The sequence below is a fragment of the Lepeophtheirus salmonis genome, chromosome 1, assembly GCF_016086655.4.
Source record: "Lepeophtheirus salmonis chromosome 1, UVic_Lsal_1.4, whole genome shotgun sequence".
NCBI lineage: Eukaryota > Metazoa > Arthropoda > Copepoda > Siphonostomatoida > Caligidae > Lepeophtheirus > Lepeophtheirus salmonis.
Window position 1 is genome coordinate 37043612 of NC_052131.2, and position 144179 is coordinate 37187790.

At 32.4% G+C, this 144179-nt stretch overlaps 4 protein-coding genes and 3 long non-coding RNA genes across 9 annotated transcripts; 3 read left to right on the top strand and 4 right to left on the bottom strand.

The window, feature by feature from the left end:
• Positions 1 to 11359: 11359 nt before the first annotated feature.
• LOC121126751 (protocadherin beta-12) lies at positions 11360 to 35576 on the top strand. Of its 2 annotated transcripts, XM_040722083.2 has the most exons (4): positions 11361 to 12723; positions 31259 to 32021; positions 34657 to 35233; positions 35298 to 35576. In XM_040722083.2, exons 1-4 carry the CDS (start codon positions 11928 to 11930, stop codon positions 35319 to 35321), a joined length of 2160 nt encoding a protein of 719 aa, XP_040578017.1. In that variant the 5' UTR covers positions 11361 to 11927; the 3' UTR covers positions 35322 to 35576. The 2 variants fall into 2 exon arrangements, with proteins under 2 accessions (XP_040578010.1, XP_040578017.1); XM_040722076.2 differs by having other exon boundaries at positions 11360 to 12723; positions 34657 to 35576.
• A 7885-nt stretch (positions 35577 to 43461) lies between these two features.
• LOC121126763 (uncharacterized) lies at positions 43462 to 49665 on the bottom strand. The gene is made up of 5 exons (XM_040722096.2): positions 49296 to 49665; positions 47981 to 48172; positions 47658 to 47916; positions 45371 to 45539; positions 43462 to 45014 (listed from the first exon to the last, which is right to left on the bottom strand). The coding sequence occupies exons 1-5, from the start codon at positions 49576 to 49578 to the stop codon at positions 43929 to 43931; spliced, it is 1989 nt and encodes a 662-aa protein (XP_040578030.1). The 5' UTR covers positions 49579 to 49665; the 3' UTR covers positions 43462 to 43928.
• An 11839-nt stretch (positions 49666 to 61504) lies between these two features.
• Positions 61505 to 62187, top strand: LOC121126768 (uncharacterized). The gene is made up of 2 exons (XR_011782584.1): positions 61505 to 61893; positions 61962 to 62187. It is a non-coding gene; the product is annotated as an uncharacterized lncRNA (long non-coding RNA).
• A 543-nt stretch (positions 62188 to 62730) lies between these two features.
• LOC139906746 (uncharacterized) lies at positions 62731 to 63564 on the top strand. The gene is made up of 2 exons (XR_011782603.1): positions 62731 to 63037; positions 63122 to 63564. It is a non-coding gene; the product is annotated as an uncharacterized lncRNA (long non-coding RNA).
• A 9283-nt stretch (positions 63565 to 72847) lies between these two features.
• LOC121126777 (uncharacterized) lies at positions 72848 to 73368 on the bottom strand. Its single transcript, XR_011782527.1, has 2 exons — positions 73142 to 73368; positions 72848 to 73073 (listed from the first exon to the last, which is right to left on the bottom strand). It is a non-coding gene; the product is annotated as an uncharacterized lncRNA (long non-coding RNA).
• A 6972-nt stretch (positions 73369 to 80340) lies between these two features.
• LOC121126784 (polyamine-transporting ATPase 13A3) lies at positions 80341 to 94189 on the bottom strand. 2 transcript variants are annotated; one of them, XM_040722126.2, is made up of 18 exons: positions 94042 to 94189; positions 92815 to 93094; positions 91216 to 91383; positions 90747 to 91157; positions 90609 to 90675; positions 90397 to 90551; positions 90194 to 90329; positions 89976 to 90133; positions 89166 to 89354; positions 88603 to 88812; positions 87859 to 88539; positions 87540 to 87721; positions 87228 to 87477; positions 86802 to 87177; positions 86571 to 86743; positions 86348 to 86507; positions 81249 to 81338; positions 80341 to 81178 (listed from the first exon to the last, which is right to left on the bottom strand). In XM_040722126.2, the coding sequence occupies exons 2-18, from the start codon at positions 92857 to 92859 to the stop codon at positions 80829 to 80831; spliced, it is 3801 nt and encodes a 1266-aa protein (XP_040578060.1). In that variant the 5' UTR covers positions 92860 to 93094; positions 94042 to 94189; the 3' UTR covers positions 80341 to 80828. The 2 variants fall into 2 exon arrangements, with proteins under 2 accessions (XP_040578060.1, XP_040578063.1); XM_040722129.2 differs by lacking the exon at positions 94042 to 94189 and adding an exon at positions 93723 to 93985.
• Positions 94190 to 107599: 13410 nt separating this feature from the next.
• On the bottom strand, positions 107600 to 108584 carry Prosalpha2 (proteasome alpha2 subunit). The gene is made up of 3 exons (XM_040722139.2): positions 108285 to 108584; positions 107892 to 108228; positions 107600 to 107841 (listed from the first exon to the last, which is right to left on the bottom strand). Exons 1-3 carry the CDS (start codon positions 108481 to 108483, stop codon positions 107664 to 107666), a joined length of 714 nt encoding a protein of 237 aa, XP_040578073.1. The 5' UTR covers positions 108484 to 108584; the 3' UTR covers positions 107600 to 107663.
• Between the last annotated feature and the right edge of the window lie 35595 nt (positions 108585 to 144179).

Below are 144179 nucleotides of genomic sequence, written 5' to 3' on the forward strand. Positions count from 1 at the left end.
AAAGTACCCTATATATTTTGTAGTCAGCTCTCAATCCCCTCGTCTTATTTAATACATCATGTTTATTTCATAATTTATTATCTTATTGGAGTACTTAAGTAATAAGTATCAGTTGGTATCATTGACTTATTTGGTAAACTACCAGATAATTTCGTTTTTTTTTTTGGCATGATACAATAAAGTTAATGACGTGTTTTATTCTATTACGTAACCTTTCATACAAAAATAAACCTAAAAAGGCCCAAAATCATTTGGTAATTAGCCAATTATTCATTAAGCCATAGAACACAAAAATGATCATTAATTTTTTTAATTGCAGTAGGATTTTCTTTAACCCCTTCTTTTCTAAATCAATTTTTGAGAGTATAATTTTGATTTAGAGCCATATTTTGAAATGAAATAACTATATACATCAAAATTAAAGGTATGGGACATTGATAAAAAACCTTCCAGCCTTCGAAAGATACAGTTCTTAGAGAATGGGCATAACTATACAAAAACAAGTAATTAAAGGGATTTATTGGGAAGCTAATATTTTTTTCAATTGAATTTTATTATAGCTAAAACTAAACAATACTCATCCTACTACAGTTAAAAAGATTTAACGTTAATAAAAGTTCGATTTTGATTGATTTTTTAAGTTAAACCTATAATTGTCTTATATCATTGAATTGAATAATTATTCAATGTAAGACTACGTGAAAATGTTTCGAGATTAAATATACTTAAATCAATTGTTTGACTATTTGTAAGAAGTAATGAATATTTTAGAGGTAGGAAAAGTTCAGAGATTAAATATAATTAAGCCAATTAGATCACTTACATATAAATAAATACTAATCAAATAGATTGAATATAAAAAATATTAAAATTTTTAATCTTTCTGTCCCTAAAATATTAATTAATTATTAGGTACAATTAATCAAATAATCGACTTCATTATATTGAATTTTGAAAATTTTTCATGGAACCTAATAATGTATATTTATTAAATATTATATATGAAAATTTTATTTTTGGGCATAGATGGCGTAGATGCCAAATTATCCTCCAGAAGCACGGATATAAAGGTTTTTCTATAATACACATTTCCTTAGTCTTTGAAAATTATTTTCCTTTATTACTAATTTAATTTCCCGTCATCCACGCAACTTTTTGATACTCTGTGATACAAACAGTTTGTTATACATACAAAATATAAAATAAAAGTTTCAATTTTTTTTGTTTTCCAAAAGTTTATTTGAAGCTCTAAGATCAAATAAAAATTGTTAATTTTAGAAAAATTAAGGCAAGGTTCAATTTTTTTATAGTCCAATTCAATATTGTTTTTAAATGACATAATAGTATATCATTTTTGGCTTTATCTTTGTTTGAGAAATATACCTTCTAATACAGAAGATAAGATATTTAGGTATTGAAATATACAATTAAATATTTTATTTATTTTCTTTGTTAAATTAAATTGACCCTTTACTCTAATATATGATTATATGATGGTACATTGTGATATTGATAGTTTAACTATGCGAATATGATTTTTTTTTTTGCAATAATAGGCTAAGAATATTATTATACAAAGATTTATTAGTAAAATTCCTACACTACTTATAAAATAGCCTATATGTCCCACCAAAAGATTATATATTTGTTATGTTGTTCACATGTATACCGGTTGGAATCTTGAAACTTACATACTTATATTATATTGATTTGAGAGGTTTTGTGTGAGTAAATTAGAAGTGTCTGTAATTGTGTAGGTAGCCATGTATCTCAAGCACCTTCTGCTTTTTGAATTTTTTAAATGAGACGATTGTTGGCAGTGATATTCAAGGTTTAGGGCATCAACTCTTTTTCGTGCGAGTCACAATCCAATAAAGGAGGCCAGGCTGACAGGAATGCCTCGTCAGATCCTCTACAATGTTAAGAAAAGGCTAGAACACAACGAGCCCACAGAAAGGAAAGAGGGCTTCGGAGAAAAGTTTATTATTATTTTACATTTTTACTACTTGAAAGGGAACGCATCAAAAGTGACCAACCAAAATTTGCCATGTACGAGTATTCGTGGTTCTTATGGTTCGTGTTGCACAACAGTGGTCCGAGTGATTTTCTCCCCAGCTTAGTTATGTCCTCTACTCTGAATAATTCTACCGTTTGAAGCTAGTGATTGAACAAAAACGGTCAGCGCCTTGGTGAATAGGAGACAACAAGAAATCATAACTACGTGACTACCACATATCCTTCCCATGAACAATGCACTTCTGGGTACAAATTTGGCCTAAATAGAGGAATGTGAAAATTGATTGTACGAGTTTTTTGCCAATAGGGAGAAGGGCTTCTACGAGAAGGACATTATGAAGTTGGATTCTTTTTTGCAACAAGTTATCGAAGAGAACGGGCATACTTATATTAAATCAGATAATTGTAACACTTCTTATAAATCATTGAAATAGATCGAAAAAGATGAAATTCCTTTTTCTACTACCTAATATATACGAATAAATATATATATCTATGCTGTGTACAAGTTGCGATTTTGTAGAAGTTGTAACTTGTATTAGCAAATTGTACAAGTTGCTACCAAAAAATGAGATGAATCATTTTAAATGAAGGATTTGCAGTGCTTGGAATGAGGACAAAACACAAAAATTGAATCATGGATGATGGATATATTAATAATGTAGTTTTTGACTCATTTAATACAAATGACTAAAATGTATGTATTTTGTGGCGCGTTATAAATTTCAAATGCCCACAGTTATTTTACTCACTCATGAAATGATGGTATCAATTTATAGTTAGTAATTAGGATGGCCAATGTTCTAATCAAATAATTTATTTTAAGACCAGGAAATTGCAACATGTACAGACATTGCAAATTGTACACAATATATAAATATTTCTTCCTACATGGCGTTTTTATGTATTTCACTACTTAACAAAGTGTCAACTGCTTTTAGCCGTGAAACATGGAAATGACTTTTTCAACCCAAAATTTCTGGTTTTGTGTTATAAAAATTTGTAAACCTTTGTCTCAATATTGAAATGTACATACTATAGAACGGAATACAATGTTTTTATGAATATATTTAAAAAAAATCCCAAATCAATTAATAAAATCTACTTACATTCTATTCGTGCTTAATTGAATTAGAATTGTAATGTAAGTTGATTGTTTTAGCTTCTCAGATAAAGGCCTATTATGTAGGTTTTTTATGTTATTGAATTTATATATATAATAATTGCAATGAGTTTATGAAAATATAAATTACTTGAATGCATAAATAAGTATTGGAGTTTGAAAAATATACCCACATAATATTTAGTTTCCAGATCTCTCCCAACAATGTACAGCCTGGTCCAGATAAATTGGTAAAATCTTTAAAGGCTTATAAAGAAAGAACTAGATGGGGTAGGACCTTATATTTATATCATTTAAAAGCTACATTTAAATACTATAATTATATCTACCTCTCTTGATAACCTCAACCACACGGTCCTGGAAGCTTGGGAAGGCCCGAGAGACCTTATGCGAATCTAGATTTGCCCTTATACGATAATGGACTTTTTCAGGGCCCCAAGGACGAATGATACTTAGAACATACCTCATACACGACCCTTCTCCAGAGATAGAAATCTCAGGGGCTCAGGTCCGAGCTATTTGCAGGCCAAAGACCAAAATATCAAGAATCCTCCTATTTACTTCATCCAACTGATGATTTTGTTGACTCTGATAACCCTCGTGGCCTTGTTGTCCTCAGTGAGGAGATGTTTAACAGCCTTGACCCAAGAGAGATATCCCATGTTCACACTGATGGCTCTTTCTATTGTCGTCTTGCTCATGCTCCTGGTCTTTGCTAGCTTGGCAATGGGGATGGTCGGATTAACATGGATGGCGCTCTGCAACGAAGCCGATGGATGGTTTTTGTCAGCTATCACATTGTGATGTTTCCTTTGTGTCTTCCACTCAGCGTTAAATTCATCACAAATCCGGTAAACTGTACTTTTCGAGTACAAGAGACGCCTTGTAATTATATGCGGAGTGAATCCCACACGACATAATTCGTATTTAACGTATATTCCTCTGGTCTATTCTATTTCTAACTGTGGATTTTTTTTTTCAATTTCTTTCGTTTACTAAGAACACACGTTGCAATTCGGAACTAAAGGAATTTTTATTACAAAACCTATAGAAGACGAGAAATTGCTCCCAATTTATCTGGACCACCCTGTACATTTGTTCATTAGAATGTTTGTTAATGTCAGCAAACTATCGATTCAAATGTGCAATATAGAGAATATTTGTAAACATAGTCGACATAAAAACACATTAGAGACTCCACACAACATATCAAAGTACTATTCAAATATCGTGTTACAACTTCTATAAAAGAAATCACTTTTCATGGTAAATTAATAGATCGATCCTTACTAAAAATGAGCTATTTCAATCCCTCGAATGAATTTTTCCGAATACAACCATTTCTTTTGATTGAAAATACCTAATGCAATATTAATAATAACTCATTTTACAATGAATAAAAAACTCAATATTTCTTTGATCTAGGGGAAACCGATGACACTTTGTAGAAGATGTATCCTTTGCTTAATTTGATCAAAGTTTGTTTGACTTAGACTCTGCAAGATTTAGCACAACCTAAGTATGTTTCTTTTTCAACACATTTAAACCTTATATAAATTAATTAAAAGGCTTCATGACGCAAAAACGACATCTTAAACAAAAAACAAACAAGTTTTGTTTTTATGACGTCCCTCTAAGTATAAAAATGTCGTGCAACAGCTAAAATGTAATGCATGTGGGACCTCCTCCGCCCTCCAGAGACCTTTGGCATCTCAATCGGGACTGTCAACACCATAAAGAAAGTCTTTACAACCTAATACATCCAAGAAGAACAAAAACTTCTGCAGCTACAAGATGGCTGACTTTGGACCTGTCTCCGTGTGACCCTCCTCCAGCGCTGCCCTCCACCCCATGGATTTAATTGTTTTGGCAGTCTTGAAGAAAAATTCCTAACACACCTTTAATACCTTTGGATTTTTTTCCCAGGTGTCATAATAGTGGAGTATGCCATAGACACGGCCTTTAACGTTAAGAGCTGTCAATCTGTTCACCGGTGTGTCAAGGCTGCTATTGCTTGTGGAAGAGGACATTTTGAATAAAAATATAGCTTAATATTGTATTTAAACATATCACAAATTGGTTTATATTTTTTTTCCTTTGGTTTTGCAAGATTTGGATCCTCACTTTCTAGTCTTTCTACAAACTGTATTTGAATTTGATCCTTTAAACATTGCAACTGACTCATTTGAACTGAGCATTACACTACCTAAAATCTATCCTAAATAAATGGGGTTTGAGCTTTAATAGAATTATATCAACTGATAGTAGGATAATTATTTTATAGCTCAAATGAAATAAGTTACGGTAAAAAACCCGATGAAAAACTGACGACACTACCGGGTGTTCCATCAAATTCCGAGCACTTACTAATTCAATAATTAATGAAGGTTTAGTAATTGGAATTAATTTATATTTCGATATATTAAAGCATAAACCATTAGTTATTAAACAAACCTGAGCTCTTTAGCTAACGTAAATGTCCAGAAAATGACATTAGAATCTGATCGACGAATTTACATTCGTGCACTCCAAGCAGTTGGGCGTCTCCAAGACTACCGTTTACGCCGTTAGCGAGTCCCAAACGTTGGAGATGAAGAATGTATTTATCAAAATGGTCAAACTGGATCCGGAGGAGTTAAAGAAAACCACCCAAGACAACCCCTCAAGCCCATGAGTGCAAGAGATCTAGGGGTTTCACACCAGAATGTCCAGAAAGATATAAAAAAAGTGAGTGGATAGACCCTTGTGATGGTAAAGGGGTTACTTTTGACACCAGCAATTAGATAAAGCCATTTCCTCCGTTGTAAGACTGTTTTGAATGATCTCTTTATTGACAATTCTCCCCCAGACAACATTGGGACGCTGCCCTGTCAGTGGTCTACATCTGCAGAGGGTGCCAGGCCTGGAACATCCGCCTGGAAGCTATTATTGCCCCCAAGAGCGGCTAGATGAATTATAAAGAGAGCTCAGATACACATCTATTTATAGTGTTAATTTTGTTGAAGTTCTATTGTTAATTAATAAATTATATCTTGTAGAAGTATTCAAATTTTAATGAATCACTCTGTATTGGAAAAATATCATCCTCATTAAAATTAGTTTTGCTCCTCAAAATAATTTTGTATCCAATATATCGAAGAAAAAATATTGATTTTTTGTTACACTATTTTACTTATTAAATATATAATTGTAATGTAAATTTTGTTGCTCTAAAAAAAGGGGTTTTACGACGGGGCGTGTTGTAGCTATTCCCGATTTACTCTACCTTGAATTTCGTTGAAATGAAATGTCAAGTATATGGATATACTTTATCCATTAGTAACGTCATATTCTGAAACGAATTGACGTCTTATGATGTGGTGAAAATAGTTTATTGAAGAAAAAAACAAAAAACATATTATATATTGAAGATGAAAACACAAAGAATTTTTGGATTTCTAAAATTAAACAACATACTCATAAAAACATTCTCAAATTTCACAAAATAACTAGGTACATTACATATTTGCAATTATTTACTTCTTTTATATGTATTATGAATGTTTCAACTATATTGAATAAGAATAAACGAGATCCCAGGTAAATAAACCATTTTTAAACTTCTTTTGTACTTAAATACATAGTAATATATGTAATATGTAACAAACGGGTCTATTAAAAAAAATACCGATATGTAATAGATTTCTATATTTGTCTTATCTTTCTTTGTGTATTAAGGTACGTATTTCTATTTATGGGAAACACATTGTATCCAGATTTAAACAGAATATGCAGGGTTGATTTTATCTAGTGGTACACATTTTATCATTTTCAATTTTTCAAGAGTAAAATTTAAATGAAAGGTTCTGTGTATTACATATGTTTAAAAAAAATACAACTTGGTACAACTTTTATTCAATATGTGAGCCCTCAGTTTTAATAATGACCTCAAAAGGAGGCCTAAATCCCTTGCAGTCCTTGATTAGTTAGTCAAACTTGAGCTTAGTCGACTCCTTCTATATGTAAGCCTCTAAAGACTGGACACTTCTTTGAGAAATAACACACTCTCTCTTCTTCGGATGCACTTAGATAGAGTAGTCTAAAGGAATCACGTCTGGAGGGGAGGGTGGCCACCACATGTAGATGTCCCAAAAGTTAGAGAAGTTGTCTCTCAGGAAGGCTTATTTCTTAGCGTCGCGATGACATGGAGTTCCGTCTGGAAGGAAAACAAAGTTGTTCCGTACTTTTCTTGGGACTAACGGAGTACTTTCTTATCCAAAAGTTCGATATAATTATCTGCAGTTAGCCGTCTCTTCTTTCAGGCCACAACTCCAAGACCATAGTGGTGGTGAATAAGTCCCTGTCAAGATAAATAGTGGTACAGCTACACCCGACCTCCTTTGATATGACCATGGGGGACTTGCAGCGTGAGAGACACTTCTAAATCCCACTCCCTTGTCTGCTCCATTTTATTCATTCTCGTTTTTTGTTTTTAATTGAGTCGAAACTATACCTAAGGAATCTTGAGTCACGGAATATATCTTTCACAGTTTGAAGATAATCGTCGAATAAATTTCCGATCTATTAAAATTTAAATCAACCCCCTATGTATATTTTATACATTTATCTTTGTAGATAGCAGCATATTTATGAATGAGCCATAGAAACTCTTCCTTGTCTCAGTCATGATTCCAAGGAGTGCCATAATAAAACATGTTGAAGGCATTGGATGTCAATTCTTTCTCAATCATTACTTAAAGAAGTTGAAAGTATTATTAAAATCTCTTTATTCGGAATGAGATTCGACTTTCTTGATTACCTCAGCCACATGGCCCAGAAGATTTGGAAGGTCCGGGTGACCTTCTTCATACTTACCAATGCACGGGTAATTGACTTCTTCAGAGCCTCCACAGACGAATGATATTTGGCACAGGCTTCGTGCCGGGTAGGAAAAAAAAATTAAAAGTGTCAAGTCATGGAGGTTGCATAGTTAGTAATAGAGTAATATTCAAGACTTCTAGAGGACGGCATAGTTTAAAAAGGGATACAAAGTTCTTGTTAAGTTATACAATAAGTTAGGATCACACTAAGTGGATGAATCGCCTCGCCAACGACTTTTCTGTGGCTCCTCGGACCATCAAAAGGGCTTTAAAGCACAACTTGGTATTAGTTCCTTTCAAAAGGACCCCACGCCACATTCTCATATAGGGTATGACACCCAGGAGGTTCAAGAGGTGCAAGATAATCCTCACAAGGATAAAGGCAAATGAGTCAATTGTGAAAATTTTCACAGTTGATCAATTTCACAACCACCTTCTTGTGGAAACAAAAGAAGAGTTTACCAATCAATTATCCAGCCCATACAAATAGTCCTCGATGTTGTGGCCTCTCATTGAAAGAAGATGCCCCGTTCTTTTTCAAGGGTGGGCAGAAAATCGGACAGGAGGCTTACTATAAGGTGCTTAGGTACACCATCTTTGTCCATGGCTGAAGACAAACTATCCGGAGGGTAACTGCATGTGGACATAGGACGGGTTCCTTTCTCACACGTCCAACAAGTGTCAAAAGTTCTGTGGAGATTACATGGCTCGATTCTGGTCCAAAGATATATGACCCCCTCCTCACCAGATTGGACTTTTCTATATGGAGAGGGAAACCCACAGGACCTGCCAACCATATGTGGACTCACTGAAGTCCTCCGTAGAGGCTGCATGGGACAAATTGTCAGAGGAGTTTGTCGTCGCCTCCTGCATGGCCTTCAGGCGACGTGTAAAGGTATTGATGGATAATGAAGATGATCATATTGAGTGAAATTTTGCCTATTATTGATGTATTTCTGAATCCATCCCTCGAGTCGACGTTTTGTTGCCTTAACCTGTATATCTCTACTTTATACAATACTAATCACGTGGTCTTTGTTTCGCCACTTGGTGTATGGCCTTTCTACTGACCATTGCTGAAGATGATAAAATGATATACCCACTCGTAAATTATAATCCATGAGCAACAGTAAAAGTAAGTACTATTTACATTTCCTTCTATAGATCCCTTGAATAATATTTATAATGCCTACGTCGATTTCACCAATCATAACGGGTTCCAGCTTATTTATATATAATTTTTTGCTTGATAAATCCTCTTTGAATTTTGGTGTGATGAAGTATGTAAAAAGTATTCAACGAGAACAAAATTTCAATCATTTCCTTGTAATATTTTTTTAGTAGTGTTAGATTCGGCTTATAACTGTCAAGCTCGAGTTTTTGAGCATTGACTTAAGTTAAGTTTGCGTAAAGGGACCAAGCAAATAAATTGATAAAATTGCACACAAAAAGTTCAACAATTATTAAGTGAGTTTATTATTTCGAAAATTCCTTTCAGTCTAGGGATTTAATCGATTGTATTTTGATCCATTCTTATAAAATGCCACAATGATGAAGCGTAACTTATTAAGTTTTGATGACCTTTATAACTTTAATTACATAAAACTAAAGTATATAACTATTTGAAAATTAGATATGCTTTTAATTTGACAATTGCTAAGACCTGTGGTCATTCTTAATTAAATATTTACAGGGTATTCATTTGAAATCTGAATAGTTACTAATTCAAATTAATTCATATTTCGTTGTATTAAAGCATAAACATTTAACTATAAACCAAGCCAAACCTGAGCTCTCGACATTGCATACAAGTCCAGAAAGTGATGAACGTGATCGATGAATTTTCATTCGAGCACTCCAAGCAATTTGGCATCTCCAGGATCACCATCTACGCCGTCAGATTCTGAAACGTTGGAGAGGAAGAAGGACTCTATAGAAAAGGCTAAACTGAACCCGGAGGAGTTAAAGAAAACAGCCCAGGCCAATCCCAGTCAAGTACAAGTTGACCAATGCAAGATACCTCGGGATTTAACACCAGACTATCTAAAGAACTACAAAAAGATGGGTGGAAAGAGTTTTGTGAGGTTGGAGAGGCCAATATTGAGAGCAGCAATGAAATAAACCCATCGCCTCTGCTGCAAGATTTTTTAATGAGTCCTTTTGAGCTCTTTTTAAACACTTTTTGCCCCTTTTGGGTACATGTCAAGAAAAAGCTTGGAATTTGTCCTCCAAACACAGAAGCCCTCAAAGCCACTGTCACCCAATACTGGGACGTCATGACAGAGGTATACATTGATATCTTGGCTTAAATAGGCCAAAAGGGTTAAAAATAATTTCAAAAACTGAATCGAAAGATTCTTAAAATGGAAAAGATGTTTTTCTCCCTACTGGTATCAAAATTGGCCTCCCCAACCTCAGTAGGCTCTTTCAACCCACTTTTTTGATATCGCTCTGGACAGCCTGGTGCGAAATCCTGAGATCTTTTGCTTGGACTCTCATGGACTTGAGAGGATTAGCCTGGGCTGTTTTCTTTCACTCCTCCGGCTCCCGTTTGGCTATTTTGATAGAGCCCTTCTTCCTTTCCAACGTTCTGACTTTCTGACGGCGTAGACAGTGCTCATGGAGACGTCCAAATGCTTGGAGAGTGCGAATAAAAATTGGTAAATATAAACGTTCTTGTGTCATTTTCTGGACATGTACGTAAGCTAGAGAGCTCAGGTTTGTTTTGTTTGATAATTAATTGGATATGCTTTAATATATCGAAATATGAATTAATTTCAATCACTCAACCTTCATTAATTATTATTGAATTAGTAAGTGTTCAGATTTCAATGCACTCCTCAGTGTAATTTTCTCCTTATTGACTTTTTGATTTACAATTTTAATTAAAGAAATCAAATGGTTATAAAGGGGTTCAGGCGACTTGTATTGATAGGGCAAGTGTCATTGATCCCTTTTGTATATGACTCATTTAGAGCTCCCCCCACTGTAAAACCCCTACATCAAATTCTGATTGAAAGGGAAAGGAGGAATATGAGATACAATAAATGAAATCCATGGCTATGAGACAACAATTGGTTGGTTTCCCTCTCTGTGACCAAAAAGGAAGGAATATAATATTATGTTGTCAATATTATAATTGTAAAAAAAACATTTACAAACTTCTTCCTGGGACAGCTGACCTACATATACATATCCTGGATGATGATGAATAATGGATGAAGCGGGATACAACGAATAGGTAGAAGTGATTCGAAAGCTCCTAATAAATAATTCATTTCAAAATACACATAGATATAATTTACGCTCAACGGAAATTCAATTTTTAGTTTGTGCAGGCGCGTAGTGTACAAAGATCCTTCCGTTTCTCTTCCCCTTCTACATACTTTACTTACCTACGCTGTTTCTCCCTTACCACCTCTTCGTCAAAAATAGAAATAATAATATTAATGTCAGTTTTTCATGGAAGACTGTGACAGAAAGAAAAACGAAGCGAGAAACAAACAAAAAAAAAGTGTCTGATAGAAAATAAATATTTTTATTTATATATAATATATTTGTATGTGACGGTACTTAAGAAATAAATCAATATTTTCTCTGTAAATTTTGAGGAGGGGGATCAGAAGAAGAAGAAGGGAAGGTAATTAAGTCAAATACCTATCTATGTACGACTTCTCTGCAGTACTGAACAAGTGTGTTTTGTGTCAACAACAAATGAAAAACCAGCATGATTATGCTTCATTCTTCATTACAATCATGACCCGTTCGGGGCATTCCTCTGAGAACGAAGAGGAGAAGAAGAAGATGCCGACTATTTGAACCGGAAGAATCACCTCCCTTCTTTACTTTATACTACTACCAGCTGTATCCTCTTCAACAAGATAAGGAGTAGTAGTCTAATAGGAAACACCACATATAATGCTCTGACTATGTGCCATTATTTTGACAAACTTATTTACCTCTTACTATCCCTACTCTCTGCTTCTGGGCAAGTACTTCGTACTAATTTGGACGATAGATGCTTCCTCGACGGAGGAGGCTCTACCGAGAGCTTCTTCGTCAAAGAGTCCCTTCCGCTAGGGAGTCTTGTTGGAACACTTCGTGTCTATGGAGATCCCTCTCGTAATATAGAGCTTCGTCTTCAAAACGACCCCGAGAATGCCGTGGAAATCGAGAGACGGACTAAGAATCTCATTCTTAAAAAGAGCCTTGACAAAGAAGGGATTGACGGACCTAGCTCCCTGAGTTTCAATGTCTTTTGCTCGCGTATAGGAAGTGATGATCCTGGGTTCACCATCCCTGTGCAAATACGTGTTACAGACGTCAATGATAATGCACCAGAGTTTATTGGGAAACTCCCATATACACTAAACATATCCGAGTTGACCATTGTAGGCTCGAGAGTCTTTCAGGGTATGAGAGCCACAGACAAGGATCAACCGGGTCCCTTCTCTACTGTGGAGTACTCCATACAGCCCGGTCGCTTTTCAGATTATCTCACATTTGAAAATCCTTTGGAAGGATCCCTTGTTCTCACCAAACATTTGGATTATGAAAGTCTTAGGACTTTTAAAGTGGGGATCGTTGCTCGGGATCAAGGGACACCACATAGGGAAACAGTTTCAGAGTTACTCGTTACAGTCTTGGACGCAGATGATCAAAACCCATCCTTTTATTATGATCGCTATGAAGTCCTTCTTCCCGAACAAATTGAAAGCATTAAAGGTAGGAATATTTTTGGGGTGTTATTCAATTGATATTAAAAAATATAATGATTTGTAATGTGATTCCATAAACATGTATAATTGAGGTCAAAAACTTTTTTTGAAATAACTGCATAATATATATAATCCCTTCTCAAGTCATTTGTGAACATACCATAAAAAGTTTTGTTGGTAAAGTGTTGAATAACTATTTTGTTCCTCTGTAAAGGCAAGTCTGAGAAGTGTTTTATGACAGTTAGAGAGGACAGGAATTAATATATATGTCTATTTTCACTCTATATAGATAATATATACATAATTACTAAACATAACTAATTGAACCTTACATATAATGAACCTTAAAAGTGAAAATCCAATGTTACTATTTATTAAATTTGTACTATTTATTGGTTGAAAAGTCACTCACATAAAACTATGTAAAAGAAGGAAAACAAAGCATGGACGAATGAACTTGCGTAATATTTTTTGTGTATATGTGTGTGTGTGTTTTTTTCTAGGCTAAAGGTCCTCTTCATGTCATTTTTCATTATTATGATATATATGGATTTCATTTATTATATTAGTCAACATTTTATTTAAAAAATAAATAAATATATATATAACTAGCTGAGATTCATTTTAAATTGTTTATGCCCATTTGGAGGGCATAAATGAGTCCTATTGAAACATTGGCATCACCATTTTTTAAATCTTCTAACCTTTTTTTCATACAAAAAAAAAATAAAAAATGGATGACTTTTTCAATATTGGATATTTTGACCTCCCTGTGTTTACAAAAATGTTTTTTTTCACTTGTTCATTCTTAATTTCATAAAATTTTTGGTTCATCTGTAAAAAAGAAAAAACAAAGTGAAAAAAAAAACAAATTTACATTGCTAGTTTACTGGCTTATTGACAAAAAACAAAACATCAAACTAGCTATGAAGTATTTTGACCTTCATGAACGGTATTCAGATTCGATTAATTTTTATTTACTTTTTCATTCTTAATTTGATAAATTTTTGAGTTCATTAGTAACAAAAAAAGAAGGTTAAAAACAAATTTATATTGCTATTTTAAGGGTTTATTCCAAAACAAAAACCCCGTAAATTTTCTTTGATCAAGCTAGCAAAAACACGGTCAAATATTGACTAATCAGTTCCCTGTTTGTTTGTATTTAACAAAGAATCAAAAGGTGGTTTTTATTCATATATCTGGTGCAATGATTGCTAACCGGAGTTCCGATGTACACATCTTCTAAATTACCACAAAGTTATCAAGGGTATGAGGAAGTTTCTTTAATAAAAAAGCTCATAAAAGTTTTAAAATAAAAAGTTAAGTTTTGCCAAATATTTGGCAAAATTAAATAATCCTTAAAAAGAAGGACTCGATTGGAATGAAAAGGTTGAGAACCACTGATAAATTCATTTCTTTTTTTATTTATTTGACTGAGAGATTCAAATGATTTGATCAAGATGGAATATTTCAACTACCGACTTCCTTCTGATAATAATTATTATAATTCATAAAACGTTCTTTTTCAACAAATATTCCACAAAATATCAACGTTTCTTTACATCGTGAATGATTTGTCAATTCCAAATGCTTTGAACTATGCATGTATAATTACATTGGGATATTTTGTTCCTTATAGTCTTATAAAATGATCATAGTATTTTATAATTTAACTAAGGCTTAAATGCCATGCTCTGGGACTCACATAATGTAATGACAACTCATCAAAACGTTATTATAGTCCCCTTTTTAACAGGGTTGGAAGGAAGCAGGTGGAGCTATTATTTCATCTACCTATCCACCTATACCTATGTGAAAAATATGTTTGATGCAGAAATGGAATTTATATAGAAGTCTTATAGAGCTTTAATAAGAGTAAATAACTCATGGAAGTGTTTTGTGGGTTTGATGATTAATTTGCGGTTGACTCCTTTGAAACAACCTCAAATATACGCATTATCTAATTATAAGGGTTAAAGATTGGTTGAAAAATGCTACACCGGTCTGAGACCATTTTAACTAATTCGCTCCTATGTCGTAATAAAATAAAGTTCAGTTTACAACAGGGTCTTGATTCGGTTCCACGCAAAAAGAAAGTTGTTTTTGTAAAGGAAAAAGAAAATATTATCTTCCATTTTGGTTCAAGGTTTCAAACCACAGTTAGAATCAAAATATTGGTCCATATTATTCAAAGCAAGAAAATATAACTTATGATTGAAGCACACACACACAAAAAAAAAATGATCTCGATACTGAAACTAATTATGTGTTGCTCTTTGAAGTGAACGACAGGAGCCGGCTCCCGAACCATCAGAAGCTGGCTCAGAGTCTCTGCAGGAAGGGTGGGTATAGAGGGGCTATAGCCGCCTCCCCTAAATGAAAAAATTCTTGCTTCTTATTAATCACTTTTTTTCGTTTTGAAGACAAAATTTGAAGCAAAGCAGGAGGAAAATTCATTCAGGCAAGTTATGTAGCAAAGGAATTTTTAAAAAATATTATCCTATGGCTGGGGTCTCTACAAAATTATATTTTTTTTATGGGAGAAAGGCTTGAATTTGGAGTTTTTAAAAATAATTTCCGAAAATGAAAATTTTTGAAAAAAAATTCAAAAATTAAATTTCAAATATTAAGTTTTTGAAAAAAACATTACAAAAATCTACAGCTGTTCATAAAAATTAATTTTTGCGGAAAAAAATTTCAAAAATCATACTGCAAAAATTTCGAAAATCCATAGCTATTTAGAAAAAAATTTCAAAAATTCAGAGCTGACCACAAAAAATTTTAAAAATCCGCAGGTATTCACAAAAATTTTAATTTTTTATAATTTTTTTCTTAAGAATTTAATTTTTTTGGAATTTTTATATTTGAGGGGGGGGGATACAGCCCCGCTAGACCATCCCTTTTACCAGCTCTTTTTAGTGAGCTAAGCTGAAAAAGCCGGAATTCCTATCACTAACTGATAGCTATTAAAATGAAATTAGTATTATCTAATGTTAAAATGTGGGTGGAAATAAAAAGTTATACATTTTATCGATCCAAAGTTGGATAATTAATCTTTATTAGCTATTAATAATTTTTCCATTAAATAGGTATTAACTAAAAAAGAAAAGTTATCATGATTTTGTCAGGCAAGTTAAACTATACTTTCAAGATAGTTCATTTTAATATAAATTGCACATCTAATATCTGTATGATAATATGGTATTTAATTAATTCAAAATAGATATGATTTTTATGAAACCAACATATATTATGTGACTATTTTTGATTGGGAATACAGACTTCAGAAATCGTACATAGATTACTCTCATAATTTTCAAATCGAATTGCTCACGTTTCAAAACTGCTGAAAAAAACCACATTGCGATTCCTTTTGTATCATAAACATTTCAAAACTTTTGAAGGTTTTCTGTTCTTTTAACTGTTAACGTAATACTTAAGTCTGAAATCCCTGGAGGGTAACTTTTTGTATCAGTGTATCTAACAAATTATTTCTACTAAATTCATATAATAAAGATAATAATAAGTTTGTGATACATGAATCTGCAGCTCATCGTTACCAGTAGGTATTGTCTCTTTGGTGTCAATACTGATAATATTTATTACGTTAAGCTTGATTATATAAAATTTTAGACAATAGACGTAGTTCTACTCTGCCCATTGCTCCGCCAAGAATCTACTTATAAACATAAGTGTCTCCTCAATAGTAAAAAAATTGCCTAGAGTTTCATTTTCTAAAAAAATTAAACGAGGATTCGAAATTTAAAAAAAGATGAAGATAATAATTCGAAATACAAAAAAAAAAAAGAAAAGAATAAAAAAGGGCCCACTCATCTACCTTAGTCCTAGGCCCAGGATTGTTATATGGATTTGGAGAGGGATTTTTGACAAAACTTAAACAATTTTGACAGTATGACCTTTTTTTTATTTATAGAATATCACTGAAATACCTTCTTTTTTTAATTTTTTTTAGAAAAGACATGGAAATTTTGACAACATAATTTCATTTTTTGACAAACCCCTTTCTTTTGAATAGTTTTGACAACAAGAGTGAGGGGTGGGGTGTAATACGCCCCACCCTGGTAGTCACGGGTCTATGTAACTAGACCTTACTTAGGGTAAAATCGACACTGAGTTCTTTAACGACTCCCAAATTATCAGTTCATATATTATAAAATTACTCAGTCAAATTAAGCAGAATAATGATTACATATATATTTATGTCAAACACAGTATTAATTAGAGTTTGTATGGAAAAGGTCTTCATAATTAATGGTTCAAGTGTTTTGTGGGGTTGAGGACTAATTAGTAATTTGCAGTTGTCTCTCTCGGAACTACTGAATTCATCATATTTACCTACATACATAAGTAGAAACTACTCCAAATACAGTTTCAGTTCATATTTAGCTCGTTCCTACGTTTAATTGACTCACTATACGGATGTACCGAGTGTTCCATTAAAATCTGAACACTTTGAATTTTAAAATTCAACAAGATATAATTTATTAATGAACAATAGAATTTCAACAAAATTAATTCTATAAATAGATGTGTGTCTCAGCTCTCTTAATCATTAATTTGGCCACCCTTAGCGGCTGTGGAAGACCCGTCCCCCGCTGCAGATGTAGTCATCTGTCATCCCTTTTCAGCGATGGCTGACAGTGGCTTTGAGGGTCTCGGTGTTTGGATGACAGACACTGCAGGCCTTTTCCTTGACATACACCCAAAATGTGTAGTCCAGGGAGGTGGCATGGGGGTTGCAGGGGGCGTGCAAAACTGTCAAAAAAGAGTTCAAAAGTACTCAAAAGATCTTTCAAAAGAGTCTTACAACGGAGGAGATGGGGTTCTTTCATTGGTGGGATCAAAAATGTCCTTTCCACCCTCACAAGGCTCTTTCCCCCCACTTTTTTTTATAGCTCTTGAGACAGTCTGGTGTGATACCGGAAGATATCTTGCATTGGCCATCAAGGACTTGAGGAGATTGGTTTGGGCTCTTTTACTTAACTCCTCCAGGGCCAGTTTGGCTTTTTGTACAGAGCCCTTATTCATATCCACCGTTTAAGACTTGCTGATGTTGTAGACGGTGGTCCTGGAGAAACTACGCGTCAAGGAGTGTGCGAATGGAAATTCGCCAATCTCGTTCAATGTCATTTTCTCGACTTGTACGTAAGCTGGAGAGCTCAGGATTGTTTTGCTTTGTAACTATGCTTCAATATAGTGAAATATGAATTAATTTCAATCACTCAACCTTCATTAATTACTAAAATAGTAAGTGTTCAGATTTCAATGGACCACCCTGTATACAAAACGTTGAATGATATGTAAAATTACAAAAGTATTTACTCCTTTTGTACCCCTTTCTTTGTTCGCTCATTATCATTATAATTGAATTAGTCAAGACTCAGTTACTTTGATTCTACTTCTTATTTATTACAATATGTGTTATTTAAGTAGACACAAGACGATACATACATACATATTTCATGAACAAACGCCTGAGTTGCTCTAAATATGTATATCCATGTAATTTTTATTATCATACGTATTCCTTTGCGATTAGTTCTATTGATTTTTTATTCACTGCATTTTCATAATTATTTCTAAAACATAGCAATACACTAGGGTTAGACTTCCGTCTCAAGATCATAGACCGGTCTAAGACACTCATAATTTTTGTTGTACGGAACTATTATTGTCTCAATGCCAATAACTGGTTCTGGTTTCAAATTGATATTGGTATTTCAATACTTTTGGACTAAAAGTGTAGAAAATGAGCAGTTATCAATGCGTTCGAAATATTTTGCTAGCTAAGAATTTATTTTACATAATTCTCAATTTAAAACCAATTGGTCACAAATCTTCAATAGTGACCAATTGTCGAAAACAATTCTAATTTAGACAGTCATGCTTTGGGACCTGTCGACAGTCCAATGTTTCTCATCCGAATAAAAAATAATTCTGGTACCATGGGACTTCACATCGTTCGACTATTTTTCTTTCGTGGGAAGGTTGGGTGGCCTTCATATTGTTTGTAAGGATATGTCTCTTGTAGAGGCGGTATGACTTCATCCTAAGGTCAGTGTTTATGGCCTTGGAGACTGTTGAACGCCTTATTTGGAGCTTTTTGGCAAGAATGTTAATTGTAGTCCCAGGAGATGCCTTCCCGGACCATTTCAGGCCTACGATGAATCGGGGAGTGCGTTTTTTATCCCTCCAGGACTTGTGGGATTTCCCCTTATATTCCCCCTCCTCCTTCATACGGTTGTAAACGTCGTAGACTGTACTTTTTGGATACCCAATCATCTTTTTGATGTACACGGAGCTGTGTTCCACGCAAGCCAATTCGATGATAGTGTTCCTCCGGATTTTCTCCATCGTAATGACTTCTTTTGAATGAAATGTTGCGCATCAAATTTAAAACTAACGCTCAACATCTCATTTTAAACTTAAAAAGACTGAGTTGAATGCTTTTCGTATTGTTTAGGATACAATTAAAAATGGGTCGGATTTACAAAAACGACCCTGTTATTCAGATAATTATGACAAAGCAATAACCCCTAGTTACATAGGTAAATACCAGAGTAGGAGGAAAAATAGATAGAGTTTTAACGCTAATATGTATGTTTTACGTACAAAATTAGGGTTTTGCGTGTGTTTTTTATTTATAAAAATAGTATTCTCTTCGTTAAAACATTTTTTTTCTTTTAAAGTATGTTTGAATATGAATAACAATACGTATGTATTAACATACCATGCATAAATATGCTAATAAAAGTCTAAATTTATTGACAATTAACTGCAAAATATCCCTTATGCAGAGACAGAGAGAGAGTGATTGAATGTGTGTGTAGTGTCTTTGCTATTTTGAAGAAATGAATAGTCCTACATACAAGCAGTAATTTGCCTTAATTTTTTTTTTGTTAAAATATAATATTTACAAAGCCTTTAATTCGTCACTTCACCTGCTTTTAGCGTTTATTATTACTTTTGTAAAGAAGCAGATTCAATTCAATCCCCGTACATGTAATTATAGAGTATTTAACTATTAACTTTATTGTACAAATACACTGTAATTGATCATCTAGGACTAATATAAATAACTTTCTCCTACTATTGATACAGGAATAAGGATAGGGGAGACCGGGCAATTTCTTAAGCTCAAGAAACTAAAAGTCCAGCAACACAATTTAAAAAGGGCATGCCATTTGTTTACTTACTTATATTAAGACATCATAAAGTAGCACCGTATTTTCATTAAGTAATACAACTCTCTGAATAATCATTATCACATAGAGGAGACACCAGAGCCCATAAGCAATTAATACTTATCGGGTTGTCCATTGAAATCTGAACACTTGCTAGGTTGAGTGATTGAAATTTATTCATATTTCGATATATTAAAGCATACACAGTTATTTACTAAACAAAAAAAATTTGAGCTCTCTAGTTTATGTACAAGTTGATAAAATTACAACTGATGGACTAATTTCTATTCGCGCACTTCTTGATGCTTGGTGTCTCCAGGACCACCGTCTAGGACGGTAGCAAGGCCGAAACGTCGGAGAGGAAGAGTGTCTCCGTCAAAAAGGCCAAACTGGACCCGGAGAAGTTAAATAAAATAGCCCAGGCCAATCCCCTGAAGTCCACAAGGGTCCATGCAATATATCTTTGGGTTTCACACCAGACTGTACAGAAATCCATCAAAAAGTGGGCTGAAAGACCAGTTTTGACACCAGTTATGAAATAAACCCATATCCTCCGTTGCAAGACTCATTTTAATGAGTCATTTGAACTATTTTGCCCCCTCCACTCAAGATGCCAGCCTTCTCGACTACGCCTTTTGGATGCATGTCGAGGGGAAGGCCTGAATTATGCTTCATCCAAACCCTGATGCCCTAAAGCCACTATCAGCAATCTTTGGGACGCCATGACAGATGCCTACACCCACAGCGTGTGCCATGCCTACTGCCGCAGCCTGGAAGCCATCATTATCCCTAGGAGCGGCTACAATAAATAATAGAGAGAGCTCAGACAAACATCTATTTATGGTATTAATTTTGTATAAATTCTATTGTAAGTAGTCAATTATACTTTGTTGAATTTTAAAATTCAAAGTGTTCATATTTAATGGGCCCCTCGGTATTAACCCAGGAAGGTGACACGACCTTACGGATAGTATATAATTTTTAATTTGATCAACCCCTATTACAATTGTGTAATGAGATGCAGATGATTGTGACAGAGAATCAATATTTTTAAAGAAAATATGTTAAATAAAAACAGATTTAGTGGATTTAAATGAATTTTTTCAAAGGTAAATATTTTTTTTATAATGCAGTCAGTTTTTTGATGTACATTATATTATCTGAATTATTGTTTTGTCATCAATTGAAATGAATCACTGATATACTATATTTTATGGCTATATTTTTTGACATATTTAGGCTACACAGCAAGTATTCTTGTTGGCCAGGGCAGAGACTTGAATAGATTTATTAGAGGGTTAAATTGTGGTGTGTCTGAGTTAAAGCAGCTCTGCGTAATTTATACACAAACAAAAAGTGTTCAAAATATCCCCTCTATAATCTAAGGCAATAATTACGATATACTTTTTCAAATATACATGAAAATGATGAATTAAAGATATGTGATGAATGATAATGTTCTCATGGCAGAGCGTGTCAGTAAGTAAATTCCAGTCTTTCAATGCTATCTTGATAACTTTATTCTACATAGATTTCTGTGGATAAAAACATTATTTATTTGATGCTTTGGAATCCTTGAATATAGAGCCTGGATGATCATTAATGTTTATAATCTTGGTTGGTTTGTTTTTGGACGATATTTATACTTTTCAAATTTTAGTATTTGTTATTGAAATAACTTCTTTGTAAATGATCAAACTACCTATATACATGTGATATGCGCCATAATATTTGATATATACAGGGTGAGGACTCAAAAAGTAGAATCCTCTTCGAGACTGTCTAGTCTCAGTTCTAAAAGTATGGCAATTTTGTACCAGGTACCATTCGAAAGAACTGACCAAAAGCTATAATTTGATGGTTTTTGTTTTTGGGCCATCAAAAATGTCCGAACAACAACTAAAACGGCAGTTTCTGTGCGATTTCCTCGGAGCATAAGTCAATCTCCGAAAAGAAAATCTTCACAGTGGACGCTGTTCTGAACAGGAGAAATGACCGCTTCTAGGCTGAATCAAGAGCTCAGGTCGAGGAAACCTTCAGGACCAAACATCCAGCTCAGGTCATTGTCCTCGGCGTCGTGGTTTCTGACGTCAACTACAAGGTCCTTAGGTACCATGTCTTGCCATGGTTGAAGAGCACGTTCCCCAGGGACAACAATGTGTTTACCCGAGGCGACGCTCCAGCACAAACGTCCAAGAAGGTGCAGCATTTTTGCGAGGAGTACATGGCTGCCTTCTAGCCGACAGACTTCTGGCCTTCGTTCTTACCCGACGCGAATCCCCTGGACTTTGCTGTTTAGTGTGTCTTGAAGAGGAAGAAGAACAAGACTTCTCACCCAAATGTCGATGCCCTAAAGGTCGTGATCACGCAGGAGTAGAACAACTTGTCCTCGGACTTTATCAAGGCTGATGTGCTTCTGTTTCCCCCCATATTGAAGCCATCCTTCAGAATGGAGGAGGACATATTGAATAAAAAGTGTAGGAAATTGTTAAATGACCAACTTTTGTTTCTCAGAACCTTTAGTTTTGATTGGAGAGGGATAGATTTTGAAAAGGAGTGATATTTTAGTAAGAGGAACTCGGAAATATTTGTAATAGTCTGTCTATGTATATGAAACTCCCTAATGTACATATATAACCAATAAAGATTTGCACATATCTTTATGTATGCAATGCAAAAAAAAATTATTGTTGATAAATAATTTTTATATTTGTCTTGTGTTCTACAATTATTTAAAATTATATAGTAACATTATTTTGCAAAAAATAATGGCATTTTTTCTGTGTTTGTTTAATTATAGACATAAATGTGGTGGATATTTTATTTGTATTTATTTCAATATTGGAAAACGGTTCCATGCACTCAGACAAACAACTTAATTGAAACCATCACACATATATGTACATTAGACTATTTCTATAGTTTATGGTTGAACCAAAATCATTAAAGGACACCATTTTGCGGTTCATTATACTTAAAATATAAATTTTTATTTATGACTTTTCATATTAGTTGCAAAGCAGAACAATTAAACTCCACACTAATTCGTGCAAGAAGGAGGATCGAAAAGACATCCAAAGGTATTCCAAATTCATTTACCAATCAATGACAACTTGAGGGAAGTGATCCAAATATGAATTGTACTTTTTTTTGTTGTATAAAACTCACGTGATAAAAATGTTGTTTTTTTCAATCTCCATGCCTAATTTTTAGCCACATTTTGTTGTAGAGTATTGTAACGTCCGATTTCTGAGATTTTACTGTATATTCATGTAGCGTTAACCAAATATTTGAGACTTGTATTGGGGTTCGGTTTGAAAATTCTAGATGGGTCCGAAATCGTTATAATTTGTGTCTGATCGAACTAATTTAATTCAACTACAGTCTGGAACATTTAAATTGTCAAATTTTGCTGTTTAAATTTTTTTTTCTATTTTGAATTTTAATATTCTTTTAAAAAATACAGAATTGATCTTATCTAGTGTTAGTCTTAATTTAAATTTTAATAAATTGGAAATTCAAACTTGATGAAAGATAGGTTTTGTAACTCAAAATTCCTCATGTAAAGTTTCGGCTCAATTAAAGTCAAAACATCCGAGAACGAGTAAAATGGAGGAATAAAGTAGTTAAAATATGAAGTTTCTCTCACTTTGCATGTCCCCAATTGCATATCCAAGGAGCTCACGTGCAGGTGTACCACTATTTATCCTGACAGGAACTTATTCATCCCCACTATGGTATTGGGTGTTGTGGCCATCCAACTTTTGGATAAGAAAGTGTTACCTTGGGCCAGAGAAAGTTTTGGGTACAACTCAGGACAGAGCTCCATATATTCGCTCCGCTAAAACCCCGGCCTTTATGAGAGATAACTTTCAAGACTTTTGGGACCTCAACATATGGCTGCCCTCATCTCCAGATGTGATTCCCTTGGATTACTTTATTTTGTAGTGTCTGGTAGAGAGTGTGTGCTACTTCTCACAGGAGTGTCCAGTCTTTAGACCAGGGGGTAGGTAACCTTTGAGACATGGAGCACCAACATCAACATTTCCAATCAATGAGTGTGCCATTATCAACAATAATGGTAAAATACATGCACAAACTACCGGAAAATATCCTAATTTGATTGTGCCACTGAATATGCCTCTGCGTGCCAGTAGTGGCACGTGTGCCATAGCTTTCTTACCCCTGCTTTAGAGGCTTCCATCAATAAGGAGTGGACCAAGATCGAGTCTGACTACATAGTCCAAGGCTGCAAGGGACTTAGGCCTCGTATTGAGACAATTATTAGAGCTGAGGGCTCATATATAGAATAAAAGTTATGCCGAGTCCTATTTTCAGATAATTTTGTCAAATAAATGTCCTCACAAAACCTCTCGTTTAAATATTACTCTTGAGCAATTGAAAATAATAAAATGTGTACCACTAGATAAGATCAACACTGTAGGTAATGAAAGAGTTAAATTACTAATTGCTCCATATGATACTTCCTACTCAATAAGGTATCGGAATGTAATATATATATTTTTTTATTTCCCTCCAGAAAACCCTGGATCTTTTACTATTTAAAACATTTTGGAGAATCTCTTTGTGCAAGTACATACATATCACTGAATCAAAAGTGATGAAAGTAAAAGTTTCTATTGAAAAAGTTATAAAATGAGCCAGAAAACGGTGTTCTAATTCAATTATGTATTTTTGTTAAACAGTTCAAGGTACATCATATCTCTACTAATTAGTGTTTACTTTTTTCCGTTTTTGAGTGGGCCCATAAATAGTTCTATATCATGGGTACATATAAAACATTTTAAAATCCATTAAGTCTGATATTTCATTTGATCTTTTAGTGAAAGGAGAAATTGTTCGTCTCATTTTCCTTACCTCCATTTAAATATGTAATTTTATCAAAACTTGACAGTCTCATTTTTTTTAATAAGAAGTTTTCAATGTTTTCGAAATTTGTTTTTTTTTTACCTTATTGTTGATTTCTTTTTTTTTTTACATAATTATGTTTGCTCTATTTTCTTCACGTTATTTAAATTAAAGTGCATGCCACCTCTAATTACACGTGTTATATACAATTTTATGGAAATTCCTTTATGTAAGGTAATACCAAAAATATAAAGCCATATCCGGATAAAGGAAACTTATATTTTTCAGATGAAAAGTTGACCTAATCCAGATTTTTCTTATATACAAACTAAATAAGCAACCACTATTTTTGAATAGTAATGAAAATAAATCATTCCGAAATTCATAATTTGGAGCAATCCGTGTTTGACTAGAACCTGTTTTTGGCAGATAATCGAGGATTTATAGCTTATCTTTGAGCAAAAGTGTTTCTTTAGGGCGCACTCATGATTAGAGATAGGAGCCAATTGCGGTATCCGTAATCTATATTATCCAAAGGATCAAAGATCTAAAACCCGCACCGGCTTCAGGTACCCGAACATTTAGAGCTCATAAAAAAGATCTGAGGAAACTTGCGGACCTTAAAAAGCTTATACAAGTATTACTTAATCCTAGTTATATATTAAAAAAATTATATCAAACATTCACTCTATTTATTTTTATTAGTGATGAAAGTGACATCTACTTAAACAGTTGTATCGCGTCGTTAGTTCAAAGGGTGTTATATCACACATCGTTTTCTTTTCTTCTATCACACGACTTTCTCTCCCGGAAAGAAAACAGATAGAGAGGTTAAATATTAGTTGGTAGTTAGCCAATAGTTTTCTCAACTATGGAGTTATTGTTCAATGATTGTATATAATTGTTCAGAATATAAAAGGAGCTAATTTTAATTCAACCAATCAACCTTTAGAACACTAATTAAGAGAAAAAAAGCAAAAACATTGACTATAAACCACAAAACACATTGCATATTTTTGTTTTAGCTTTTTACTTTGCTAACGCAAAAATTTCCTATGGTTTTTCTTGTCAGCTGTCGATTCCCTCGTCTCACCTGATATGTCATGGCTATTTCATAATTTATTCTTTTTGAATTATAAACGAAGTAATATTATGCTTATGTTCCGCTTTAAGAAGGACAGGAATACCATTTTTTTGTTGATCCCCCGTAGTCGTATATATAAGTATACTGGCCATTTCATGATTTATATGAAGAAATTTTGGCTATCACATACAAATATAAACCTAGAGCTAGGCTTATAGTACACTATTACTAGGCAATATTATAATGCAGCATCGAGTACTTAAATGATTAATAGACGGCCTCGATGAAGATTCCAATTTTAATATTATGAATATATTACGTATATCTGTGTAATTCATTTTAAAAATAGTGGGGAAATAATATGAAAATTATAGTCTGGGGAGACTTAAGGGATAAATAGCAGTTGGTAGGGTTGACTTATTTGGCTAATTAACGAATGATTTCGGGACTATTTTAAGTTTCTTTTCGGAGGAAAGGTTGCGTGATTCAATAAAGGTAACGACGTGTAAAATGTACATTATATTTGGTTGTTGGCTGTTGACGATTCTTCTTCTTTTCTTCTAATTAAGTGTATTTAAAATTGATTGGTTTGATACGAATTAGTTCTTATCAAGCTATGAACAGTTATTATCTAGTGTACAAGAATAATTCCATAGTTGGTTGAATTGGCGAACTAACAACTAATTTGGAGCCTTTTCCTGTTTGGTTTGGTGATTCTAATCTGTGTCATCTTACGGCCATGAATATTTTGTTGGCTTATTCATGCTCTTTTTGGGTATGAGGGTTTCTTTATTGTTTGTTTTACTATACACAAGGTTTCTGCGCCATTTTGTGGTTATGAACGTTTTGCTAGTTGGTTCATGTCCTATTAAAGGTATGAATCTTTTTTAATTGGTTGTTTTTTTAATGACTTTATTCATTTACAAAAAAAATATATGAATAAATAAACATTCCAGTTTAAAATTAATTTTATAAACCAAAGTCAAACATCTTGAAAAATATTGTTCTATATGAAGTTATTCAGCAGTTCATTTTTAACAAAACATTCCCTTTAAAAAAAAACAGACAGTAAATAAATAAACAAAACAAAGCCAATAAATAACTAAGAATATTATCAAAAAGTTGTTTCATAATATTATCATTCAATTTGTCAATGAAATACCATTAACTATTCTGTAGATCCCGAATAACTTTTAAATTTCTTATACATAATTGTGTATTCTAAGTTTTGATCTAACAGTGAGTGGTAGGATTGGTCGTTTGCTGACAAGACTCATTATATCAACGTCATCTTGCGGCTATGAATATTTTCTTAGTTTTTCATTCCTTAAAACACAAAATTAATAATGTATATCAGAAATAAATAAACTAGTACATAGATTGGATTGGTATGGTATGGTATGATAAGGGCAGGAAAATAGATGATGCAACTGATAAAAACGTCATTAAAATGCCTTAAAATGAAGTAATTAAAGTTTATTTATGTATTAGTTAATTTTTTTCTACTTCGGTTCGTATCTTAATAACATCTTTTTAGTTCATAATTATTATTTTCTTGTCGTTCTAATAGTGAAACATGTCGTTTCTCACCTATTATATGCCTTAGCCTCGTCTTCTAATATTGTTTTACCTCTAATAAGGGTCACCTACATACGTCATTTCCTCGTTTGCAAAAAAGTTTAAATATGCGTGAAGAACAGTATACAAAATGTAAATAAATCTTGTAAGATTCTAATTACTAAAAACTTTTCCTTGTTTCTATGTGGAAAATGCATTTTTTTCCTCATATAACTAACAAGAAGTGGAAGCTCCATAATTTAGAGAAAATGCAATTATTGTTTACTGCTTGCATTGCTAAACTCTTTGATAATTAATGATGCACTATATGAAAAGACAGGGAAAATGTATTTAACCTTGAAGGTTGAAATAATAAATAGTTGCTTGGGACGTTCATTTGTCGTAGTCAAGTAGATATTATGTGAGTACAATATAAATTCTTCTGTGTTTGGGTAAGTAATCCCACAGACTTTATTGCTAAAGACAATAAAAAAAACTGACTTTGCTAAAATTTGAGGCCTCTCAAACTATTTTTTGGGTAATAATAGCCAATTAAATGTTAAAAAAAGAATTTTTATGCCAAAATGGGCCATTTTTAGGCCTCTTGTACCCACGTTGTTCTTTTTATAACTTTTTAGTATTCATTTTTTTCGTTAAAAATAGTGTTTTATATAACATAATATTGTTCAGTTTGTCAGTTAAAAATACTACTTACCTACCTCTTAATAATTAATAACGTGCGTTTTCTTATTTTATCAAAGAAAGTGTTCTTTCTTTTGAACAACTATATAACTTCTAACGTGGGGGAAAAATTTTCTATTTTATGTTTGGTAATAACATAAGAGCTATAAAGTCCCGGACTTAATATAGAAAACACGGGTTTTCCCCGTTCTAATTTGGCTTTATTAAATAAAATAATTTTTACTCGCTTTATAAACTGGATTCCCCATAACACTTTTCAAGCAATTCCTTAGCTTGAACATAATTTTATCCCGTAAAAACGCAGTTTAAAATTAATATACCAAATTGTTTTAGAAATATCTAAAGTACGATCACACTTGGCACAATAACTACCAAACTAAAGAACAGATTCTTATGAAATTTTGACGACCGTCTTTTGTAAGGTTCATACTAACTAAAAATGAGACAATTTGAAAAAAATAGCGCCATCTATAGGTGAAACATGGTGTTTTTCCACCCATGTATTATAGAGATGCTTCAAATAATTGATCAAAGCATACATCAGTTTGATTTTATATGATCACAAGGTATAATATATCTTTAACTGATTAATAAATCCTAAAAATGTAAAAACCATAATTTATGATTCATTGTCTTATTTTAAGGACGGTACATGAGGCCTAAAAATGGAGGCACAAAGGAGGAACATCATCTTTGATACACAAGGAAAACCATTGCACACATTTTAGACTCCTTGAATTATTAAAAACAATGTTCATAATACTACAAAATGTATCATTTTTTATTCATACCCTCATATTTGTTCATGAACTCTAAAATTGATATTTTTTTCGACACAAAGGAGGAACGCCATCTTTGATAAAAAAGGGATGTCATTGAGCATATTTAAGACTTGTTAGACCAAGGATGTCCAACCTTTTAATATAATGGGCCACATTGCCACTTGAAATATTTTAATGGGCCGGAAAACTATAAAAATAAATTTCATGAAAAATTGCTTCATTAAACAAAACTTTTTAATACATTGATTTTTTCAAATTTAGGCCAAATCTTATTTTCGCATGGCCAAACTACTTCAAAAAAAGGCAAATCTGGCAACCTTGTTGAAGGTTGTTCGCAGGTTTATATTATTTTCGGTAGAGAGCTCGTTTATTTGAATTTTTTTCCTCTCTGTTGTTTCATTAATTGTTTTTCCATACGGATCATTTTTCAAAAATTTCTTTATTTGGGGAGGGATACATCCCCTCCAACCCCCTGCGGAAGCCCCTACTCTTAGAATCTCAGAAAATACTAGATGACGACAAATATTTTTTAAATATTTGTACGTATTTTGTGCGTTCTACACATTATGATGATATTGTGACTAGTTTGTTAAAAATACTTTTAGAAGTTAGAATGAGTAGTGGACATTAAACATGAGACCGGGCACGGGTGGAAAATCCCTGCCTTAAACTATTGAAAACAAAATAAATAATACAAAGAGTACAAATTTTGAATCATACGTGGGCACAAGAGACCTACAAATTGGCAATTTCGACGCCAAAAATGTAACTTTTTCCAAATTAAAATGTTTTGTATCACGCCAACAATGGATTGAGAGTTCTCAAACTTTGGCAACGCCATTTTTTTATTGTGATTAATCCAAAACGGGGCAGTATAATTAATGTAAATGGGTAGTTTATTATGAGCAAATAATTTGCAATGATTGCACACATAAGTGTTGTATATATACGATGTAAAATTGTTCCTTCTACGTACATACATATGTTATATGAACTTGAAGGTTCTTCCTATTTTATTTTTGGGGTGAGAGGACTTTAATGAGTGAAGCATGCACAGGTAAGTATATATATAGAAATGTCATTAAAACTATGTATCCAAGTGCCATTTTTTCTTTTTCTCCCTTCACGATTTACATTTTCTTTAAACGAAGGCTCGACAATAGTCTTCATGAAATACATTAAATTATTGCTTTATTTATTGTTCGTACATCTCGTACACGTGCCAAAATAGTTGACTAACCAAAGGGATTTGATTGATGTGTTGCAAATGTTGACGACATTAAACGAACAAAAAAATACACAAATATTCCTAAATGCAAAATGTATGTAAAGATGCACAAACTGGCGCTATCTCCACGCAAAAAAAAAAGTCCAGCAAAAGTACAAAAAAATGTATAAAAATTCGGTCTAAATCAGTCCGAAAGAAAAGTTTGGTCTGGTTCCGTCCCAAAAAAATTACAGATTTTACAGATAAATTGTTTATAACATGATATCATATGTTTTTTCAAGTACAATGACTTTATACGAAGTTTAGACAGGGATAGCTCGAATTAATTTTGATCCCGCCGTATCTTATATGATTACAGTATTTGTTCTAGAACTTATCGTGTACTTATCGTGACCGTTGACCTAGAAAAAAAAATTGGTTACTAATAATATATGAGACTGATAAAAATCGGTCTACAAAGTGAGACCGAAAGACCGCGATCTGGACCGAAAAACCTAAATTAATTAATTTTAATTTCTCAATGTTCTGGGCAACGTCAGGCAAACCTTCTCTAACTTGTATTTGAAATGTCAGATTATTTTTGGACTTTTTTAAATTACCATAGATGTCAAAACACTATTTTTTTTGGGACAAAATCCCTGACATCGTCAGGTGACACCCCAGTGTGCCCCAGCACCGACTTTCAGGAACCCTGATCAAAATAATTTTTTTAGTTTCATTTCCTTATTCTCACTTTTTGCTCGATAGGGGAACTTTAGAAAATAACTTTATTAATATTTGTTATAGCTTAGAAAATGAATATCATCATGGGAATTTTTTCGCACTTCCTGTTTTCAAAACTTGAAAACAAACCACCCTAATATACATATATGACACCTATTGGCTATTGATAATAGTTAAAATACTCTGTGTAATTAAATGATTATTTGTCTTTTTTTTTTGTACTTTGTTCGTGTTTACTTTATCTCACAAAAAGGTGTATGAGATTAAATAAAGGGTGAAAAAGACATTTTATTTATGACTTGACCTAAATATCTAGTGTACATAAATAATTATATAATATGTTTATATCAATAACATTCATACATAATTTATGTCATTTTTAATTGTTACAGGCCAAAAACTAATGGTACAGCCCCAGGACATTAAGGCCTACGACAAGGATCGTGGCCTCAACTCCCCTGTCTTTTATTCCTTCAATTCAGATCCTAACAACGACAACTATAAATACTTTGAATTGAATCGAAACACGGGGCAAATCTATGTCAAAACCACAATACCTGAGAACGAAATCCTCTCGCCAGTTACATTAGTCATTAAATCAACACAGTTTGATAATCCGGATCGCTACGCTCTGACCACTCTCACAGTCTCACGTGGAGGTATCTATGACCGAGACCTGAAATTCCTACAAAAGACTTATTACCGAAGGATCCTCGAGAATGTTCCTTTAAATAGTGTGATTGTGACTCTGCTCACAAATAAACCCTCGGATCGGAGAGTGAATTTCTATGTTAGTAGAAATGAGGAGATGAACTTTTCAGTGAATCAAAAGGGAGAAGTCATTCTCCGTAAATCCATGGACTATGAAAACAAAGAAAGCCACATCTTTGAAGTCATTGCAACGGACGGGAGGCGGAATGATTCCGCCCTTGTCAATATTAGTCTTTTAAACATCAATGACTGGGATCCAAGGTTTCGATATCCACAGTATGAGTTCTTTGTTCCAGCTGGAAATGATTTTAATGGTTATAATGTTGGAGTATTGGACGTACATGACGGTGATAAGGGGGACTATGTGAGTTTAGAAGTCAAAGGACCCTATGCACGGGCCTTTGATATCAGCAATAGTGGAGAGCTGAGTCTTAGAGACATCAGGTATAAAAACAAAAAATACTTTATTCTTTAACAAATTATGATTATTTTTATTTTCCATTCTTATCAAATAAAGATTTTTCTCTTATTATAAAGGTCTCTGCTTAGTCATTCGACAGTCTTCATGCTTTGTTGACTTAACTAACAAAGAGACGTGTTTTTTTTTGTTGTGGAACGCATGCATAACATACCACCTATGCTACTATACATAGATTATGCCTTAAATATGTATAATAATTGTGCCATAACTTTTTGGCAAAGTACAAAAAAAAATAGTATTTTAATATGTTGTCCTTCATTTTAATGAAGTGTTGGGTAGCTAAATCAGTTGTTTGAGGTAGTAAATTGTTTCTTATAATGAAGTATAACATGTATTACAAAAAATTACGTATTTTTCATCGTTGTTAATGAGAGGCATTCCAGCAACATAGTACAAAAAAAACAAAGCAAATATTTTTGCCATAAATATAATTTTATTTCTTATCTTAACGACACGTTATATTGTTGATAATGATAATATTTAATAACATAAAGTTGTCCTATGCTGAAATGGATTTCCGGTTATTAAGTAAAGAATTTCTACTAAACTCCCGAGTGTTCTATCTTTGTTTAACCTGTAGGGAGAAGTAAGCGAGTAAACATTACATTCTGTTTTTTTTTTTTTTTTGCTCTCTGCTTCTCTTTCCTTCTGCAAGTAATTTATTGAGAAAAAAAAGATGAAGAATAACCTAAAATTAAGATTTGAAACAGTCTTTCTCAAAGCCTTTTAGAGTGTATACCACTTGATAAAAAAATTAGCATGCCAAACTGAATAGGATTGAATATGGCCTTACAGTAGCAGAGGGTTTAACAATATATTACGTTGCTTCTTTTACCGTGTTATCTTACCGAAGGTAGTTGGTCTCAAAACACTGACAGTCAAAATGTCGACCGACAGAACGTTGACCGTAGAACATAAAATAAGGGCTCCTCCAAATGGTGTTGCAATATATCCTATTCAGACATTTCCCACCTGAAACATACCGCCCCCCACCACTCCTATATAAACTACTAGTAAGGGCCCCTCCAAACCCCCTTATATAACCATAATGTTGGGGCTGGTTTCAGGTACCGCCGTGTCCCAAAATATTATGGAACTATTTATGCAACTACTAAGAGCGTCTAAAAATCCCTAATTTACACCCAAAATGGACGAAAACACCTTCACTACTTACATTTATCCCCCACCCCTTCCATTCCCATCCCGAAGGCCCCCCTAAATTTGAGGCTTTTTCGAGTTTCATCTCGTACTCGAAAGTAGCCCCAACTTCCTTGATATAAATGGAGGTATTGGGAGTTGCCTTTGAAGGTAACTTATCTTATGGTGGTGCATGCCATCCCTTTTTGGGACTCGGCAATACATGAAAACATCCCAACGTTCGGGGTGTAAATGGAGGAGGAAAAGTCTGTGCAAAGTAAACGTTCTAACACCTCAAAAAAGAATATCATAAAATATATGGAACCATCTATTTTTTGGCCCTTCTAACATCCTAATATTTACCTCAGAATACGGGGTTTGTGCAATGATAGCCTCACTAGACAGGCTAAAAACTAGCGTTGCAACCTCAAAAAGTGTAGGGTACCCCTCAAAAACATTCAAACAAACCTCAGGCCACAGGTTGTCGTGAACTACAGTGTGTTTACCAGACAGATTAAAAATATCGCCATAAAGCAAAAGATGATCCTTCAAATATATCAAAACAGACCCCTGCTACGCATTGTCCAGTTATACAGTTAAGTTTTGTCGACGCACAATACTAAATGGGTACTGAAACCAGTTCTTGCAGCAACATTGCATCATTCAAACATATGATGTATCGCTCAAATTTATGAGCCAGAACATAAATGAAAATTGTCATCAAATATTTCTGAATTAACCTTCTTTCCCCCAACAAAAATCCAGTGGGATCAACTATGTTAGCGAAACTGGTCCGAAAATTTAGATATTGAGAGAAACACTATTGTGAACAGTTCCCAACAATGATTAAATAATGATTTCTCTACCAATGGTTTTTCCACCTTCCACATCTTTCTTTTTTGATGAAAGGCTGTGAGATACAATAAAGTTAATGTCTCCTTATTTGTTGACAAAATTTATCTGAGAAAATGCTGAAGAATATACTAAATTAACTATTAATTTATATACATATTTTGTTGTATATAACTATGGCAGATGCTTTGAACTTCCGGTCTAAAATTGCTTACATGATGTCTCTTTCAAAGACCCAATTGAAGGGGGAGTCCCTCTTTCATGATAAGAAGGATGACAGCCATCATTTTTTGACTGATATGCGAAGGAGGGGATTAAACTTCACCACAGAGGTTCATTAGTTTGTTTATGTATCCTTTAACCATTAAAATAACGCACACACATTTGTATGAATAATAATGAAACCTCAAAGGAAAGACTCCGTTTCGGTCCATGCATTATTGAAATATTATGAAAGGTATTTATGTGTATTCAGTGAAGCAAGTTAATGCTAAAAAAATGCATATATTTGCTGAGTCAAATAATGTCCTTCATATCCATGATTTCTCCATAAAAAAGTTTTTAATCAAATCCGGAACTATTATTGATTATTTTTATTTTATTTTTCAGTCGAATCAATAGCTCTGAGACTCACATTGTAGTTGTAGCAGAGGACTCTGGGATCCCACCCCGCCGTGCCTCTGTACCCGTCGTAGTTAAATTTGCTTCATCACACCAAGGAATTGAAAGAGGCCTAACTGCCAGTATTTACTCCTTCCTGGACGAGAATATCCTATTATTTCTCGTATTTGGTTTGATACTATCTGTCTGCTTCCTTATCATATGCTGTTTAATTTATTACATTTGTCGATCCAAGGACCGACGACGGAAGCAACGAGATGCCAATTGCATTCTTTACAACTCTTCATCTACTGTACTGAATGATAGTCTTCCTGCTAGAGAGAATCAAGTTCGTTCATACCCCAAAAGAAACGAAGAAGGTAGTCCTAACCCGCTCTATGAAGAGGACACTTCAGGGCTCTCTGGAAGGTCTAGCTCTGAGACCCTCATGAGTGATCCCGAAAGACCTGCATTGAATCCAATGAATCCTCGTAGTTCAAGTAAACGCTATTCCAGTCGGAAAACATCTCGAGTCTCTCCTGCTCCATCTGGATCAAAGAAATCGGGAGACTCCACACTACATCAAGTACTTAAAGAAAACATAGGAAATCATAATCCCTCGCTCATTGTTTCTTCTAATGAACATTTAGATTCCAATGAGGATGGTCATTTAACGAGAATACAATGGCCAAGGAACTCTATTCCTAGAAGAGTCAAGAAACTCTCTTGGGAAGATGAACTTGAGGAAGAGGAAAACAAAGATAGAGACATTACAACCTATACGGAGAGTCCCAATATTTCCCCAATGAAAGTTCCCTCATCCAAGAGTAGTCCTTCAGTTCCAAAGCAAATTGGACCAACTATTTATTTTTAATTTTATATGTGTTATTATTATAAATTTTTATAAAGAAATATTTTATTAAGTTCAATCCATTCGCAAATTACTTTAACAATACATACATTGGTATATTCTATTTCAATATTTTTAAAAAGGTTGGTAGGTTGAGTGAGCAATTTAGGTTATATCATTCCGTGTTTTTAAAATTCATAGTAAAATGATGAAGTTAGTTTTCCCTTTAAAGTTATGTCTTGTTTGTACGTAAAGATAAGAAACTTGTAACGCCAGTCTGGTTGACGTTAGTCGACAACTTGTTTGATGACGTCACATCGGAGCCAAGTTCAGTGTTAACTTATATTATTCGAAGAATTATGTCTTCTTCTAGAGATACTGGGTGCATTTGTGCCGTGGCAACCTCTACAAGTCCATCAGATGTCCACTATTTTTGTATATTTATTTGGAAATTTATGTTTTGAACTATTTTTTTACATCAAAAACAACCTTTAATTACATTTTTTCAAATAATTTTTAGTACCCTAATCATTTCTACTAATAGAATTGTCTGGTGATAAAATAAGATACTATATTAGATCAAATATTTTAAGTTTTTATCGAATTTCCCAATAAATTGGCTCCTTTGTGACGTCACCAGTACAAATGTAATCAAAAGCATTTCTTATTGACAAACCTTATAAATAGTCACCTTGGTTAATACTAAAGAGCCTATAAGGGAAAGAGGGGTCATGTATATCAATTAAAAATGTATTTTCTTATCTCTAATTCTGATTAGTCTAAAATTATATATCTTGTGCGCAGTTCAATGTTATACCCCGTCTTCTGACTAAGATTCATCTAATATTATTAAATAGAAGTCCACGTTTCGGACAGGATTATGTATTTTTCTTTGGAATAAACCAGAAACATAAACTATTAATTAAAACCGTAGTTCAGGGTATCTTAATCATAATTATAAAAGTTATTTTAAAACAAAAATACATAATCCGAATCATCTACGAAGGGTATTTATATTATATATTTTTTGATCGAGGTTACGTGAATCCAGGACTTAATTCATAGGTTTGTTTATTTTTTATTTCAACCATCTTGTTTCCTCTTTCCTTTTTAGTCTCTTTAGTTAATACTAAGGACTTTAGGGAAAGAGCGATTAAGGGAAAAATAAACAATTCAATCAAAAGACAAGGAAGACTACCGACCTATAATATCGTGTTATTGTTGTGAAGTAGTCGCCTTTATTCTTCTCTTTCCACTAGGGTCGATACGGCCTGTTCAAACTGGCTGTGTGGCTGGAGGAATATGTCGCAGTTTCTAATTTTAAGCTGATCAGAATTGAGAACTACTAAGTTCTACCTTCCTTGCATTGAGTGTCCACTCTTTCCCTAAAATCCTTTAGTTCATACTATAGTTTATAGGTGAAAAAAAATATAAACATGATATCAAGATAACAGAGAAAATATATAAAAAACTAACTAGAAGAACAACGCAACGCGTTACCTGAATGAAAGGAGCAAGCCACAGTTTGATACACATAAATGTAAATATTTATTCATATTTATTAATACTTCATAATATGAAATAGAGTTTGTATGTGTCTGAAATTTTCCATGGGCACCTCTTTTGAACCTGGTAAGGCTACTTTTTTTTGTTGGGGGGGGAGGGGTATATTGGTGACTTATTCTTCACCCAAAACGCAAAAAACTGTGATTTGGAGGTCAAAGACACTAGATAGGGACGTTTTCTAAATATATTCAAAATCAAAAAAGTTTTGAGCAAAAAAAAAAATCGATGAAAATTGTAGTTTCAAAAAGTGCCAAAAAAATGTATTTCCAATGAAATATTGGATTTGTAGAGAAAATAAAATTTGTAGAAATTTGTCTAGTAATTCGTTTGCATATAAATTTGACAAATAAAAATAGATTATTAACAGAAATATCTCTCATTTTCTGAATAATTTCTAATTTTTTTTTCTCTTTTTTTAATCATAAGTGAATTTTCAATTATTATGAAGAAATTCTATAAAACAATTCATTTTGGAGGTACAATTATAGAATTTTTTTCTATGCGTAAAAAGTATTTTCAATTTTCGGAACATTTTATTACATAATTTTTGCAATAACTGCAAAAATAAACTAGTTATAAGGGATTATATTTTGAACGACATCACTTTTTTGTTTTTGCATACAAACAATAAATTTCCAAATAATCTTGACTTTTGGATTTTTTTCCCCAAAAATTGCAAAACAAAGATATATAATAATATATATATAATCCTGGAGATACCTCTGATTATTATCTATCCATTCCTAATTAAGTGTTCGTCAAACCAGAAGGTGTGAGAGTAATTGCCCTCTTTAAATTGCATCATGTCAACTCTCATTATGGGCGAACTCACAATTATAATTAATAATTGGCACAAAGAACATGATAATTGAGCTTTTTTGGATTAGTTAATTTATGCTTTATGGGAACACCTTATTTTATAAATGATTATATTATATATGTATAAAGAGTTCACATATATATAGTGGGATGAAACAAGTTGGATTCAAAAATAGATGACAATTCTTTTTCCTTAATTATATTGGTTTGATTATAAAACCGTGCCATCTTCTATTGTTTTGCAGTTACCTACATAAGAGGGATGATTAGGGCATGAACAAACTATAAATATAAATATTATCTGCAAGGTAGTCAGCCGGTCGGTAGCTTGTCGCTTAAAAAATGGCACCTGCTCAGAAAATTTTTGACACCGTATTCTATGTAAGAAACTTACGTACATTTTATTTTTATTAAATAACTTTATTGTTCCGGGAGTTGTACTATTTTGCCGCAAGACGGCGCCACTATATACCGCTTTGTTTACAAATAAATATGAGTAAACAACGCTCATGCCCCATTATTGACACTTTAGTAACTGATTTATACGTAGGCAATGTATCTGATACTATTCAGTGGATCTTAGCCGTGCGGGGAGGATAATTTATATCCTGTTTGAAAAATTTTGTTATAAATAATTTAATGTAGTGATTCTCAAACTGTGCTACACACAGGCATTGCTCGAGGGATATACTCCCATTACAAAATTGACTGGGAGATCTTGATATTTTATTAGTTGGTACACTGTGTAAAAGTTTGAGAACTATTGATTTGATATATATGTATATATATAATAATAAGAAATATCAATACAAAAGGTCATGAGGAAGTAAAAAAAATCTATTTTTGTGTTGACTTTAGTCGAACCGCACTAAGTCGACTCAATAAATTAAATTAAGCCTACTGCCCGTTTATTAATTTTTTTTACAATTAAATACTTTCAGTGTGAAGGTAGTTTGTTTATTATTTATCTACTTTTCTTGATATTTTTTTAATTAAAATTAAAATATGTGTGAGATTGTTCAATTAACTACAAAACTGTGGTATAGTATGTCTCTTCAGAGATGAACAAACCTCATTAGAAGTTGTGATTAATTATAAATTACTGAGGGATAGAAGAGCCACAACACGCACAACATCAATGGATGAGGCGTAGTGATAAAATACACCAAGTTGACTTAAATATTTTCAATTTTGAAAATCGAAAAACCATGGTTGTCCATGAATAGAAAAATCATCAACTCAAATAGAGCCGAACTGAGTCAATAATTTTTCGAGTCGACAAAGCAGAAAAAAAAGAAAAAAAGAGGGTGGGGTAGGTATTTGAGGAACAGCTCTATCGTGATTCTGAAATTGAACAACGGAGATGAAAAGGTTAAGAGTCCATGAGCAATATGCATTAAAATAATATATCATTTTATTTTGATATTAAGACAACATTTCGCATGATCTTTTATAGAATTCTTAAAATCCAATTTAACTGATCATTTTTTACGATGCATATTACATACTTTAAAAATGATGAGTTTCCTTGTTCAAATTTTATCAACTGAATAAACATACAATCCTTTTAAATTGTCATCAACTACATTTTAAGTACATTCATAATGTAGGTACTCTTATTTTGCTCAATCATTAATCAAATTGCCATACAACAAGTCTACGCCTAGATTCACTCTTGTTCATTTTTAAGCCATCTTTTTGATTGTTCAATGTCATCCATTATCTTTGAAGAATAGGGAATTATATTATGCTCTGAATTAAACGAATGAGATAATACTCATTTAATGATGTTTAGTGATTTATGTCTGCCAAAATGTCATGCTCTGTTAGGAAATGATTAAATGTGTACGAATAATTATTACAATTTGTCGATTAAATTGCTTCTTGGTGAGTTGCTACCCAGACTAGCATATGATATATTGTATAGTTGATCATTTTTATGTGAATCATTAAATCGAAAAATGTACTATTTTCAGGACATCAAGGAACATGATCAAACTAACAAAAAATTTATAGTCTCCAGATGGCGCTAAGATTTAGAGTTAAATAAACGACTAACCTACCAAATAAATAATGTTCTATTAATAGAGAATGAACAAACCTTGGATAATGTTGATCCATATCAAAGAGATTAACAAAAAAATAATGGTTAAGATAACATGAACCTAGTAAAATGGTGTTAAGTTTCGGTTTGGAAAATCTTGGACAGGTTTGAGACTTTTATACATTTTCTTAGACTGAACTAATGAGATCTCTTAAAGAAATTTGGTCAACCGTTATCATAAAAAAATTAGACCTTGATCGGCTCCCTAAAAAATCGGCCTAAATCTTTTTTATTGAATGGTGTTGCTCAGTCCAAAGAGGGAGCGGGAAATCACTATGGCTTGAGACTGCAGTATGGACAAAAATTTCAATCTAAATTCGTCTAGAGCACTCACTTAAAATAAAATAATTACATATGGACCGAGTGCTAAACCCCTGTAGTACACTACACTCAGACCCTACGTTGCCCTATATGAAATATTATTTATAATTCTTCAAATTAAGTTATTTAATTGCTAGTAATGGGAATACATGGATATGTAGGGTTGGGAAAAACGTAGAGAAAAATATCAGTTTTGAGAATAGAAAGGAAAAACGGTTGATCATATTGTTTTGTTTCTCTCTTTTTTTTTCATTCTTTAATAGATCGTCTTGGTGTTAATATCTCACTCTGAGTGATGAATTCCAATCTACTTTTGGTGTAATTTAAATATGTAAATATTCTTAAATCCTACATAGTACTAAAATAATTTATGTGTGTGTGTGATGTACGTCCTGCTTAGAAAAACAATTCTAAAAACTTCAAAACGCTACAAGTACAGTCTTTGGACATTAAAGTAAAATTTGTTTATAATTCGGAGTTACGTACGTAATACAATGGCTTCATTCTGATCTGACGAAATTCATGGGCTCTGGAGGGCAAGTTTGTTTTTTCGCAAATAAGTTGATTTTTTTTTCATGAAACAAGATTGATTCCCCGTGTCTAAAAGTTTGTTTCAAGGTATGTATGGGTTGTCTATTCGAAAATGCAGCATAAAATTAAAGTTCCAAAAAATGAACTATTGTACAAACGGAAAAAGGGGAAATGTATATTAGTTACGAATTAAAAAAGGGAATTAGGTAAATGGAGGAAGAAGAAGACTAGCAAGTTTGTCTTGTTCGTTATGTTTGAAGAAGGAACATGGCAAGTTAGCAATGTTAATGACCATAAATAAGTCACAAGGTCAAATATTTGAAAAATTGCTTTATATTGACCAAAATCAGTATTTTCAGAGGGTCAATAATTATATGTTGCATTTTCGAGAGTGTCAAAAGGAAGTGCAGGTTTGATTATATTTACATCAAATGGACAGACAACAACAAAAAAATGTTGTTTGCAAGGAGGTTTTACAATGGAAATTTACCTATAGTATAACTATAGGCTAAATCTTTTTGGTTTATAGTTTTAAAACCTACTAAATATAAATAATTTTTTTGATCCATTCCAAATACATAAAGTACCTAAATTTATTTTTCTAGGAATGACTGATGCGCGAACCTACGCACATTGAGTTCAAGAGAATAATTTCTCCCGAGTGCGCTATTTATCGCGCTACGTCAATCTTTTTAATTTTACAATTATCTTTCTTTAACTTACTATGTTCCCACTAGTATAATAATGCAATATATTCCCTTCACTAAGGCTACTACAAATGTGGAAGAGTATCCTTTCAATAATAGTAACACATTATCTGTTTTCAAAATCATACAACAAGCAGTTGATTTTAACATGGGTCTTAGTTCAGGTGTACCATATATCTAGCTCCAGCTTTTCCTAGTGCTCTCCAAAACGCTGACCCTTAACGGGGAGTAGCCTTTAATGATCTATTTCTCTAAAATTAGTTTCCCCACACGGTGTTACCTTTATTAAAAAGGTCACAGAATAAAAAGTATCCACCCCACCCCCAAAAAAAAGGAATTATCCTTTTATGTTGAGAGTTGTTCAAATATATTTATGTGTAAAACAAACAAACCTAATTCGAGTTTAACCAATCAACGCTGTATAATAATAATAAAAAAGAAGGCCTATTTAAAAATATGCTTAGCCAAGGATTTTGGTTGGATTTTTTTTTTGAGTGATCCTATTTTTTATGGGTGTCTGCTAGCAAATAGTCGACATTATCATCGATTTTTGTCCAATTTCGATGGCAATTTCATAACTTGTAAAAGGAAGATCGAGGGAATCGAAGGAAGATACTTACAACTTAATCATTCATTTCAAGTGATGTTTGAATTCGGATTCTAAATTCTACGAAGGACGACGGGTAGATAATTTATCCGAGGGAAAACTACCAGATCTCATAAGGGAGTAGAGTGGATCCCTTCCTTGGGAATGAAATACCAGGATCGAAAGAATAAAGAAAGCCATTCAGGATGAGAGATAATTTTAATATTTCAAAATGGGATCACTTAAAAAATGCAAAATGGAACAAGAATCCTTGGAGATGCATATTTCTTAAAATTATACATTAAATATTTTTCTATAATTTCATTTATGACATTTTTCATCACTTTATATTATGAATAAGTTATACGATTCTAAATAAGAGTGTCGTTTTTTACTATTTTTCAGCCGAAAAATGGAAAGAAATTAAGTTCAGAACAACATTTTTAAATCAGTTTTATTCAACGTTCTATAATTGGGAGAGAGTCTTAATGATGAAAAATGTCTCTGAGCGATAATTGTCCCGAATTACTATAATCCCAAATATTTATGACACCTGATGACCCAGAAAAAACTAAGATCAGTTTTGAATTCTGCGCTCTAAAAGAATCTCCTTTTTGGCTTGAATTCATTAGTCCAAAGTGAGTGTAATTAATTGTTGAGAAATATGACTTTTTTTACAGTTTTATAAGAGATAAAAGTAGTATAAAAATCGACAGCTTGCATCAAAATACAACTGTAGTCAATTTTTTGGTGAATGGGTTAACATAATACGAAATATTAATTTAATTTGAAAATGTTGAATGACTCGAAGATCACCTTTTTAAAACATTCATGTGTCTTCCTGGATCTAAAGTTTTTTCAATGATAGTATACACAAAAAATAAATGAGATTAGGTAATTACAACTCATTTCTAAGGAGAAAAAAAAACCTCCATCTGTTTTCGTTCGGGACAATAAACTTTTCTAAGGGACTAAATCAAATCAATCCATCACAAAAAGTAGGAAGCTCCATCCCACACAATCCACATCATGGCCCCCACAAAGGAAATGTTTATCATGTCTTTTTGCAAGGAGCCAAGCCCCTTGCAAAAAATAAAAGATGTTATACAATTCTAATACGCTTACTGTGTAATATTTGGAGGCATAACGCTATATGCACAGCAAGCAAATGTCCAATTGGATAAGACATTTAGGGTAGGGTCACATTGGATACATTTTTGAAATATTGATTCATATCAGTAATTCATAATTGTTTCTGTTCTTTACACATGAGTCATATTAGTTGATAATTATGTGTAATTTTCGTTGAAAGAATATCATTAATCATGGATTATAATGTTGTAATCATTTATTTTGTGTAAAAGGCATTCTTTTTGTAACAATCCCTTGGAGGATTTGATCATAATAACAATAATTACAGTGCTTACTCGCCCAATTTTAAGTTCCACATGACGTTCGTTCGTTCAATCTACTTATATGTGACGATGATGTGAAGGATAGAAGAAAAAAAAATATTCCATTCACTCAGTAGCACTCAGTAGATATTTGAGAGTCCTTCCGTTTGGTATTATTCATACAAGGTTCAGAAGTCTACATATTTTGAGTTTAAAGCTATATTTAAACTTTATAGGAGAATATAATATCAATATGGAGATTGGAGAATCATAGATTAATACAGTTATATAATACTAAATCCTATGTAACAACTTTGAAATATAAGAAACTTGATTTGTTTTTGTTTTTTTATTGTGTGTTTCTTCATCTTCTTCCTTTGATTGTGTTTTTTTGTTTTTATTTTTACAATACTTTTTGTTCAGACTCCTGCTTTTCCTTGGAAGTGGATGAGAAACTAACTGATACAGATATCACTTTTCCTAACTTTTCGGTTGTATTAAATTGATTTAAGGAAGTTGTTTTCGTATAAAAGTCTGTGGTTGGTGAGATTGTGGATGTTTTAGGGTTTTCTATTACTGGCTTTGTCGTAGAATCCGTTGATATTTCATTGTTTGTTTCTGATTTCTCTGAAATAAGGGTGGTTATGGCTTCTGCCAATGTTGTTGTGGAAGGAGACGCCGTCGTGTATCTGCCTGAGAGTTTCGTTACAAGGGTTTTACGTGATGATGACGATGCGATATCATCGTTTTGAGCTATCGTCGTCGTGAGGGTGTCCTCAGTTATTGGAGAAACCGTTGTAGGGAATGTAGTTAGAGGCACTACTGGGTCTGTATTTGTAGTTGATTTTGAAGTAGTTGATGTGGCAGAGGATTTTGTTGGCCTTGGAGGAGGATCTGTGAAATAATCTTCGTCCAAACTCTCATCCCTTACTTTACCGTCGTCATCATCAGAGAGTCGTGGATTTAAATTACGTAGATCGTTACCAAATGGGAGCCCTGGGGGAGGAGTGGGTAAAAAGGGCTTCAGTTTTGAAGAGTCCTTGCGGGCATTGAAGAAAGGAAGATTCATGACGTCCTCTTGATCCTCTTCCTCGTAATCATAGTCGTCATAGAGGTAATAATCCTCGTCTTCTTGATCATCGTACTGCAAATCTTGATCATCATAGATGGGTGGGGTAAATCGGAAGGTTTCACGAAGTGGGAGAAATGTCGTGGTTGTAGTTGTCGTTGTCGTTGTCGTTGTAGTAGTGGTGGTCGTCGTCGTTGTTGTGGTTCTCTTCGTTGTTCGAGGTCTCTCTGTTGTTCGTCTTCTATGTCCTCTATTACGTGGACGCTTTCTCCTAGATGGCCTTGGGCGTCGTGTGAATGGGGGAAGTGTTGTTCTGAAAGCATCAAATACGTTTTCAGGCCTTCGGAAAGGTTGATTCAAGGCAGCCATAAATAGAGGGTGTTTAGGACCAAGAGGAAGCTTACTTTTATCCGTGGAGACCTGGAAAAACATAATGGAATGGATAATTCAATGTCATGATAATATTTTTAAATGTCTTTGTAATTATGATTCATTTTTTGTAAACTTTGTTTTTTACTTATTTATAATCTATTTTTCTAATTTCTATGAAATAAACAATTTCCACAAAGGAACTCCTTTCTATCTATTGCCTTTTTTATACAATCATTATTTTTTTAAAGCCATATCCCCCCCGTTTGTCTTTTTAAAGGCCCTCATTATTTTTTCTAAACTCTCTTTTTCAAAGAATTTCAATTCTATTTATCAATACGAATAAACAAATACAAAAAAAACAAACTAATCCATGTTTAAAAATAAGTAATTTAATTTGCTTTTACATCATTTCCAATCTCAGGAATCCCTCCACATGCTTTTGCTGACCAGAATCGTCCATCAGAGGGTGACCATGTTGTATCTTCATAGCAACCCGACGTGGGATCATTAGGATCACGAATGTTTTCCAAAAAGCACCATACCGTGTCGATATTATCCTTTTTCACATCAAATCTGAAAACATAATGGAGTTTGATTAGATGAATTAGACGTAAATTCTATAGATGGAGAAAGAGAGAGAGAGAAAAAAAAGCTTTTAGACTCTTGTTTTTATTTGGACATTTATTCGATAAATTCGGAGATGAAAGAACTACATATGTTCTAGAGAGGAATTCATTTTCATTTATGGTGTGTTCCATTTAAAGAAAAAATATATTGTTGTATTAGGGAAAGATGTCTATAAACTGTTCAATCCTCCTAAGAAATACATGACCATAGGACCAGAGGAGCAAAAGGGTGTGTTCAAGTTTAGTCCGAACATTTGTGACTAGTATTTAGGAATATCATATAAGATTTTATGTAATATTTATTGGAATGATTTTTTTTTTTAAAGAAAAAAGTATTATATTATATTTTGAAAAGAAATAAGTCTTTTTATAGCATTTAAAAATAAATTGTTTTCATATTTCATTTAATGACTTTATTTTCTTACTATTTTTAAAATGACATTTTTTGAAGAAAATGGTCTTCCTTTTTGTATGGATTTTTATGGAAATTTCAAGGTGAACAAACTCCATGACATCGGCCCTCTTATTTGCCCCAATATGCAGTTTTTTTCTAATTATTAAATTAACCAAAAAATAATTATGGAGCTCACTTCCTTTACTGGGAAAGTGGTTAAGATAAGTGCTGTAAAAATTATTTGAATTAAGCTTGAGTCACTTAAGAGATGACCTGAAGAAAAAGTCTTCAAAAGCTCATCCTTTACTCTTAGGAAAGAGTTGCGAAGACCTCTTAACAACATCACCTATGTACTTGCCCGAATATACCATTCATATTCATTGATATTTTTTTAGAATATCTTACAAGGTTTAATACACATCCCAAAATTAAAATAGCAAGATCTCCACGGAAAGAGGAGGAAGAAAGATATAACATACCTACTTATTGTAAACCCCGACGATCAATCATGTGTTTAATACATAAATACTAATCATTGAATTTCATGTACGTAATATGTATTTAGATGGAAGTAAATCGTTAAATTGTCAAATTATGTACTTATATAATTTTTTTTATTACCTTGATGAAAATGTTCAGAAGAATTGAAATAAATCATTAATTTATCCCTGTCCAATATCAAAAATGTAAATTAAATTAGGTAGTTCTATTGACAAACATAAATTAAAACATTTCATACCTTAGTGTCTAATTATAACAATGCTATTATTAGCATCTGGCACAAAGTTGAAGTACTAATTGCTTTTGGTAATGGAGGGAGTTTATAGATATTTGTTTGAAAATTGAAATAGTTTAGTTACCCATTTATCACGGTAGTTGCGTAATGCAATCACAGAAACTCTTTAAAATAAAACGAAATAAGGACCATATTTCATGGAGGCCATTTCTTTATAAAGTCTAGTGATGTGCTATGAGAAAAATATGACGTCATATTAATCAGCATCAGTCCCAAAAAAAATAATTTGTTACAAGTTATAACCAGACTATAGTAAAATATTGAGTATATGGACTGATGAATAACGCATATGGCTTTAATCCAAATAAGTGAAACTAATTTTTGGATTCATCTGTCGAACATAAGTTACGGAATCAATTTACTCTGGTCATCAGTACCTTTTATTAAATGTTCTGCTATACTATAGTACGATTGTTATACTAAGATCCTTTTATCTGTACAATATATAGTATATTCAATTACAAATATAGAGACTTCTAGAGAACTTCACAAATTTTTAATTAAATTGTTTCAATAATTCATTTAAAAATAGGATTTTTTTTACAGACAAGTCTTTTAGGGAGCAAGAAATAACGGGTAACGAGTAAAGCTCGTAATTCCTCGAATTTTTTTTAGAAACTCGAAAATACTACTTCTGTAATAAAATTCATCTCGCGGCACAGCACTAATACAGTCTTTATGTATGAAAAATAAATAATCCTTGTTTGTCTACACCTCTACCCATGTGTGACTCTTAGAAACTAAAGGAATCCTATAATATGCTATTGTTAAATCTTTATAACTTATGGGCTTGGTTTAGTTGCACAAAAAATAGCAAAATAATCTTTTGTATTCAGCAAGTCTCATATTTTTATGGAAAGAAGAGTAATGCTTACCCCGTGCAATTTCCTCTGACAAGACCGTTATTTCCGATCTCTATGGAATCCTGCCCCTCGGCACATCTACACGTGTTCTTATATTTACGCTTTCGTTGTTGGGAGGAAGATTTGCAAATAGGAGCTTCAAATAAATCCTTGGTCTTGTCCAATAATCGATAGGGTGGGGCTCCAAACCAGTTAGGGATCGCTCCGGGAACATCAGGGTTAATACATTTCCCAACAAGTATGGCAAATCTTAGATCATTGCACTCACGTCCTATAGAGACAATGTGTAAGGAGTATGATTCAAAAAGAGCTCTGAAAGAACTATAATTCCTTACGTGCACCCGGACAACCCTCTTTACAATCGCCCCATTGTCCCTCAATTACATGTCCAGTCTCATTTACAGATGTTGCACACCACACAGAGCCTTCATTTGCGTCTTTTGAGGTACATTTATTAAACGTCTCTCCTTCATAAATAAATGGAAATACGCAGAACTTGGAATCGAATCCAATGGTTTTACAAGAGGCTGAAAGGATTTAATGAGATACATAAAGTTACATATGAAAAGAAGTTGCAGTAAAGGGGTAGGGCAAACCAGTTCCAAGACTTATTTCAAAGGTGGAGTAATAATCAAGGCTTTATCCGTTATTCTTAGATCCCTAAGAATAATTAGGTATATGAAATAAATGGAAAATCGTTACATCATGAGTGTGTGTTGACACTAAATCATTAGGTACAAACACTCATTCAGACAAGATCAAATGAGAATAACATTAAGGCAGATCTTCTTACATTATTATTATAGGTATCCACACCTTAAAAAAATGATATTTATCTCCATATAAGTAAATTTGAATTATGGGTTGCAGAGACAATAATTAAAAATAAATCAAATATTGATTTTTCTGATTCCCAATTAACAACCCTATGAATACTTTTCCACAAAAATTCAAAGTCCCCAAAGTTTGCAATTGAGTAACATCATTTTTATAGTCATGGAATGACGTAATTGCAAATCCTCCTACTCAATTCTTCTTCAAAATAACCTTCGTTAATTAATTATTATTTGAGGTTGTTCATATAGTTACATTCCTTAATTTTCTTGTTAAGAATGTGATTGTATGAGGTTTATAAGTTAGAGAGATTAATGGGAGAGGTTTCCATTCAGTAAAGGCATCCTCTGGAAAAAAAGGGATGTCTATGTAATAAGACTATTACTTACTTATGCAAAAGGTATTTTTTTAACGTCAACATGGGAATCTATTACTAGTAAATTCCTTTGATAAAGATAGAGCACCAGAATAATCTCTAGGAGTGGCCTTTTTCTCCGAACACAAAAACAAATGAAAAACATTTTTAAAAATGCAACAAATTATATAATGTATGCATTTAATCTCATTATAACTGCTCTTTTGCTTTGGCCGGCAAGGATGTCCTCATTCAGGTGTGTATGTGTGGATAAAACAACAACTCTTAAAAAGTACTACCCATTCAAGAGCCAAGCCTAACCCCTTCTTTGCATATTAAGTACCTTTTTGGGAGGACATAAAGTCCTCGAATATTAACCTACAAATTCTAGGCTTGGCTTTTACCCATCATATTACCCCATAAATCAAATGGACAAAGAATTCAAAAGGAGGGAACCTTACTGCAAGTTTTGAGACATGCGAGATCCGTGGAACATTTTCCAGAGGAATCATTCGGACCACCACAGGCCTGTAGTTCCGCTTTTGCACATGTGAGACAACATCCACATTCGTCAAAGGTGTATTGACCGCTTTCACAGCAATGTGGAGGTGGAGGACATGAGAAATTGGGAACGACGTGGCAGAGACAACTCTCTCCTGGATCAAATTGGATGAATAAGAAAAGAAGAAAGGTGGCTCCGAGGTGAATCCTCTTCATATTATCCTCAAAACCAAACACCAACATCTTTGATCTAAGATGCTCTGTGGAATACTAAAAAATTGTTGTTCTATCATCTTCTATGTCTTGTCTCATTACCCCTTTTTTTATGACGGTAAATGTACACATACAAAAAAAAAGTACCTACATATTTTGTTTTACTTCTTAACTCGCGCTCGCCTCCTCATCATATTTACTGCTCAAAAACCAATTATTCGTTTCCCGTAAGAAGGTTTATTTCTCTATATCGTTGAGATCATGTTGTATTGTACATGCAAGATTAAAAGGTAAAAAACACTACAAAAAAACAACAGTGTTCCGTAACAGGAACAAAGAGTTGATGGTCTCAATTTCATTCATAAATCGGAACTCCGCCAATTTTGGAACCACCAAAAACGGGAGAGTCATTCATTTTTTCCAAAATGATGTATTAAACTTCAATTATCATATGAATTCATTTTTGTAGAGGTTGGCTCATAAATAAGTAAGTGACTTCTACCCTAATTAAATCCGGATCTCAAATGTAGGGGTATAAAATTAATCACTCTGTAAGTGTACCGTTAATGTGCTCAAATTATTTAAAGTGCCACCTCATAAATTCATAGAATTGATCCTTAAAAATAAGGCTGTGTCCGTATCTGTCTAGGAGTTCAAGCAGTTCCGGTACTTGAACCGATAAAGTCGAACCGAAACTGCAATATATTGCGTTCCCGGTTCTCGTATTTTTGTTACTATATATTATGAGATTTTATAACTTAAATTATAAAAAATATATTAGCTTAATAATTAAGTCAATTTTCGGAGTTTTTAATTGTTCAATTGCTGCGTTTTCCAATGGATGGTTTTTTATGGATACGAAAAAGTGTTTTTAGGCACAACACGGTGTAAATGAAAGAGGGAAGGAGTGGGGTAGATTATAGATCAAGATCAGTTTGTCAGGGATTTCTTAAGCCAGGGTTTCCCTAACTTTACTTTGCCAAGGCCACCCTACACTAATACATTTTTAGCTGAGGTCCTCTTGATAAGAAACATTTGTACTATTGTCTTAAGCCACCTTAGTTTTCAGAGCCTCTGCGTTTAAGGCAGCCCCGGCGCTGTTTGTATCTAATATCATTTCCTGAGCCCGAATTTAATATCCACACCCCTTGTTTTAAGTACCTCTTACCAAACTGCGCCTGAAAAAAATGAAAAAACAGAGACCAAAACTGTTGAAATGAAAGAACTAAAATCGGGACCGATAAAACCGCTGAACCAGGGACAACCTTGCTTATAACTCTTATTGTGACTAAATAATATTTTACTTCCTTAAAGAATCTCATCTATCACAAGTTGCATAGATCTTAAATTATTTAGAGATTTAAATATACATATATTACAATTCATCAGGAAATGTACTCATTATTTGAAATAAATACATAGACATTATACAGATTGTATATGACAACAAAATTTGGCACTCGGTAGAACACAAAACCTCCGCCTAAAATCAAATTGAGTTAGTGTCATACATTTATTGCATCCGGGAAAAAGTACCATTTTTGACCCCCCCCCCCTCCACCCCCTGTTTATGATTGTCTAAAACTTGATATGCCCTTCCGATTGATATCACCTTTGTTTATTTGTAGATAAAATATATTGGTTATCTTGAAGACCACAGATCAGGGATGCCCGCAAGGTAATTTATATATTTTTTTGGGAAATTTTTGTAAACCCTATTTTTCTCATACAAATTTTTCTACCTAACAAAAATTTTTTTTTAGTATAAAATAAAAATTCCTTCGTAAAAAGGGGAGGCTCGTGCCACTATCTCTTGTGAACGCCCCTGCGGATAGACTTCATATTCAAAATGTTTGGTTGAAAACTGAAACAACGATCAGTCCTCAATTTATTGCACTCCAAAATATCCAATACCCCCCTCGTCCTAAAAATACTTTCAATTGGTAACCCAGACCCTCGGACAACTGGATGTAATAAATGTATGAACCCTTATGTACCTGAATTTGTTACAAAGTTATGGTGGATGATCCATCATTTTCACGTTTTGTGTTTCTTGCACATGTGGAATTTAATTACCTCTTACAGTGATCATATATACTGTGACTTTTGTGTCATAATCCTGGTGACCAACAATCAAACAGAGGCAAAAAAAATAATCTTCCTTCAACTTCGTTGCAGAGGTAATTACAATAGTATAATTTTTGTTCCTGAGATTATTTCCTTACTTTTATTTTATTTTTTAATACCGTGTTCATTTATACTGTTGATGAATTATGAAGAACAGTTTTGTTCGTGAGGGATAGTGTCAAAAAGTTTGGAGGGATTTGTCTTGGATGGGTCAATATTTTTAGGACAGCATGACACTACAAGTACCAGCTTTAATAACAGTCATTATAGTACCACTTTTAATACGTCAGTACGAGTGTTGGATGGGTCCTGGGACTGTTTCCCTGCCCAGTGTTTTTTCCCTTCACATTCGAGGAGTCTTTTGTCCAATCAGTCCGGTCTTTTACAACATTCATCAGTTCTAAGGACCACTAAGTATGTCCTTAAGTATCCAGTTATCTTTCTATTTTTTTCACTCTTAGCTAGGATTGATGAAATCTGGTCTTTTTGAAAGAGACAAGATGATAAAACTTCAACAACTGAAATGGAGTGGCTAGTAGCTACATCATTTAAGCTCTTGTAGCTACCATAAAAGAACGATAAGGAGTGGTCCTAGGACTGACAATATTAATCAGAACTTGACTGATATGACTTCAGTCTTTTCAGCTTTTTTAGACAGATTCATCACTTGTCTGTACTCATGTATCGAAAAACAGTAATTAACATTTAAAAAATTATTTTATAGAATATTATTTCTGCATTGGCTTTTTTTTTCTTAAAACTCTTGATGGTTTCTTTGAATAGACACTGATCTTAAAAATATAATTATAATTGTGTAATTATAATACAAATCAGTAGGGCTTTTGACCTTCTACTTAGAATGACAACATAATATCTTAATACCGAGATTTCCCCTATTTACATTTTGACCGCTCATCCCTTCATTTTATAAAGAGATGCTAACTCGTTCATTTTTACTTTATAAAAATCATTCATGCCAACTGTTGCATACAATAAGAGAATATATACATTGATAGTGGGTCTGTTCAGGATTTTTGTTAAAAATAAGTATATTTTTAGATTGGATCATTTCTTTTTGAGAAGACCATTTGAAAAAGTTATACACATATATAATATTTATATAATAAGGCATTATAAAAAATATAATTCTATAGGGATTTTATAAAAAATAAAATTCAAAATTGAATTCAAATTTTTAAAAGGGAAAGAAAAAAAAGGATTCGCGCATTTATCTTTGCTCTAGGACTTGCTATCAATAAAACCAACCCTGGTCTACAGTCCCCCTATAAATTTCAATGACGATGTGAAAATGCTTGTGTTGACATTCAGTAGGAGCTGTTTTATGAAATATTTGTTACAAAATTTATGCTTCGTTCGGCACAAAGGAGATAAAATGGTTGAGAATATGAAATGTATCTGTTCTGATAGATGAAAGCGTGGAAGACAAAAGGTATGTTATATCATTTTGAAAACCCAATTATTTTGAAAAATCTAAAAGCTTCCATAAAATCAGATGAAGGGACGTAGCTTAGTGGACAACCGGTTCAGGAGAAGTTATTATTTTGGGTGCATGTCAAAGAGAAGTGTCTCTCATCTAAACACAAAAGGCATCAAAGCCACAGTCAGCCATCTCTGAGACGCCATGATAGAGGACTACATCTGCAAAGGGTGCCAGCCCTTCTTCTACCCCCTGGTATCCATCATTACCCCTAAGGGCGGCTACACTAATGATTTAGAGAGCTCAGGCACATATCTATATTTCGTATTATTTTGGTTGATGGCCTCTATTCACTTTATATGTATGTAGTATTGATCTTAAAGTATTTTATATAAATAACTATATTCATTTACAACTGGTGTACACGCTATTGATATGGATCTACGAATAATGGAATGTATACACATTCATAATACGATAGGGGAGTGTTATTGAACCATCAACAACTGCAACATAAAATTTCGAGTCTTGGGCTCTATTATCAGGGCAACAATGACGATAAAAACTTCCTTGTAGCGAATAAATGGTATTCCATAATAATAGGGAGATAGATTTGTCATCATCTCTTCAAAGTTAAGGTGTGAGTCCATCAGTTCTTTCAAAATGAGGGATTACAGTGAATTGTTAAGTTTTAATCAGAGGTTTAGAAGAGGGAATCTCATTTGATTAAGTTCTTAGAATTATATTATTGATATGATGTTGATTTGTATACATTGATATACGTTGATGTATCTAATTTTTTTTTTTGGCAATCCGAGCATGAGCTATTTGCTGTTGTTCGTGACAAATCAATGACTAATGAGACTTCAAAGACAAACCTATACTATTAGTATTTTTGCAAAATATCTTATTGAGTCGGAAGTAACATATGCAACAATTAGCTACCATTTGAAGATGAACTCTATAATTATCTATCTATGTACCAACAGAGAGGTCATGTTAAGAGTTAATATTTGACAGAATTGATCTTATCTAGTGGTGCACATTTTATTATTTTTACGGAGTAAAATTTAAACAATAGGTTTTGTGTGGACATTTAATTAACAAAATCATCTGAAAATATTACTCCGCACAGCTTTTATTCAATATGTGAGCCGTCAGCTCTAATAATGGCCTCAATACGAGGCCACAACCCCTAGCAGACCATGACTACATAGTCGGACTTGAGCTTGGTACACTTCTTCTCAATGGAAGCCTAGGGAGACTGGACACTCCTGTGAAGAGTAGCACACACTTTCTCCTTCAGACACCCCTAAATAGTGCCGGTCACAAGGCCCAATACCATGGTAGCGGTGAATAAGTCTCTGCCAAGATAAACAGTGTTATGGTTGTATCTGAGCTCCTTGGATATGGCCTTGGGGACATGCTGCGTGAGAAAAAAATATCACTTCTGTGCTGATCCATTTTACTCATTCTCGAGTCTTTAGTTTTTAATTGAGTCCATTTTACAATAGTAATCGTAAATCACAAAACCTATCTTTCATCAAGTTTGAAGAAATAAAGATGTGATCAACCCTGTATTTTACATACGTATATACTCTTATTAGAAGGATAATCCCTTGGAAAAATGACAGTTGAGGCCTTGGACTTTTTTTGTTGTAAAAATAAGGAATGAATTCATATCATTAAACATTTTATTACTTGTATGAATGAATGTATGTCATAACAATCTTGAACCAAATCTACCCCTTGCAATCTCTAACAATAATTATATTTGTATATACGTACATTCATCTGGGAAACAAGAATTGAATTCTTTGTAAGCAACGTTGGAATAACTATGAATGGAGTAGATATCTCCCTTCTACCCATTGATAAATAAATAAATATATGTCATAATTAAGTCACCAGAGATCCTTATTTCATTTTCAAGGAGTTGATGATTTGTATACTCGTAGAACACAAGATGAATCGATAGCATCTTCGTATCCTCTAAAGTCCCAACAAAGAAGAAACACACAGACTCGTTCACAAAGGGCTTCAAATAGTTAAACACTGTTGTGTCGACTTGAAAAATGATGGACTCGGTCTGACACGACTAAAGTCTATGATCTTTTATCGACTCTAGTTGTACGTCTTTTATAATTAAACGATATATTCTATAATAACTGCATCAACTTTTTCATTATTCAAAGTTGAGAGGAAATCTTCTTTGCCCAGTTGTTGATTGACTAAGTTACTAACCATTTTAATAATATCCACATGCTTATTAAATAAACATGGACACTCCCAAAAAATATAATCCTTCATATAATGTTTCCTTCTTTCATTGACTTTATAGTATGACATGGAATTATGACGTAAATATTTCCCTAATTTGTTTTTGTCGTCTTCTTAAAAATGCATTACTTAAGAATGCGACAATATCAAGGAGTTTTATGGATCCCTAATCACTACTTATATGTTCGTTCCAGTCAAGTCTTAGGACGGGTACTAAGGACTGTTACTCCTTAGTACCCGTCCTTGTTTTTGGTTCCTTGGAACTTTTCATTAAAATATCGATAGTTTATAAACTCAAATAAGATATATGATATATGCTTTGATTATTGGACATATTTAGTAAAAAATATAATATTTTTCATAATAATACAATATCAAAGGAACATATTATATTGTTACATCGTCATATAATTTATTTTCTTATATAACGGAATAATTAAATAGGCACCCGCATTGACGTCACGAGGGATCGATTTTATTTTCTTTAAGGACCGACAAGTCAGACTGGACTGAATGGTACCAGACTGGATTGGACCACGGCCCTCAGTCCTAAATAAGGATTACGACAACACTATTATGACCACGGACGGTATAAATCAGTCATGAGTAGGCATTAAGGTTAACAATGCTTATTTATTAAAGGATATTTATGAGAGTCTTCGCATTCTTTGAATATCCCATAAGTAAATTGTTTATTTTCATTATTAATTTCAATCATGCACACATAAAGACTGACAAAATAAAAGAGTAATAGAGGTAAAACCCAATTGTTGGGAGGGTTTGCATGACTGGAGGTCAAGGGCAAGGCCTTCAAGGTTAACTCATAATATGGCCTGTAGAAGTAATATATTTTATTTTAATTCAAAATATATCCGTTATACCCATAGGAATATTCATAATGAGGAAATTCAAACAATTTGACAGAAAATTTGAGGTATATTAATCAATCACAAAACGTATTAAATTATCTACGATTAGGATCCAAAAGTAAAAAAACAAAACAACATTACTCTGAAGATAAAAATATATTACAATATTTTTTTAATATACCGGGTGGTCCATTGAAATTTCAACACTTACTAATTTAATAATGAATGAAGGTTGAGTGAGGGAAAATTAATTAATATTTTGATATATTAAATCCGTAACAATTAGTTAAAAAACAAACTTGAGCTCTCTAGATTACGTACAAGTCGAGAAAATGACACTTGACCGTGATCCACGAATTTCCATTCGCACATTCCAAGCAGTTGAACGTCTCCAGGACCCCCTTAGACACCATCAACAGGTCCGAAACGTTGGAGAGGAAGAAGGGCTCTGTCCAAAATACAAAACTGTACCCGTAGGAGTTAAGGAAAACCGCCCAGGCCAATCCCCTTAAGTCCATGAGAGCCCACACATGAGATCTCAGAATTTCACACCAAATTGTACATGGAGCCCTAAAAAAAAGTGGGTTGAAAGAGCCTTGTGAGAGTTCACTTTTAAAACCAGCAATTAAAAAACAACAACAATTTTTTTGATACTTTTGCCCTCCCTACAGCTCTGATGCCAACGCCCTTTTGGGTGCATATCAAGGGAAAGGCCTGCAGTGTCCACCATCCAAAAACCGAGCCCCTCGAGGCCACTGTCAGCCAGAAATGGGATGCTGAGAGAAATGACTACATCCACAGTAGGTGCCAGACCTTCCCCCCGCCGACTGAAAGCCGTCATTGCCGCGTAAGGCTGCTACAATTTTGATTAAGAGAGCTCAGACACACATCTATTTATAAAATTCATTTTATTAAAATTCTATTGTTAATTAATCAATTATATTTTCTGGAAGTTTAAAATTCAAAGTGTTCATATTTTAATGTACCACTCGGCATAATATATAAATTAGGCTAGCGAGTTGCTTATTTTTTAAAACTACACACTAATACAATTTGTTTTAATAAATATTCTTAATATATTTAAAGTGGAGTAGATATAGAGAATGATTTGTTATAAATCCAACGCAATTATAATTATTGGAAGTGTGAATAAAGAGGTTTTAGGGCTGGGTTATGTTTGACTCACTTATTTGGATCCATATCCCTCCTCAATGGACATTATCTGATTCCATAATCCTAATTTTATAGCAATAATTTTTTGAGGTAATTAAATGAACAAATAGCTGTTTGAATCTGTAACTTTTAGTTGAGTTTAAAGAAGCTGTTGATATACACGACACAACGTGTTTGCAAATATACAACTTTCTAAAAACTCTGAATATAAAATCTTATACATCAACTAATCTTTTGGCCAAATTGAGGAGGCTTATGTGATTTAAAAAGTTTTTTGTTTGATGTCAAGGTCGGTTTCAGCGTGGGCAGGCCTGGGGAAAAGAAAAATGTGTGGGACACTTTTATTTATCTTATTATTTTAATTTGATTTGTTTTTAAATATTTTCTTTTTTATTATATAATAATAAAATGCAGGACCTTTACTTAGAAATACTTTTTGGCATTTTTAATATATTTTTTTGACTTTCATTAAATTTTTTAGAAAAGGGCAAGAGTTCTTATTGCCTTTTTTAATGACCTACTTTTAGAATGGTCACTCCTTTTCAAAAATTCCTCTGATCTTTAATCCGAGTGGTCCATTAAAATCAAAAGACTTTTAATTTTAAACTTCAACAAGATATCATTTATTAATGAACTATATAATTTCAACAAAAATAATACTATAAATAAATGTGTGTCTGACCTCTGTTAATCATTAATGTAACCGTCCTTAGCGGCAATAATGGCTTACAGGAGGCGATGGAAGGCCTGGTTGTTTTTTTTAACTCCTCTGGGCCCAGTTTTCCCTTTTTGATAGACCCCTCCTTCCTCTCCAACGTTTAAGACTTGCAGACAGTGTCGACAGTGGACCTGGAGAAGCCCAGCTGATTGTAGTGCGCCAAAGGAACTTCGTCGATCACGTTCAAGTGTCATTTTCTGGACTTGTCCCTAAGCTAGAGAGCTCAAGTTTGTTTTGCTTTGTATCTTATTGTTTATGCTTTAATATTTCGAAATATAAATAAATTTCAATGCCTCAACCTTCATTTATGATTGAATTAGTTTAGATTTCAAAACATAATATGGTATAAGAAAGTTTTATTTTGGTATGCATTCACTTTTTTCAAAGTTTTATCTAGCTTAAGACCCCCTTCCCAGGTCAAGTTGGGGACTGGGACTTCCCTCAAACTGGTTCTGAGTGTAGGAAAGAAAATATCATGAAAAGAGAGATTTGTAAACACATAAGTATCTGTTCTTTATGAATCAATAAACCTTTTTTCTTTCCTAATTTTTAAATGTACTTTTTCCATTATAAACTACTCAACTCAGCAGATCTAGTACAACATCATGGGAGCTAAGCTTCTCTCCTCCCATACATTATTCAAAATGTCAGGCTAACTATTTGAAACTATGTCATTACAGAGCTACACGTTTCCGACCTCTGACGGAATGCTTGAGTTATCCTTAAATATGTGGTGCTCCGCCCCTTCCGAGAGTTTCTAGTTGAAATTTAAGTCAACACACTTAGTCATTTTATTAACTACTTTACTCCTCCTAGCCCCTCTTCCAATCAGGGGTGCCAAATTCCATGTCTAAACGTGGCAACTTCAAATATTATTATATCATTTTGAGCATTATACTTTTTATAAGATTCAACAAGCTTATCCAGTTTACCAATTGAATCATTTTAGCACAACTTTCATTACCTTAAAGTAACATGGATAATTTGCATTTACCCTTAATTTATTCTTTAGTTGTTCTGAAATGACTTAGACTGTCCCAGTAAGACAAGAAAGATCATTCAAAAGCTTAAAAAAAGTACTACATCATGTGATGTAGTCTTGTCCGGCTCGGACAACGTCGTTGCAGTGGTTCTCCAACTCCCAAAACTGAATGGAGAGCTTCTGATCGTTCATTAACTTCACCACCCGCTGAACACCGCGTGTGAGGTGTTCATGGCTATCAAAATCGTAATCTCGGAGCAGGTGCTTCAGCTTACATAGGAAAAATCAGTCACGGAGATTAAGATCCGGTCTGAAGGGACTCTGTTTGATCGTTTCCGCCTGAGGCTGTGTTAAGGACTGCCTCGTATCCTTAACTATGTGGCTACTTGCGTTGTGCCACATGCTGAAGAGGTTTTTGAAGCGGAGATCATTAGTCAAGATTCTAAAAATCGCTGTGGGCGGTGGGGAAAGTTCTGCTGAGACCTCTCGAACACTCCATCGATTTTTTGTTTCTTTCCAGGTCCATGACTTGGGCTATGTTGTTGGGTATCCTTGTCTCTCGGGAACGTCTTGATAGGACACCTTTCTCGAGCTTAAAAGTGCATCCCCAGATCTCACCAGCTCACTGAAACATGATTCCACGACTAGAACAGGCATTTGTGTAAATGATAGTGTGGTTGATGTGGATCTCAGACCCTGTTTGACCCAGTTAGTAGCGTATCAAAAAGTACGAGTGGAAATTGTGAGTCTCCATGTTCAGCGACGAATGGACAAACATGTCCAAATGTAGTATGTAAACACTATCTATTTAGTGCCTGAATAACTATGGAATGTTTTTTTCTACCATATAATTTATGAGAAAATTGAAGCTGGTGGAATTTTGTAGCTAACTCTTCTTAATTTCTTTCAAACGAACCTGTCTCAATAATTTCGGAACAGACTAATATAAATATTCAATGTATTTATTTCCAAGATAGCCAATATAAATATTAAATATTGATAAAAATATCCCTAGCTGATAACTTTGAGGATGTCATTTCGCAAATATTGATACATCCAACATCTTTGTACGTGTTCTTAAGACTCATAAAGAAATCAGACTGTACATCAAAATTTTGGGACTAATAGAGCCTACTAATTTCATCAGCATTTCCACTGTGGAATTTGAATTCCTCAGATAGGAATTTCTTATTATTATATTACACTTGCAAAGAGGCACTTGGCGTTGCTCGGGCAAAGGAGGGAGCGGGAAATCACATTGACCATGGTCAATATGATTTCTTCTGAATACTTAGACCATAGAGATAAAATACACTCTATGTACTTCCATGTCTTCAGTGCAGGCGAGCATTTTAAAAGAAAACCTGTTTGATATATTCTCATATAAAATTTTCTTTGAAACAAGAAAAAAAATGATGTTATAAACTTCAAACAATATCCCAAAACATATGAATGAAAAAATTTGTTTGATGAGAAGATAAACTTTTATTTTTGCCGAAAAATTTCAAAATTTGTGAAGAAATTTATTTCACACTTATTTTGCAAAATAATAGTTTATAAAATTTAATGGCATTCTAAAGAAAAACACAAAACTAGCAAGAGTTATTTCGTACTTACAAAAACAAAAAAGTTATAGAAAATAATGTTGTCGAAAAAATAACCCTCGATAACTGGTTCATTTTTGCAAATATTGTTAAAATTATGTAATAAAATGTTCTAGATATTGAAAATAATATATATGGAAATGTAAAAGTTAAAATTTGTATGTCCAATATGCATCGTTTTGTGGCATTTCTTCTCATAAATTAAAAATTGACGTTTAATTAAAAAATATGCAAAAATGTCCAATATTTCAGTTAAACATGAACTTTTATGTGTCAAATTTATCTGCAAACGAATTTTCAGACAAATTTCTACGAACTTTATTTTATTTAAAAATTTATTATTCCAGTGAAAATTCATTTTTTTGCACCTGAAAAAAAAAAAAGTAAGTGCAATTTTCACAGATTTGTCATTTTACCCATAATTCTTTGATTTTTGTATACATTTAGAAAGTGTTGTTATTCAATAGTTGGTTTTTGTGACAACAGTCACTTTTTGATTGCTAACACAACCCTTAATTTAGGCTCGTTGAGCTCCAAAGAATAGTTTTTGTTTTGTGGGTATCACCCCCCAAAGATCAGCAACCCCCCGCGTATTAGTATATGACCAGGTCAAAAGAAGCATCCATCCAAAGGGGCTGGACACTCATAAAGGACACACAAACTGTATTCTATTTATATATTTTTTTATTTATGAAAAACATTAAAATTGACGTTTTAAAAACATTTTATGAGTCCGTATCGTCTCATGAAATAACTAAATAAACAATATCTATTTACATGTTTATCTTGTCTATTTAAACACTCCGAATTTTCACATTATAAGCATATCATGCAGAAATTAGATTTGGCTTTGTGTATCTTAATAAACAAAGCTGAAAATTAATAGATAAGAGATTTAACTATAAAAACACAAGAAAACCGATATATGGAGTACAAAAGAATTTAATTCTCGAAGAAGACAACAAGACACTAAATTATACAAAATGAAGTTCTTTTTGATGTTTGCAACTCTTATTGTTGTTTGCAACTCTGTTTCCCTCCCAGTTGAGGAAAAGTTGGACAACTGTAAGCTCTGCAAATTCATTTTTAAGAAGATCAACCATGCGATTGCTGATGGATTAGGCGTGGATAAAATTGTGGACACATTAAAAATCGTAAGATATACAAATTTAATGATATCTCTATATTTCTTGAATCTTTCTGTTACATTGAAATTTTGTAGGACTGTAAGATCGTCTTTATGTTTCGTCCTAAATGGGAGAAGAAATGTTATGCATTTGTAAATAACGTTGTGGAACCACAGCTCGAGGGCTTCATGGGACATATTGCTCCACCAAAACGGACTTGTAGATTCCTTGGCTATTGCTAATTGAAATACGAATAATATAATGAATCATTAATATTTAAAACAATCGTTTATTTATTTAGCAATAAAAGGTTTCTTTTAACTTACAAAGATAACTTATTAAGAGAAAGATGAAGGGGATATGAGAGGATCCAGTTTCTTTATCCTACGCTTAGTAAATAAATCCTAGAGGCCTAGCACTATTTCATCTGCTCTTTTTTTGATCTCCCCCAATTGGCTCAACTCTAGCCAAAAGGCAAACACACTGTTGAATTACATTAGTTGCAACGGTACCTCTAACTTCGGGGACTCTTATTTCGAATGAGATAATCATATTTATATCTTTTATGAGAGCTCTTGATTCTACTTCTGCAACACAAATTTCTCTCTCTCGATCTATAAGCTCAATATTACAGGGCAGGGCTGTTTTGGAGAATATTTCCTCATTTATGATCCTCCGTGTGGAAGTAAGTAGAGGTCTATGCGGAAGACGTTAACTGACTGAGTCTAGATCTATTGGCCTTAATTCTAAAACCTTTTTCCCGAGTAGGGCTGCGTTATCGAATTTCATTTCATTTGTTACGATTTTCTCATTCTAACCTAACTTTGAAATAAAAAAGGTAATACGAACCAGCCTTTTCATTGTTACCTTCATCAGTTTCCGATAGTGCTGGGTTTTATTGAAAAAGGAATCCATTCCGGAATTCCTGATTGAGTTATTTTGTTTGTAGAAGGAAGAGAAGCTCTCTAAAAAAAGGCGAAACTGGATCTGGAGGAGTTAAAGAAAGAAGCCGAGGACAATCCCCTTAAGTCCATAAGAGCCCATGCAAGAAATCTCGGGATTTCGCACCAAATTGCCCAGAAAGCCCTAAAAAAAAGTTGGTGGAAAGAACCTTGTGAAAGTGAAGAGTCCACTTTTGAAACCAGCAATTAACGAAACCATCTCCTCCGTTGTAAGACTCTTTTGAATGAGTCTTTTGTTATTTTTAATTTTTTTTTTGGACACTTTTGTCCTCCTTACAACTCTGATACCAAAGTCCTTGACTATAACTTTTGAGTACATGTGAAGGGAAAGGCCTACAGTGTCCGCCATCCAAAAATCGAAGCCCTCAAAGCCACTGTCAGCCAGCAATGGGATGCCAAGAGAGAGGACTAAATCCACAGCATGTACCAGACCTTCCCCGCCACTGAAAGCCGTCATTGCCGCTAAGGGCAAGTCTATGAAGGCCTAAGCAAGAGATCCCGGGGTTCCACACCAGACTGTCAAGAGAGCTATAAAAAAAGTGGGTGTTGACGTTTTTTTAAATCAAAGGTTCAAAACCCTTAATGGAAATCTCGCTACACAATCACATTGAATCCATCTTAACTAATTTGAGCTCATATTGAAAGGCTAACTTTATTTTATAGTCGGTATAGTGAAACTGAAGTCTTTTTATTCTTTCTGTTATAATTATCAAAAATAAAACCAAAAAAACTTTAATTAATGGATAGCCCAAATTGCAATGATTTGTTGGACATTAAACAACTGCTAAAAAAACAAATATTTCAAATATATATTATATTCATAATATAAAATAAAATTTGTCTGCTTGATTGTCTGGTGAAAAGTCTTTTTTGGTCTAAGTAATAACAATTTAGCAACGAATGAATGCATAATATTAGACAGTAGAGGGTACATAGAGAGGGGAATAGAAACAAAAAATGAAGGTAGAAGGAAAGAGACAAAGAGATGGATATAGAAGGATAAAGAGTGAGTGAGAAGGGAAGAAAGAGAGAGACAGGAGAGGTTGTTTTTATTTCTGTCAAAACAGCCTCTATATGACTTCGGAGGCACAATTTTTTTATAGGAACATACTTGTCTATTTTATAAGCCTACTTGCTAAATTTCAGATTGATCGGTTCAATCTTTTATGATTCCATTTATGATAACAACAAACCCGACTTATAAATTCTTATAAAGGCTTGATCTAATCTAGGGGTACACATTTTGTTATTTTCAATCCGGAATGACATTGTTACAAAATTACGGAAGAGCACACCAATCCATCTTATATTTGAATAGAACAAGCTGAGACGGTTGGAAAGAGCAAAGAAGATTTTAAATTATTTCACGACCAACTAAAAGTCGGGCAAGGTTTTGCTTTTTTGATGAAAATTTTTCCACCCTTGATGCCACTATGAATAATCAGAACAGCCGCTACATCACAGCCGAACATCCAGAAAATGTCTCTGCTTCAGTACGACATATCCTCAGAATAAATAAAATCTATCTGGAACCATTGTCTTGGGCGTTGTGGAGTCTGTCCCTCATTTTTGTGGCGATAAAGTTCCTTCAATGTCAATTCAGATGCTTACAATGAACTTCTGGATAAGAAATACCTACCTTTGGTCAGAGAAAAGTTCGGGGACAACTTTGTTTTCACTCACAATGGGGCTCTGTGTCATTGCGTGGCTAAGGCCCAGGTTTTTCTGAGAGCCAACATTCCGGACTTTTGGGACATTAACATGTAGCCGCCCTCCTCTCCAGAAACAAATCTCTTGGACTACTCTATCTAGGCGTGTCTGGAGGAGAAGGTGTGTGCAGTTCCTCACAGGAGTGTCCAGTCTCTAGAGGTTTCCATCAAGCAGGAGTAGACCAAGCTTTGATTCTTACTATATAGTCACGGTCTGCAAGGGATTTAGGCCTCGTTTTGAGGCAATTATCAGGGCCGAGGGATCAAATATTGAATAAAAGTTGTGCCAAATACTTTTTTCAAATGGTTTTGTTCAATAAATGTCCCCCAAAACCTCACATTTCAATTTTACTCTTGAAAAATTGAAAATACTAAAATGTCTACCACTAGATAAGATCAACCCTGTATACAAGAAGCAAAGTTAATCCACACTTTAATAACTTCGAACAATGCCAGGTACATTCGATAGTACACAATATAAATGTAACTTCATAGTTAAAAAGATTCCCCTAAATTCATTTGAATTGAATTGAATAAAAAAATGAGCATTGATAATTGTTCAAAGTATGTTATACTATAAGAGGTGAATTAATACTTGAATCATTGCATTCTGCTTGTATCCATTTCATACTTACTTATACAAATGTTTGCCTTATTGTATTACAAGAGCATTTTGTTGCCCTCATCCATGATGCAAACGACTCCAATACTAGACACGATCCTTCAATTAAATCTAGTTTATCAATATATTTGCAAGTATTCTTTATATCCTACCTACATATTGGGGTAGAGGAATATTATTAACATTCAGATTAATCGTGGAAGGAATCCTACAAACATTGAATTCCCAGATATGGAACAAAAATAAAAATTAACGCATGGGGATTACATAACATCACTTTAAATATCATTAATGGAATAAATGACACTATTAAGTCTAAAACAAATAAGTAGAGATATATTTCAAGACAAAAGAATTTAAAATACACAAAAGGCTACGAAAAGCTTAAAAATGGAATTATTTGATCCTTTTGACCTCTTTGAAATACCTCTCCTTTATGATAGAAGGTGTATCTTTAGCTATGTACAATTGTACTTAGATATGCGATTCATCAACACTTTAGCGAGCGTGAATATTTTTACTGAAAATTAAGTCTAAAATACATTCATATTCTGTGACCAATTATCTTTAATTTGTAACAAAAAATTCATTCTGATTAATCCTTTGAAGATGCACACTCAAAGTATGAAAAATTCACTTTCACAAAATTGATAGATTTGATTTGAACAGCCATAACGGGAACAAATGAAGACTCATAAATCAAATAACCGCTCCAAACTACAGATAAAATTCTTGGGTTTCTCAACTCAGCCCAGAAATTTGAATACAAACCTCGAAATTGACCGAAATATGTCTAATAAATATTGGGTGGATCATATCAAGTATCGTAATTTAAATTTTAATAAATCGTAAATTTAATCGTCGATTGTATCCAAACTCGGTGAAAGACAGGTTTTGAGTCTCAAGATTCCTTATGTAAAGTTTCGACTCAATTAAATACAAAATAATCGAGAAGGAGTAATATGAAGCAACAAAGGGGTTGAATTTTGAAGATTCTTTTACGTAGGGATTTAGGACTTGCATTGAAGAAATTATTTGAGCATATTGAATAAAAGTTGTGGGGAGTACTATTTTCAGATGGTTTTGTTAAATAAATGTTTTTACAAAAGATATTGTTTAAATTTTACTCTTAAAAAATTGAAAATAAAAAAAGGTGTAGTACTAGATAAGACCAACCTACAACATATTAATTAAAAAATAATAGCAACTATTTTTTCTTTTCCTGATTTATGTTAAGAATTGAGTTGAATAATACTTGTAGAACTTCAAGTAATAATAAGTATGATATTTAACTTAATTTAATACTATCTTTTATAAATACAACTTCACCGAGAATATTAATTATAAAAAGGTTCTAAAAATTATTTTGAGGTTAAAGATATAAATATAAAAATGGTTTAATAAAATAGGTAATTAATTAATTTAAGTGTTGAATGTCTTCAATTGTAGGCAACAAAAAGAATATTCTTAATATTCTTGTCACTACATACTTACCACATACTATGAACTGATATTGTTAGCAACATTGGTAAATGAAGATTCAGAAGTTCGTAAATTTGCATTGAGAAAAGTTTTGTATGCAAAAATTTCATAGGGAATTCATAATTCCTAATAAAATATACTATGAATCAAATTAAATCATTTCATGAATATGATTGATTGGTCTAAGATATTAATTTCAGTTCCTCCCATTTTACAATATTGGTTATGAAAGCAAGGAATGAGCCTTCGAAATGAGAGAAATATCCATGTCATTCCCAATCTGTAGAAAGGGCAGTAAAACTAGTTTCAGGGGCTTCCTGTAAGGTTTACGGATATAACAAAAGACACGGATACATTTTGTCAACTTTAAAATCAAAAGTTAAACTAAGGAAATTCAAAACTAATTTTGAGTACCCAGTTTGATATATTTACATATTATATATGTTTAAAAATTTAAAAATAGCATTCAGAAAAGATTAAGGCTAATTATCCACACCCTTATATACTAACTTATATAGAATAAAAAATAAGATATTGGTAGAATTTCTCCTTTTCATAAGTATTTTCTATCTTTTTCGTCTATTTTTGCACGAAATCCGGAGGTGTGCAACTTTTATTTCGCTGTAGAAGTAAGGGATTTGACTTTAGCAAAAAATTACATATCGTGCAATATCATTTTTTAAGCACATAAAGCTTTTTATAAATCAGAAAATAAAAGTTTATTTCATATTTTTATATACTTTTTGCAACTTTTCAGGGGTCAAAATGCGTAATAGCTCAACTTTGGGTTCCCTTTATACCCCAAATGCACTCATAAGTAAAATACTCTCTGTGTGAACGCTTTGTTTTTAAGTTTAAGCAAATGGTGTGGACCACCACTATATAATTATTACTAATTTCACGTTCATTTGTTGTTTTTACGGAAGTCACTCTGACCTTTAATTCCCGGATATACATGGTTGTAATGCACTTTTTTTTTTTTACAAATAGTAATTTTTACTAATACTTATTAATAATAATAACCATGTTTGTAACACAATGATAAATGAGTCAATAATAACTTACCCAAAAATTGATCTTCACATAAAATAACATTAATAAAATAGCAAGTGAGTGTTTATGGCTAATTACTTCCTACATGACGATTCCTTCCGATTGTTAATACTTGTAACAAATACTTAATAGATTGAGAATGTTTTAGGATCGTTTTTTTTTTTATTTCTCTATTTTTTATTTATTTTGGGATTGTATTGAAGACATTTGATATATTCCTCAACAGTTTTCTCACAGTTTTATGTTAAACTTGATTTTTTGTGTGTGGAAATGAGGCAATACAATAGCAACGTATTTCGCATCCTAAGTTAAATGATATTATTTCTTTTTGTGTTCGCAACACGTCAATTAGAATTTATTCTGACACATATCATGTGTATGTAATTCATTAGAGTGTGTAAAATATATTAAGCCATCCATCTTGAAGAGACGGTAGACTGAGTTATACTTCTTTAAGATAGACTCCACTTTGTCATAATCAAGTGTATGAAGAAGGTTAGATTTGATATTCCTTGAATAATTAACAAAATAATAATAATAAAAAGTACGACAAGGTCAATAAAGTTATGTACAGGGTGGTTCATTGAAATAAGAACACTTACTAATTCAATAATGAATTATGGTTGAGTGATTGAAATTAATTCATGTTCTCTTTTCTCAATGCAAATTTACGAACTTCTGAATCTTCATTTACCAATGTTGCTAACAATATCAGTTCATAGTATGTGGTAAGTATGTAGTGACAAGAATATTAAGAATATTCTTTTTGTTGCCTACAATTGAAGACATTCAACACTTAAATTAATTAATTACCTATTTTATTAAACCATTTTTATATTTATATCTTTAACCTCAAAATAATTTTTAGAACCTTTTTATAATTAATATTCTCGGTGAAGTTGTATTTATAAAAGATAGTATTAAATTAAGTTAAATATCATACTTATTATTACTTGAAGTTCTACAAGTATTATTCAACTCAATTCTTAACATAAATCAGGAAAAGAAAAATAGTTGCTATTATTTTTTAATTAATATGTTGTAGGTTGGTCTTATCTAGTACTACACCTTTTTTATTTTCAATTTTTAAGAGTAAAATTTAAACAATATCTTTTGTAAAAACATTTATTTAACAAAACCATCTGAAAATAGTACTCCCCACAACTTTTATTCAATATGCTCAAATAATTTCTTCAATGCAAGTCCTAAATCCCTACGTAAAAGAATCTTCAAAATTCAACCCCTTTGTTGCTTCATATTACTCCTTCTCGATTATTTTGTATTTAATTGAGTCGAAACTTTACATAAGGAATCTTGAGACTCAAAACCTGTCTTTCACCGAGTTTGGATACAATCGACGATTAAATTTACGATTTATTAAAATTTAAATTACGATACTTGATATGATCCACCCAATATTTATTAGACATATTTCGGTCAATTTCGAGGTTTGTATTCAAATTTCTGGGCTGAGTTGAGAAACCCAAGAATTTTATCTGTAGTTTGGAGCGGTTATTTGATTTATGAGTCTTCATTTGTTCCCGTTATGGCTGTTCAAATCAAATCTATCAATTTTGTGAAAGTGAATTTTTCATACTTTGAGTGTGCATCTTCAAAGGATTAATCAGAATGAATTTTTTGTTACAAATTAAAGATAATTGGTCACAGAATATGAATGTATTTTAGACTTAATTTTCAGTAAAAATATTCACGCTCGCTAAAGTGTTGATGAATCGCATATCTAAGTACAATTGTACATAGCTAAAGATACACCTTCTATCATAAAGGAGAGGTATTTCAAAGAGGTCAAAAGGATCAAATAATTCCATTTTTAAGCTTTTCGTAGCCTTTTGTGTATTTTAAATTCTTTTGTCTTGAAATATATCTCTACTTATTTGTTTTAGACTTAATAGTGTCATTTATTCCATTAATGATATTTAAAGTGATGTTATGTAATCCCCATGCGTTAATTTTTATTTTTGTTCCATATCTGGGAATTCAATGTTTGTAGGATTCCTTCCACGATTAATCTGAATGTTAATAATATTCCTCTACCCCAATATGTAGGTAGAATATAAAGAATACTTGCAAATATATTGATAAACTAGATTTAATTGAAGGATCGTGTCTAGTATTGGAGTCGTTTGCATCATGGATGAGGGCAACAAAATGCTCTTGTAATACAATAAGGCAAACATTTGTATAAGTAAGTATGAAATGAATACAAGCAGAATGCAATGATTCAAGTATTAATTCACCTCTTATAGTATAACATACTTTGAACAATTATCAATGCTCATTTTTTTATTCAATTCAATTCAAATGAATTTAGGGGAATCTTTTTAACTATGAAGTTACATTTATATTGTGTACTATCGAATGTACCTGGCATTGTTCGAAGTTATTAAGTGTGGATTAACTTTGCTTCTTGTATACAGGGTTGATCTTATCTAGTGGTAGACATTTTAGTATTTTCAATTTTTCAAGAGTAAAATTGAAATGTGAGGTTTTGGGGGACATTTATTGAACAAAACCATTTGAAAAAAGTATTTGGCACAACTTTTATTCAATATTTGACCCCTCAGCCCTGATAATTGCCTCAAAACGAGGCCTAAATCCCTTGCAGACCGTGACTATATAGTAAGAATCAAAGCTTGGTCTACTCCTGCTTGATGGAAACCTCTAGAGACTGGACACTCCTGTGAGGAACTGCACACACCTTCTCCTCCAGACACGCCTAGATAGAGTAGTCCAAGAGATTTGTTTCTGGAGAGGAGGGCGGCTACATGTTAATGTCCCAAAAGTCCGGAATGTTGGCTCTCAGAAAAACCTGGGCCTTAGCCACACAATGACACAGAGCCCCATTGTGAGTGAAAACAAAGTTGTCCCCGAACTTTTCTCTGACCAAAGGTAGGTATTTCTTATCCAGAAGTTCATTGTAAGCATCTGAATTGACATTGAAGGAACTTTATCGCCACAAAAATGAGGGACAGACTCCACAACGCCCAAGACAATGGTTCCAGATAGATTTTATTTATTCTGAGGATATGTCGTACTGAAGCAGAGACATTTTCTGGATGTTCGGCTGTGATGTAGCGGCTGTTCTGATTATTCATAGTGGCATCAAGGGTGGAAAAATTTTCATCAAAAAAGCAAAACCTTGCCCGACTTTTAGTTGGTCGTGAAATAATTTAAAATCTTCTTTGCTCTTTCCAACCGTCTCAGCTTGTTCTATTCAAATATAAGATGGATTGGTGTGCTCTTCCGTAATTTTGTAACAATGTCATTCCGGATTGAAAATAACAAAATGTGTACCCCTAGATTAGATCAAGCCTTTATAAGAATTTATAAGTCGGGTTTGTTGTTATCATAAATGGAATCATAAAAGATTGAACCGATCAATCTGAAATTTAGCAAGTAGGCTTATAAAATAGACAAGTATGTTCCTATAAAAAATTGTGCCTCCGAAGTCATATAGAGGCTGTTTTGACAGAAATAAAAACAACCTCTCCTGTCTCTCTCTTTCTTCCCTTCTCACTCACTCTTTATCCTCTATATCCATCTCTTTATCCTTACCTTCATTTTTGTTTCTATCCATACCCTCTACTTTAATATTATGCATTCATTTTTAAATTTTATTACTTAGACCAATTTTCACCAGACAATCAAGCAGACAAATTTTATTTTATATTATGAATATAATATATATTTGAAATATTTGTTTTTTAGCAGTTGTTTAATGTCCAACAAATCATTGCAATTTGGGCTATCCATTAATTAAAGTTTTTTTGGTTTTATTTTTGATAATTATAACAGAAAGAATAAAAAGACTTCAGTTTCACTATACCGACTATAAAATAAAGTTAGCCTTTTAATATGAGCTCAAATTAGTTAAGATGGATTCAATGTGATTGTGTAGCGAGATTTCCATTAAGGGTTTTGAACCTTTGATTTAAAAAAACGTCAACACCCACTTTTTTTATAGCTCTCTTGACAGTCTGGTGTGGAACCCCGGGATCTCTTGCTTAGGCCTTCATAGACTTGCCCTTAGCGGCAATGACGGCTTTCAGTGGCGGGGAAGGTCTGGTACATGCTGTGGATTTAGTCCTCTCTTGGCATCCCATTGCTGGCTGACAGTGGCTTTGAGGGCTTCAATTTTTGGATGGCGGACACTGTAGGCCTTTCCTTCACATGTACTCAAAAGTTATAGTCAAGGACTTTGGTATCAGAGTTGTAAGGAGGACAAAAGTGTCCAAAAAAAAAATTAAAAATAACAAAAGACTCATTCAAAAGAGTCTTACAACGGAGGAGATGGTTTCGTTAATTGCTGGTTTCAAAAGTGGACTCTTCACTTTCACAAGGTTCTTTCCACCAACTTTTTTTTAGGGCTTTCTGGGCAATTTGGTGCGAAATCCCGAGATTTCTTGCATGGGCTCTTATGGACTTAAGGGGATTGTCCTCGGCTTCTTTCTTTAACTCCTCCAGATCCAGTTTCGCCTTTTTTTAGAGAGCTTCTCTTCCTTCTACAAACAAAATAACTCAATCAGGAATTCCGGAATGGATTCCTTTTTCAATAAAACCCAGCACTATCGGAAACTGATGAAGGTAACAATGAAAAAGGCTGGTTCGTATTACCTTTTTTCATTTCAAAGTTAGGTTAGAATGAGAAAATCGTAACAAATGAAATGAAATTCGATAACGCAGCCCTACTCGGGAAAAAGGTTTTAGAATTAAGGCCAATAGATCTAGACTCAGTCAGTTAACGTCTTCCGCATAGACCTCTACTTACTTCCACACGGAGGATCATAAATGAGGAAATATTCTCCAAAACAGCCCTGCCCTGTAATATTGAGCTTATAGATCGAGAGAGAGAAATTTGTGTTGCAGAAGTAGAATCAAGAGCTCTCATAAAAGATATAAATATGATTATCTCATTCGAAATAAGAGTCCCCGAAGTTAGAGGTACCGTTGCAACTAATGTAATTCAACAGTGTGTTTGCCTTTTGGCTAGAGTTGAGCCAATTGGGGGAGATCAAAAAAAGAGCAGATGAAATAGTGCTAGGCCTCTAGGATTTATTTACTAAGCGTAGGATAAAGAAACTGGATCCTCTCATATCCCCTTCATCTTTCTCTTAATAAGTTATCTTTGTAAGTTAAAAGAAACCTTTTATTGCTAAATAAATAAACGATTGTTTTAAATATTAATGATTCATTATATTATTCGTATTTCAATTAGCAATAGCCAAGGAATCTACAAGTCCGTTTTGGTGGAGCAATATGTCCCATGAAGCCCTCGAGCTGTGGTTCCACAACGTTATTTACAAATGCATAACATTTCTTCTCCCATTTAGGACGAAACATAAAGACGATCTTACAGTCCTACAAAATTTCAATGTAACAGAAAGATTCAAGAAATATAGAGATATCATTAAATTTGTATATCTTACGATTTTTAATGTGTCCACAATTTTATCCACGCCTAATCCATCAGCAATCGCATGGTTGATCTTCTTAAAAATGAATTTGCAGAGCTTACAGTTGTCCAACTTTTCCTCAACTGGGAGGGAAACAGAGTTGCAAACAACAATAAGAGTTGCAAACATCAAAAAGAACTTCATTTTGTATAATTTAGTGTCTTGTTGTCTTCTTCGAGAATTAAATTCTTTTGTACTCCATATATCGGTTTTCTTGTGTTTTTATAGTTAAATCTCTTATCTATTAATTTTCAGCTTTGTTTATTAAGATACACAAAGCCAAATCTAATTTCTGCATGATATGCTTATAATGTGAAAATTCGGAGTGTTTAAATAGACAAGATAAACATGTAAATAGATATTGTTTATTTAGTTATTTCATGAGACGATACGGACTCATAAAATGTTTTTAAAACGTCAATTTTAATGTTTTTCATAAATAAAAAAATATATAAATAGAATACAGTTTGTGTGTCCTTTATGAGTGTCCAGCCCCTTTGGATGGATGCTTCTTTTGACCTGGTCATATACTAATACGCGGGGGGGGTTGCTGATCTTTGGGGGTGATACCCACAAAACAAAAACTATTCTTTGGAGCTCAACGAGCCTAAATTAAGGGTTGTGTTAGCAATCAAAAAGTGACTGTTGTCACAAAAACCAACTATTGAATAACAACACTTTCTAAATGTATACAAAAATCAAAGAATTATGGGTAAAATGACAAATCTGTGAAAATTGCACTTACTTTTTTTTTTCAGGTGCAAAAAAATGAATTTTCACTGGAATAATAAATTTTTAAATAAAATAAAGTTCGTAGAAATTTGTCTGAAAATTCGTTTGCAGATAAATTTGACACATAAAAGTTCATGTTTAACTGAAATATTGGACATTTTTGCATATTTTTTAATTAAACGTCAATTTTTAATTTATGAGAAGAAATGCCACAAAACGATGCATATTGGACATACAAATTTTAACTTTTACATTTCCATATATATTATTTTCAATATCTAGAACATTTTATTACATAATTTTAACAATATTTGCAAAAATGAACCAGTTATCGAGGGTTATTTTTTCGACAACATTATTTTCTATAACTTTTTGTTTTTGTAAGTACGAAATAACTCTTGCTAGTTTTGTGTTTTTCTTTAGAATGCCATTAAATTTTATAAACTATTATTTTGCAAAATAAGTGTGAAATAAATTTCTTCACAAATTTTGAAATTTTTCGGCAAAAATAAAAGTTTATCTTCTCATCAAACAAATTTTTTCATTCATATGTTTTGGGATATTGTTTGAAGTTTATAACATCATTTTTTTTCTTGTTTCAAAGAAAATTTTATATGAGAATATATCAAACAGGTTTTCTTTTAAAATGCTCGCCTGCACTGAAGACATGGAAGTACATAGAGTGTATTTTATCTCTATGGTCTAAGTATTCAGAAGAAATCATATTGACCATGGTCAATGTGATTTCCCGCTCCCTCCTTTGCCCGAGCAACGCCAAGTGCCTCTTTGCAAGTGTAATATAATAATAAGAAATTCCTATCTGAGGAATTCAAATTCCACAGTGGAAATGCTGATGAAATTAGTAGGCTCTATTAGTCCCAAAATTTTGATGTACAGTCTGATTTCTTTATGAGTCTTAAGAACACGTACAAAGATGTTGGATGTATCAATATTTGCGAAATGACATCCTCAAAGTTATCAGCTAGGGATATTTTTATCAATATTTAATATTTATATTGGCTATCTTGGAAATAAATACATTGAATATTTATATTAGTCTGTTCCGAAATTATTGAGACAGGTTCGTTTGAAAGAAATTAAGAAGAGTTAGCTACAAAATTCCACCAGCTTCAATTTTCTCATAAATTATATGGTAGAAAAAAACATTCCATAGTTATTCAGGCACTAAATAGATAGTGTTTACATACTACATTTGGACATGTTTGTCCATTCGTCGCTGAACATGGAGACTCACAATTTCCACTCGTACTTTTTGATACGCTACTAACTGGGTCAAACAGGGTCTGAGATCCACATCAACCACACTATCATTTACACAAATGCCTGTTCTAGTCGTGGAATCATGTTTCAGTGAGCTGGTGAGATCTGGGGATGCACTTTTAAGCTCGAGAAAGGTGTCCTATCAAGACGTTCCCGAGAGACAAGGATACCCAACAACATAGCCCAAGTCATGGACCTGGAAAGAAACAAAAAATCGATGGAGTGTTCGAGAGGTCTCAGCAGAACTTTCCCCACCGCCCACAGCGATTTTTAGAATCTTGACTAATGATCTCCGCTTCAAAAACCTCTTCAGCATGTGGCACAACGCAAGTAGCCACATAGTTAAGGATACGAGGCAGTCCTTAACACAGCCTCAGGCGGAAACGATCAAACAGAGTCCCTTCAGACCGGATCTTAATCTCCGTGACTGATTTTTCCTATGTAAGCTGAAGCACCTGCTCCGAGATTACGATTTTGATAGCCATGAACACCTCACACGCGGTGTTCAGCGGGTGGTGAAGTTAATGAACGATCAGAAGCTCTCCATTCAGTTTTGGGAGTTGGAGAACCACTGCAACGACGTTGTCCGAGCCGGACAAGACTACATCACATGATGTAGTACTTTTTTTAAGCTTTTGAATGATCTTTCTTGTCTTACTGGGACAGTCTAAGTCATTTCAGAACAACTAAAGAATAAATTAAGGGTAAATGCAAATTATCCATGTTACTTTAAGGTAATGAAAGTTGTGCTAAAATGATTCAATTGGTAAACTGGATAAGCTTGTTGAATCTTATAAAAAGTATAATGCTCAAAATGATATAATAATATTTGAAGTTGCCACGTTTAGACATGGAATTTGGCACCCTGATTGGAAGAGGGGCTAGGAGGAGTAAAGTAGTTAATAAAATGACTAAGTGTGTTGACTTAAATTTCAACTAGAAACTCTCGGAAGGGGCGGAGCACCACATATTTAAGGATAACTCAAGCATTCCGTCAGAGGTCGGAAACGTGTAGCTCTGTAATGACATAGTTTCAAATAGTTAGCCTGACATTTTGAATAATGTATGGGAGGAGAGAAGCTTAGCTCCCATGATGTTGTACTAGATCTGCTGAGTTGAGTAGTTTATAATGGAAAAAGTACATTTAAAAATTAGGAAAGAAAAAGGTTTATTGATTCATAAAGAACAGATACTTATGTGTTTACAAATCTCTCTTTTCATGATATTTTCTTTCCTACACTCAGAACCAGTTTGAGGGAAGTCCCAGTCCCCAACTTGACCTGGGAAGGGGGTCTTAAGCTAGATAAAACTTTGAAAAAAGTGAATGCATACCAAAATAAAACTTTCTTATACCATATTATGTTTTGAAATCTAAACTAATTCAATCATAAATGAAGGTTGAGGCATTGAAATTTATTTATATTTCGAAATATTAAAGCATAAACAATAAGATACAAAGCAAAACAAACTTGAGCTCTCTAGCTTAGGGACAAGTCCAGAAAATGACACTTGAACGTGATTAGCGGACTTTTGACCTTCTTCTAAAATTTTAAGGATGTGTTCGAATCGGACGCAAAAGATCCCACGATACAATGTATTAACGTATTGATCAATCTACCTCGGCTATCTTGGGATTATTATTAATATCCAATACTTATAAGAATTATAAGTGCTCTAATTAAGTCATAATTAAGAATAGTTGCAAATTACGATCAAGCAATACTTGTTTGTGACATTTTTACCATTTATGATATAGAGATATATCTGTAGTGATGAAAATATTTTTTATTTCTCTATTTTTTATTTATTTTGGGATTGTATTGAAGACATTTGATATATTCCTCAACAGTTTTCTCACAGTTTTATGTTAAACTTGATGACCATTCATAGTGAGTTTTATTGCCGATTTACATGTAGATTGCCGTCTTTTGGTCATGGATTTTGCAATGGTGATTGTATCGGTTCTTGAAAGTGTCTTCTTCCTCCCTTTACCAGCTTTGTTTTGGAGTTGTTCACCAGCCTTGTATTTGACCCCCACCTTTTTACAGTAATAATCGATAGTCCAATATCATTGGCAACTTCCTTTTGAGTTTTGTCCACCATCAAGAAAACCAACGGCCTAGTAGCGTGTGTTTAAACTTTGCTCCTTCATCATGGTAGTAACTCCTCGTTTGAACTAATACATGTATCAAAAAGTACAAGCCTTTTATAGGTGAACATTGCGACATGGTACAAATAATTAAGGATGATTTGAAATAAATATAACCAATATTGAAATTTTATTTATTTCAACTTGAGGAACATTTTTCCGAGCTTTAAATGATTTATTTTCAAAATTATAATCAATTTGACACAGTTTAATATTTTGGATTTTTTAAAGCTCCAAATGGTCCCCAGAGAGTAGCAACAGATGGTGATGCATATGTTCTAGAATGTTTAAGGTATTCTAATTTTTGTATGACATTTTCACAAGTACTCTGGTTAACATAATTCTTTATTTTGATTTGTCTTTTTACTAATTTAATCACCTGTTATTGATTTGTTGAAAAATTGCAGCATTTATCCATACAAAAATTAAGAATACAGTATTTATTTTTCTAAATTTAATACAAAATTGAACACATATGGTTGACATACAGATTCAACTCTTGCAGGAAGTTATCAAAAAGTAGTCGTAGGGTATTTAGTAAAAATAAAATTCTGACTGACCAAGTATTTTCAACTTACATTTTCAAAAAGAACACATGGAAAAAAAAATATTCAAGTCTTTTCAGGATAATTATATACTAGGCGACATTTTCTATATGTACAAGTAAGTCGAATACAACGAACTATGTTTGCAAACAAAATACAATTCGTGCTTCCGTCACACCCTGCTAGTTGATATCGTATTGTGCCGGGCTTTTAGCCATTATAAGGCTGTGGTAAGATTTTCATCCCTATCTGCTTTTGTAAAATGGACCTGAACTAAGATGGAGAAAAAGTAATTTCGAATTTCACACCCTATTTCATATTAACCAAGTATATTTTTCTCACTATTGGTTCCATTTGATCATACGATAAGACGTTGTAAAGGTGCGAGTATATACTACAAAGGCTTTTAGATAGTATTACACTTCCCAGGTTTAGTCACGAATTATCAGACGTCGAGTAAGGAGGTCTCGAAGGAAGAAATTCGCCATATTTGTCATTTTTATTACTTGAAAAGGGAAAAATACGCCAAAAGCGACCAAGATCATTTGTAATGTATACAGATCCGATATTCTTTCAATTCGTGTTGTACAACAGTAGTTTGAGAGGTTTTTTTTCATCTCAATTCTCCCCTCTTAAAAAATGGTCAGACTTTTAGAACTGAGGATAGAAGGGCTTGAAGAGGAGTCTAACTTTTGAGGCCTCGCCCTAATTTCCTGTAACATTCAATGTATCTAAGTGATAGGATTATTTATAAAGTTATAATTCAATTTGTATATCCTAAATTTTCAAGACGCACACAACATTATCCTCGCCGAATACATCATCAATCACATCGTTGACCTACTTGAAAATGGTTTTGCAGAGCTTGTAACTGTCAAACTTTTCCTAAAGGGATGGGAGTGTTTCTCTCTCACTCTATGAAATAATTTTTTCATCTGTATTCCAGATATACAATTTTTCTAATAACGAACATTTTAAACTTCATAATCAAGTTTTGAAAATTGGAAACACAAATAACATCATCAGGGTTGTCCCCACGGGGGTGGGCTGTAGAGATTGTGGCTCCCTTTTCTGTGAATAGCATTTTGATTTTTGAAATTTTTCTTCCAAAAATTTAATATTTGAAATTTTTTTCCAAAATTTTTTTTTTTGCAGCTTTTCTTTTTTTGATTTTTTTTTAAAATAGCTACGAATTTTTTCATTTTTTTTTCAAAAAATTTATATTTCAAAAATAATTTTTGAATTTATTTTTTAAACTTTTTCATTTTTGGGAACATTTTTTTTTTAGTTTTTTTATTAAATTAATTTTTTTATGTAAAACAGTTAATTTTTGAATTTTTTTTTTCAAAAAAATGGAGTATTTAAAACTATTTTCCAATTTTTTTGTTTTTATGACCAACTGTAGATTTTTGTTGTTTTTTTTTCAAAAAATTTAATTTTGTAAATTTTTTTCCCAAAAATTCATAAAACGAAGTTCCCCCTACAAAAAAAAAATGTAAACCCCTGAGGACTCCCCTTGACTCCTAACAGTTATAAAAACAGTCGAGACCATATTTTAAATGAGACGGATCTTGAACAAATTTTTCTATGTGACTAATCCAGGGCAACCCCCTTTTAAAAGACCTAATTAATTCCACCCAATGAAACTAAAACAGTCTCAGAGACTCTTATAATTTAATTAAATCGTGTTTTTTTTATTATAATTGATCTCATTCCATGGACCGATTGTATTCAGTCTCATTCTATAAACTATATGTAAATCAGAACCATCTAGACCATATGTACCGATCCAAACAAAAAATACAAATGTTCTCAGACCAGTCATGAATTTCCAGACGTCCCCAAACCCAAATGGGTGTATTCATCTCTTTCTTCAGTGGATCTATGGTTGATTGCGTTGGGTTGTTCCTAGGACTATGTATTCAGTTTTTTTTCTACTTCTGTCAAGCTTTTTTTCTAATTGGATCGGTCTTTTTTTACCTTTCATCAGTTCTAAGGACCGATAAGTGCGTCTCATGGTCTTACCTTTTTTTATATTTTCTTCAATGATATCTATAGGAATTAAGAAAATACAAACGACAAAAAGAATGAATAATTGCTAGGAATAATAATTTCTAGCCACACACAATTCAAAAATTGAACAACTTATTGATTGTTTTTTTTTTAATGATTGTATTTTTTTTTATAGGAAAAACAAGGAAAAAATTAAATAGAAGAAAAACACAAGAAAGTCATCAATCTACATAAAAGATTAAAATTGTACAAAGTATAATAATTATTATCTAAAAAGTATGCTAATACATGTTTGAATATGTGAATATTGGTATGTTAGTGTGAGTATATGCAACAAGTTGGAAATGAGGAAATCGAAGTTTATAGGTAGTAGCAATTATAATAATAACAATGAAATAAACTCTCACGCATCACGTTGTAATTTGGAACGTATTTGGAAAGATAACAAGGTGTAAATAAAGCAATTTATTAAATATTAATTATCTATCATCCGTTTCAAAAAACAAAACAAAAATCCCTTAAGTTTATGAAGAAAAGATTAAAAAGAAATTCGGCAAATTGTAATTAAACTTTCTTTCATCATGCTCTTATAATAAATATGTATATAATTAAATTTTAGGCTAAATTATCGGCTAAATATGTAGATTATAATTAATTAACGGAATAACAGGTGATAAATATCTTCTATGAATATTATTGTAGTAGTAGGAATTAGTAAACAAAATCAGCTTTTGCTCCATTCGTGAATATGTGAAGAAACAATGACGACGGAGCAATCTGAATAACATTTATATATTAATAAGGAGTAAATGTGTAAATATTTTGTTTAAATAAATAATAAAAAGAATTTGTTCATTTTTTAACAAGTAGTTTTGGGTATGTATAACAATGCTCAATATTTGATTTATATATAGACCTATAATTTGTATATATTTCAATTTCAACAAGACGTTTCCTTCCGATGCATCGAAGAGGAAGAAGAACTCTCGGGTTTAGTAGTCACTGTAGAAGTACTATTCGATGTTCTTGAAAGCATTTTGGACTCATTTAAAGGAGATGAAAACTCCGTAATGTTAGAGGAGCCGGACTTTGACCGCAAATCCCGAGTTCCTCCCAAGGAGGACAAATTCACTGAATAATTTGTTTGATACGGAGGAGGAGAGTCTTTTGGAGAGGCTAATAAATGTGTTTTATCCTCTTCTGTGGCTGGTGAAGCTCCTGGACTCGAAGAGGACCATCGATTCTTTATATTTCGTTTCACTTCTCGAATGATTTCCGCTGGAGTTACATCTGGAAGAGGATAGGAAGGGGTTAATTAAAAGTTTGGGGTGAAGCGGACTCTTAAGTCCGATCATTCTACCTGATGCTGGCGAAGGATTGTTATTGCTATGTCCATGAGATGAGGTGGAGCGTCCAATTTCGTTGGATGAGGAACCTTCCACTGAGACAGCTGAAAAGTGAAATGGAAGTGAAAAGTAAAAAAATTCAATACATTCTTCAATATTACTATCAATATCAATATTGATAGTAATATTGACGTAAACATATCGATAAAATAATAGGTATTGGCGAGTTGGATGTGTAGGTAAGTATTTATTCTATTGCTAAGGAACTGAAAACTAGCAAAAAAAAAAAAAAAATCCGTTTGGAACCATCTAAATTGGTTAATCGATAATCCTAACTATATTAATTTTAATGTCAAAATAAAGTGAAGAAACGCTCAGAACTAAAAGTTCTAAAAATTAATCCTTCCTCCATCCATTGGTAACCCAAGGGTACATTTGTCCAGTATACAGGTATCAGAGTAGTACTAATTCATTTAAAATGATAGTTCATTAAATTGGTATCGCAACTACGTCATTTAAAAAATGACTCTTCAACAATTTTTTGAAAATTATTCGAACTTGCTCGAAATATTATTAGAAAAAACTGGACGAAAACTGGACGAAAATTGAAGTCAAATGAACAAAAAAACTCCAAATATTCTAACATGAATTAATCCCTAACTAATTATTTGTAAATTTCATTGCCATATTTTCGGCTGAAAAATTGCTCTTTTGTCAGATTGACGATTAGTTTTTTGACTGATTTATTGAAGCTATAGTAAAACTGACAAAATTTTTGAGTTTAGACTTTATTTATCCAATGAATAAATATTTTAATTTGCCTGATGGATTTATTCCAAGTCAACCTGACTCAATATTCAATTGCTCAAGCTCAATCGTTTTAACTCAAATTCAACACGTGTACTTTGATTAGAGATGGGAAAATGGTCGAAATGGTGGTGATTTTAAAAACCATGCTTAAGAGGATGGTAACTTTAAGAGATGACATATCTTCTGAGAGTATCAGTTCAAGCTTTTGTGCTTGGTGATAGCATAGACTTTTCATATATGAAGGAATCTATATATATATATATATCAACAAATATATGTGTGTCTGTCTCTATACTTTATTGTCTGAAAATAGCTCATTTTAACAAAGACCTCTGTAACACATGGCGGCATTTCTAAAAGGGAAATATATAAATAAAGGTAATTAATGTAGTCAAAGATGAAAATCCAGTGTAGAATGGGTATGTTAAAAAAAAAAAAGAAACCGAAAATCAGCATGGTAACCCTGACAATTTTTAGAATGTTTTGGAGGAGAGAAAGAATAATGCTCATCCCGTTGCATTTGATCAGCTAAAATCAGCTGTGCCTAGGGAGGAAGGAGAAAAGGATATAAACAAGGACATTTGCTAGAATTACTCGGATGTCAATCCCCAATTCTACTCTGAATCCAACAAGGACTTACAATTATATCATTGCAAAAAAATCCTCAGACCTAAGCTTCGTCTTCTATGAGCACACACAATTAGGTTTGGAATATAATTGAATCTTATTAGGAAGGGATGTTCACTACTCAGGAGTTAAATAATAATGACATCTACTAAGGAAAAGAAAATTCATTCTTTATACTACCACTTACCAATTAACAGGGTAGCTAAAAAACACAGCGGATTTACAGCAATGTTTATTAGAGTGTTGTTTCACCCCTTATTTACGACTATTATAAATTTTTGTGGTAAACTATAATTTTTATTTTTTAGGACGAAACATTTTTACAGCAGAATAATTTTTAAGGAATTCTTTAAAAAATATATATATATATATGAAGCAGAAGAAAACTTTAAATTTTTGTAATTTTTTTATAAAAGATATTCCAAAAACCAAGTCATCTATTTGCATAAAAAGAACTCCAAATGTTATATTCATTTTTGAACGAGGGGGTTAGGGAGGAGAATTAAAGAGTTACACAGATAATTTCTTAGAAAGTTATCTTCTATAGTAATAAAGCAAAGTTTGTCTGTTCACTAACGTCTAACAACTCTAATAACGTCTCACCATTAATTACTGAGTGATTCATTAAAATCTGAACACAATGCATTTTGTACTTCAACAAGATATAATTTATTAATTAAAAATAGAATATCAACAAAGTTAATACTATGAATAGATGTGCGTCTGACCTCTCTTAATAATTAATGAAGATACTCTTAGCGGCAGTTATGGATCTAGGTGGCGGCAAAAGGCCTGGTACCCGCTGCAGATGTAATCTTTTATCATGGAATCCCAGTGCTGGCTGATAGTGGGTTTGAAGGGTTTAGCATCAGAGCTTTACAGGGCCAAACATTTAAAAAAGAGTTCAAAAGAACATAAAAAACTCTTTCAAAAAAAGTCTTGCAACGATGGAGATCGGTTTATTTCATAGCTGGTACCAAAAGGGATTTTTCCCCCCTCACAAAGCTCTTTCCACCCACTTTTTCGATAGCTCTCTGGACAACCTGGGATGAAACTTATAAATTTGAAGTGATTGGTCTGGCCTATCTTCTTTAACTGTTCTGGGTCCAGTTTGTTTTTTTGAAAGGGCCCTTCTTACTCTAAAATTTTATGACTTTCTAAAGTCGTAGACGGTGGTCTTGGATATGTCCAATTGCTTGGAGTGCGCGGATGAAAATTTGTTGATCACGTTCAAGCGTCATTTTCTCGACTTGTACGTAAACTAGTGAGCTCAGGTTTGTTTTGTTTTATAACTAATTTTTTTTGCTTTAATATATCGAAATATGAATAAACTTTAATCACTCAACATTAATTAATTATTGAATTAGTAAGTGTTCATATTTCAATGGACTACCCGGTAATAAGAGCATTTATATTTTGCTCTTATCAGTATGTGGTTTTTTAAAACTTACGTTCCCCCAATTTCGACAATTTTCCCACATTTGTGTTCTATAGTTAAGAGGCAGACCTATTTTAAATGACATCATAAAATAGATACATTTACTAAATTATAATTGATGTAGAAAAGAAAAGAAACTATAACCTGATTACGCTGGTCATGCAGATCTGGCTATGCAAAGTTCATGTTGCCGCCATAAATCACACATTCATTATTTTTGGCACCTAAATTTTCTTCAATCGGCTGATCTTTCTCTCTATCAACCAAAAATATAAAGGGATGAGTCAAAATCAGTTTTCATTCATTCAAGATGGAGACTCGAAGAGAAATATTTAGTTATTGATTTCAATAAAAAAACGAATCAAGCCACCGGAAATTACACAAGCCCTTAGGAAAATATTTCTCGCCAAACATCCCAAAAACTATCAAACAGTATGAAGATACTAGTAGTAATGAAGATCGTCCTCGGACTGCAAGGACCCCCAAAGTTGTCGCAGCCATCCGTGTTAAAATTTATAGGAACTCAAGAAGATCAGCTCGTAAATTGGCATCTGAATATAATATTTCGCGTAACTCTGTATCTGGATAGTGCAAGAGGATCTCCTAATGCAATTTCTAAAGCTGCAGCCTCAACCCTTCATAACTAAGGCAACGGAAGCGCCCAGTATGGAACCACGCGTCACACATCATCACGCGTCACAGGGATATTGTCTTCTCGGACGAGAATAAGTTTGACCTAAATAACAAGTCTAACTCTCAAAATGACCGAAACATAGCTCGTCCAGGTAATGAGGTTCAATCAAATCTAAGAGCAGTCTTCAAGTCTAAATTTGCAGCTTCGTTGATAGTATGAGGCAGAATTTCAAGTCAAAATTTCAACCTTCCGTTAGTTTTTCTTCGAAATAGTGTTCGAATGAACAGTACAATACACTGTGAACTCTACGAACGCTACACATTCAAAATTTTGGACCCTGTTGTTCTTCCTTGGTATGAATCCCAGAAGTAAAAAAATACTGATTATTTCTGGAAGACGGAGTTCCTCCTAATACTTGAATAAAAACTCCAGAGCGGCTGCAGTCTAATATGGAATTTTGGCAATTATTTCATTTAGGTTGATCTAGAGTCGAATGTAGGAACAATACGACATCAAAATATTGAATCACTTAAAGCCAGCATTGAGAGGGAATGTGACGCATTATCCGAATTTTTAGTGCGTAAATCATGTCAATTATTTCCAAAAAAAGACTCCAATGAGTAATCGACAAGGGAAGTGATTTTATTCAATAAATTTTTAATATTTTTGGTACCTTTTCAAGTATATAAAAATTCCCCTAAAATGTCTTATTTTTGAATAATAGGTAATAGATTTTGGTAATGCGTGTTTGAACAACCCTGTATGCATATTGTACACTGTCCTTCCAGAAATAAATTGTATGTATATATTTATTAATAGTTACAAACTGTACATATGTATATTCTTTAAGTATCCTTGTACTTGAGAGGCTTCCATAAATGTATAGCCCCAGCGGTGGATAACTTACAAAAGGTTTGAATAAAACATGAGTCTTATTCTTTTAATATATAAATCTACAATGTAGAATCATATGCATGTAAATTATATTATATTTAAAAGAGGGTCATTTAAATAAGTAGGAAGTGATATTTATCAGGGGCGTCTGCCGGGATTGGGCTAGAGGGAGGGGCTGTATCGGCTCTCAAATAAAGGACTTCCTACTCTTTATTAGAAAAAATTTAATGTTTGAAATTTAATTTTTTTTTTCAATTTGATTTTTTTTAAATAGCTGTTGATTTTTGAACTTTTTCTTCAAAAAACTTTAATTTTTAAAAAAAATTTCCTTAAAATTAAATTTTTTATCAACAACAGTAGATTTTTCATAAAAATTTAAAAAAAATCATATATATGAAATTTAATTAAATTTTCTAATTTTTTCCCCAAAAATTTAGCATTTGAACTTTAATTTTTGAAATTTTTATCCAAAAAATTTAATATTTTGTAAATAACTCTGGATTTTAGGTTTTTTTCGAAAAAATGTAATATTTGTAATTTAATTTAATTTTTTTCCCCCAAAGATTTTAATTTTTGTAATTTTTTTCCAAAAAAAAACACTTTAATTTTGAAATCTAAAAAATAAATAATCCAAAAACCTAACTCCCCTCCTCCCCTGAACGTATAACCCTGTGGACGACCTGTTTATAGATATACTTTTAAGTTTTTACCTATTTTAATTTCATTGTTCTTACAATCCCCTATTGGAGGCCATCCGGATTTGCTGGTCAGTTCTTGTTCCAGCTTCTCAAATGGAAGATGAGGACCTCGGATTCTTTCTTTATACCAGGGCAGAACTTTGAAAAAGAGAATCCCATCGAGTAAATAATTCTAGGGAGAATGGGAAAAGATATTATCCAAATATACAAGGCCTTTAAATGGCTCAATACTTACTTCCCACATATAGCAGAATATACAATTACAAACCATGATCACTACCAGTATATATTGATACTCCGGACTCGGGGCTATTTTCATATTCAAACGTCGAGCAAAATCTTCAGTTCGATAAAGGGACATAAATACAACCGTCACTGCTGCACAAATGGTCCACGCAGCCATAATGCCTACAGAATTTTCCCCCTCAGGTTTGATGGATATACTTTTTATGTAATCACTACTTACCGTTCGTAATGAGAGGCTTCCTGTAAGGAGTTCCCTTTGAGAAAACGATTGCTGCAATTACAGCTGCTGCGCCACTCAATAAAAATATATTTGTTTGCTCATAACTAGGATTTGGCGGGTAGAGTCCAGCCTTGAACTTGTACGGAACGAACCAGGATTGTGTTTGTACATAGAACCAAACCCCGACATAGGTCAAAGTTTGAAAAAATAAAAAAGAAATTATGGAGAACAGAGGAAGAAAGGAGAGGAGATGTCGGCTTGGTTTCTGCTTCACAAGTGAGTGATGAGGTCCACAGTTACCAATCATGACGATGGGAAGTGCAGCTAATCCTATGTCCACAACAAGATATTGATTGTCACTTGGCTCCGTTCCGATCTGAAAGAGAGAGGAAATGACAAAAATCTACAGAGTATACTTATACTTACATAGAAAACCATGAGTACTGCAATCAGCTGCGTAAAACAGAAAGCAACGCCGAATTTAAAGGATGCAAAAGCAGAGACCAGGGTTGTTCGACCCTCTCGAATGAGATATGGAACACAACTTATGTTAACATGGCGTGATGTGAATGGTGCGGCGACGGAGGCCTCTGCCATTGATAAAGAAATACCCGCATGAGCTGTTTTCAACGCTCCACAATCATTACATCCATCACCGCACATAATGACCTGTCGTCTATACATATTTATAGGTAGAGGTCAAATTATTTGGGTAGTTATGTATTTATATTAATTTACCCCAGGTCTTTCATACATTCTATTAAATGTATTTTTTGCTCTGGTAACATTCGCGCAAATATTTTCCCGCGTTGAACGATGCGATCTAAAAGAGCCCGATCATTGTTTCGTATATGAGCAAAGGTCTTTCCATCACAAGCAAACACATAATTCATGTCTTGTACAGATTTAATGAAATTACTCTGTAAAAAAGATTGAAAATGAATTAGTTAAAAAATATTAATTCCTTTTTATGTATTTAATTTATGAAATATGAAAATTAATTCAAGGACAAAAGGTGAGGAGCTGAATAAAGAAGCCCCACGTTACTCCTTCTTACATCATGAACAAGGTTAGACTTCTCGTTTTCTTCCAAAGTGTAAGAGACATTCAATTGCTGGCATTGGTTAATCTCAGCCTCCACTCTAATTACGGTTTGATCCGATTTAACGAGCTGACAGTCCCTTCCAACACTAATGGCAGTGAGAATATTATCCCCCGTTACCATGACACTATTAATATCTGCATCATGGAGATCTTTGATTGCTGCATAGGTTTCTTCCTTTACGAGGTTTTGCATGATGATAAGTCCAAGAAAGACAGCGTCTTTTTCTAAGTCATTACGATGAATTTTGTCCACTTCAGACCAGGATAGATTAGAGTTTAGAGACTTGACAGCCGCAGCAATCACTCTGAATCCTTGTTTCGTATAAGATTGTAGAATGGCCACAAAGTTCTGAGGGACCGTCTCTGGGCGTGAAAGCCCCATTATTTTTTCAGGTGCTCCTTTGATAAATACATCAAAATGTGAGGCCCCCTTCTTCTTGGCCACAACAGTCATTCTTTGCACAGCAGAGTCAAAAGGATACGTTTTGAGGGGAGCTATCTCCAAGTTTGAAGAGGATCGTGGAGCAGAGGAGTAGACTCCCCCATAACCACTATATTTGGGTGGGAAAACAAGAACAGGGGTTTGAAACCCATAGTCCGGATTGACATTGGAATGCTTGAACTCAACCAATTCCTACGGAAATGAATAATATATTGAATATCTAACGGAATGGAGCTCCTGAAAAATATATCTCACCCATGCAATGGCTTCAAATAGCTTGACATCTAAAGGATTTCCAGTTAGCTCACCATCCATTTTGATGAGGGAGTGACAAGTTGCCATACATTGAAGCATGAGAGATTCTGTGGGTAGTTGCCTGGGCTCCTTAATTGATTCTTGAAATTGAGCATTTTTACTTTCAACCACGGCAGCCAAGTCTAGTACAGAGTCTGTCAACGTTCCAGTCTTTTCATATTGAAAAGAAGTAAATTTATTTATTAATGAAATTCAAACCATTTTTAAAAAGTCTCAAGATGGGTTTCCAAAAACTATTTCCTTACGTAACGAGTTACACACCATTTGCTTTTCCAGCAACTCTATCCATCTATTTATGCTATTAGGAAACCCACCTTAGAGTAGGTATTAAACACATAAAAACACATAGACAAGGGATGCTTGATTCCAATAAACGGTCACTCACTCAAGGAGGTTGTGAGAGTATTTGAGTTCACTCACATCAAAACCTAATTGAGCGGGTAACTGTTTTTGGATTAGATTCGATGTTGACGCCTTTAAATTTTTTTAAAAGAAGAGTTCACCTTGTCAAAAGCAACAACGTCAATGCCTCCGCATAGACAAATATGTTTGGAGTGTAAGCAGAAAATCCCTTCTTTTTGAAGTCTCTTTTGAGCAAAAGCATTGTTGGCTGTAAGGGCTGCAGGTAGAATAGGAGGTACAACAAATGTGAGGATGTCAAAGCTGTTGAGTAAGCACTCAGCCATCGTTCCCTATTAAATGAAGAAAAAATAGTATTCACGGAAACTTTAGTCTTTAAACTATATAAGAAGAGCAGAGAATGAGCGCGCTCAAAAAATCATGAGAGCGCTCATTTTTTCGCTCATATAGGTGTATTTGAATTTGACAACTCATTAGACTCGGTTTAGTTAAATTAGGCGTGTCATAAAGTGTGCCTTGGACACAAAACGTTTGGGAACTATTGTTTTAGGGGACATGCATTTACGAAGTGTGTGCAATATTATCGAGTAAAGCCTGATAATTCACTTGTGCTTGTATAAAGGTTTCTCAAGTTTTTGAGCCTATGTTTGGTGAGAGTTTGAAATCTTATGTTAATTTACTACATAAAAATATAAAGAAATTCGTGAACAAATGATAAATGATTTATCTTTAAAACTTATTCTTTATCTCTTAAATTTGTTTGGAATTTTGTCGAAACAAAAAAAAAAAAAAATACAGCAAAAATTTCAGGAATTTTATTGCTTTTCTAAAATGATGAGCGCACACCAGCTCTCACTCGTTGTTTAAAACAATAATCACTCTGATGCAAAATAGTTTTGAGCGGCGCTTAATTGAGCTCTGCTCGCTAATGCATTGAAAAAGAGCATCCATACCCCATTAATGATCCAAACGTAGAGGGAGTAGGACATTCCAATCAATCCTAGAGTGAGGAACACGTAAATGGATTTTAAAAAATCCCTATGAAAGGCAAAATCCAATGGAGGAGGAAAAAGAATGGCCCGAACCAACTCTCCTTTTGTCGTGGTAAAACCTTGCGATAAAAAAGTTAATAAAAGTTGTTTTTTTTGGTATGTCATGTACGGATTGATACCTGTACGAATAACGACGGCTTTGACGTAGCGTCCGGATTGAGCCTTTCCCTGCATGAGCTCAGTTCCACAAAAAACAACATGCTGTCGATGCAAGTCGTAGTTAAAAGTGGTTACCTCATCATCTGGGACAGGGATCTAAACGAGAAAATTAGAAACCCTTATGTTCCATCCAAATCCATCATGATGGCAAGACATGACCTACCTTGGTAATAGGAATGGATTCACCTGTGAGCATGGACTCGTTTACCACACACGTTCCCTCAACAAGTACGGCATCACATTCCATCATATATCCACCATTGGTTGGAAGGAGAACCACATCTCCAGGTACCATTTCAATGGATGATATTTCAACCACTGTGAATAATACTTGTCAAAGAAAAGTTAAAGAAAGTATGAATAATGGAAACTCACCGCGTCCATCCCGTAGAAGTGTCACTCTAGACTCTGACTTCATTTTATCTCTCAAATTACGATTTTGCTACAAAACGAAAACACTCAAAAATTACTAATACGAGCCAAAAAAAGAAGAAAAAACATTCACGTATTTACCTTTCGCGTTTCCCAAACACTTGCCGTCACGGATATAACGGACGTAATTGCAATAATGACTGCAAATTTCCAATAGAATTGAAGAGACCAAAGGATGATAGTATAGGCTTGGAAAAGATAAAAAGGATTAAGAGCTTCATGGAAAAGAAGATAAAAGACGGGAGGAACACTGATTTTGATCAAATTCTCTCCGTACTCTTGGATCCGATCCGAAACAGTGAAGCAACCAATGCCCTCTTTTAGTTTGTGAAAATCTCCTTGCTTCATCCCTTCATCTAAATTTTTAATTTTGACAAACCCACTAATTTCGGGAGACCAAACGTATTTTATCTTTTTATTGACGAAATAGCGAGATGAAGAGCACTCAGACAATTTTTGGATGTCCTCTTCGAATATTTGATTGAATTTATCCTTGTACATAAAAGAAAGAGTAAGATAAGAAGATCATATACTCATATATGTAACATACTTTGAGCAAGACTTTGAGTGCGATTTTAAGAGGAACCTTCCGATAGAGACAATTTAACTTGATGTCAGAGCGCCACGTGAGGAGAATAAGGAAGAGACCTCCAGAGCAGAGGACTAGGAAACTCGTTATTATTGTTTTGGAGAGGCTGAAGACAAAGCCTTCCATTTCCTGAGATGGAAATATACAAATATTTAGTAAGGCTGCTGGAATTTGCAATGGGCAAATTCAAAAAAATCATTTTGGAAACACTGCATAAAGAAACAGTTATTAATATTAGGCCAGGTAAAAAGTTCTGAGTGTTTTTTTGTTTGATGTATATAGTGAGATATATCTCATGATTTAAAATACACTTTAAAAAAGTTATTTGACAGTTTTGTGTAGGATGAAGCGAGTTGTGTACCACAGCGTTTCAAAATGAAAGTAAAAAAAAGAGAAAATTCGCTAGACGACCAAAATGGGAGAACAGGCGGGAAAAAACAAAAATGTTTATGGACCATTACAGTATCGAATGCACCACAAAAACAGTGGTTTGAACGATTCCTTTTTAGTAATATGGACGTCGAAAATGTCGATAAAATAATGGTCATCGTCGAGTTGGACAGACATGTGAGCAATTATTCCCATGCCCAGGAACTGAAGATAAGCCAGAAAAGCGTTTTGAACGATCTAATTGGGATAATCCTATCTATTTTAATTTGGTTATCAAAATAAAGCGAAAAACCGCGCAGAGAAGTTTTTATTCCACCTATTAAACTATAGAAAATGCTTGTATGGAATTAGTTATTGAAAATTGTTGTGGTAATTTGAAGTAGTTCCCTTAAAAATAATCCTCTTCCACGCCTATGTTCATATGATGTAGTAAGTAAGTGGTCCCTAATTTATATATAAAGAAAACATATTTGTCGTGCTCAAGAAGAATAAATAACAATTACATGTATTCCCTCAAGTGGATTTATTTTCTCTCTCTTTCTCAAACTTACTTTTGAAGAGGACATTGAAACATAAAAAAAAAAAAAAAAAAAAGTTCTCTCTAAGAAGTTTCAGAAGAACAAGAAGAAAATAAACTTATGATGGACTTTTTAATTAATATTTGTTTAGGCAGTCTTTGTATTGCAAGTACTTTCAAGTACAAAAGAGACATATTTAAAAAAAAAAACTTCAATAATTATAAGAATAGAAATATCGAACACAACAATAATGAGTACTTTGGTATTTGTAATACTTTGTGTGTAAAAAAAAAAAGTAATCCCAAGGAGGCAGACATTTACATATTTTTTTTCTTCGTATAATTCAATAATCCCTGATTGAAAAGGAGGAGGGGGGAGAACCCATTGTTATGTTATTATTATTACTGTGAGTTGTATTACAATTTCTTGTAAGAAGTAGGATTATAATGTAAAGAATTTTTTGCTGTAAGAATTTGATATGAAGCTTTTCCATAAATTTCAATTATGTAAACGTCTAATAGCACATAAAAAAGTCAATAAAAATCTGTCAAAAAATTATATTTATAATACACAATGAAAGGGAAGAAGAAGAAAAAAAATGGAAAAAATAATTTCGACCCAAAAAATAAATGTAAAAACAGAAAAGTCTTACCATTTCATCCAATTTCCCTTCGTTCAATTTCTGCTTCGTTGCCATGATTGCTGTTTTTAAATCCTATCCGTCTAATTCCTTTATAAATGAGTATTAGTCAAACGTTTTTATATTTGTGAATGGGCATTCATTGCCATGAGAGAGGGGATGAAGGTCCAGAATGGACCGTAACTCTGGTGATCCTTGATCCACTTTCGAGACTCGAAATCCTTGTTCCCTCGTTCCAATAGCGACCAATATCCTTTTTTGAGGAGAAGACTAATGATGTTCGATTTTTATCCTATGAGCGGAAGTAAAAAAAACCTTAAATTGGAGTGATGCATATTGTGGATATGAGTTGCTGTAAAGTCCATCCAGAAGGTCCGTTAATTTATATACATATATATATATAATCCTATGTGTCCTTCTCAACTCAAATATTACTATCCTACTCTGAGATGTAGACAACAGAATGATGGGTTTTGAGCAGAGAAGGCAGAATGGGAAGGAGGGGTCAGAAATCAAATACAGACATTCTAAACTAGGAATATAAATAAAGAATTTCCCGTCACACTCTCTTTAACCAAAGAGTCTACTACTCCTTATCGGCTAGTTTGATGTATGTACAAAAGACAAATATAAATAACTTATTTTTATGTATTCAATTCTATTCATAAGTCTTGATTTGATAATATTAGAACTACATTTTCTTTGATGAAATATCTTTATACAACTGACGTCTTTAAATATCCTTTGGTGTAGTCTCTTTTTTTTCGACAAATAAATAACGATGCTTCACTATCCATGCGAAGAAAGTACTTTTGAAAGGTTTCTCTTATGAAAAGGGAGAAAAAAATAGTGGTGGATTTTGTATAATTTAAAGAGAGAGACAAAAAAAAAAGGAAAAAAAAAAAAAAAGAATGACTTACCAAAAGTTCCTTCCTATATGAAGAGGTATAATAAATGCCCATTTTCAATGAACAAACTCGGAATCACACACTAAAAATACTCAATTCATGTTGGACGAAAAGGGATTAATATTGGTAATCATTTGTCAAAAAATTTGGATGTATGAAATATGAAGAAATTAAATTATAATATGTTTGTTAAAAAAATGAAAGGGACAAAGAGTGTGTGTGTTTGAAGAGATCTACTGTGAGTTCAACTATGACTTGAAGTCATTCCCTATGTCAATCGTATAGCAATAATAATAATAACAATAATAAAATAAGCGTGCTGTATGTTTACTTTCTATTATGCTTTAGTTATGCCGAGAAACCTTCTAAGTTCATCTTCGTCCTCATCCGATTCCATTCCCTAGGATCTGCTTCAGTCGAGCTTCCTCGACCTACTGTTAAACACACAGAATATCCTTGCATTGTCAAAAATCTTTTATGTAAGTCTATATTTTGGAATGGCTGAAAAAAGGATTCTCCGCCCTAAGAATGAGCTTCATTGCCCAATCATAAACTGCTTTCTAATTGAGGTAGAAGGCCCCTCCTCCTCCTTTTTTTCCCTTATATGTGCGATATAGTTTTTCCCTCGTACTTGCTTAGAGTTGTAGATGCACATGATTTTATAATAATAGTCACTCAAATGGGCATCAAATCCTCCTGAGACGGAAATAACGAAACAATAAATAAAAAACTTGGCTCAAAACATATAATTGGTTTTTTCGATTCTATTGTCGTATTTCCCTTTGGTCAATAAATGAATAAATTCAATTACTTAACCCTTCAAAAAGTGTTTATTAATTGATGAATTAATAATGGATTCCTTCGAACATCATCATCAAACAAAATAACAATAAAAACACTATCTCCCCCCCTCCCTCCCTTTTGATGACCCCATGGGACCACCATATCTTTGTAATTCTCCGAATAACGACAAATCACTTTTAAATGGAGACAAATAACCGTTTCATTTGTTTTGTTTTATTTTCAAAATGATTAAAATGATATTAACTGAAGATCCTTAGTTAGGGGGTGATCCCCCTAAAATAGAGCTAACCCATAACTATTAAAATGGAAAGAATACCTTTATGTCCCTAAAATTATTCACATAACTTGATTTAATCAATGAGGCAATACTTTTAGGGATGCACGCTCAGTCGGATGGATATCCCTCAGCTCCCTAAATCCTTGAAGCAATGACAAATCCATACTTTAAACTTTTGAGACTTTAATTACTCTCAAATTGTCTGGAAAAAAAACAAACTTGTAAAAAGGCATTGGAACCTCAAACTCCCAGCCTCAAATCTATTCAGTCTAGAAATTATTTATTACCGAGTCATCCATTAAAATCTAAAAAAATTCTGTAAAATATAATTTATTAATTAACAATAGAATTTGAACAAAATTAATATTATAAATGTATATGTGTCTGAGATGTCTTAATAACTAATTTAGCCGCCCTGACCGGCAATGATGGCTTCCAGGAGGCGGCAGAAGGCCTGCAGATATAGTCATATGTAATGGTGCCCCAGTGCTGGCTGAAAGTGGTTTTGAGGCCTCGCTGTTTGGCACTCTAGATCTTCCGCTCGATATGAACCCAAAATGTGCAGTCGAAGAGGTTGGCACTAAGGCTGTGGAGCGGCCAAAACTGTAAAAAAAAAAAAAGAGTTCAAAATAACTCAGAAGAGTCTGGCAACGGAGAAGATGGGGTTTCTTTCATCTCTGGTGTCAAAAGTGGCCTCTCCACCCTCACAAGGATCTTTCCACCCACCTTTTGATAGGTATCTTGACAACTTGGGTGTGAAAACCCGGGATCTCTTGTATGGGCTCTTATGTACTCGAGGGAATTGGCATGGGTTGTTTTCTTTGACAGAGCCCTTCTTCCTCTCTAACGTTTTGGACTTACTGAAGTCATAGGCTATGGTCCTGGAGACACCCAACGACTCTGATTTATCCATTTTGGCCTTTTTGACAGAGCCCGTCTTTCTCTACAACGTTTTGGACTTGCTGACGGTGTAGAGGATAGTCATGGAGACGTCCAACTACTTGGACTGCGCGAATAAAAATTCTTTGATCACGTTAAGTGTCATTTTCTCAACTTGAACGTAAGCTACAGAGCTCAGGTTTGTTGTCTTTTGTAACTAATTATGTAGGCTTTAATTTGGCGAAATATTAATTAATTTCAATTTCTCAACCTTCAATAACTATTGACTAAGTAAGTGTTCAGATTTCAATGGAGCACCTGTTACCTTCCAATATCCTAAATAACCCTTAATTCATAGGCTTGTTTTGATAAAGTGATTTGGATCCTATAAATGATATTTTTCTAGGTTTTTGAGAGACTTTGAAACCCCAAACTTCATACTCCAAATTTATCCTGTCTCTAATTTGAATAAATAAATCACTTTGTAAATAGCAAGATTGGCGTTTTCAGAAATGACTATGTAGACAGGGGTTTATAATATTCAGATATGCATATGTGTAATTTATTGTATACATCTGTGTTTAAGAAATCTAGGCTTGAAACTCCCCTTCGACACTTTGTCAGTTTTTTTTAAATAATAATTCAATCATTGTTAAGCTTTTTGTAAAAAATAAAAAAACCTACCTTGGACTTTGAGCTTACATTAATATCGCTCTTGGCTAAGAAAATGACACTTTTTCCTTACGACATGCATCATGATTGATAATGATTTAGAAACTTTAGGGGATTAATACTTATGAACCATTATTTTATGTGATTTATTATGATCAATTTGTCAAGAAAGATAAATATTAATTACAAAAACTGTATTTTTTAAATTATAGTTCAAGAAAACAAAAAAATCAATAATCATTACCATGCAAACAGGGTTCAAAGGCCTTGCTTCTATATTGACATTCAATATTGTTCACATTGATGATATATGTATGTACAAAATTAATTAATAACTGTACATTTAGCATCCATGAAATCCGTTATACCAAATAAATAAATAAAAATTGAGTAGTTGTAAATATATATTTATGGTCACGTGGTTTTTATAGCAATTCTTCCATTAAGGGGTAATATTTTAAATCCCCCCCCCCAAAAAAAACGAGGGAAAAGTGGTGAACTCAACGCATATTTCAACTTAAAATCAAAATAGATAAAGGGTGTACATAGGGGGTGGACTGGAGGGACAATTAAGGACTTTTTTCATTTTACTTGAAAATTTAAAATTAGAAATTAAATTTTTCAAATAAATTAAATTTTCTGGGAATAGCTAAGGATTTTTTATAATTTTTCTTCCAAAATTACATTTTCTGCAGACAGTTATAGATTTTTTAATATTTAAAAAATCTAATTTTTGAAAATAGCTATGGATTGTCAGTTTTTTTTACAAAAAGTTTAATACTTAAAATTTAATATTTTAACTTTTTTCCAAAAAGTTAATTTTTTTGAGAATAACTATGGATTTAAAAAAAAAAATTCCAAAAAAAGTAATACATTTAACTTAATTTTAATGTTTGGAGTATAACTAAGGATTTTTGAAATTTTTTTACAAAAATTTAATATGTTGAGAATAGCTATGGTTTTTTGATATTTTTTCCAAAATATTCAATATTAAAATATAATTTTTGATAGTAACTATGAATTTCTGATTTTTTTTAAGAAACAAATTAATTTTTTGGGTATAGCTATGGATTTTTTCATTTTTTTTCCACCAAATTATATTCTTAAAATAGTAACTATGGATTTCTGATTTTTTTTAAATTTAAAAAATTAAAATGGAGTAATGTAAATCTGTTTGTTTAAAGCATTTAATTTTGAAATAAAAAAAAACAAAAACATAGTTTTCCAACGTAAATGCTTATGAAATTATTAAACTAATGTTTTAAAACTAATGAATTTGGCATTAAAAAAAGTATTAACTGACGTCAAATAATTACACTCTATATTGAATTATAAGTCCCTTCGTTTCACTTATTATATTTAAATCTCACCAACAGTTTTATTACTTCCTTTCATTTGTCATGTTCTATATATTATTTCATTTCTTCTTACAGAGGATCATCGGAATATAAGAATGGGTATCATTGGATTTAAACGATACATTAGAGAAAAAAATACATTATTTAAAAGGATACTGAAAACGTTTTCATATTGGACCTTTATTAATGTAGGATTTGTTCACCATTTCAAAAGGATTAAGTGAAAGGAAATATTTGCTCAATTGACCCAAGGAATTTTTATCTTAAATGTTTTGTGATTAAATTATAAACAGAATATTAAAATTAATATTTTCGATTAAAATAAATACATATCCATCTCTTGTGTGTTTATTCTATAAACTTAATCTCATGTATATTTAATTTCCTAGAAACAATGGATTTAACTTGGTAGACAAATTACTGATTCTACAGATAAAAATAAATATTTTTTTCTTTGATCAGATTTCATTTTTCCTTGCAGTGAATATAGTACATTTAAATTTTGCAAAATGGCAAGTACTATTTCAAACCCTGAATATAACTTCTTTTTTTTTGTCTTATTTATCCAGAAAGTTATGATATTTGAAAAATTATTTAAAAAAAGGTTTTAATATCCCCTTTGGCTTCAATAATGCACTCAAATAGACCTCAGAAACGGAAGCAACAGGTCTTGTTCGCAGTTTCCTTTTGTAGATTCCGGAAATCCTCCTGGATATTGGAAATTAACTCGGATTTTGTGTAGCAGGAGGATCGGGTGATGTGTTGCTCAACTGTACCCCGAAAAAATAAACCCATGGGGTTGAATTAAAGTGAGCTTGGAGGCAAAAAACTGGTTCTAACCAAGTTTAATTGAAATACAAGGTTAGTCCATTATGTAATCGGGGTCCCTAAAATTTTCAATTAATGTACCGTACCGATTCCTGGGCAAGACAGACAAATTTTGACGCCATAAAGAAACACAATGGTATATTAGCACCATATAATAATAGAAATTATATGATTAATAGTAATAGTATTTACTCTCTTTGACGTCATTATTAAAAAGCGTGGTGGAAGTCAAACATCAGTGGGAAAAGCGTAATGGCATAACCTTGTATTTCTATTACCATTGGCTCAAATAAAGTTAAAAAAAAATCTTTCAATGAGGACAACGTTTTCTTTGCTTTTTAGCCTGGATCAGAGTCTTGTTGCTACAATCAATGGACTCTTAGCAACCTTTCAGAAATAGTTGTGATCCTTGGTAATGCTCCTCATCGATTTGGATGGCTTGTTATCGACTATTTATTGCAAAATTGCAATGCCATCCTGATTCCTCTTGCAGTTTGGCATCATTTTGTGATCATCACACATTGCTGATGATTCAAAATCCCCTTCAGGCTCTTTCAGTTCCTTGCAGATTCTCTAGACGAAGGACTTGCCAAGGTTTTGTGAAATTTGCAATGTCTATATTGTTTTATCCGGTGCGGATCCCAACAAAAGCACACTACCTTTTTCAACATTCTGGAACAAATACTTTATTTCTCGATACGATTTTTTTAACTGACGCAAAGCACTTCTGTGAATTTCATTAAATTCAATTTTGAAAAATGTCAAGTACTACATATTTTGAATTCTGAAAATATTTTAATTTGTCTCATTTATGCACAAAGTTATGATATGTGATATCTGGGATTTGATGTTTTAGCCATATAAGGTGATTGTAATTTAAATATACATCAGCCCTATCAACAGGGGCGTACTGCAACCCTCCCTTAAATTTGAGAAATGTTTATTGTTGCTTTTTTTTAAATTATCAGTTTGTTATTTCTAAAAAATGTAATCCTTCGTACACTCTGATTAATGGTGAGTCATTCATACTCAATGCTCTCAAAAAAGCTTCAAAACTATTATTGACTATTACTGATAACATATTATATAACTTTTTGTGTCTACTTAAGTCGAGTTGATAAATTAGAAAAGGATAAAAAAATAAGTAGTACTCGCTGTCCATTTATCATTCCGAATTTTTACTTTATTTCTATGTACTTCTGAGCGAATATTTTTGGATCACTGTGAGATTGTACAAAAATCTGATATGTTCCAAGTGTCCCATTAACATCTAAGCACTAAATTTTAATATTTAACAAGATGTAAGTTACTAATTAACCATAGAATTTCAACCAAATCAATGCTAAAAAATGCGTGTGCGTTTGTGAGATCTCTTAATCATTAATGTAGCATCCCTTAGCGACAATGATGGCTTGTAGGCAGCGGCGGAAGGCCTGACATCCTCTGCAGGTGTAGTTCTCTGTCATGGTGTTCTATTGCTGTCCATAAGTGGCTTTGAGGACCTCAGTGTTTGGATGACGAACACTGCAGGCCTTCACAATGTACACAAAAGGTGTAGGAGAGGGGGTTGGCATGAATGCTGTAGAGGACCAAAAGTGTCCAAAAAGAGTTCAAAAGAATAATTCAAAAGAGCTGGTGTCAAAAGTGACCTCCCCACCCTCAAAAGGCTCTCCTCCCCCCTTGTCTGATAGCTTTCTGGACACTTTCTGGGTGTGAAATCCCAAGATCTGTTCCATGGGCCCTCATTTACTTTAGTGGATAGGCGTGGGCTCTTTTCTTTAAGTCCTCCGGGTCCTTGGCCTTCTTGACAGAGCCCGCCATCCCGGACTATAACGTTATAGTCCTGGAGACGACCCAACTCTTGGAGTACGCCAATGGAAATTCGTTGATTACTTTCAAGTGTAATTTTCTCGACTTGTACGTAAGCTAGAGAGCTGAGGTTTATTTCTTTTGTAGCTAATTGTTTATCCTTTAATATATCGAGATATGAATTAATTTCAATCACTCAACCTGAACTAATCATTGAATTAGAAAGTAATTAGATTTCAATGGACCACTAAGTATCTGGTCTGTCTCCTCAGAGATTAGAAGAACTTCATAATAATTTGTGATGGATTTTAAAATACTTATGAACATAATTTAAGTGGTAAAAATCAAGCTGATTCAATTTTTTTAAATTTGAAAATCGATTCACTTTTTGAGTCGAGTCCAACCGACTCAATATTTTTTCAAATCGACACAGCCCTACATGAATCATAATCAAATATAATACGATTAAATTACTTCAACAAAATTTTCCCAAAACCAAACTATGATACAATATGATTACATATTTAGACTCTGTGAGTTATAACTCCATTTTTTATTGAACATTTTGTTACGTGTTTAAATCAGAAATTATTTTTTATTATTTGACCAGTATTTTCAAAAGTATAGAAATTTATTTCCTCAAAAATTATTATTTGCAATTTAATTGATAGATAATTGTGCAGGTAAATATGTTAAATCTGTATAACAGGGTTACTTGTCATAGAAAAAAAGGTTATGTTAGCATGAGAAAATGCTACTTACCCCCCCTGTTCTGCCTTAGATGGCAAAAAATATCCTAAACTTTAACCACCCAATAAACATATATGACAATTAAGAAATATTCCAAAATATCAGAAAAATACGGTTAGAAAATGGGGCTATGTGTATATACTAGGATGCATTATTACACCTCATTTATGAAAAGTTTATATTCCGGCAAACATTAGTACATATTTTCTTCCTAACTCGTTCATCTTTCCCAATAATTCGTTCATTTTTGAGCTAAAAAAACAACACGTGTTGCATACAATAAAAGGTTCGTTTGAAAACTCCATGCAAAGTCCGAGATATGACACTACTTGTGAGTATCGAGATTATGTTTGGCTAGTAGCATCTCTTGGAAGAACACACACCAACTTTCTTTCAGTTTTGCATTCGTTGGAATGGAAAATGTTATATTATAAACTGAAATGTTTTTTAACTGATTAATCATGATAGTACAGATAAAAGAGATGTCCGTAAGAATATGTTTAATTGAAGATAAAAATGGAGCTGTGAATCGTTTAGTGAAAGATTTTATTTGCTAAAAGATGTTTTACATAAGAGTGCTCCAAAAAAATAAAATAAAAATTATGGGAATAATTCCTAATTCAAATTAGGAATTAGGTTTTTATTCAACCTCATGAAAAGAAAGAAGGAAAAGTTAATGCCAAATATAAATGAAATAAAAAATAATATTCAATACCGGGTATTTTAGAGACTTGAAACTCACACATTTGGGAAGAAAAAAGAAAATAGCCTGTCATTCCTAGAAAACACAACAAAAAAAAATCTTTATAAATATTTATCCTGAAACATAGACAATATCAAATGGATTTTACTAATCCACCCCTATTAGCCTCACAGATGACGACAAGCCTCCCTCTTGCGAAAAGAGTTGGAAGTATTGCGAGTGAATTTCGAGTCCATAGCAGCCCATTCATCGTCGACAGAGGCCTCCATGCCTTTAACGTTTAGGCAACGGATGCTACAGGCCCTCCTCTTGATGTACGACCAGAAATAAAAGTCGAGAGGATTGACATCTGGATTGTACGGCGGCCACATTCTCTTGTTCCAGAAGCCAATGTCCTTTGCTAAGAAGGTCTAAGTAATTTTCGTTGAAAGACGATGATGTCGTGGCGTAAATTTGACTTGACCCAGGAGAGCAGGTTTGACCTTAAACCATATATGTACATAACTGCTGTGAGCCTGCTACCCTCCAGGAACCAGATTAGGGGCGTCCTTGAGGGCATCCACATTAATGGTAGGATTATTTTTTTTCCAGAGCCCTCCCTCCTCTCTATGGTCTCGTTGTAGTTGGGACTCTTCTTAATGGCCTGACACCATAGGCAAAATTTGTTTGAATAGATATAATTAAAATAAATTAAGTCAACTCTAAATGTGGTATATTTCAATGTTTATTTTTTTTTTTTTTTTGTATTAAGAAATATAATTAAGTTGTTCTTTACATACAGTTTTTAGCGATTTGTCTCAGCTTAGGAAAATACAATATTTGATTAGTAGACGTAGGAATACATTTGGTTGGTGATGAGTTTCACAGACTATCCCAGACAAACCAATTGCTACAATAAAGTCAGATGAAGGGAACTGATTAGTGAGAGACTCCCAAATGAAACATAAAATAACATCTAGAGTTCCAGGATACATATACTTAACTACATTAAACAGTTAAAGCATGGCATGTTACATGTAATATAAATAGTCGAATCAAGACAGTATAGTAATATATGAGAGGTTATGTGATATAAAAGTGAATAGTATATCAAGACGTACCGAAAATAATAATCTCTGATCTATGATTTATTCCATGGTTTCCACAACACAAACATGAGATAATAAGGACTCTGGACATTAAAGGTGGCTCTACATATATAGCAGTAAATCCCTCATAACATATTTATTTTATTTTTGTTCAATATAATTAAGTTTAATTTTTAAAAACTAGCAGTAAAATCATGAAATTTGTACTAAAAAAAAATGTATCGCAGTTATTTCCATAAAAAAAAGTTATTAGTTATGTTCAAAAAATAAGAAAATTTAAAAAATTATGAATCAACCCGACCCACGGGTTCAAAGTTAACCTTACTTATCGATACTTAAAACGGATAGTTATTTTGTAGTCCTTTTCTTACGTTTACTCCGTAAATTTTGAGCCATGGAAAAAGAAGCAGGAATCATTTTTCTCTGTCTGAAAAAAGTTTGTCTCAAGTTTATCAATAAATAAAGCTTTCGAATGAGGGATCTGAAGGATAACAATCTCTGATAATAGCCGATGGGTTATACTTCAGGATTGAAGTAAGTAGGCTCTTGGTGTTCTCAGATATGGAGGATTCTTCGTTGGCTTATTCTATCGTGATTTATATATTATAATATTATTATTTATATTATATAGTTAATATGTTCTATTTTATGTTTGATGTTCGTCACATTTACTTATTAGAATATATTCAGTCTTTGTCCTACACTCTAACTTATTACAACAGCATCCTACCAACTCCCAATATCCCATAATTGGTAGCAGCGGTGAACATGGAGAAAATACCGGAAGACGATTCTTTATAGGGAGTATCAATTAAGGGACGCTCATTTGAGCCAAAAGATTCTTCAATTTTTTTTTTTTTTTAAAGTAATGGAGAGTCAATTTTCCACTCAGGAAATCACTGGACTATATTAAGTTTATTTACATACTTAGTGGTCTCCCTACGTCAGTATTATCTAGGGTTAGTAAGCCCATCGCATAGAAAAAATCATATCAGAACCTTAAGAAGGCAATGGTTTCAATAGATGTCTCAATTATTTGAGGAAATCATTGAACAGCGGTTACTTATCGGTGTCCATCAATTTTCCTACAACAGTTAATGGAGACTACAAAAAAGATTGTCGTCCCGGACGAGACTGTTCGCCACTGGGTATTGCTCCCAAGACATGACATCCGTCCCCGTATCCAGAAACAAGAACAGTCTCGTAGAATTGGGAAAATTAGCTGATCTAATCAGTGAAATAATAAAAATTGACCCAGTAAATTTATCTTTTGTCTGTCATAAAGATAATGAGAATCCCCGGTAAGAGTCTTAGATTATCTCCGTTTTTTCTATCGCAGAAGCAAGGGTTTACAGGGCCCATATTTTATATGGGGACAGAGAAGGAGTTGTAGACTTTGGTATATTTTATCTCACAAGAAAAGCTTAGTCATTGAACCGTTCTCTCGAAGTGCATCACCCTATCAAAAATACTTCAACTCATCCTCTCGTCCTTCCTGCTCTAAAATGCTCCTCAAGGAATCAGAAAAGTGAGTCGGCAAATATTTGCTGTGACTACAGGTTTGTCATTATTGAAGATTTTCGCTAAATTCGGTAACAACAAAACATCATCATCAGTACTCATTGATACCGGAGCATCGGTATCTATCGTTTCGATTTTGTAGATAAATATATCATTAATTAATCCTTCTTCTCTAATTTTATCAGGAGCAAATAACGCTCCTATACGAGTAGTCGGAGAAATTAAAACTCGGCCGTCTCTGTTAGAAGAAGTTATTCCTGGACATTTGTCGTGGTAGATATTTGTGATGCAATTATTGGAATGGAATTTCTACGCAATCACAAACCCAAAGTTCCAGAGAATACGCATAATTACACAAATACAGGTGATGCATCTTCGAGCGCCTTCGAAATTGAAAGACTTTGGGCCGCAAAAATGGAAGATTGCCCGAAAACTTTGGATAATTTACTGGAGTTGGAAATTATTCGACCATCAAAATCCCCATGGGCAGCTCCTATCCATTTCATACCCAAGAAATTATCAGAAGAATGGACAATGGTGGGGATTATGGGTTGTTGAATTCAAAAACAGTTCCAGACAATTATCCTCTTCCAAGACTTACAATTCCTTCTCAACAATTCAAAGATTTATACAATGCTTACTTTAACATCCCCGTAAATGAACAATACAAGCCTAAAACTGTTATTATCACCCCTTTTGGGCTATCCGAATACAATTTTATGCCTTTTAGAATACGTAATACTGGCGTCTCGTTTTAGAGATTCATGAGCCAGATTTTGGGAAGATTATCCCAAAAAGTTCAATGACGTTCTAAGAAGATATTCTACTTACGACCGAGAACTATTATCTGTATATTTGGCTGTACTTCGTTTCAATCCACTAATTGAAGGTCAAATGGTTACTCTTTTTACAGAAATATACATTTCGAATCCACATTTGAATCAAATAAAGAACCAAAATCTCTACGTCAGCCAAGATATCATAGCCTTTTGATGGAATTTATTCAAGATGTACAATACAACATTCGTGAAAGAGATAACATAGTTGCTGACTATCTATCTCGACCAGTGAACTATGTATACTATTGTAGCTGACCTCCCTAAAATATTTCATGAACAAAAATCTGCAATAGAAGATGACGATAATTTCAAAGAATATTTCATTACCAATAGTGAAAACTTCAATAGAGTTAACTTGTCTCAAGGACTGGAACTCATCGGTGAAAAATTCAAACCTGATATAATGTTATCTTATTATTAATAATTCATTATGTTAGTAACTAACTGTACTCCCAAATAATAATATAATCACGAGTCACCACTGCTGTTATCAAGTTCTTTTCTTTATGGTTCTATTTCGAATATCCTTTGTCACACAACATCATTTTCATCTTCAGAAAACGCTCTTACAAAGAATAAAACTAATAAATATGCCCTTTCATGAAAAAATTTGCATTAATTAACGTCAAAATAAGTTACAACTCCTTTTTAATCTGCTACTGATGTGTCCTAGTGGTACTTACTTAGAAAAAAAGAATATACAAAATGTCCTTTTTCTTAGACCTCTTGAGAAAGTGACAGACCCAGGAATTAAAATCAACGACAATAACAAAAATACCACCGCATTCAAATAGGGTTTCCCTTTCTAGAAGCTTTTCATAAATCATAAAGATATTCCATATTACTTTATTCATAATATATTTTTTATTGAATTTACGTGAATTATATAATAACGTGAAGTACAAAACATGATACTTATTATTTTATTGTTATTTCTGAGTACAAAATCCTCATGGAGAATTCATATTATCCGTTTTAATGACTTGATTTTTTTTCAACCTCCTTCTAAAATAACATGAAATGAAGATTTTTAAAAATAAATTAGTTATGAACATAGAAATTAAAATTACAATATGAATAAACGATTTAGATCTAAATATGAACTGATCAACTACTTATTATACAAGGAAGAAAAAATAAATAAGACACCTAAGCTCTTTCCTAGTTCTGATTGACACTCTGTGTCGACTCCCTTCTATACTATAAAAGCTCAATATTCTAATTTTATTGAGTCTTGAACGTGTTCAGTGTTCAAACTTATAAAAATGGTGTCATTGTTTTCTCCAGAAAAAGTAGGAGTAGATACAACTGTCTAATCAGTGCCTTGACCAGATCTATATCCAAGAACGGGCACTCCAAATTCTAGGAGGGGCCTAGGGTGTGAACTTTTCTGGTTAACTAGCATGAAATTTTTACTTATTTTTACAATAACAAAATTTGAATTTGTTATTTTAGAAAAGAAATTTTAAAATATTTATGTTATTATTACAGCACTCAGTAATCTGGAGGGCACATTTAAAAATTGTCGTTTGTTTAGAAAATCATTTTAAAATTTGTTCAAAGTTCTACAGTTTGATTAGAATAAAGTTGATAGTTCAGTTGGTGGGGACACAAGGGACGCTTAGGGCGGGAACGACACCCTAATGTCCCTCTGTAGTTACGAGACTGTTTCTGATTAGTATGTTTTTGTAGCATATCTGGTATATTGTTATCTAATTTATCCTTTCTGCCTCTACAAGTGAATAAAATTGACAACAGAACAATTGATCCCAGCAAAACTATCAGTAATAGTATAACATTGTTCATAATTTAAAAAAAAAATGTAATTCGGAATTCATTAGCTACTTTGTATTAATCAACATTAAGAATGAATAACTTTCCTAAGTGAAGAATTGTGATCTAAGAGGTGTACGTTGAAGGAATATGGATATGACTATGGGGTAGTACGCTTATAAGCAGATGTGACTACAATGGGAAGAACACTTCAGACACCTCAAACTCAAATTTAGACATTTATTTTGCTTCATAGTACTATTAGATAAGGTCAGACTTAGGAAAGAGGCATCAAAAATTATCTTACCATTTTAATGAGTTGGTTTACGATTTCTGCTTTATTTTTTCTGATAATAACGAATCTTTGGTGATGATAGCAGGGCTCGATACATGATAAGGATAGAAAAATAAGTAATAAAATTAAATGTAGATTAAGGATCAACTTCATTTTGAAAGGCCTTCTACCCTCAACGAGACAAAATAAAATGAATGTCCACAGTGTAAATAATTTGATACTATTATGCAAAAAAAACAAAACAATAAAATATTATGAATGATGGCAATATTTGGGAGTAGCCTTATGCGCTATGTTGTTAAAAAGAATTTATATTATACTCAAACATTATTGATACAATCGACATAGAAGGATATTTTACACAGTTACATTAGCCAAATAATCTTTGACATCCGTGGGTGAGAGTCTTTTAAATCCTTGGGCATTACAAATACCGATTTCAATATTGTGCTCGGTCATTTGTCCTTCAAATCCTTCTTTAAGAGTTAAGATAGCGGTGTGTACAGCATCTTCAAGTTCAACACTATCATCGTATCTGAAATAAAGATGAATTAATATAAAGTAATGAGACTCGTGTGAATGTACCTCTTTTCTAAAAAGGTTTTTCCGTTGACAAAGTTATTTCCCATTGCAGTGGCCTTCCATGCAAAATAAGCCCCAGAGGGATCACATTGAAAGAGATATGGCTTGTTGGCCTCCTCATCCCAGCCTGCAATTAAGAGAGAGACTCCAAATGGCCGCACTCCTCCGGAGTGCGTATATTCCTGCATCACGTCAGCGACACGAGCAACTAATTGACTTGTAGGAATTTTCTCTCCATAGATCATGGTGTACTCCTCGGACATCTTGCGGGCCTTACGAACAAGGAGTCGGTAGTCGGGTCCCATTCCAGAATAGGTCATTCCGATATTCGAGGAGATTTCTAGAGTATAAAAGCATTTTTAGTGACGGAGTTGCAGTTGGTGTCTTAAATGTTACCTTCGATCTTATGGATGGAGTGTTCTTCATGAAGGGAGCTCTTGTGCTTCTTCTCTGTGGCCAAAACCACTCCATTCGAGGCTTTAATCCCGACGGAGGCAGCTCCGGAAATAACAGCCTTCAACGCATATTCGATTTGAACCAAGGTACCCTTGGGGCTGAAGGTTGTCAGAGAAAAACTATATCTTTCAGAAGCCATCACGATTGTTGGATTCTCGATAGGAGTAACAACTTAGAACTTGAAGAAGGTAGAGGATGACTCTGCGGCTTTGCTTAAACGAGGTTGCGTTGTCTAGAAGGAATAACAGTCTCAAGCGACCCCTTGCGCCTCACTCACAAACTCATTCCAAACAATACTTAAATATCATAATATAATATGGCGAGGCATATATGTAATTTATATAGACATCAAGGTAATGTTCTAGGAACATACTCTGACAACGCAACCTTTCTTTTCACTAAACTTTATAGAGCTATATTTGCAACTATCTTCATCATATTGTAGTTATCAACATTTGTCTTTGATTTTATTTAGTAGGGAAGACCCGGAACATTGCAACACTTTATTTTTTTTGGTTAATTCACCCAAAAATGGTTTGATATTGAACACAATATATGCCGTGTTTCACTAGAATATATTAATACAATATAGAGTAGTTTATCCGTAAATTGCGAGAAAAAAAAGGTCATTCGATCAAAGTATGTAGCGGAGTACGAATAAAAAAAAACAAGGCTCCCCCAAAAAAAAAAAAAAAAATTATATATACATATACATATTTAATCTTGCAGAATCCATTGGCATTATATTATTATAATACGTTAGTAACGTAAATTTTGTGTCTGCTATTTTATTATAATCAAGATAAACAACTGTTCCAGCCAACCCTATTTAAAAATATATAAAGTGAGGTTGCGTATCTTTCTATAATTAAGTTGCGTGTTTTTTTTTGTTATAAATATTTCAAAATATTAGAATTAATATTACTCAATAAATGAGTAATTAGTTCAATAGTAACATTCAAGCCTATTCCTTGAGGTGAATAATTAATAAATGCATACTTTTTTTGTATTAATATTAATTTTATATCTTATAAAATAAAGCATCTTTATCTAACTTTTGTTAGTATTTGACTAGATATCGTTTTTTCTTCTGGCCAAATTGCACGTCTATATTATTGACTTATTCCAAGATTAAGAACATAAGTAATTCTCTTATAGGTAAGAGTGTATAATAAATTATAATAAGCCCTCCTCTTTACCGACATGATGCTGTTCTATATTTGCTAAATTGATATACTTTAATTTATATGTGGGTTAGTTGAGTAATTGGGTCAGAGCTTTTAATGATCCTTCCTTAGATCAGAGAAGTGATGATTATTCACAATTCACTTTTTTTTCTATCGTTTTATTTTAGAAAGTTTTCATTCTGCTGAATAACTAAAATCATATTTAAAGAGAGCATTGCTTCTATTTCTATGGAATCTCTTCCCCTTTAGCCACATACTATAAATCCTTTATGCATATTCAATTAAATTAGAGAACCATTTTCTCATGTGGATCCATTAAAGAAATTTTAAAACTCATGGAATAGCAATAACTACTGACCTATTTTAATGACTACAGTAAATTTTTGATTAAATAACAAGACGAAAGATAATTTTGAAGATCCGTTACAATAATAAACAATTAAGAAGAAGAAAATAAATTCTATTTACGCTGAATTAGTTTTGCAACTTCATAAACCATGGAATTGGGGTATTTCTCTCTAGCTATGCTTCATACTACTAGTCAACATGAGGACTTTTTCTTCTTTCGTCGTTATTTGCAGTAACTGTATTTATTACTAGAAATGATAGAACCTACGAAATAATAAAAAAGATCTGTTAAATGATTATTGATTGCATATTGTTTGATACGTATTGGTATTTTATAATTATTAGTAGATACGAGTGTCGCAATATAAGAGTTGTTCAGGTTCTAAATAAAAATTTGTATTTAAATAATAGCCTCTGTATAGAGATGGTGACATTTTTTTAGTTATTTCTTATGAGTTTAATTCGTCTAAGAACGAATTTAACTTGTATTCAAAGTAATACTGCATTTGACTTTCTGTTCTTTCTTCTGCAAATTAAAGGATTACATGATTGAGATTTTAGATGAGAAACTTCATTATTTGAGCATGAAATTTTGGATCTTTTCCTGGATTGATCCTGAATACCTTCATCTCTTTATTTATCATAACCACGGATCACGCTATAAATTTTTACCAACGCTGAGATACCTACTAAAATAATCGATAATATTTATTGTTTTATCTACTCTCTCCAGTCATACAACTATACAAAGTGTGTACATAAACAACACTCAGGCCTAACGATATGTATCTATTCTCTCTTTATCTAATTTTAATACACTTTTTTTTTCTCTCTCAATGTTGAGAAACAATATCGATACATTTGTCATTATAATTGTAGGAGCCAGTAGACTAGTGATGAAATAACAGGCAGCAATTTGTTTCATTATACCGGTTCTCATCAGAAAAAAGAGAGAGAATAGAGTTCAATGTCCTTTATTACTTATTTACTAAAGTTATATTAACTACTCTCATAATATTTATATTAATCATATATGTCGTAGTTGTGTAATTGTCAAATGCAATAACATAATATCAGAAATAGGTTGAGAGATAATTAAACATGAGCAATTTCCGTGTGTATCCATATTTAAATTGTTAAAACTTTTCAATATATCCCTACCCAAAAATAACTTTTATTTTTGATATTGATGACGCAAGGGATACCTTTGAATACGTGTCTTTCCCTCCTGTAGCTCAAATTCAGCTCGGACATTTCTATATACTCCTCATCCTCATAAGTAACTAACAACATGAGTGAATCCCTTATTTTTCTTTTTTGCAAAAATCCTTCTTTATATTGAACAAATATTGAACTACTTGCAAAGAGCGCGCCTTCTTTCACATTTCTATATACTTACTTACTTTGTGTGTATATATGTATATAAATATAAATATTAATATATATATATGTATGTAAAACTGTTGTCGCTTTTACTTCTGTTCTACTAATTCATCAGAAAAAAACTAACGTCTCAAAAAAAAAATTTTTTTTTTGCTATTTTTTTCAGTTCTTACTCACGCATCAAAACACAATGAAGATATTTAGAACATATTGATCATTATTGAAAAATACACACATACTATTTTTATTCAGTGACATTTTTTTTTTCTTTTTTTGTAAGTGAGCCATGTTTTAAGGATAGAAAGAATAGCCTGGAGTCATGCCTAGCACCATTCGAGGTAAGAAATTTTGTATCCTATCTTCTCTTTTTCCCCTCAAGTGTAATGGCTTATAAGTACTAAAGAACATTTCAATTATGATATTAATATGTAATTCAATTAGTCATGTGTGAATTTGGATTTAAAGAAAAAATAGAAACTATGTAATATATTTAATAACATGTGAGTTGTAGATGAAGTCAAAAATTATTTCATCTTCGTTTTTACAAGAATTAGTTCTTCTTAATTTAATTTAATTTTATTATCGCAGTTTCTCAGTGTGTTTTTGTTTTTTTAATGATTAATAAATATGTACACAGACAAAGTAATTATCTCAACTGAGGAACTGTCAACTCTTGGGGGAAGTATCCTTCTCATTATGAATTTCATTTACCATATTTTTCCCTTTCGTTCTCTATGTATACGCTCTACAAATAAACATAAAAATGTGACTTAAGTTAAGGGCTTATAGCCAAGGAGAATTCAACAAGTCAGTTTGTAGCCATTAGTCTACATATCAAATACATATATGATGTAGACAAACTTTGTCTTATATTATAAAACAATTTGAGCATATGATCCTTTAACTTAATGAATTTCCCCTCGAAACGTTGACTCCATTTAGAAAGTTTAATAATTTTATTCAAGTTATTTATATGGAAATAAATCAAATAAAAATTTAAAAAATAAATTATTTTTGCCTCAAAAAATAAGTATTTAACAAATTATAATATATATAGACTTAGTCGTTGTCTCTTAAGAAGATTTTAATTGATGGTAATGACTATGTAATTATTGTATACCCTATGAGTTTAAGTGGTTTCATACATAAATAATTAATTAATTATGTGCATATGATCATATTTTATATATTGTTTAAAATTTATATGTTCTATTAGATAAAATATCCCTGGGAAGTGTCGTAACATGAGGAGCATTAGGGAGACGTGCCTGCTCAATACGATGTTTGTGCCTCTTCGAAATGAAAATGACGGGATTGTGGGCACATGCTACATTCTTGTGCTTAACTATGATAAGCGTAGAAGAATGATTTTGTTTTTACTTGAATATTTGCAATAGCATTAAGTGATGTGTCAGCCTTTATTTATTCGGTCCAGCTCAGTCCAGTCTTAAAACCGGAGCGTCAGGCCTTTCGGACTGTCAGTATTAGAACTGATTTAAAAAAGAATAATGTTGAGCGGTGTTATCCGGAACCGAACTTTATACGTTTTTAGGACTGATATACAGGGCTGAACTGGACGGGAAGGCAGTCTTTAGTACTAAATAAGGATATACACAACACAATTAGCATTTTAAAGCATTTAAAAACATTTTTTGGATTAGGTTTTATTATTATAAGACATTGTTTTATTGCCGAATGTAGCATATTAATTCCTCAAATATTACCTTGTTCACACTAGGTTGGGGGGCAATTTATTGAATACACCACATTTATTGCCCGCCTCTTGATAGTTTTCCCTCACTGCAATCCCGGATCCCGGATAAATATACCCTCTTCTAAAACTGTAACTACTGAGGAGTCAAAATTACAAGATTATATGACATGAAAATGTTGTTCAAGGTAGTCAAATTACAAAGAAAAAAACCTTGGCCCCCCTAGAATGAATTTGAAGTGTCCTTCCTTGAAAATGACTCTAGTTAAGGGTATTCTCCCTGAGTCAATCTCTAAATAGTTCCCCATTTTTATTTCCTATTGAGTAACAACAGTATTTTTTTTTTTTGTTCGCCCGGGTGACTTGGTTTTTGGATTAGTTTTTTTTTGAAAAATTAACAAAAAATTAAATTAAATTATTAATTTTTTTTGGAAATTAAATTAAACTATTAAATTTGTTGAAAAAAAAAATCAAAACTCCAATGCCTTTTTTGAAAAAATTTAAAAAATTAAATTTTTTAGAAAATAATTTCAAAATTTATATATATTCTTAAGAATTTAATTTTTGGACAAAAATTTCAAAATTACAGAGCTGTTTCCAAAAAATCAATTTTGTCGAAAAAAATCTGTAAAAATTTAAATTTCAAAAATAGACGGCTGTTCACAAAAAATTAAATTTCAAAAATAGACAGCTGTCCACAAAAAATACAATTTTTTATGTAAAAATTGATTAATTAATGTTGTTTGATTTTTTTTTTTTTTTTTTTAATTTTATAAAATTTTTGCGAAAAAAAAGCCCACCTTCTGTGAATGTCCCTGCCCTTATTTCTGAATGAGGAATTATGATTATTCTGAAATTAAAAGACCCTTTTTTATGATGATGGACAAAAGTCCACTTAGAATCCAGTTCATTTGAAAGCTGTCAAATGTTCCCTATCTACAAAGAAGAATGGAAAAGTATAGGACATTAAACAACTTCCCCTCGATTTGATGTTAAATCAAGTTGTCAAAAAATATGAAAAAAAAAAAAAAAACTTTCTTAAATATATATTTATACAACTAACTTTTTTATTTTTCTTGGATTCTTTCCTTATAAATATATGTATGTATTTTTAACATAAGAAGATGATTACAATGTGTCAAATGACACGTGTAGAAGGTGTAACAAAAAAACAACAACATAAAAACCCTCACCATAAGTGTCAATTAAAGATATTTTCTGTAAGTTTTAGTGATCAAAAATCCTTTCATTTCTAGGTAGCATCATGAATGATTTAGTTTAGTATGTATGCACATACGAGTCACGGAGACGTACTATTCTATTTATGATATTCTTGTGATCAGGTTGAAGCTCTTTCATCCATTGATGTTTGAATCTACTTTTTTCAAAACGTTTCATTTAATATAAGTATTTCAGTCAATCACATTTTTAATTAATTTCGTATTTTTTGCTTTATTTAATGCGATATAAGAAATGTTACAATCATCCTATTTAAAACAAGTATGTCCTGTTATGTTTGGCATAAGCCAAAGAAAGGCACAGGTTGGTGGTAGATTCATACTGTAGATTCCTCTCCTTTTCACCTATTATTTTTGTATCCAGCCTTCTGCAAATTGTTCAAAACGGTTTTATGATCAATGTTAAGCTCCTGGGCGATGCTACAACTGCTAACTCGAAGGTCTATATCGATACTTTCAATAAGTTTATCCACATTTTCGACAATGCGTGGCGTATCACGATATTTCACGACTGAACCGGCCAAGTTCAATACTATAGAAAAGCGCTTGTAGTATACGCTCACACCTTTTCCATGTTTTTTTGTTATGATCATATCTGACCAATAAAAAACAAGATATACTTAGTTTAAAAAAGGGCGGGAAATACGAAATTACTTTTTTCCCAACTTATTAGATCATTTTTTGCCACTCATATTTACTATTGTTATTAATTGGATATGTTGTAGATATATATACTTTAGATTAATAATATATACTGTTGAATTCAAGTATTACTCAAACATGTAGACAAACTAGACTTTACTACACAATCACAAATGAAAAAATTTCGTACTTATATGAAATATTTTTTGGAAAATTCTTTATCAAAAGAGGAGTTGATGCTGTAGTAAAAAAGGAGAAACCACCTATTCTAAATATTATGTGGAATTTCTACAAAAATAGAAATCGACAAGGAGTTATAATATCCCCAGAAATCCTAATTATTACTTCCCATCATTCATTTGGGCACGCACTTTATATATAAATGTTTCTTCACCAAGAATTTCCTATTGGAAAATTTAAAAAAAACACAGTTAAAGTTACAACTTCAGAAATTAAAAATATATTTTACAACCCGATATATTGACCTAACACGATCTTGACTCGACGCAAAACTCAAATGGGACAGAACACAAAAATTTAGTCTCAAATCCAAGGCTAATAACATTTACAGGGTCGTTCAGGTAAATCTAGATTGCATTTAACTGCATAGAGAAGCAAGTAGAGATGTAAAATTGGATTTACAAGTTCTAATAATACAAAAGAAAAAAATCATTGAGTGTGTTTGCTATTTTTACTAATTATTCTTTCGATACGAGGCCTAAAATATTTGTTGGCCTTCACCACGTCCACTGGAGAGACTTTGTTCCAGTGCTTGATGATGGGGCCTTCAAGGAGTCGATCCTGTCGTGTGAATTGGTAGATACTTTCTTCTCCAACTCCCCCAAAAAGGAGTAATCCGTGGGATTCATATTGGGGGAGTAGGAAGACCAGGTCAGGTGTCCAAAAATGGTACCTTCTCTTCTTCAAACAAGTGTTGGATCTTGCAGGCCTTGTGAAAGGTGGGGGAGTCTTATTGAAACGGGAAATGGACCCCATTGGCCTCAGGTTTCATTCATGGTATTATTGGGTCATACAGGAGTTCACAGTACACTGTCGGTACACTTTCTCCTCTCCTCTCCCGAGGGGATGACCCTGTCACTACTCCCAGTGGCCCAATGTTCATCATGATGCCAGAAAACATGATTTTAAAGACGTGTGGGGGGCGTTGTCTCTCTTCGTGGCAAACCATTGGTTCTGGATCGTCTGGGACCTTATTTAAAATAAAATTTTTTGCTGTATTTCTAAATTTGAGAATTTGTATGTTCAAAAAATAGATCCTTTCTTTGAAAATCTAATATATTCCTCATTTTAGATCTTAATAACAAAAATTATAGTTTGTCCTAACCCTCACCATAAAAAACATGTATGTTTTAGTTTGAAATGAATCATGTAAGACATAATTTATTTAAGAAACTAATACCTAATAATTTTTCATTTAGATACGTATTAATTTTAAATGTAAAGGTATTAAAAAACATATTTTATAAAAATATAAATCACAAAAATAAAAATAAAATATTTTCTCCTATAATATATAGTATAAATTATTCTATGAAAAATACTTTCACCTCTCTGCATCCTTCAGGTTAGAGGTTGCATCCTCACAAGAGCTATCAAAGCCAGTCAATATAAATAGTTGAATTTTGTTTAAAGGGGTATCATACACAAGGTGTTCAAGTTCTGGCCTTATCTGCAAAAACCTTCTTTAATTCGTCACTTTCTTTCTTTGGAGTTATGAATAAACAAAATGATGAATGGATGTCCGAATCGGCTATCTCATACTTTGTGGGGCAAGGGGCTATTATTTTTAGTTTTAAGTGGTACTACATTTCAATTTCATTTTTGTCCGTGAGAACCATTCTATCTTACAGTTTTTAACAAAAAAAGTGCATTTACTCAAAAAATGTAGTTTTCCTTTGAAGATTAAAAAAGTACTCGGATATATTCTTTGATAAAACTTTTTGCTAATAGATCTTAGTCCAATTCTAGATCCTGAATTATTCATTATCAATGATATTTTAGCAAGCTACTTTTAAATTCAGTTTGTAACAACAGCAACTTCTTTTTTTTTTTTCCAAAATTTTACTTATTTTAAAATTGTGTGGCGTTAGATTAATGGATGTTCATGTCTTTGTTATATCAATAGTTTTGGGTAATATTCATTTAAATAAAATTTTGTTTTATTTATCTTTGTGGCTCTAAATCTCGCATTTCTTTTATTACAGCGCTCTTAAGTGTATAATTGATGAAGTAAAAAGGGTTTTTTCGTTTTATTTTGACAATAAAATTAAAATAGTTAGGATTATCCCATTTAGATGGTTCCAAACGGTTTTCTGGCTAATTTTCAGTTCCTGGGCAATGAAATACGTGCTCACATGCCTGTCCAACTCAACGATGACCATTATTTATCGAAATTTCGACGTTCATATTACGAGAACGTAATTGTTGAAGCCACTGCTTTGCTGTCTATACTGTAGGTCCGTAAACAGTACACATTTTTTTATGGCACACGGCTCCGCTTTTCACCTTGGCTGTAGTCATACTAAAATATACTGAATTTGCTCTTTTTTTTTATTTTCATTTTGGAACGCTGTAACGCATAACCGACTTCACCAAACACAAAACTGTAAATGAGCTTTTTTTAAGTATATGCTTAACCTTTAAGGATACTTTAAGCTTTTTTTTATACAACGTATTATTTGTGAGACATAGCGAGGACCGCTCAGAGCTTTTATCTTAACCTAATATAAAAAGCTCATATATAGTCAACGAAGAATCCATCAGTTTTGTATGTATGTCTTGAATTTTTATAATATCAAATATCATTTATACATGTAACTGGGTCAATATGATCTGTAAGACAATTTTTGTACAAAAGTGAATTCTAGCAAAAATTTAAGGATAGCAAAAAATTATTTTTTACTATCCTGAGTGTTGAGGTCTATTTAGGAAAATTAAATACATTTCAGGTCCAAAAAATATCCATATGAGTGATTTTTTGTAGTTTGAAGAAGCAAACGGATCAACTAAACTGATCTAATCGTTCAAACTTGTCTTTTGAACAAATGAATTGTTATTATTGCACACTGTGTATCACTATATATTAAAACATAGTAACAACATGTGTACAATTGTAGACATCAGAAGTATGGATCTCAGTGTCGTATAATGATGATTAAAGTATCCCGCATGATTTCACGAAATAAGTATTTATTTTTCTCAATTGATCCATAGTGGATTTTATCTCTGGTACGTCATTGATTGACTTATGCATGTACATTGCTTTACCGGTATTTCACGGGATTTTTCACCTACCGAAAATTCTCCAGAAATCTTGTATTTCATACTATAGTTTAATTATATATAATCTACTAAAAATTAGATTGTTAGGGGCGTTCATAGGGGGTGAGCAAAAAACAAAAAAAAAATCAAATTTCCAATGGATTTTTGAAATTTTTTTTCCAAAAAATTTGATTTTTTTTTTTTTTAAATCATTTTTTTGCGAATAGCTGTGAATTTTTGAAATTTTTTTGAAGAGCTATGTATTTTTGAAATTATTTTTTGAAAAAATTTAATTTTAAAAATTATATTTTTGAATTTTTTTTCCAAAAAATTTAATTTTTGTAAATATCTATATATTTTTTAAACAAAAATAAAAAATCAAGCCCCATTTCCCTAAAAAAAATATATATATAACCCTCCGGACGCCCTTGATTAGTCATCAATTATTCTTGATTATTTTATTTTGGTGGGTCAGATTGTTTTTCAGAATTCAAAATATGTACCTGCAAGCTTTAAAAACAACTTAGCATCATTAGTGATAAATATAAACTAGGAAGAGGATAATTGAAAATATACTGGCCAGTTATGTGTCGATACCAGTCCAGTCTTGGAACCGTCAGTCCTTCAGACTGTCAGTACTAGAGCTGATTAAAACAAAAAGAAAGAAATTTGAGTGACATCATGAAACACCGAATTCTATCAGTTCTAGGACTGATATGCAGGAACGAACTGGAACGAGACACAACTTGACAGAACTACAGTTTTCTATTCCCAAATAAACACTGACACTTAGTTAATATTGTAGACTAGTACTTTAAACTGATTTCATTCTTTTTTTTTCAATATTTTTAAATATTAATGCTTACCGGGATTCCGTAATTTAAAAATGTGTTTCCCGGGAAATCAAAAGCCCTTTGACTTTTACCTATATATATAACTGATATATCTAACTTTTGATGAGAGGTAATATGTTTTATTATGTATATATATATACATAATCCTTTGTCCAAATTATTGGATACATAGGTAAAAGATGTCGCACGTGGAATTGATACAAATTATAATATTTAATTGATTTACTATGTTGTTTGATATATATTTGATACCTATAATTTAAATAAAAACGCCCTTTTACAATATATATATATAGATGATTTGTGTGAAAGAGTGGAGATAATTGCACCCCTATTCGACACCAGCTCATCAAATTAGAGCATTTTTAAATTAGGTATGTCCTAATTTACCACTATATCCTGAATCTGTTTTTTATTGATTACATATATATTTAGATATTAAGGGAGTCATTCAGTAGTTTTTAAAATATATAAAATAGTATTTTTTGATGAATATATAAAAACTAGGTCTTTCAAAAAAAGTGGAATTATACTTTAATTTTCAATGATTTATAGGGGGAGGGACCAACAAAATCCTCCCCTGTGTCTAGGGTTGTGTCGGCCCTTATTGAAACCTGGGGTCCAGTCCAGTCCTATCTAGTGGTACTTGTAGGTCCGAAAAGAAGGTAAAATTGATCCCTTTTGACGTCAATGAGGGTGTTTTTCCTCTTTTTAATTGTTCCGTTATATAGTAAAATAAATCAAGGAAGAAAGTAACTATAACATATGTTCGTCTTGTATTGTATTATCATAAAAAGTATAATATTTTTTGCAAGATAGGTGTAATAATCCTAGTACATATTTAATATATCTTATTTGCCTTAATAAACCACTTATAATTTTATAAAATCCCAAGGACCGACAGTTAAGGGTCCCTAGGGCGGGTCCTTAGACTGGACTAGGCCGAATCTATAAGGACCCACACAGCACTCTCTGTGGCTAGTAAAAAACCAGTAGGGTTAGTGCAGGGTTGTCTGTATCTAGCCCGTTTGACTACGTAATATACACAAACAATTTTGGGTTCAAATCATGGGCATTACCTTGTGTCAACGTCTTAAGCGTCGAATAGACATTGACAACAAATATTATGGTTGATTTGTGAGTTAAATATATTTTTAGCAGACAAATTTTGCAATGTTTCACTTCCTGTGTACCTATTTTAAATTTTTTTTTTTTTTTTTTTTTACAAAACGGACATTTCTAAGCGCAGAACACAATTTCAACTCCAGAACTAATTTTAATGAATGTAAAAAACCTGATTAGAAGCGATTAAGATATGTTAAAATTTTATTATAGAACAGAAGACTTCACTCTCACAAATTTATTCAGGCATCCTTCCCTGACCAACAAGTATGCTTTGCTGTGTAGCATAAAAACAGAAACTTAAAAAGAAGAAAAAACCAACTTGCAAATAACCTCTTTGTAATGAGATTACAATAATTATAATTTCTCATCAATGACTGAGTTATGAATATTTATAGAATTATATTAACTGATACAAATACTCTCTGTTAAATCATAAATTGTTGAAAACTGAGTACATTACTTAAAAAATATACCCACCAAAAAATTTATTACTCTTCTCAAAATAATTTTTTACCAAATAATCATTTTATCCTTTGCTACACATTTTAGTTATTTATGTGTTCTACAACATTGCTTTAAGAAAAATTGTAATAAAAAAAAGAGACTCTTAACCTCACAAAATTTACATAATAGAGATAAGTAAATAATAACGGTTTGGCAGGCTGATAGATTTAACACCAACTATTACTTTTGCAATAATCATATATTTTTTCTTTTTTGTAATCTATCCGACAACAAATGTTAAGGTTGTTTAAAAAAAAAAGACATTTGATGAAGTTTCATCAAGATTTTTTGAAAATCTATTCAACTGTACTGATTTTTTCTAGTTATACATCAGTACAAATGTATCTAGAAAAATCCTTAACACCGAATATATATATAAGCATATGGCCTATAAATTGACATCCAAATAAAGCAAAATTTTGATAGCTACATTTCAGTTTAGAGGGAATACACCCACTCCTCCAAATTCTACTGTAGTCACGGGCCTGCTGGATTGCAGTACTTATAATTTCGCCAGATACAAACATTTTCCTCAGGTGTGTCCGCAGGATGATACTTTTTCTTTTTTGGAGGGGGGAAGAAAATAAATCTTTAAAAACAAAGTTTGTTTTTCCTATGCTTTCTCCTGATAATTCTTTCTTCCAAATTAATCATTTTTTTTAAATCCTTAAGTTGTGGGACGGAGGGGCTACATCCCCTCCATCCCCCGCCGGCGGAAGCCCCTGTTCCTTATGATGAATTTATTATCTCCGGTTTCCCCTATTACGAATACATCTCCAACTCCTACTGAACAAGTACTACTATAAGTCATCATAAGATCAAGAGGTGACAAATGTGAAAATAATGTGTGAAAAGTAGGTCTTCAATAAATTTGCCACCCGGAGCAAGCTTCAGTACTAGGTATAATAAATATTAGTCAGTAAATAAATCAACTATTTGCACTACACTTAAAAACTTATATATAGGTAGGCATATGAACACATAAAAATAATAATAAAAACCCTGTTCAACACATGATTTATTAGTCAAAAGAGTGTTTTAATCACTTCGGGAGCACACAGCCTAATTTTTGATTCAACCTCAACGTACCTATGGTGTTGTGTCGACTTGAGTACATTGAGACGGGTTGAATCCAATACAATTGTAATTAAGGAGGATCGAATCGAGGGGATATATCAAAAAGGAAACAAAATAAGAGCCAAAATGAAGGCGCGTCGCATGGCCAATGTTAGTAGAGACGTCCGCAGGATTATATTTTTTTCACCTGAAATGGGCTTGGTTTTTGGAAATTTTTGAAATAAAAGTCCAAAAATTAATCTTTTTTTGGAAAAAAATAATAAAAATTCCATAGCTATTAAAAGAAAATTAATTTTTTTTTGGCTATTCAAAAAAAAATCGAAAAAAATCTCATATTATTAAATTTTTTGAAAAAATTCAAAAAATTTAATAATAAATTTTTTTCATAACTATTGAAAAAATTAATAATAATTTCATAGCTATTTCGAGAAAATGATTTTTTTGCAAAAAAATATTCAAAAATATATAGTTATTCACAAAAAGTGAAAAATTTAGGAAAAAAAATTCAAAAATTAAATTTTTGTAAAAAAATTCAAAAACTAAATTTTTTTAATTAAATTTTTGGAAAAAAATTCAAAATTAAATTTTTTGAAAAAAAAATAATAAATAATTTAAATTTTTTGCAAAAAATATTCAAAAATATATAGTTTTTTTGGAAAAAAATTCAAAAAAATTTTTCTGAAAAAATTAAAAAAAATTCAAAAACTAAATTTTTGTGGAAAAAAATTCAATAATTCAAATTTTTTGTGGAAAAAAATTTAAAGAATAATTTTTTTCAAAAATCCTTATTTATTCACAGAAAGTTAAATATTTTGGAAAAAATTTCAAACATGAATTTTTTGCTCTGCTAGATAATTCCTCCAAATAACAAAATTTCTAGTAAAAACCAAAAAATCTTTATTTGGGAGCCTCTCCAGCCAGCCTCCTGCATACGTTCCTTGTTATTGTTGTACCAGAGTCCTTATTTAGGACTGAAGATTGTAGTGTCGTTCAGTCCTGCATATCAGTCCTAAAGACCTATAAAGTATCGTCTTTGATTACGTCAATCAACTTTATTATTTCTTCTTTTAATCACTTCTAGTACCGACAGTCCCATGGACCAACGGTCTCTAGGTCTGGATCGAAAAAATACGGATTGACACAGCGCTAGCCAATTTATCATCTATAATCATGCTCCTCATTCTTTATCTTTACCACTAATGATGCTTTAGTTGTTTTTAGAGCGTGCACGTCCAGCTTTTTTGAATTATATTACAAAATCCATCTCGTCACATAAAAAAGAGTAATTGAGGAATAATCTAATTTTTAGTAGATTATATATAATTAAATTTGTTTTAATTATTAAATAATTAAATGCAGAATTTATCGGGAACTTCCGTAGGTGAAAAATTCCGTGGAATATTAGTAAAACAATTTGCATTGTAATTACATAAGTTAATCATTCACGTACAAGGTATAAAATTATTTATTAGTTTACTAACAAAAATGCTGTAGAAATGTCCCTAGAATAGTGTATGGCTAAAAAAAGTAAGTCAAAAGGTGAGTTATTAAATATGTTCGAGTATAGAGCTAGTAAAATATTAACGGAAGTTGGAAAAATAAGTAGAGGATTATGTATGGAAATCCGTTTAAAAGAATTCATTAATGGGGGGGAATGAAGAGTGGGATAGCTCCTTGGATTTAGAGGGAACAGAAGAGAGTAGAGGGCAAATTTTGTTGACAAATGTGTTGTAAAGACAATAGTTTTTTATCACAATTAAATGTAATAATATTTTTGTGAATTTTTTTTCTTTGAAAAAAAAAAAAGAAGAAGATTATTCGTGAAATTTGCCTTTATGTCAATTCCGTCTCCCCTCAAAGATGTAAAGAATCACATTATCCATTGGGATTGATTAGAAATTCCTTTAGGAACAGTAGCCCCAATAAATTTAAATCATCATTAAATGAGGTTTTGTTATAAAAATGAATCCAGTTCAAAAATCAATATATCAAATGTAATTGTCTCTGTGTTTGTCCGGGAACCACGACCAATCCAATGGATGAAGTTTTCTGAAATTTTTCATGTTTGTTTTTAAGGTTCAAAAATGGTTTTTGTAATAACTTTTTGTGGCCTTGAAGGCCATGGATGCCTTTAAAAAACATTTATCTAAAAAATATTTTTTTGACAAACAAACCACTATTTCATATAAAACAAAAAATAACGAACGTTAAATCTTAAGAATGATTCTTGCTGCATTATGGATATGTGTCTTTGCACACTTTTTTTAAAAGAAGATTTAAAGGTTTAAAAAATAAAATGAAAGATGAGTGAACAATAATTCAAGCTGAATATTTTTTCTTCTCTAAAACTTTTTATCTCCTTCAAAAAAAAAAAAAAAAAAACCAAAGAGTTCATAATTAATTTTAATTTCTTAATGTCCTGGGCAACACCGGGTAAACCTACTCCATCTCCTTATAAAAAAATGATGCTAAAAGACATACCAACACCAACATGTAGCGATAATAATTATTCAAATTTGACGGCCTTTATTTTTTGTTATATATTAAGCAAAATGATTCTTATTTAGTTATAATTTCTTAATGTCCCAGGGAACGCCGTTAAAACCTGCTCTAGTAGAATATGTTAACTCAAGTTAACTCGACTTAAAAAAAATAATAATTGAAGAGCGACTCATCATTTAAATCGAGTTGAGAACTGTGTGAGTCGACACATCACTAGGAATCGAAATGAGCTTTGAAGAGAAGAAGAATATATTGATGATTTTTTGTTTTATTTCATAATTATAATTGTTATTAATATTAGCATTACTAACTCCAAGGCAAAGAGAGATGCTTCTGCCTGAAGAATCATAAAAATAATAAAAAATAATAGTAGTAATAATTAGCCTAGATTGATAATTGGGTCTTAAATCAAATGATAGTATTTCAAAAGTTTGAAAAGCGAAATAGTATGAATTATGTGAAAAGTTGCATCAGCATAATATTATATTGCAATTCAATAAATAAATAAGTTTATACTTATATGTATACTGTACCTAGAATCCACATCTATGTACGTTTGTATGTAGAACAATTAGCTTACTTAAACTACTCACTAAGTCTTTCCGTGGAGGAAATGAATCAGAAAGGGGTTTATGAGTGATCAAAGGGAAAGAAAAGTCAGCTGTTTTTCTTCTATTTAAGTTTTAGGCAGTTATGAGTAGAGTTGTGTCCTTAAAGATGGTCAAATTGATCCCCGTGACGTTCTTTTTTATTTTGTTAGCCTACATAGTATTAAAATAATTTATTTACTTGTGTTTGATGTAGGTTAGACACACAATGATAAAAACACATTTATTTCAAAAACAGAGACAGGTACCGACTTTTGATATAAAATAAAAGTTGTTTAGAATTTTACGTTACGTACTTATAGCTATGTTTGTTTCGGGTCAAACCAGATTCCTGGACTCTGGAGGGTAAGTTTAATTTTTCGGTAAAAGTTTGATTTTTTTCATAAAACAAGATCAATGTTTTTTATTGTAGGTATTGGTTTTCGATTCGAAAACGTACCAAAAAAAACAAAAAAAAACGAATAATAAGGGGAGAATGTACATAAAAAGAAAAGTATTTCAAATGGTCAATTATTTATTGCATTTTCAAGAGTGTCAAATGGGGCTGCAGGTATTTACATTAAATGCGCAGAGACAACAAAGAATGTTATATGCAAGGAGGTTTTGATATATAAGATGACTTATTATATAACTATTGTTTATAGTAAATCGTTTTAGTTTAGAATTTTAACATAAATAAGCTACATATAAATAAAAACATTTTAATTTTCCATTGCCTATCTTTAAGATAGCGTGTTTCTGCTAGTATTAAATAAGAATAAATTATATAACTAACTAACAATATCATAAGTTCGTATTATATTGTATTATAAACAGAAAACAAATCATTTTTTTTCTGCAAGAAATCTGCAATAATCTTACAATTTATCTCATATGCCTTATTTGTCTTAATATACCATCGTCATTTTGAGGAAAAATTCCATTTTTAGGTATTGGTCCCAAGGAACGATAGTCCTAAGGACCAGTTCAATAGGCCGAAGGTCTTAAGAACAGTCATAAGAAACGATAGGATTGGTTCTAAGACTAGACAGGACCGACACAACACTACTTAAATTCTATCAAAAAGTACCGGATATTGTTCATTTAAATTGCCTGCGCTGAAGGGATTTAAAAGCAATTTTTTGTTCTAGATCCGTAGCACTATTTTTATTATGATGCAAGGGTGAGGTTGATCTGTAGACAGGCTTGCATGCAACAGCTGTATAAGTCAGTCTATCTTACAAGAGCTCCACGATTTTTACAATGAACAAAATTGTTGAAGAAATAGTTTGCATTAAAGGTTGTGTTGCGAACGAAATTTCATGTGCTAACGCGTTGAAAATGTTAGAAAAAGCTTTTGGTGAATCAGTTTTATCAAAAACCCCTGCATATGAGGAGTACAAAGCGTTCAAGGAGGGCCGTGGCATCATTGAAGGCATGCCACGTTCTGAACGACCTTCATCCTCAACCACCGAACTGAACATCGACGCAGTGAAGAAAATTGTGTTGAAAAATTGTCATACCAGTTTAAAGGAGTTATCAAATTACCCTAACATCTTTTACGAGTCAGTTCGTACCATTCCGACTGGAAATTTGGGCATGAGACGCGTTGCTGTACATCTCATTCCAAAAAAGCTGAATTTTCAAAGCCAAACATGCAATAAATACCATCGATCAACCACCATATTCACCTGATTTAGCTCCGTGTGACTTTTTTTTTGCTCTCCAAACTTAAATTGCCACTGCGTGGAACCCGTTTTGAGTTTATTGAATCCATAGAACAAAATAATTCAGAGATGGAGCTAAAGCCCCTTCCAAAAAGTACTATAAGCAAATGTTTCGAGGACTGGAAAAAACGGTGGTATATGTATGTATATTGCATTCAATTGAGATTACTTTGAAGGCTCCAAAATAAATTTTAATGATTAAATGTGAAATTTGTGTTTAATTAAACAATTCCTGTCATTTTTATATTTTCTTCAATCATAGCTAGGATTGAATAATATAAGAAGTAAGACAAAAATGATGAATGTTTCTTGTCTCTTGAAAGAGGTTATGTTGAACAGTTAAAAGGGCATAGCTGGTCACTACGTTATTTCAACTTTTGTGTATAATACATTTATATGGGAAATTTGTCAAATTTTACATAGTAAAACTATTAAATTTGTGTCCCGTCATCCAATCATCGAGGTCTCAAAGCCACTGTCAGGCAGCACTGGGACACCGCTTGGAAGCTATCACTGCCACTAAGGGGGCTACATTAATGATTAAGAGAGTTCAGCCACACATATATTTACAATATTAATTTTGATGAAAATATAATTATAATAATTAATTAATGATGTATCTCTTGTTGAATTTTAAAATTCAATGATCATATTAAAATGTACACCACTCGGTATGTGACAATTCCTGTTGTAATGTTCAGCTGTTAGTTTTTGTATGGGACTATTACGTCATGATTTAAAAGGAAATTAAAATGGGTATACCAATAACCTCTTTTCAAAAGAAAAATGGCCAATTTTCAAAATAGACAGAGTTTTTTTCCCGAATTATTATTATATATTAGTTACATACAATATATGAGAAGATTAAAATTGTCTATAAGTAGCTTATTAGTCATAGTTAGGAACTTTTTTTTTACTTTTTCGATTCTTTTTGCTGATATTTTTGTTGTGTTTTTTTTTCTACAGAAGCAATAATATTTATACAAGTAAATTTTACATTTTATCACTTTCGATATCCATTTTGTTCCCTCTGTTAGTAATATGTAGTCAATTATCCAATAACTTTCCTCATAAATTTGTGATTACGCTTAGAAATCTCCATAATAAAATGATTACCTACAATACTTACTTGGAATATAATATACGGAGTGGTCCTGATGAATTGGTAAAATCTTTAATAGCTTATAAAGAACGAATTATAGGGGGTATCACCATTTTTTTAATATTATTTGAAAGCTACATTTAATGACATTCAAATATTCATAATAAAATCCCCCTTTCTTGAAAACCTCTGCCACACGGAGCTGGAAGCTTTGGCAGGCTCAGACGACCTCGTGCGTATCTTGTTTTGCACTTTTAATTTACATTTCCTAGATAGATGTAGTAGTAGCCCAAGGAAGAAATTACACCTTTCAATAAGACAATGGACCAGTCCACAAGGCCAAAAAAGCACAATATATCTTGGGCACAAAAATTCCTCACTTTTGGAGCCCTGATTTTTGGCCTGAAGCCATAAGATTTCTACCTTTGGGAGGGTCGAGTTTAAGACCTGTCATTTGTCTGCGGAGGCTATGAAGAAGTCAATTATTACCCATACAATGACGGAGCTTGATCCCCATAAGGTCACCTGGGCCTGCCAGGCTTCCGGTTGTATATGGCAAGTTAACATAAAAACAATCTTTAACAAAAATCAAGAAAATGAGAAACGTCCAATCTATTGTTTAGCATTATAATAATTGTTGAGATGGATTGAGATAAACAGGAATAGTATTTAAGGGGACAAGCATTCATTTGATCTATCTTATTTTGAATAACGGCTCCAAGTATTATTTTTAATTTTTGAAAAGTTGACTTCATCTGGATTTTTCTTATATCAAAAGTACGAATATATTTGAACATAAACTTTTGTACATTTGGATACTTAAACAAATGTGTGATTTTGAAAAACCCCTGTGTAGCAAAGGTTATCAAGAGAAGCGGATCTCATTATGAATAATTGAATTTCATTAAATGTACCTTTATTTAAATGATTTATAATAAGTGTTACAATCATCCAATTTAAGCCAAGTATACCCTGTTCTGTTCGATAACTTGTTGTTAACGAGAATCCAGGTTCAGAATACCCTTTAAATTGGTAGAATCTACCAAATCCTTTTTCTAAAACGGTTCAAGGATTTTGTACGAACTATACATATGTACAATTTATTAATAGAAATGTTAGATAATTTGATTGGAAATACAAAATATGTAATCTAGATTTCCTTTAGATAAAAAAAGGTAAGATTTTTTTTTGTGTTGCCGGGCACTTATAATACTACCTTAATATAAGTGCCATTTGCGGTGCATCTATAGGATTTATCATAATAATTTGTTAATAAAAATTGACGATAATTAATTCCTTGAAGAATAAAATGTAATCCATATTCATGTGTGAACCCATTATAGGGATAGGTTAATTAATTTACCATTTCAAATAAGTACGAACTTTTCAATCGACAAAATGCAAATTTATTGATAATTAATTTATGTTTAGCTGTCGTCTGGACTACTTTACTTAATTATAAAAAAAGGAAACGTATGAATTATTTTACTGGGAGTTGCAATACGAAATAATTCAGCTCAAATCGAGAGTGTTGTACAATCTATTATAGTGACTTCTAAGAAAAAGCATATAATATGAATTAGGTTTTCATATGAAATTTATATTGGAAAGGATTTTATGTTTTTGAATGTTGCTCAAGATCAACTTTTAATCATTTTCATTTATTTTTAGAACTTTTTTAAATATAATGTTCTTATTTAAGTCATAAATAGATTAATTATATCCCCATGGGTTCATTTCGTCAATTAATGTTTTTTTCATGACGATGACGAGACAAAGATGAAACAAAACCATTTATTTGAATGTTCCGTTCGACAAAAAATAAATATTTTCTTTTATTGAAGAAATGAGAAGAAGACGGGGCAAAGTGTAATTAAACAAAATATGACGAAACAAGACGAAGAAGTTGACTAAGGATTCCAGAGTCAGTTTTGAGAAAAATCATTCTTGCTTGATTTTGTTTGTCGGGAGAGAGGCATTGAGTTGCTTAGTTAAAATCTGGACAATTATAAAAGAGATGAATAGGAAATACATATGAGAGGAATTAATAATTTCTCCCATCAGCTGACAAATCCAATCAATCAAAAAATGGTCTAACAAAAGAGTCGATATTGCTGATCCTCTTGGCGCAGAACACACACCAACAGAGATCCGTTACTTGACTTAATCAATCGAGCAGGCTGACTATTTACAACGTCATGAAGGCCATTCGGCAGAGACAGCAAAGGTTACACAGTCTTATGGCAGAAGATAATGTGGCTACCATACTCACGGGACAACAAAACAATCCACTTTTTCTTCTGCCTGCATATCAAGCCCAGGGACTGCCGGAAAATGTACCGAATCTTGAAGCATTCATGGCATCCTTTGATAAGCATTGGAACTTCATGAGTCCCTATTACATTATTACCACCTATCAGAGCTTTCAGTGGCGTCCGCAGGGGGTAGACTAGAGGGGCTGTAGATCCCCCAATTAAGGAATTTTGGCTTTTTACAAGGAAATTTAATATTTCAAAGTTTTTTTCAAAATATGTAATATTTCAAATTTTATTTCAGAATTTTTTTCCAAAAAATTAATATTATGTGAACAGCTGTAAATTAAAAAAAAAAATTTTTTTTTGTCAAATATTGTGGACTCATGAATTTTTTTCAAAAAATTTAATTTTTTGTGAATAGCTGTGGATTTTTGAAGAAAAAAAAAATATTTGAAATTTTTTCCAATTTTTTTTCTTTTAACAGTTGTGGATTTTTGATTTTTTTTTAAATAAATTTTTTTTGTGAACTGCTGTGGATTTCGGAAATTTTTGGGGAAAAAATTCCCCCCCCCCTCCAATATAATCCTGCATTAAGCCTGTTAAAATTCTAGATTTAAGACATCCAATTTTCAATCACGCACCCGTCATAGGTCGTACCTTCCACAGACTTTTTAAAAGGTCTGAAAAAACGGATCACACTACAAGATCTACAATTTTTTGCCACCATCATATTTTTCTTTTCCTCTGAATAATTATTATATTGAATACTTAGTACATAATATTATATATAATATTTTTATATATCGTTAGGAGGAGAACACCCCTGTTGCATCAGGAGAGAAAGAACTAGGAAGGGGAAATAGGGGTCATTGATCCCCTATAAATGTTGTCTTCTTTTTTCGCGCACGCTAGCTTTTAAAGTGCAAGCTACTGCCAGCACCTAAAGAGAGTCAAGTGCTTGCTTCACTCTTCTTCCTTTTTTCTTTTTTTTTAAATATTTCCCATCGCTTGCTACAATGTGAAGGTCTATTAGTAGTTACTACTACCAGAAATAATATTAATAAATCGTATCATCATTGCGTCAAAATGACGACATATTAACGACGTACACTACTGGGGAAGAGTGTCGCCCTCTATTGCAATCCTATGATTCATTCTAACGGTATATTCCTTCTTCCTTTTCAGTTTTTCCCACTCTCCTTTTCGACGACTCGGATATGGGTCAACAGGTGTTGTTAGGACGGAGTAGTAGCTAAATAATGCTCCATACTCAAATTATTTATTTCTTCATATCATTGGATATTTGTCTATGAAATTCTAAAACAAACAAGGCTTATCAAATAAAGAGCTCTTGCTGTAATGATAATACTTATATATTAGTACGAATCATGATTAATTCTATTTTATATATGTAAAATGTTTAGTTTCCCAGTATTTATTTACATATGCTTTATACAAATGCTTTACTCTGTGCCACGACTATTATTCAATAATTACTCATAATATTCATATAGGAGAAGTGAAGTTCGTTGACATGGGCTGAACACTCCACCCATACTCCCCCCTCATTCTGGAAATACATGCATAGTACTTGCTAGCATATTAGACATAATATTGTTTCCTTTGCAACCCTTTTAAACAATCTGAAACAAACGGATCTCTCTCCTTGAAATCAATTGTCAATTCATGCTAACTCCTTCATACCAATATCTACTTTATTATATGTATATCTAATAAGTTTCTTGTTATTATATCCCCTGGAGAGATTCGTCTGAGGAGGAATGAACACTAATATAGTAAATATATTTATACTATGAACATAACATAATATAATAATAAAACTCCCCCTCCCACCCCCTTATTTTATGTTGTTTCTTGATTGTTTTCTTGAATAAAAAAACTAAGTTCCTTACTGTTAGACATGGACTTCCTTGTCATGCAAATGACTTTGAAATAATCGTCCACCATATGTATATATAATTAGGTACTATTTCAACTCACGAAACCTTGATGGCTCCCACATATATGCTTTAAAAACACCTTTCCACCAATGACATAAAATACTTATGGTGTTATTTCACTTATATAGAATAATTTGTTATACGTATTTTTTTGTTTCGTTTGTAGATAATAGTGGTCTAAACGTTGATTGGTTGAATTTGAATGAGTTCTTGTGAAGCTAGCTAGATCTGAGCCATTTTCAAAAGTAACTATTCAATAATGAATGAGGATTTCTGACCTTTTTTTTGCATTTGATTATAGAAATTTTATTTTTTGAAAAAAATTTCAAAAATCCATAGCTGTTCACAATTTTTTTTTTTTTTTTGAAAAACAACAAACACGAGAAGAGAATATTGTAAATTAGTGATGTAGGTAAATTGTTTTTTAAGGATAATTATATTTAAGTCTCTCTCACCTATTCCCTTTAAACCTAATTATAGTCAGGGGCAATTAAAAAGCTTTTATTTGCAGTTGTTGGAGTGGGGACTGGGGCCGAAGTTTGATGAATTTTTGTTTTAGAAACGACAGTTTAAAAAACAAAATGTTCCTGTTATTCGTTAGATGGAGTTGCACTGATCAAGTATATGTAAACATAATAGTATTTCAATAACTAGACCTAGGGATCTTGTGTAAAGTCCATATATATAAAAGATATATTTCTTTCTCTAAAAATAACCCGGGCACGAACCCACGCACATTGAGTTCAAAGAATTTTTTCTCCCGAGCGTGTTGTCCATGAGATACAGCGATTCCATTAGGACAGTGTTGTTTGGGGTGGGAAAATTTGAGGGAAACACATAATTTTGAATAAATCTCACACCTAGTTCTAATATTAACAGTAAATCGACCATAACTATTAAAACTTTATTAGGCGTATTAATAATCGCTCCTCTTCCTAATAACACTAATAATAGATGTCCAACAATTATATTAGCCATTAAGGAAATTCTCAGGGTTAAAGGGCAAATTCATCTAATAAATTCAATGATTACTAATAATGAAATTAGTGAATGAGAAGTTCCATCAGAGACATAGTGAGAAAGCTCATAGTCATTACCATAAACTCAACAAACTACCTATTGGTTTCTCTAAGCATAAAGGCAAACTTAAATCCATAAACATGTTTGATTTGTAGTTGATATACCTTCTTTATCACTTATCTATGGCCAATTAATAGAGCAAAGATTGTCCTTTTGTCTGTCTGAATGTATGAAAATATGACAGTAAGTATTCAGGTAGACTATATATAACGTTGCAGTGTTGCACTGTACGGAAATTAATAATAAAGGTGGATTCAAACTTCTTAAGAGGTCGTACCCCTTATTTTAAGTTACATGAGCTAATTTTATGATCCAAGTTAAACATTTTTTTTAAACAACATTTGTATTACGATCGAGATCGACGATTGAGCTTCAAAGAAAGCATTTATCCGACTTGCTTTATGCCCATGACTAGGCGACATAAATTGTCAGCATCGTAGGCTTCCCGGAGAAGCTTGTCTTCCGTTGTGAAAAAACTGAAAAAATTCATAATGGAGAAAATAATTTTTCTGGCAAAAAATGTAAAAATTAAATCTCAAATGTTAAATTTTTTTTAAAACCAAATTTCAAAAATCTATGGGTCCTAACAGAAAAAAAAAAAATTGGAAAAAAAATTAATGAATTTTTAAATACCACATCTATTGACAAAAAATAAGATTTTAAAAAAATTACAAGAATCCAAAGTTATTCACAAAAAAAAAAATTCTTTGTAAAAAATTTTAACCATTAATTTTTTTCGAAAAAAAATTCAAAAATCTACAGCCATTCATAAAAAATTAAATTTTCTACAAGCAAATTTCAAATTTTTGCTCTGCCGCATAATTTGCTCGAATGAAAGAAAAAAATCTAGACAAAAGGCACAAATTCGTTAATTTGGGGAGGTGGTACAGCCCCTCAGGTCCACCCCCTCCGGACGCTCTTGTTAAGGAATCTTTTTCCGCTTTTCCTATTTTAGTTGGATGAAGTGTAAAAACAAAAGAATACATATTCTTGTATAGAGAGCACACTTGCAGTTATATTTACAAAATTGCATTACTCTGGCAGTATTTATTTTTATATGCAGTTTTAATAAGGTACTGTCTAGACTCATTATGCCTCTTGCTGATGTTATGACATTTTTCTCATAAGCAGTCTTTATATTTTTAATCATACTACTTGTCTATACATTTGTTTTTCTGCAAAGACATGATACACTCCCAAAATGTATGATTATCCATGTATGTTAGACTCGTCCATTATTTTATTTTTATTTTCTTTTACAAATATTGTTTACTAAATAATCTTTAAAAATGTTCCTTTTGATAAAAAGTAAAGAAATGCTTAAAAGTCATGATATATTAATTTGAAGAAAAAACAATTCCGTATTTTCTTTAAAAAAAGAAAAAAAACTAATTATATCTTGTTTATTATTGATCACATCGAATCATACGATATTGCATTGTAAAGATGTGAATTTATACTACAAACGCCTCTTCGACAGTAATGTGCTTGGCTGGTTCAGTTGTGAATTATGGTTCCTTGAGTACAGAGGTATCAAAACAAAAAGTTAGCCATATTTTTTCAACCTGAAAGGGAAAAACGTGTCGTCAGCGACCAAGAAAATTCTTGATGTAAATGAGAACGGTACTCTTTCGGTTCGTGTTTTTCAACAATGGTTCGAGCGATTTTCTTCCCACTCAATTCTGACCTCTACTGTGAACAACTCCACCGGTTGTGACTGCTGATCAAACCGAAGTGGCCAACATTAGTGAATAGGAGACAACATGACATCCTCAAAAGTGGCTGTAGACGCACCAGAAGTTCTGGGATCTCGAATAATCATTTAAGGGATAAACTATTTATACACTTTTAAAATATTGGTTATTCATCTAAACTATTATTATTATTTTTTTTTTTTTATCAATAGCTCTACTTTGACTCGTATTGACTTTTTTTAAAAGTAAGAGTGTTATTTTTTTGTGAAATTTCGAAACCCCCGGAAGCTCTTAAATTGATCAATATAGCTCGAGTCTTATATAATAAAAAAAAGTTTAAGAACCAGACGAATGTATATGCACATATGTATGGTTACAGACATTTTATTTGTTATTCATATATATGAAGATATGTATAATATACTCCTACGTAAGGAGAGGTAATCCCTTGACGAACTGATTCCATAATTAATTAATAGTATTTGTTTTATTATCTCTATGACGTGTTTCTACGCAGTTTTTCATTCTTATATATATTATTATATGAATAAGTACACGTTTGAAGCCACGGGTTAATGCATAAAAACATATAATTAGAGATGCAAAAATTGTCAAAATCCCAGGGAGCATGCATTTTTTTCAAAAAGTACATTTACCAGATGTAGAACAAGTACTGAGACTTGTTTTCAATTAGTCATTAAAATACTCATAATTGATTAGTATGATGTTATACATAGAAAATTTTATTTTGCAATATTTTTTGCTATAACAATGCACATTAATTATGAATCTGGCCACCATGAGCCTCAATGGCAGGCTCCAATCACCTCCAGAACCCCTTGCACACATTAGCAACGTAGTCATTTATCTTGATCATTCACTGCTGATTCAACGAGGTCTTCATGGCATCGGGTGGCAGACTCTGTAGGCCTTCTTCTCAATTTACCACCAAATGGAGTAATACAGTGGATTCTGATCTAAGGTTCTTGGACCAGAAGTTCATATTACTACAAATCCACTCTTTTACTATATGTTAGCAGTATGGGCAAAATCCCTGTCCTGTTGAAATACGAAAGTTCCCTTCTTAGAATTCGTCATGCTCTTGGTGATCTATGGGACCACTTTATCCTTCAACACCATCAAGGAGGCAGTATATTAATAAATCAAAGAACCCTAGATATTCGTATGAAAGGATGTATACCGTAAAGTCATTTTTTATAAGAGAAATAACAACCATGTAGCAACAATTTTGTGTAGCTTAAGCTCGGCTTCTCCTTTTAAAAAAAATATATATTACAAAAAAAAAAAAAAGAAACTGTGTGGCAAAAGTAATATTCTCTATATTATTAAAAAAGTTCATCGACGCCTAGTAAGTCTGAATAAAGCCGGGTTCTCTCTCTAGTAGTTTATATAGTGATATCTGTCAGCAAATAATATTTCGTCACTCAAACACACCAACATATACTTTTTTTAATATACTCTAAGAAGGATTTCGACAATTCTGACATTCTTAAATACCACTTGTGTATTTTACATACATAGAGTCAAGCATTTTGTATCTGAATATGTAATTAAAGCTAATGCCGACAGATGTTCTGTAAGATTCGAAATACTTATTATGTGTCATTGAGTTACATTATGTCTATTAAAAATTCACTTATAGGTAAATAACTTCATTTCCTGTCTAATATTAGATACAACAATTGTGCGTTCTTCAATGACTCGGGATATGCATGTCTATATGTATTCCTTGTTTATACCTAATATTTATATGTAGATCAGCTTAAATTTACTTATTAAAACTGCTACATAGTAGTGTTTCAAACACTAATTGGTTGAATATTGATTCCTTCTTGTTAATTCGTAAACAATTTTCTGCCGTTATTGAAGGATAAGGGAGGAATGGGCCAACAACTACTATTTTCCCGGATTTCCCCCGGGAAAAGTTAGGATCTTCGTTACCCTTATTGTATCTCGCAACCTTTCCTCCGAAAAGAAGTAGAAAGTAATGCCCAATATCAATTGGTGGTACGTGCATAATTGTTCACTGCATAACAAAAGCCATGATCTTTTAATTTTTTTTCCCAAAAAAATCCAATTTAAAGTAAATTTTTATGAAAAAAATTTCATAAATCTATAGTTACACACAGAAAATTAAATTTTTTTGCAAAAAAATTTAAAAAAATCCATAGATATTCACAAAAAAACTTTTTTTTTGGAAAAAAAATTAAAAATTTAAATTTCAAACATTAAATTTTAAAAAATTTAAAAAAATCCATAGTTGTTCATAAAAATAAAATTTTTAGAAAAAAATTTGAATAAATTATTTTTTCCTTGAAAAATTTTTTAAAAAATAAATTTAATTTTCAAATTTTAAACTTTTTGAAAAAAAATCAAATATTAAATTTTTGAACAAAAAAAAAACTTAATTTTTTTTTTTTTTTGGGGGCTCCCACCCCTCAAGCCCTCAACCTACGGATGCTCCTGAACTAATCAAGCTTTATACACAGATAAAGAGAAAATAATCTACCACAGACAACAAAATACATTCTAAATGGATAGACCTAAGGTTTATATTTTTTGGGCTCGCAATACCCATATATTATAGGTGTGATAACAGCACCAACACGAGTCTTTTATTATTATTCTTGATCAAGGACTTACTTGTGTACTTCAATTTATTTATTTCTTACAGTTTTATTTATATCAAAATTGAGGTCATAAAACATTTAAATATTTTAATTTTGACTTCATTTTTATAATTATCATACTTCAAAGTAGTAAATTACCAAATTTTAAGAGTTAAGCTCTTTTGTACCAAAAAATGTACAAAGATTTTGAATTATATTATACACTTACGGCAAAAGTCATCACATCAATAGGATTAATTTATTCGAATCAGTATTGGTAAGACGTATTAGGATTCATCATCACTTTTGTAAATTTTAATTTACCTATTTGACAAAATATTTTCAGCAATCGGAAAGACTAACATTTTGAAATTCATGAATAAATACATGTTTTCAAATTAGATAATTTACAAATTGCAAATGTTATGTTATCACATAATTTACCAAAGTGATTTCATGACTTGATTTGTTACAATTACTTTAAAAATTGGACATTCTATGTGTATACAAGGAACAAATAAAAAATAAACTTCATCCTGCTATAATTTGTTTTAAAATCCTTGCTGGTTTTGAGTTAATGTACTAATTTTAACAGGATGTTCTCAAATCAATTTGCTTTTGGTATATCCCTAGTGAGGAAAATGGTTTTATTTTTGGGCTTACTAAAAAAATTAATAGAAGACAATCAAGGTGGTAACCCTGACAATTTGAAGAATGTTTTGGAAGAGAGCAGCTTAGCTGTCATGATGCTATCTTAGATCAGCTACAATCAGCAGAGACGAGGGAAGAGGGGATGAAGGAAATAAGAAATAAGGAAATAAAAACATATGAAAGAATTACTTCGAGACGAACAATGACACACGATTATAACTTTGCAACTTATTTTTAAGGTTACTCTTCGTTTTTTTATGAGCACATGCAAATGTTCCATCAGGTTTTGAATATAATTGAATGAATTTGGAAAAGGAAGTTCACTACTCAAGAGGTCAATTACTTCAGCTAATTTAAACTCAACCAATCAACATTCAGGACACTGGTAGGAGAAAAAGCCAGAAAAATCGAAAGCTGATGACGAAATACAGTGTACACTTTTTTTTGTTAGTGGGGTAATGCCCTAATATATATGAGCATTGTACGTCCGTACATATGTGTTTTGTACTCCCTTTGTATATATGTTTTGGGGGGGAAATAAAGTTAAAAATTAATGATTTGGGATTCAAGAGGTTCGTTAACTAGAGAATGTTAGTTTAAAAAAATTATGAACATTATCGAATAAGGAGGTTAATTTAGTCGAGTAATAGTTTAACAATTTTTCGGCTATTTTAAGATTCGAAACTGTGAAAAAAATGCTAATTTTCTAAAGTAGCCACTTGACGGATCTTATTAATTTTTTTATTCGTATCCATTCAATTTCTTATTAAAAAAAAAAAGGAACTTATTTAATTTGTAATTGTTTTGTAACTAAGTTAGTTCATGAGATCCGTTCTGAGCTACAAAATAAACGAATACAAATCCATAAAAATTACAGCTTTTAACAAAAACATAATAAATATTCTGAAATTTTGTTTTCAAAAATATGATTTCAAATATTGATTTTTTTTGTAGAAAAAATTCAATAATCCATTGATATTATGAGAGAATAAAATTTTTTTAGAAAGAAATTTTCTAATATTATTTTATCATTCATTTTGGAGGGTACCCTCCATCCCATCCCCTGCAGACGGCCTTCAGCGGGGGAAAAATAAAAAAGAATGCACCATCGATGAATTTGACCCCCAAATTTTTAGACTAGCCTTTCTCCCTAAATTTACAAAATATTATTTATAAAAAAAAAATGAAGAATAAAGATTTATAATTTCATCAAATTTATCCACCTCTCTAAGGGCATTTGTGTTACGCGTATCGCTAGCCCAAAAAGTATCGAAATACCAGTACAAGTTTGGGTAATGGATCCGATGCTAAAATGTTCTAATGTTCTACACAATTCTACTTTATACTTTAACTCACTCTCTTCATGAATAAAATGAATAATTATGATAGCAGCTCTAAGAAATAAAAGAAAATCTCTTCAGTTTGCCAAATAATAAATCACACGTTCGAGTAAGAGCATATTTTTTACAACTCTACCAATCCATGTCTGAATAATTATGAATCTTTAAACAAGTAAACAATATGTTACACGTATTTTCCCGTCTTTTTTTCCTTAATACATCATATACTTACATATTATATGAGTGCTGATGATTATTTAACCAGGTTTCTTCATGCATGCTCAAATATATTATATATACTATGAAAATAATTATTTTGAATAATAAATAATATATATTTTAATGTGATTCATTCATGGAGAAATTTGATGCACTGAAGAACTACTTATAATTATATTAAAAAATTGTGTTCATATTAAAAATTATAACAAAGCTATCTACATGAATTGTTTGTATGAAAATCGTTTTTCTAAATACACGACTTAATATGTAATACAGATTACATAGTTTTGTCACGATGGCAATATTTTTGTATTCGTTCTCATAACCAAATTGATTTTGATAAATCATTACGGTCAATTGAAATACACTCAATGGATAAACTCAAAAGTTTGATGACTTTAAAAAAAAAAAAAATTCATAGTTACTTTTTTTTTCATAAGGACAATTTTACTTGCAAGGAGTTCAAAATGTATCAGGTTACGTCATTGGTGGTCGGAGCAATTGATTTTATGACGTAGTGGAACAATAAGGAATGGTTCCTACAACACTTTAATTAAAGTACTGTTTTTAATTTATTTAGTACCCGCATGCCACTACTGCGTGGTCCATTAAAATCTAAACCATTTGAATTTTAAAGTTCAAAATGATATAATATGTATTAGTAATAATATAATTTCAACAAAATTAATTGCTATAAATACATGAGTGTTTAAGCTCTTTTAATCATTACTGTAACCACCCTTAGCGGCAATAATGGCATACAGGTGGTGGTAGAAGGCCTGGAACCCTCTTCAGATGTAGTCCTCTGTTATGGCGTACCAGTGATGACAGAATGTGGTTTTAAGGGACTTGTTGTTTGGATGACGGACACTCGACATGCAACTATAATATATAGTCGATGGGGTTTGGATGATTATACAGGGTGTCCACGATAAATTGGAACTATCTTAAAATTCTACTTGCTTGATAAAAATGGAATTTGGAGTGTATTATACAAAAGAACTAAAAAGAGTCATTCAAAAGAGTCTTACAATGGAGGAGATGGGGTTCATTCATTGCTGGTTTCAAGAGTGGGCTATCTACCCTTACAAGACTCTTTCTATCCGCTTTTTTGATAGCCTTCTGGACAGTCTGGTGTGAAAGTCCGAGATGTCTTGTATGGGTGTCTCATGGACTTGAGGGAAATTGGCCTTGTCTGTTTTCTTTAACTTTTCCGTGTCCAGTTTGGCCTTTTTTTACAGAGCCTTTGTTCGTCTCCAATGTTTTGAAGTCCTGAAGACGGCCAACTGCTTGGAGTTTGCGAATGGGAATTCGTTGATCACCTTTAAGTGTAGTTGACTCGACTTGTACGAAAGTTAGAAAGCTCAAGTTTAATTTGTTTTGTTACTATTTGATTATGCTTTAATATGTCAAAATATGAATTAATTTCAACCGCTCAACCCCTTTTAATTATTGAATTAGTAGATGTTCAGATTTCAATGGACCAGCCGGTATAGTCCTTGGGTACCAAACCATACTAGTACATATAATATCTACAGGATGATAATTTTGAATCTGGAACAAGTTTATACTTCAATATCTTGGCAATCCTGAGATCTATGTTGAAAGGTTTCTCATCTGATACAGCTGACAAAGCTTTATAAGCCTAAAATACAAAATTCTTTTAAAGATTTCCTCCGAATACAAACGCTGTGTGGTGATTATTGTGTGCCTTTCCTGCTGGGAGTGCGTTGAAGGACGCAAATAACTCTGAAGATAATTATAGATGATGCAAGAGAACTTAAATTGATGATAACAGATCCAGCGTCATCCTATGACCTTAAATTGCTGCAGTTTGTCCAAAGTGGGTAATTGCAACTGGATTTATTCTGAAAAAAACAAGATTTTAAAGACCTTTATGCTTTGGGCAAAGGAAATGAGGCCTCCTAGATCGCCAGATCTGAAACCCTTGGACTATTAAGTGTGGGGTATCTTGGAGAAAGAGTCCAATAAACGTGCACATAACACTGTTGAATTCTGGCTGGCATCCATTCCATAAGGAGTGGCCAATATAGGCAAGAGTTCCTTATCAAGGCCTATGCCAGGTTGGAGGCTGTGGTTAAAGCTGGAGGTCGTAAGTTTGAGTGATTTAGCTCACTATAGACCCCTATTTGACTGAGACAAAAATTTGTGAATTGCTGACATTTTTTAAGGAAAATGATTGTTATTACATTTTCTGGATATAAAATCCCAAGCCGGCATACATTTTGTACAAGTTGACATTTGAGTATGACAATTGTATAAGTATTTTTTGTTCGTCACATATCTTTAATTACATATACCACAGATGCTATCATCTCATTTTTATCTATTAAAATTAAACATTAATTAATTATTTATCTAGAATTGATAGAAACGTGGATCCTAGTATTAATTATTGTTGTTTATATGTGACAGAATACTTATCAATTTTGTAATTATAATTGTTAATAAAATTCAACAGATTTGGTCAATGTCAAAAATTACATTCCGCAATGTAGTTTATTGATTATAATCTCATGGAAGATTAACCATTGCACTATACAGAGTTGATCATGTGTAGTAGTAGACATTTTTATTTTCAATCTGGATTGAAATTGGTGCAAAATCACAAAGGAGGCAAGCTAGACATATTCTTATCTCTCAACAAGACAGTTGGAATGAGCACAGAAGATTCTAAATTTTCTCGAGGTCAACAACATTTCGGGGAAAAAAATTACTCCCTTAAGCCAGCGAAAAGTTGAAGGAACAACTTTGTTCTCCCTCAAGACGGATTTCCGTGTCATTGCACGGCTAAGACCCAGGTACAACCTTCCAAACTTTTGGGACCTTAACATGTTGCCGCCCTCCTCTCCCGACGCGAACACCCATCTATCTGTGTGCGTCTGGAGGCGAGGGTGTATACTACTCCTCACAGGAGTGTCCATTCTCAAGAGGCTTCCATCAAGAAAGAGTGGACCAAGTTCGAGCCTGACTACATAGTCAAGGACTGAAAGGGAGTCAAGCCTAGTGTTGAGGCAATTATTATAGATGACGGCTCAGATATTGAATAAAAATTGTGCCGAACACTATTGTCAGATAATTTTTATGATAAATGTCCTCACAAAACCTTCTGCTAAAATAAAAAAAATACAATGTGTACCACTAGATAAGATGATCCCTATTTTTATTTATTGCAGGGATAGTAAATTATTCCTTTCAATGTTTCATTGCATACATTGGTTGCAGGTTGTAAGATATATGCTCATACAAGTTACTTTTTACCTAGTTACTATATAATCATTATATTAATAATTCTCATCTTTTGATACTTTTTTTTATTCAATTAAAAACCACTAAGACAATGAATATTTGAATTTATTTTATATATCTGAATGTGTTCTTTAACGACAGCAAAAAAAAAAAAAAAAAAAAAAAACAACAACTATATTATGGATAATCCTTGAAGTATAGCTAATAAAGATTGAAATGGAGACAAAGGTTTTGACATCAGTATCATTATGTATTTTAACTGTGTCATATCACTTTAAAAGAAGACAGTGACTACTTTATTTGATTTTTCTATGATGGAGTGTCCCTTATTAGAATCTCAAAAATCTTTTCCATCCCACTGTAAAACTTTAAACGACTCAAATTAAATATATTTCGGACTGCAAATATGTAATCAAAATTCAATGGATTACACAAAATATCTCATTAGCTCTTAAAACTATTTTCAGGAAGGATAATATCAACTCTAGATTGATTTAAAAAAATAAATATTTGGATGACTTTTGATTGGACATTATGCTACAATCAAAAACTCTTGACTTGACATTTTTTATTGGGGAGAGACCATTGGGCTTTTTTTGAAGATTCGACAGAATACCTTTTTTTTACTTTATAAATACCAAATTTGGTGCTTGGTTATTTTGCCTCAAGGATATTTCGTTTTTATATATAGATAAACGAAATTTATAAGTCGTTTTAGTTATTTTTTTTAAAATTGATGTTCCCTTAAAAATGTGTATTACTACAAAACGCATTAAATGCTTGTTTTCTTTCGAAAAATGATGTAATTATGCCCCAAAATTTAAATACATACATCAAAACAATCTCACTATGTATTGAGTTCGAACCAAAAACAAAATAGGTAATAAAATTAGTATAATAAGAAAAACAAAAATAAATAAACATGGCAACTGTTCGAATAGAAGAATTGCTAATCACTTCTACGTTAGTAATTATCATTAGACATGATGGATTATTTATAAAAGAAAATACTCATGGATTGACAAACAAGCATAATTTGAGGCATTAGCATAATTCAATAACTATTCCAAAAGGAAACAATCATTTAATGTATTTTGGTTGTAATGAATATTGAATATTTTGATTTAAAAAAGTCAAAGGGAACATCAAACTTAACTAAAAATAAAGAATAACGACATTTAAACTTCCTATATTCATACGAAATATCCTTGTGTAAAAATGGTTTAATGCAAAATGACCGGGTACTACCAAAATTAGACAAATAATTGATTTTTAAAGAGGTAAGAAATAAATAAATTGAATAATTTTTTTTTTGCAAAAATATGACATTTAATTTTTTTTATACAATATGTTTTTTTTTATTGTGATAGCTAGAAATATTTTGCAAATGTGGAGAGGGGGGGGGCAATTTTCCCTTAGCCTCTGTGGCTCTATTGCCGGTGATGTAAAGTACTCCTTAAATA

Coding starts and splice junctions, on each gene's coding strand:
- LOC121126751 (XM_040722076.2), top strand. CDS start 11,928: ATGTGCCATTATTTTGACAAACTTATTTACCTCTTACTATCCCTACTC. Junction 12,724..31,258: donor ACAAATTGAAAGCATTAAAG/GTAGGAATATTT, acceptor TAATTGTTACAG/GCCAAAAACTAATGGTACAG. Junction 32,022..34,656: donor CTGAGTCTTAGAGACATCAG/GTATAAAAACAA, acceptor TTTATTTTTCAG/TCGAATCAATAGCTCTGAGA.
- LOC121126763 (XM_040722096.2), bottom strand. CDS start 49,578: ATGTTGGTGTTTGGTTTTGAGGATAATATGAAGAGGATTCACCTCGGA. Junction 48,173..49,295: donor CGCATGTCTCAAAACTTGCA/GTAAGGTTCCCT, acceptor AAATCCTTTCAG/CCTCTTGTAAAACCATTGGA. Junction 45,540..47,657: donor GTCAGAGGAAATTGCACGGG/GTAAGCATTACT, acceptor TTATGTTTTCAG/ATTTGATGTGAAAAAGGATA.
- LOC121126784 (XM_040722126.2), bottom strand. CDS start 92,859: ATGGCAACGAAGCAGAAATTGAACGAAGGGAAATTGGATGAAATG. Junction 81,339..86,347: donor GAACAATGAAATTAAAATAG/GTAAAAACTTAA, acceptor TTCACTTTTCAG/CTGTCTCAGTGGAAGGTTCC. Junction 81,179..81,248: donor CAATCCTTCGCCAGCATCAG/GTAGAATGATCG, acceptor ATCCTCTTCCAG/ATGTAACTCCAGCGGAAATC.
- Prosalpha2 (XM_040722139.2), bottom strand. CDS start 108,483: ATGGCTTCTGAAAGATATAGTTTTTCTCTGACAACCTTCAGCCCCAAG. Junction 108,229..108,284: donor CTCCATCCATAAGATCGAAG/GTAACATTTAAG, acceptor TTTATACTCTAG/AAATCTCCTCGAATATCGGA. Junction 107,842..107,891: donor AAAACCTTTTTAGAAAAGAG/GTACATTCACAC, acceptor TCTTTATTTCAG/ATACGATGATAGTGTTGAAC.